The sequence below is a fragment of the Netta rufina genome, assembly GCF_964035555.1.
Source record: "Netta rufina genome assembly, chromosome: 14".
In the NCBI taxonomy this organism is placed as follows: domain Eukaryota; kingdom Metazoa; phylum Chordata; class Aves; order Anseriformes; family Anatidae; genus Netta; species Netta rufina.
In genome coordinates, this window is record NC_140137.1 from 20577152 (window position 1) to 20720753 (window position 143602).

At 41.4% G+C, this 143602-nt stretch overlaps 5 protein-coding genes across 6 annotated transcripts in view; 4 read left to right on the top strand and 1 right to left on the bottom strand.

Moving 5' to 3' along the window:
• Window positions 1-4323, bottom strand: part of GFRA3 (GDNF family receptor alpha 3) — a gene marked incomplete at both ends in the record, with an annotated part of 8281 nt that extends 3958 nt beyond the window's left edge. The window contains 2 exons of the mRNA XM_084295467.1: window positions 385-660; window positions 4281-4323. Of these exons, the coding sequence (XP_084151593.1) occupies window positions 385-660; window positions 4281-4323 (319 nt within the window). The remainder of the gene's footprint in view (window positions 1-384; window positions 661-4280) is intronic.
• A 14913-nt stretch (window positions 4324-19236) lies between these two features.
• On the top strand, window positions 19237-29969 carry LOC311214672 (C-terminal-binding protein 2-like). Its single transcript, XM_084295397.1, has 9 exons — window positions 19237-19464; window positions 20019-20173; window positions 20265-20409; window positions 22670-22876; window positions 23508-23722; window positions 24496-24626; window positions 24759-24886; window positions 25476-25596; window positions 26587-29969. The coding sequence occupies exons 1-9, from the start codon at window positions 19416-19418 to the stop codon at window positions 26756-26758; spliced, it is 1323 nt and encodes a 440-aa protein (XP_084151523.1). The 5' UTR covers window positions 19237-19415; the 3' UTR covers window positions 26759-29969.
• A 3730-nt stretch (window positions 29970-33699) lies between these two features.
• On the top strand, window positions 33700-86903 carry KDM3B (lysine demethylase 3B). The gene is made up of 24 exons (XM_084295365.1): window positions 33700-33967; window positions 45143-45310; window positions 46695-46808; window positions 47282-47387; window positions 48906-49030; window positions 50378-50446; window positions 51390-51968; window positions 55737-56982; window positions 57639-57840; window positions 59172-59386; window positions 60434-60586; window positions 62615-62722; window positions 62811-62938; window positions 64083-64362; window positions 65333-65589; window positions 66927-67193; window positions 75605-75776; window positions 78498-78588; window positions 78674-78804; window positions 80466-80585; window positions 81063-81202; window positions 82628-82804; window positions 83317-83451; window positions 85558-86903. The coding sequence occupies exons 1-24, from the start codon at window positions 33797-33799 to the stop codon at window positions 85636-85638; spliced, it is 5235 nt and encodes a 1744-aa protein (XP_084151491.1). The 5' UTR covers window positions 33700-33796; the 3' UTR covers window positions 85639-86903.
• Window positions 86904-92663: 5760 nt separating this feature from the next.
• Window positions 92664-109968, top strand: REEP2 (receptor accessory protein 2). 2 transcript variants are annotated; one of them, XM_084295476.1, is made up of 8 exons: window positions 92664-92772; window positions 93061-93133; window positions 99181-99257; window positions 100877-100997; window positions 101548-101661; window positions 102068-102215; window positions 102508-102665; window positions 105646-109968. In XM_084295476.1, exons 1-8 carry the CDS (start codon window positions 92741-92743, stop codon window positions 105718-105720), a joined length of 798 nt encoding a protein of 265 aa, XP_084151602.1. In that variant the 5' UTR covers window positions 92664-92740; the 3' UTR covers window positions 105721-109968. The 2 variants fall into 2 exon arrangements, with proteins under 2 accessions (XP_084151602.1, XP_084151603.1); XM_084295477.1 differs by having other exon boundaries at window positions 109237-109968.
• A 29301-nt stretch (window positions 109969-139269) lies between these two features.
• On the top strand, window positions 139270-142305 carry EGR1 (early growth response 1). Its single transcript, XM_084295574.1, has 2 exons — window positions 139270-139685; window positions 140011-142305. The coding sequence occupies exons 1-2, from the start codon at window positions 139451-139453 to the stop codon at window positions 141306-141308; spliced, it is 1533 nt and encodes a 510-aa protein (XP_084151700.1). The 5' UTR covers window positions 139270-139450; the 3' UTR covers window positions 141309-142305.
• Window positions 142306-143602: the final 1297 nt, after the last annotated feature.

Below are 143602 nucleotides of genomic sequence, written 5' to 3' on the forward strand. Positions count from 1 at the left end.
AGTACAAGCATCCCATTAAAGCTGGAGAGAAGTAGCGTGCTCATAGATGCCATTACAGTGTGTGTGATAATCTCACATCCATTTTCAGTGACGGACAGATGTGACCATTTTGAGGTGATTTTCACAGCACTAAATATAAGTAAATATCTCAAACTAGCTATCTTTGTTTCTTAAGGTTCCTGGTGTATTTGAAGGGCCAGTCTCAGACCAGATCAGTTTTCTATGCTTATCAAACAGAGAAGTAATGACTCCTCTTTACTAGGAGATGTGGCTCCAAAGTGATATCTGCAGTGTTGGGAAGTGGCCCTTCACGTTTTTTTTTCAGGTGGTGGGGCAGGGTTGAGCTTTACTAGTACCTTCTAAATTCATATTATTTCATCTCACCATCTGTCATGCTGGCGTGAACAGTCCAGAAAACGCGTAGGCAATGCTCCTGTCTCTTCATGCGTCGGTGACACTTGCAGTGCAGTAAAGAGCTGTTTCCGAGGTCTAGCTCTGCATTTAGGCATCTGACCCTGCTATCATGATCCAGTGGAAGGAAGCGAGTCTTTGCAAGGGCACAGTCTTCCAGAATCCTGTAGGTGGCATTGCAGGTGGAGTCTGAGAGGCACAGCTGTTCCGCTGCTATGCAATCACTCCTTGGCAGAGACAGGAGGTCTCCTGGTCAAGCAGGGAAAAGATTGTTAGGATTTCAGTCAAGAGAATGCCACACAACCTCATTATCATTGTTCTGTTGACATTCCTAGTAAGGACTCAAGGCAGAATTGGTTGGGGTCCTTCATATACATAGCAAGGAGCAAAAGCTTTCTCCATTTAGAAACAAAAGGATGAGTATTAGTGTATTAAAGGGGGAACAAAAGATTAATGAAAAATCTCAAAAAATATTTTGTTTAATAAAGCCTTCCTCCCCCGCCCCGCCCCCCCCCTGCATCACCATTCACTCTTTCAATTTGGCCAGGATCAGGGATGGCTCTGTATTTTCCTGAAGCAGTAAATCCCTATGGAAACCTTGGCTTTCCTGAGGCCTGCTTTGAAGAAACTCTCCTATCTGGGTAATGAAAAGCTCAGTGAAATAAACAAGTACTAACACAACACTGTGTGATGTAAGTCAAGTGCTAGTGCCATTGCTATGTATATACTGGTCATTAAGAGATGCACTGAGAAAGCCATTTCCAGGGTGTAAAAGCAACTGCTGTACTGAGCTTGCAAACGTAAGAATAAATATACGTATCCTTTGTATAACAGAAGAAACCCTTATCACTAGATGCAAGTAGTTTCATATAAAAGTGCTGACATGCAATCAATTTACAGTATATAGAACCGAATCCCTGAAATTTCTGCCAAAAATGCTGGAATGCAGGTGAAACCTGTCAGCTTTCATCTTTTGGTCATTTGTGAAGTCTGAGTATAACTATTTGTGTGTATTTGTATAACACATGTATTAATTTTTATGTATATATATATATATATAAAATATGAATTTATATACATCCCACCACCTTATGGAAGTACTAAATAATCTTAATTTAACAATACAATCTTTAAAACTTGGTGTGTTTGGTTTTTTTTTGTTTGTTTGTTTGTTTTAAATATATAGACTGTTCTGTCCTAACGATAATACAGAGGGAGAGCTGACATTTTCACAGGGAGGTGAATTCAGTCTGTAATCTTTCTTCACTTCTATAGTATATGAATCTATGTTTACAGTACAGGTACAACCATAGAATCACAGAATGTTTTGGGTTGGAAAGGACCTTAAAACCACCTAGTTCCAACCTCCCTGAATGGCCAGGGACACCTTTCACTAGAACAGGTTTCCCAAACCCCATCCAACCTAGACTTGTGAAGACTTGGAACAAGACTATTTGCTAACAAAATTGTTATGTAGGCTAGTAGTATGGTTCTTCCCTTCAGGACAATATTGCTTGGCTGTTTTGGGGAAATAACTTATGCCTAGCCTAACGCCTATCTTTGATGTTCTTTGGGTATGTGATCTCACCTGTCATTCTCCTGATCAGAAGGTGCTGTATTACTATTTCTGTCTGTCTTGACTATAAGCTAAATATATATATAGGTTCAGCTTATATTATGTGGTATACTGTCTTCGCTATCTAATTTGTTTTCTCACTTCCTTCACTTTTGCTGGCTTCATGAGTTTATTTGCTGTAAGCAGTAGGCCATTTAATTCCATACTAGTCCGCTTCTCAAACTTCCTAGTTTTTCTGCAGCCCAGTAATGCTATCTAGGTGTCTCTGTCCCAATCATATATATTTCTTGGCTTTTCTAGCACTTCCTGTACTTTGTTGTTCATCTGGCTATTATATAAAAACTATATGACTGTAAATTTTCTGAAAAACAATCTCTCACCAGAAATGCTTTGCATCTGGCACAATAGGTTTTGGTTAGGCATTCCACCTCAGCACAACCTTAAAGAACATTCTGAGTTTGATTACATCCCGTAAGGTTGCAAAAGCAGGGCAAATTTCCAATAGCAAAATTTCCAGCTTAAATGAATCTGTGATTCTATTATCTTCAGTAGCTTTGGAATTCTAAGAGGTGCAAACTGATTTACCTCACAAGGCCAGAACAAAGTACCATCTCCAACAGTGGTCTGTAGTAGCTGTTGTAGTAAGCTCATTAAAGGACAGGACATACTTTCCTAGCCTTAAGAATTCTGCTCAACAAGCACCTGAGGTTTAAGTGACATTTTCAAAACTTTAAAGTGATATAGTTATTGACAGGGTAGAGCAAAACTGATTATAAATGGATGGACTGTGTTTTTGCCACAGGCCTATACCAGACGCTTTGGGTGAAGCTGCTGGAAACCTCAAAGCAGAAAAATTTAAAACAATCCTCCTTAACAGACATCATATAATAGCTATGCATGGTGTTAAGCCCTAATACATGACATTCTTCTTCGTAAAAACAAAGAAACAAACAAACATAAACACAAACATAAACACACACAAACAACGCCAACAACAAAAAGTTATAATTACAGGCAGTCAGGTGGAAGAATTAGAAAGCTCTGTAGTTTAACTTGCAGAAAGCATTAAAGGGATTGTACAGGAGTCCCTTCTGCAGTTACAAAATAAATAAATAAATAATATTAACTTCACAAAACATGATTATTTATATCTTAGAGAAATTAAGAGCTAATACAACAGCCAATTATTCTCCCTTATGACTCCGTGTTCTGTTATATGTATTTATAGAGTTACAATTAATAGTATTATTATTTAAATATCCCTAGTGCTCCTAGCTCTTGAAAGAGAGGACAATTGCAGAAAGGAAGCCTTTGCTTTATTAAGAACAGATATAAAAAAAGCATTAGTATTTGGACAACGGAAAACTGTGGGAAATCTACTGTAATCATGTGGCTGTAAATGCTACTGAGATCTCAGCACAATAGCTCTTCTTTATAGCAGTCATGATATTCACCAGTTGCACCTTTTTCTGAATGTAAAGCACTGACATCCCATAGGTAGGGTCTAGGAGTGCTTCAGATAAGTTCTGTAGTTTCTCTATTTCTAGCCACTTCAACCATGACGACTGCCCAAGAAAGAGATGAACTGGAAAGAGGAACCATTTCCATCCTCAGCCATTGTGACTTGTCAGTAGTATAGGGCAGAGTAAGACAAACAGCTGCATCTCCGCAGGAGCACCCTAGATTGGTCTTTGCAAACTGAGCCTCATCTCAGAAAACCATCAGCCTGAAGCATTTCAGAGGGGTACTGCCTGGAAGGTTGCTATCAAAACAAGCTCTCAGCAAAGTTAGCTCAGACAGGTTCAGCGTCTCCTCCAAGAGCTAGAACGGACACTGTCTTTGTGCCCTTTCTGCTGCGTTGAGGGATCAGCTCCTGACATCCGTCGCTCCCTGCTGCGAGTCGGAGGAGCAAGTCGTCCTCCTTCGCCTCCGCGAGCTTCGCCTCAATGAAATCTGCTCCCCCACCCCAGAGCATCCCTCCTTGGTCACATCAGGGCTTGCGATTCACGTTTCGGGTCAAAGGAGCAGCACGTCTTTCCCGGTTTGAAGCACGGCTTCTTCACAGCTGCCGGGGCCGGGAGCCCCGAGCCCGGGACGCGCCCCGGGCTCGCCCGGCGCCAGGAGAGCGCAAACGGACCGGCCGGCCGGGGGCAGCGAGGGGCGCCAGCCCCGGGCACAGCTTCTGCCGGCAGCGGGCCGGGGCCGGGGCCGCCCAGCCCAGCCCAGCCCTGCCCTGCCCTGCCCTGCCTTGCCCTGCCCTGCCCGCGCCGCGCCCGCCACCCCGCGCTGTTACCGGCTCGGGACAGGAGCAGCCCCAGGAGCAGGGCGAGCCGCATGCTGCAGCCCGGCCAGCGGTCGCTCTCTGTGGGTGCCGGGTCCGCAGTTCGCAGGCTGCGCGCAGCCCGCCAGCCTGGGAGCGGCCCCCGCCCCGCCCCGCCACACCACGGCCCGGCCCGGCCCCGTCGAGGTGCTGGCGGCGAGCGCCGCCCCGCGGCCCGGCCCGGCCCCGGCCCCGTGCTCCGAGGGGGTAGCGGCGGCGCTCCGAGCCGTGGCGGGCCGGGGCGAGGGCCGGGGCGAGGGCCGGGGCGAGGGCCGGGGCCGGGCGCTGCAGCTGGGGGCGGCCCGTCGCGGCTGTCCCGGGAGCACCCGGCGAGCCGCCGGGCCCCGCGGCGCGGGCCGCGCAGGGGCGTGCGCCCAGGCGAGCCCGGCGAGGATGTTTCAGAAGCGGCGCTTCCGAAGGATGCCGTGTAAAACTCCCGTTTGCTGGGTTGATCACTGAGTCCTAGCACTGAGGGCGAAGCTGTAGTCGGTGATAACTGTGAGCACCTACAGGGGTGCGCTTTGCTAAAAAAAAAAAAAAAAAAAAAAAAAAAAAAAAAAAAAGAGTGAACATTAAACAGAGAGAGTGGCCTCGGACGGGACAGATGCTGGCTGTCTCTTGAATAAATTCCCTTGATGCTTCTTTAGTCTGCAGAAAGGATGGCATGAGCTTTTGGCTCCTTTGCATTAGCTTTGCTGTGAAGGATCTTTTCAGAAACTTACCTGTTGCAGGCTTGGCCTTTATTGAGCTATTCTTCTACATCCCCACTATGTAGGGCATTTCCAAAAGCCTATGTGAAATTAAGGCAGGCGTGCTTCTTTTTGAACAGGTCCTTCTTCTTAGTTTCCATCCCAAGATCTAGTTAACCAATGTGAAAATGTAACAGAACAACATGTACACATCAAACAGTAGTACATGAAAGTAAGGTGAACTTTCGGTAGATCAATTGTTTGTACAAGTAGAGAGACTTACTCCAAAAAGCCCAACAGAAAGGATAATAATTATGCAAACACATTAAGTATTCTCAATCCAATTCAGTGCTGCCGTCCTGTTCTTGGGTTTTGAAGAAGATGAGTCCAGCTTACCGGAGGGAGCTGCCATGAGAAAATTCTGGATATGAACAAGTTGTCCACAAGTTGTCCTCTTGCTTCTTGTTTAAGGAGGAGAGAAGATCTTTCTCACCATTCCTTAAATTCTTATCAACGTCTACTGGTTGGGGAACTTAAGGTAAATGATGGATGGGACATAACTTTTTAACTTCGTAAAGAGGTGTTTTCTGTGATCACTTCAGAGAGGAAACAGAGCAGCCATATTGATGAAAAAACTAAGAGCAAGGAGGTTTACTTGTCATAAAGATGTGGAAAAAAAAAAAAAAGAGGAAAAGTGAGTTGGTGCTGTGAACTTCTGTATGTTGCGAGAGGAATAAACAAGTGGAGCTGGAAATTTTTAATCACGATCAAAATTCTGACTATGGCACTGTAGAGACCAGCTTGGATAACTGCTATGTCTGGAATATTGATGCACTAGTATGCAACATGTGAGAAATAACAGGCAAGAGAAGAGATGTTTTCTATGTCATGGATTTTTATACTTGCTTTGAGACAGTAGGAGGATCTTTTCTATGCAATTTGAGAGACTGCTAAAAGGGAAGACTAGGCATTACCATTTATGTCACAGGCTGCCTAGAAGTAAAACCAAGTAGAATCATCCAGTGCAGAGCAGTGGGAAGTTACAGCTGCCCTGGCACCCCTCAGTACAGGAGTACAGCTGGTTCAGTAAGTTTGTGACAAGCATTACTGTTTTTTTTTTTCAGAACAGAAGATGATAATTAATGACAGCCACAGGAGAGGAAGATCTGCTTGACCTGACTGTACTGGCAGGTACAGCTTTTTGAGGATATGAATGTAAAGGGCGGTTTGGATGGTAGTGGTTGTCAGCCTGTAATCCTGGTCTCTTGTTTCTATTTTGCTGGTTTTATGTTTCTCCTTCTAAGCAAAGAAAGATTTCAGTAAATTCAGTGAACTGGTAGCAAGCAACTCACAGGAGAAAAGCCTGGAGAGGAAGTCTGTGTATGTTGAGAAAGAAAAGGATATAAACTATTAATCTTAATGTCAAGCTCTAGAAAAACTATGGCATGTATAAACAATTTGTTAGCATGTGTAAAATAACAGGCTTGCTATTTGTCTCCAAAGTGAGTTTGTCAAGGACCAGTACTATTTCTTCTCTTCTAACAGAATAACATTTTTTGTGGGGAGGGGAGAAAAAGAAGAGATCATCTGTACTTGGGATCTGTAAGAACAGTTCTTGGTAAATCAGTGCAGTTTGGTAAAACATAATAAATTAGAGGATCTCCCAAGATCCTTTCCAGGCTATTTTTCTGATTCAGTGATTATGAATCTTCACCCAAACACCACTGCATTAACTTAGTTAACTTAATTAAGTCAGTTTTGAATTATGATGTGAAGCAAATAAAAAAGGAAAGGGAAAAATCTTTTTTGCATACTAAAGGCGAATGTTGCAGCTGTGCTTTCAGGTTGCCTTGGCAAGTGGCCAAGCAGAGGAATTCTGTCTTAATATCTGGTGAAGTGCTAGTTGCTTCACTAGCCAGAACAGCCTACCTGTTGCAATGGAACTATCCCTTTCTCAACTTTTTAATACTTATACGTGTCTTTGCCTTCGACCCATGACATATAAGGTTTGTTGTTTATTCTCACATGCACACATACAGAGAAGCACTTTAACCTCATTACAGGTCTCAGAGAGTTGGATAATTACCAGTCTCTCACGACCAATGCTTTCATCACTCTTTCTATTTGAAATTGTGTAGGCAACTCTGACCTATGAGGACCATCTACAGTGTACTGTGTAATATCTTATGAATTAGTTTCACTAATTCCCTGCAAGGTCCAGGCCTTTGACCTACTCAAGCAGCTGTAGAAACTGTGATCAACACTGATCTGATTTCCTCAGCTTTTAGCATCAGTTCCATCATTTATGTTATCTGTGTTGCTCTTTGTATCTTCATATAAGTCTTGGCTGAATTGGATTAGTGATGTCAACAAGGTCCTGCAATGAAACAGACATGTGACTGGAGCATAGTAAGTAAATTCTCATCAGATCTTTGCCAATATCTTATCTTATCTTACCCAAAATAGAAGTGTTAATCCTGTGCATAGTCTCAGGGTTGCATGGGAATTAAACACTTGCAGAAATTAGACATCTTGTTCTTTACTTCTTGTCATCATGGATTTGTCCTTATCATTTTGACATGAGCCAGCAGTGCACACCTGCATCTTAGAAGGCCAACTATGTCCTGGGCTGCATCAAAAGAGTGGCCATCAGGTTGAGGGAGGTGATTGTGCCCTTCTGCTCTGCCCTCGTGAGGCCCTGCTTGGAATGCTGCATCTGGCACAAGAAAGATGTGGACCTGTTGGAGCAGGTCCAGAAGAGGGCCAAGAAGTTGATCAGAGGGCTGGAGCACCTCTCCTATGAGGAAAGGCTGAGAGAGCTGTGGATGTTCAGCCTGGAGAAGAGAAGGCTCTGGGGTGAGCTTATCGCAGCTTTTCAATGCTTAAAGGGGCTAGTAAAAAAAGATGGAGAGCAAATTTTTGCTCTATCGGATAGTTACAGCACAAGGGGGGATGTTTTAAACTAAAAGAGGGAGGATTTAGATTAGGTGTTAGGAGGAAATTCTTCACTCAGAGGGTGGTGAGGCACTGGAAGAGGTTGCCCAGAGAGGTTGTGGATGCCCCATCCCTGGAGGTGTTTGAGACCAGGTTGGATGAGGCCCTGGGCAACCTGATTTAGTGGGTGGCATCCCTGCCTATGACAGGGGGGTTGGAACTTTGGAACTGGGTGATCTGTAATGTCCCTTCCAACCCAAGCCATTTTATGATCTTGTCATCACCTATTGCAGTAAGTACCATTTTATTCATAGGGCTCAGCAGTATCTGGGCAGTATACCATCACTCAAGTACTTGCCCACCCTCAAACACAAGCTCCTATAAAATGTTACCATTTACACATAGGATCTTGAGGAACAGACTTGCTGAAACTCATCAAGGAATTCAATTTGCATTTGAATTCTTTGAGTTCAGAGCTATATAGCCCCATTCATGTAATCACACATGGAGTGACTTTTCATGGAGTCTAAAGAGCATTTGCTTCTCATCAGCTAGTTGGAGGGTGTCATCCCTGTGCATATACTTGTGATGGGATGTCATTTCAAAAGAGCTGAGGGAAATGTTTCGTAAATGATCTGTCATGATCAAATAGGCAATGAGTTACTTTGCAGAACCAGAGCCAATGTTATTACAGAGCTGCGTTTCCCTTCTGAATCCCAATCCTTTGAAGATAGCACTTGCTGTCTGACTCCTCCAGTGAACCATTTTCCTCTGCTTTTATTCTCTGAGGTAAATTCTGCCCTTCCTGATGTGCATTGAGACTGAAGAGGGCACCTGTATGCAAGCTGATCAGGCATAAGGTTTGCATTGCCTATTTCATTACTATTTCATCCTCAGGGAGGTTGTGTGGTTTTGACTGTTAGACTGAAAATAATCAGCCAAAGAAAGCAACTGCTTTAACAACAGTCATAGAAACTCTCTCTCCACACTGGTACACTATAGGCAGCAAAACCAGTAGAGTGTTGTACATTTATTCCCCTCCCTTCCCCCGCTCACCTTCCCTCTGATATAGAGCCTTACTTTGCTTCTCATTTTTATTTCATGATTCATAAGTCCAGAGGAGCCTCTGGTCCTTACAATGTAGCTTACAATCCAACAGCTTCTAATGGAAAACATTAGCACCTAACCTCATGCAGAAAGCATCCCAATCCACTGCAATACAAATAATTTTATTCTCAGTATGGACATGAACATACAGCATCTCGGTTGCTTTTCTCTATGACTCAGCTGACGTACTGATAAGAAGTTGTAATGACTTTCCTAATATTTTGGTAGTAGCTATTAGAATAAATTAATTAGCATAAAATTAACTCTGTAAAAATAACTATGTGTCCACAGCTCCATAGAAAAAGTCATTAATAAAGCTAGTTTACTGTTACATTACTACTGAGAGATCAATATGCTTTTAGCTTTACAGATAACTCAGCTTGGACATAGAGCAATGTCTGCTCCAAGGTCATTCAGTGATAAGAACTGACTGCAAAAGCCATGAATTCTGGATTTTAGTTCTCTGAAGTGTCTAGCTGCTTTTCACTTCAGTATTGTAGATATTGGCATACAGTTAATGTTGTTACATCTTCAAGCTCATGCATGCTTTGAGTAGCAGTTGATCTTAGACTGAATGTCCACTCTGAGTGCTTGGCTATGTGCTTTCTGTGAGGCTGTGTGTACCACAAGCGCTCAACCCAGAGACTTTTTATAGCACATACATTGTTGTCTTTGTCTAATACTGCGTTTGTTTTCCTCTTTCTACAAACAGCACCTCTGAAAATGTGGAAAATTGGAACCTTTCAGCTTTCCAATCCACCCAATCCCTGCCTTTCAGAGTCCCATTACTCATAATGCTTCATATTGGTTTGGTGCGGGAGAATAAATAAAGCCTGGTCTACTTCACCTTGGGGAAAAGGGCCTTTGTATTCTCTGTTTTGCGGCCCATAAGGGAATGGATGGTGTTGATCCACTTTTAGCCTAAGGCAGACAAATGTCTTCATATGCAAAGCTATGAAGGTGGCTGATAATGCCAACGTTGCTGATCATTATGACTATTAATTTGCAACTCTGACATACAGCTTGCCTACTTTTTGCTTTGCTGTGTTGAATAGCTCATCAAAAATGTCCATACTTTCCAGGAAGTCAGGACTAGAGCATGTATTAAGGTGTTCCACTTGGACTTACTGTGGCAACAAGAACTTTCATGAGGGTCCTGATGGCAATGACAGCATACTTCAGGTTGAGCAGAGTAGCCCAGACAGTGTCTGTTGCAATAACTGTACAACTCAGCTTCTGTGCTTCAACTGAAGAAAGTCCAGCCAGGCCTTTGTGATGTTTCTTGAAATTCATTGAAGCTATCACAGTTCATCTTCTTCATTTTGCTTTCAGGTTATGAAGGACTAGGTAAAGTGCATGAAAATTTTTGCTCTATCAAGTAACAACTCATTCAGCATGTTTGGACACATGGCAGGCTACATCTGAGTTATTTGTCATCATAGACTGTGAGAGTTTATGTGTGAGGCAGGACTCTCAGTGGAACGAGGAATCCATATACTATGCTGGTGCCATTGTCTCATTTGTTCCTGTCTTTGGTGGCAGGAAGATCCCTATGGTATCTGCAAGAGGATGTTGTTTCACGTTCCTCTTTTGTTCGAATCAACAGCAATGGGCATTCCCTTCTATTATTAGGGAGCTCTTTTAAACAAACTGAGAACAAAAGTCTGCAGTTTCCCTCTGAAATGACTATGTCACTGTACTAATGCATGTAGCAGTTTCAGTGATGTGCCAGACTCTGCATCTGGGACTGCCACAGCCAAGGAACATTGGACTAGACCAAACAAGTACTTTGATTGCTGTATATGCTGAGTTACTTAGTTGTACCTTACTTTGTCTAGCGTAGATCTTCTGAAGATTATAGCACTCCAGTGCTTTTGCTGCATTTTTCAGGATTTGATTGCTGCAATGCTTTTTTTAGTCAAAACCAGAGGATGTTACTGCACAATGCAGAAGATGCTGAGCCTCTGACAGCTGAGCCTGCATTATTTGTAAGGAGTACTATCAGAGTTCTACTGCAGGAGGCAGCACAGAAGAAGGCTGTGCAAACACTTCTCTGCCTGGGCTAATATTTACAGCACCACACTCTGCTCTTTACGGGACCAGAGACAGACAGCAGACACTCACATCTCATATTAACACCTGTACACTACAGAAATATTAACCTAATGCAAACAGCCCAGCAGAAGTTAATGTCTGTATTCACAGAAAAGCAAACAAAAACCTCTTTCATTTCGTAGCATGAGTATTGGGTCCCTAAACAGCTCTGGCTGCTCATTGCTGATGAAGGTTCAGGGTCTTGACATCTAAAGCAGCTACCCATAGTTTTCTGCTTCAGTACCTGTGGCATTTGGCCACTTATGGCTCATATAGTTTTATTCTTTTGTTCCTATGAATAAAGCACTCAAAGCTGCTCTTGTACTTTACTTCAGTGTGGTTCACAGCAGGAATACTGGAGACATTTAGTTACGGATAGGTACAAAGACATGTAGCTCAATGTATAGACTGTATCTATGGTGATATTAACTCCTTAAAAAGAGTCATCCTACAGGAAAAAGGAACTAGCAAGTTTATGATAATGTTATTTTAGGGGGAGTGATTGACATACTGAACTACAGAGCTTCAGTCCAGAGGGACTTTGAGAAACCTGAGGACTGATTCAAGAGAGACCTTGTGAGGTTTAGAAAAAGTGGAGCTCTCTAACAGGGCAGAACTGGCCCCATGCATCTGTTCTGGTTAGGGACTGGCGGAGGAGCAGCCCCTCTGGAAGGACCTGGACACCTGTGTGTCCTGATCCTGTGTAAGACAATCCATGCACCATGCTGTATTAGGAAGAACATGGTCAGAGAACTGAGGGAAGTTATTCCTATCTATTTAGCACTGCTGAGGCCACACCTGGAATGTTGTATGAAGTTCCCTAACCCCAAAGTTCAAGAGGGATATGTGGGAACTTGACAGAGTCCAGCGGAGGGCTACCAAGACAGTAGCATAAGACCCACAAAGAAGTGAACAGAGCTGGGATTTTTTGCTTGGCAAAGAGGAGTCTCAGTGACAATCTTTTAGCAGCCTACAGCTACATGAAGGCAAATTGCAAAGGTGACAAAGCCAAACCCATGTTGGTAATGGCAGGTGACATAAAAAGTGATCATGGCCATAATTTGTAACTTGGGTGGTTCAGACTATATATTGTGAAAAACATTTTCACCAAGAAGTTGGTGCAGTGCTGTAATAGGTTATCCAGAGATGTGTTGGAGTCTATATCCTCAAACATTTTCAAAAGTTGTAGAAAAAGCTATAGCTGACTTGTTTTGGTGCTGGTGGTAGTACTGCCTGGAACAGACATTGGATGAGAGACCCTGTAAAAACCCTTCCCGCCAACTGGTCAGGGCAGTGGTTAGAGTGCATATGCTTGGGTGAAGCACTCCAAGTCAGGAGCAGCTCAAAAGAAAAGAGGAAAGCCAAAATCTTTCTTCAAGAGAGGAAAAGAGGAGCTCCTTCTAACAGTACTGTGGTTTGTTTTTTTTTTTTTTCAGAGACAAGAACATGGAACAAGTAGCTTTAGTAATACATTCCACTATATTTTGATTCAAAAGCATTTAAATGATGCACTTACTAGCACCTACTAATCTACAGCCCTACAAATGCTGGCCCATTTTTCCAGATCCTAGTATATCCATGCTGCATATTGTCAGAGCAGATAGTTGCTTTCTCCTTGTCTCAAGTGAATCTAAATTAGCATGCAGGACAGTGGATGTGGCAATGGCAAGACAGACCCAGGCAGATACTGTAATGCCTTAGGGGTAGCAGCTGTTCAGAGGCACATATTATATTGACTATGGTAACAGAAAAATAATGGAACTGAAAACAAGATTTTACTGTTCCTGTAGGTTGGCAAGGTACTTAAACAGATACGAGAGCAATTAAGTGACAGGACATGCATTAGATTATTTTCCCTTGATTCAGTAGGGGAAAATGGACTGGGTTTCCATTCTCCTTAAATTATGAGACAGAGGACCCCCCCGGGCACATTAGGAAAGATCAGTGATCCCACGCCGCTGCCACCTTCACCACCTTTCAGTCCTGTTTAAAACAGCGCTGGAGGCAGCAGACTTGTCTGCTTGCAGCAGGGCTTTATTTTAATTGCTCCTGTGTATTTTCCTCTTTTTGCTCGTAAAAGAGATGGGCACATGGCAGAGCAGCAGTGCAGGGGCTGATGTTTACTTTACATCTTATCAACAGCATTAGGTGCTTTAGAAACTACCAGGAAAGACAAGCCACTCCCACATGGCAGGACTTTGGACCACAACACTGAGCTGCTGTGCCCAGATGGACAAGGATTTCTCTGCTAGTTCTGCCCCTGGCAACAGGGCCTCCACGATTTCCAGTCTCATTCTTTGCCCTCAGAAATGTCCTCTTTTACATCTTCCCTCCTTTCTCTCCTGTTCTTTTTAAGCATCCAACTAATTACTTGCCTTAAAAGCTATCAGTGAGATAACGTTGACAACCTAGGAGGCTATCTTTGTGCACCAGAGAGGTCTTAAGCAAGGTTTTTATATAGAGAAGATGATCGGTCAGTATAAATGTAAAAGGAGACTGTAGGTGAGAAGGTGAGATTTTGCATGCAAGCCAAATGGGTAAAACTGTCCATTTTTATTACTTTTTTTTTTTTTTTTAACGTTTAGTAGCATTATAGACTTTTTTTTTTTAACTAATCCATTCTGAAGGGAAGCTGTGCCAATAGTTGAGGCACCATCACAGGCGTGCTCATGCACCTCTTTTACCACAATGATCTAGATGATTTGTAAATAATAACTGTAAACGAAAAATAGAAGATGAAAAAAATAAGGAAGATGTTCTAGTTAGATCCCCAGGGCCCTGTTCACTGGCAGGTCACATGGTTGGGGAGTAACACAAAGTAGTACAGAACCATCTCTGCTTGATGAACATACATACACATACATGAGTTCCTGTAGAGTCTATATCCCACCTAACACCCTGGGGAAAAAATCCCATCATGCAGCCCTAAAAAGGCTCAGGAACACTAGATATTCTACAGTACTCTGCAGTTCCTGTTTGTGACATCTCTCAGGAAAGACCTGTCTCAATTCCCTTCTTCTAGGAGTGAGATGTGCTGGAAAAGTAGTTGGCTGCACTGAATTTTGACTGTAGTCCTCAAGTAGTGCTGCAGGAGTGCCACCTGGTGGGTCTTTTCCTCACAGGGTGTCCAGAAGCTCTGGACAACAGCAGTGGAAAGCCAGCTCTGTCAGTCATCTCAGCCCTTATGAACAAGTGTGCCCAGTGCTGTGTAGAAAATACTGCTAGGGGCAGTACTGTGTTAATCATTGTTTCTCTCTTCCTAGTGTACACGATCTTCAGACTCTGTTGCTCTCAGATAGGTTTTGCTAGATATGAGCACATAAATAAGTCTGATAAGAGCTGACAAATTAATATGGACCCATCTTCTGAGAACTATAGCCCTCAGAAGTATTACTCCTTAGGGCAGGAGAAAGTTAAAACATACATGGCTGGTAGATTATAATTTGTTTTATTCTGGTTCCTAACTTTGGTTTAGTGGAGGACTTGTTATAGTTAGGTCAGAGGTTGGACTAGGTGATCTTGGAGGTCTCTTCCAACCTAGACAATTCTGTGATCAATTTCAAATTCTAACAGAATTTGAAAAAGCAATATGCCCTCCCCCACCCTGTCTACTATCACCACCCATATTTAATTTCTTTTCTTATTTGTCAAGAGCTTTGTGGCAACACGTCAGCTGTAAAACAGAACATACAAGCTCATTGTGTATGATACAATTAACATTAGTATTTCTTTAGCTTGGTAATTTTCTAATTTGAGGGGTAAGAAAGCTTAGTCTGATCTTTTGTATTAGATACAGTCTTGGGGACTACGCCAAACTTTTGGAGTGGCAGAAAGACACTGGATAGAATTCCACCTAGTCCTTGTCTGTCTCTGAAAACAGCCACTCTCAGCTGCAGCACAGGAGGCTGGAAAAACATCCCAAAACCAGAATTTGAACAGACTTCCCTTACAGAAAGCTGCTTTCACTAACCTGATCTGCTGGCTAGTGCTATTTAAATATACATAAAGATAACAGTTTCAGACTTGTCATCCCCACCACAAAGAATCTAAACCGAGATGCCAACAATCCAATTACACTGAGCCAGTACTCCAAAAAAAATGTCTCTGTGGTTTAATAGCCACAGGTTGGGAAAACCATGTCAATAAGGGCTTAACAGACATGATAGAGAAATTAATATTTTTCCAGTTCTCACTGTTGATCCTTATAGAAGCAGTTGTTGGGGACTTATTTGCTGGGCATACCTGATCCTGGCTACTGATGGGCTGAGAAATCATTTTAGATATCCATTAGCACCTGCATGCCTAGCTTTTTTAATTGCCACAGGAAAGAAGGTCCAGTTATCATACACTTCAGTCTGCTCCAGTTCCTTATTTTACCAGTGAGAAGTGACAACTAACAAAAAAATCCACAGCAGTGTTTAGTATTAAAAAGAAACATGGGGAGTGCTGTCTGAAGCAGGAGAGCTGAGCTCAGCTGATGACATACACTACCTTGCAGGCTTTAGACAAGACAACCTGAAAGCTGGCTTAGTATTTATTGAAGAAAGCCTGTTCTTTTCCCTAAGCAGCTATGGTACCATTTCATTTGAGACTTTATGCTCAGCCAGTGTCCCACAGAGGCAGCACTGAGATTTTTTAAACAGACTTCCTAATTTGTCCTAGCCCTGTCAGTAGAACAAGGAAGGTTCTCTTTCTTTCACCATCACAGTCTAGTTGTCTTCAGGGAAGAAAACTTTGCTCTGGAAGGCAGAACTCTCTTAGGCAGCTTCCACTCCAGCTATTGCTTTGGTGCTCACAGTTTCATGAGGTGAGTGATCTGGTCCCGCTTCCTTCACTACAAAGTCTATGACTTGCTTGTGGTGTAGAATTTCAGCAACTCTGCTTTGAAGTCCTGATGTTGCATTGGACAATAGCTCTGGGATTCACAAAGTTCCTGGTGAATGGAAGGAAAATGCATTATGTCAAGTGGTTATTACTGTGGGATGCTGGGCAGACAAAACTAGACAGTGTATCATGGAAGCCAGTATGTTCTCAGTGTGGCCAGAATCATTGTTGATTCCATGCCAGCACTTACAGGGGAGACAGGGACCATAGTCTAGTGGCTGAAACAACTAGGAGTCCAGCACTCCATGAGTACCTTTATCTATGTTAGTTTGTACAGGGAGATGGGGAGAAAGCGATGCTAACTTTACATGAACAGTGATCACACAGACTATTTGGGAGGAAGGTAATCAGAGTTTCACAGAACTGCCTATTATATCTGTTCTCATGAACTCAGTAATGGCAAAACCCAAACTAAAACCTAATCAAATATTAAGAACAAACAACAAAACAGAGAAGTTCATAATGGAACTGTATTAAGACCTTCTAGGTCCTCTAACTAAAAAGAATGTTACAGAGATGGAAGAGGTACAAGGCAGGGATGATCAAAGTACAAAATGGTTTCCCAGCATGGAAGAGGTGAATACACAGAGGTTCTTCAGTCATGAAGAAATGACTAAGGAGGATGTGACATAGGTCTATAGACCCCTGAGTGCCTTGAAATGGAGAACGACCGTCTCTGTATAGACACTGTAGAAACCAAAAGAAAAAACAGTGTGAGGTTCAGATCACATAGGATAAGGAAAAGCTTCAGAACTCTGTTATGGGGAAGTATGAAAGCGAGAAAATCACATAAATTTGAAAAAAAATAAGAGGGAAACATTTATGGGAGAAAGTCCTACCAAAGACTATTATATACACAGATGCCACAAACTGCTAGACACTGTAGAATTCTCTGTGAAATTTGCAGTCCATGTTTGCCACCTTTTTATACCATTCTGTAACACAGAGAAACTGGCTAGAAAGCTATACTATGCCAGAGTATTCTGATGGTATTTCTCTGGGGAAGACAGCCAGAAGCACTGCCTTATTCAACAGCCTGCTCTTACAAAATCATCTAATACCCCAGTCGCTCTACCTCCCATAATTTTGCTTCATCTTTAAGTGTCTTCATCCACACCCCTTTTGCCTCCTCAGCCAGCCCCTCAACCACCACAACTTACCCAGCTCCCTCATCTTGCTGTATCCCCTTATACTCACAGAGATAGTGGCAGTCAAGGATGTAGAACTTGTCAATCAGGCTTTGAAATTGCCCAGAGAGCAGAGCAGGCACCTGTAAAATACACAATAGACAGTTTCATGGAGTTTTAACAGTCAGAAGAGTAGGTGGGACATGACCAAGATGGAAAGCTCCGGATGCACAGCAGAAACCATCTGTGAAGGGGCCACCTCACTAGATTTAACACAAGTGCACCCATGACTTTAGCCAAGGTCTTATAACAGCAGAGAGAGAAGGCATGACACAGAGCACCAGGCCTTACTAAACTCTTCAATAAAACAGCGAAGCATATTAGTGAGGAAGGCAGAGAAGTAATAGGGCAGCATGTTTGCATATAGCAAGAAAAACACCCAATCTCACAAATGATAGGCAGGAAGAAAGACCACCACTCATGTCTCCGGTGTGATGAAGTGGAGATCTTGGTGTTTTTGTCACTATTGGCAGCACATATACCTGAGGAAAGCGTAGTACCAGCTTAGGACAGCACTTGGTGAATGGAGCCAAGTCCAGTTGGAGGCCAGTCACTAGTAGCGTCCCCCAGGGCTCGGTGCTGGGGCCGGTCCTCTTTAATATCTTCATCGATGATCTGGACGAGGGCATCGAGTGCACCCTCAGTAAGTTCGCAGATGACACCAAGTTAGGTGCGTGTGTCGATCTGCTCGAGGGTAGGAAAGCTCTGCAGGAGGATCTGGATAGGCTGCACCGATGGGCTGAGGTCAACTGCATGAAGTTCAACAAGGCCAAGTGCCGGGTCCTGCACCTGGGGCGCAATAACCCCAAGCAGAGCTACAGACTGGGAGAGGAATGGTTGGAGAGCTGCCAGGCAGAGAAGGACCTGGGAGTGATGGTGGATAGTCGGCTGAATATGAGCCAGCAGTGTGCTCAGGTGGCCAAGAAGGCCAACGGCATCCTGGCTTGTATCAGGAACAGTGTGACCAGCAGGGCTAGGGAGGTGATCGTCCCCCTGTACTCAGCTCTGGTGAGGCTGCACCTCGAGTACTGTGTTCAGTTTTGGGCCCCTCGCTACAAGAAGGACATCGAGGTGCTTGAGCGGGTGCAGAGAAGGGCGACGAAGCTGGTGAGGGGCCTGGAGAACAAGTCCTACGAGGAGCGGCTGAGGGAGCTGGGCTTGTTCAGCCTGGAGAAGAGGAGGCTCAGGGGCGACCTTATCACTCTCTATAGGTACCTCAAGGGAGGCTGTAGCGAGGTGGGGGTTGGCCTGTTCTCCCACATGCCTGGTGACAGGACGAGGGGGAATGGGCTTAAGTTGAGCCAGGGGAGTTTTAGGTTAGATGTTAGGAAGAACTTCTTCACTGAAAGGGTTGTGAGGCACTGGAACAGGCTGCCCAGGGAAGTGGTGGAGTCACCATCCCTGGAGGTCTTTAAAAGACGTTTAGATGTAGAGCTTAGGGAAATGGTTTAGTGGGGACTGTTAGCATTAGGTCAGAGGTTGGACTCGATGACCTTGAGGTCTCTTCCAACCTAGAAAATTCTGTGATTCTGTGATTGTTGTGAGACTCCTTCCTCCTTAGAGTTTTGCGTGGCTTAGCATTCGTGCCCAGAGCAGTTTTTCTCACCCCCCTCCCAAAAGACCTGTAAAGGTGTAGTCAAGCAGGTAGCTTGCGATTGATTGAAATCACTCTCGCCTTGCTCATCGCCCCTTCTGGTGACAGCTATTTGCGAACAGCTCGCTACGTCTACAAGCCCTTCACGCGCACCGCCCTCCTTTCGGCCGTTTCCTCGCGGGTACTACACGAGCCCCTCGGTCCAGTACCGAGGAGCTGCCTGCCCGAAGGACCCCACGCGCCGGTTCTGCGACACCGACTCCCCAGCGAGCGAAGCGGCCCCGTCAGCGCGGGCCGAGAGCCCGGCGGGGCGGGGCGGGGCGGGGCGGGCGGCGCGCTGGGCCCTGCTGCGCGCTCCCTGGCCGCTGGCCTGGGGCCCTCGCTCGCTGCTGCGCCGCGGAGGGTTGTGGGGCGGCCCGCGGCGGGGCGCGGGGCCGCGGCGGCGGCAGCCGGAAGCGGAAGCGAGCGGCGCTGCGGCTGCGAGGCCTCCACGGCTGCGGGGCCGCGGGGCCGCGGCCCGGCCCTTCCGCTTTGCCGCGGGAGCCGGCGGCGAGCAGCGCCGCGTTCCTCCACCGTTCCTCCGCGGCGCTGAGCGGCGCGACCCGGCCCGGCTCGGCTCATGGACCGGCACAAAGTGAAGCGGCAGCGGCTGGACCGGATCTGCGAAGGTGAGGCGGGGCGGGCGGCCCCGGCCCCGGCCCCCGGCGGCAGCGCGGCCTCGTGCGGCGGGGCCCCAGGCCCGGCTGCGGCGCTCCCTGCCGGGAGCCGCGCGCTCCGCGCCGCTGAGGCGGAGGCAGCGCCTCGCGGGGGCGGGCCGCGGGGGCGCCGTCAGTGCGCGGGTTCCTCTGCACGCCTCGAAAGGAAGCGGAGCTGGGGCCTGGGAACGGGCGGCGCGAGGAGGCAGTAGGCCCGAACGGACTGCATTCTTGGTTTTGGGAGTCTAGAGTAAGCATACGTGCTTGTGAGGTCTCCTCTGTTACCTTATTCTCTATCAGGCTTTTTTTTTTTCTTCTTTAATGTATAGTAATGACAGAGAGCTTCCCCCCCACCCCCCAGGTTCACTTCCTCGTTGGTTTCCTGTTTATTTCTTTTGCTTTAAGTAATCCCTTCGTTAATACTGTAGAGTTCCAGAAGAACTAGTGATTTATTGGACTAGCAGATGAGGGCTCCATTTCATACATGCTGTATTTCATACAATCGCTTCTGCTGACTTTCTTAATAGGCATACGGCCTCCTCTTGTGAATGGCCCGATGCCAGCACGGCCACTGGTTGCGCTCCTGGATGGAAGAGATTGCACTGTGGAGATGCCCATCCTGAAGGATGTTGCTACAGTGGCATTTTGCGATGCTCAGTCAACTCAGGAAATCCATGAAAAGGTGGGGAAGAAAATATACGAGCATTTGGACATTGAGCTCTGTCTCTTTGTGTAACAAGGTAGAGATTGATTTGGACTGCTTTTTGTTGTAGGTACTGAATGAGGCAGTAGGAGCTCTGATGTATCACACCATTACGCTGTCTCGTCAGGATCTGGAGAAATTCAAAGCCCTCAGGGTCATTGTGCGTATTGGCAGTGGCTATGACAATGTTGACATCAAATCTGCTGCAGAATTAGGTATGGTGATACCATTAGGGTTCTGATGTGATCAGAACTGAATGAGAAGTAGAGCACTGCATGTGTTTTTCTGTATATAACTATGTGCTTTAAAAATCTTTGTGTGAAAAGATTTTGAATTGCTTAGTAGGAGGCATCATCAGGAAGCAGAGAAATATCTGAGCTGGTAGGTGGCCTGAAAGGAAGAATCTCAGTTCTCAAATTACTCTGCTATAGATACCAGACCCTTTGCAATTGTCTAAGGTTCAGAAAGCTATATATGATGTCTAGATAACCTCTCTTTGGTGAGGCAGTATTGGGTTGTTTGTGGGGAAACAACTGAGCAAACTGACATCTGAAAGCAGCGTGCAAGGGGTAAACTCATTGCAAATGCTTGATTAGTGATTTTTTTTCTGTTTGTTTTTTATATATGGGTACTGCTTCAATATCTTATGGATCCCTGTAGATCCCAGCAGAAGTTTAGGCATGTGAAGGGTCTCTGGATCAGGTGACACAAAGCTGCTATTCATTATTAAACATATGGTAGTGAGGCTTTTAGACTCTAGTCTCCTTAAGGAGGTGGATCAGCTAAGAACCCCATGCCTTCTTTTTTAAGGTTGTGACAGTTATTTGAAACCTGACTTAATACAAATCAGATTAAGCTTAAACCAAGTGCAAGTATTTATATATAAAATTGTAATAGGCAATACAATTTCAAGATCCGTAAGAACAGATGAACTGCAAACAAATGAAGAATGCATGTTTGTCTAGATTCCCAAGAATTCCTGGCAAGGTATTTGGCTCTTATTCAGCCGTTACGCTTTCTGGCTGAACAATTAACAATTATTTCTGTGCTTTTAGTCAGACCCTTTAATTCATTCCAAAGTACGGTACTGTTCCTTGTATGTTCTGAATCCCCAAATTGGTGCAAAAGGCTCGTGTCATTGTGTTTTCTTACACTTAAGCATCATATTGCACGTAAACACAAATTTGTGCCTACTTACGAAAGAGATGAATGTATCCGGTTTGTCTGAAGTTGAATGAGATGTTAACTAGTGAGATGATAAGAAGTTAGGTTTTCCCATTTTCCCTTTTCATCTTCTCCAAATCATCTGTGTGGCATTATGACACAGTTGTAAATGATTTGATAGAGAAAAGGTATTGGATATCTGGGATTGTGCAGGGCTGTTCATGTAGTTCACTTAGGAGGAAAGTGTGATCTGAATTTAGTTCAATGTCTCCTATGTAATAGGTTTACAAAGAGTGATGTACTGCTGAATCTTGTGTCCTCAATCATTACCTATATTTTATTTCTAGTTTTTAGGTAGATGATGGAATTTGAGGAGGAAAATTTTGCTTGGTTTGACAAGCATTACATTTCAGAGTCCCTTTTTTTATCTAGTTATTTTTATTTCTTGGCTGCTAAAAATAAAATGAAAAAAATCTCTTCTGAAGTGGTGCTTACCCCTGTTTAGGAGCAGTAAATTGTTGAATGGAGGATAGCAGCAGGGAAGTGATATGCTGCCTGCCTCTCCTCTTCCCCTTTTTGTTGTTGTTTGTTTTGTTTTGTAGTTTTGTTTTTATTTTGGATAGACAGCTCAGGAATGACCACATATTGCTGCAGTGCTCTGGCATCTTTTCTTTTTTCTGGCAGTAATTTGTGCTTCCAACACCTTTACTCTGCTGGCATTAGTGATGTACCTGATAGTTCTAGCTTTGGTTTTATGGTCTCTTGTGGCTGTATATTATTCTAGAGTGGGAGTGTTATATGTTGTTATTTTTAAATGTAACTTCAAACTCTTGTGGTTTCTCTCTGCATTTAATGAGGTAGTTACTTAGTGTTGCTCCTGGGGAAGCTGTTAGTTGAGTGAGCATCTGGACTGTGAAGCATGAAAGAGCACAACCATCTGTCTTCTTAATTCTTCTACAATCTGTCTGTTAATCTGTCAGGAGTATCTCTGGAATGAGTGCATCTTCTTCAGTGCAGACCTCCTAAAACAGTAGGTTTCTTTTGTCACATGTGTGATCCAGTTTTCGCATTTCAGCTATTTTTTTTTTCTGGTGAGGATGTCAATCAAATGGATATTTATAAGGAAGGAATGAAATTTCCTTGGGGTTAAAAACCTGACTGATAGTAGAATCAGCTTCTGAAATGAATCCTGTGTTTCTTAGCAGTAGTTCTGGAGCACTGAATTATGTTTCAGCATTTATGCCTAAAGAGCATAATTTTGGTTTAGTGTTGTGATGCTAAAAATCTCGTATGAACTCTGTGGTTTTGTAGGTATTGCAGTTTGCAACATCCCTTCCTCCTCTGTAGAGGAGACTGCTGATTCTACCCTCTGCCACATCTTGAACCTCTATCGCCGTGTTACTTGGCTACATCAGGCTATGCGGGAGGGGAACCGAGCTTCAAGTGTGGAGCAGATTCGAGAGGTGGCTGGAGGCGCTGTGCGTATCCGTGGGGAGACTTTGGGCATCATTGGACTAGGTAAGTGATGGGAATCGATAGACTGAAAAGCAAACTGTGAATGTTTTTGGGAACCTAAGAGTCACAGACTGGAGAGAAAAAAAAAAAAAAAGAATTTTACAGCTGTTCATTATGAAACACACTGACTGTTAAGAAATGCTAGTGTCCTGTTCAGTGCAGCTGAACATCTTCAAGAGTTGAGTATATACCATGGGATTGGGGATTTTTTTCTTACTCAGATGGTTGGATGAATTGGAACATTCAGACAGCTGTTCTCAGTGACTGCTTCCCTGCGTGCTAGCCTCTGTATCAGTAACAAAACTGCCTGAAAGCTACCAATTCCTTCTCCAAGTTCTTGTGATCAGACTATTGCTGCCTCTGAAACAGGGTACAGATTTGATTTGAAAAACAGCTTATTTTAGGGTAAGCTCCGTCTATTGCACGGGGAATGACTAGAATTAGTCAAATGAGATCAGCACTGAATAAATAGCCAGCCTCCTTTGGATTGCTGTGGCAATCCTAGGAATGTCCAGGGCTGCAGTACCTTGGGCCTGGCAGTAATCTCCAGTGTAGGCTCCCAGTCTACCCCAGTATCTTGTTTTAAAAGTTTGTTTTACCTTTCCTTGATGATTGTGGGTTTTCTTTTGTGAAGGCCGAGTTGGACAGGCAGTGGCTCTGCGAGCCAAGTCCTTTGGCTTCAACGTGATTTTCTATGATCCCTATCTGCCGGATGGAGTGGAGCGATCCTTGGGTTTACAACGAGTAGGAACCCTGCAGGATCTACTAATGCACAGCGATTGCATCACATTGCACTGCAGCCTGAATGAACATAACCATCACCTCATCAATGACTTCACTATTAAACAGGTGCAGCAGGAGCTTGATTTCCCCCACAGAGCACTGTGGAAATGAATGCAAACAGAAACTGCTGCTTTCACAGAGGCTGAGAGCGTGTGAATCCTGCTGCCTCTGCTGTGTGCCTCCTGCTGCCTTCGGAGGCTGGGAGCATGTGGATCTGGGTGCCTGTGCTTTGTGCTTATAGAATTTCTTGTTAAGAGAAAAATATGATTTGCTCTTTTTACCAAGTAATTTCACTTATTACGAATGTTTTATGTTATTAAATAATTTAAAATTACCTTTAAAATGCATAACTGGTTGTACTGGTTAGAGTCAGATCTGGTGTGGATGGAACTATGTAAGCTTCTTTACACAGCTCTGTCAAAGTCTTTCTGCCCAAGCCCACTGCAAAGCCAGTCTCGGGCTCTACTCCACTAGTCTGAATGCTTTTCAGTGCTTTCATGAGAGACATCTGGACATCATAGTCCAGTTTTGTATAGCTGCATACTTGATTCATATCCTCTTCTTTAAATTAGTAGGATGAATATGGAGTGCAAAATTTGAGAGTTCCAGTTTTGCCCTTGTTGTATTGTGGTTTTCTTTGTTCATTTTTAAAGCAAATTTCTCAAGCATTGCTTGCAGGCATTTCCCCTGTGGTTAGCTTTGCAGTGAGAGCACTCCTAGTTCGTCCGGGCCTCATCTAATCACTGCAGGCTCCTGTTCATTTTCAGTAGAGTTCCCAAGATTCACTATGTTCCCCTGGGAAGTCTTTATCAACCCACTTAATATTTTTCTTCTTTCAGATGCGCCAAGGCTGCTTCTTAGTGAACACAGCCCGGGGAGGGCTGGTTGATGAGAAAGCCTTAGCTCAAGCCTTGAAAGAGGGGAGAATCAGAGGAATAGCATTGGATGTACATGAATCTGAGCCTTTCAGGTATCACTACACCTGCATGCCTGTTATGTTACTCAAGCACTAGATGATTCTTTCATGTTTATGTTATGTTGATACCTGAGAGGACAAATGGAGTTATCATTTCTGGAGATAATTTTTTTTTTCCCCCCACAGCTTTGCTCAGGGGCCCTTAAAAGATGCACCCAATGTGATCTGCACCCCACACACTGCCTGGTACAGCGAGCAAGCTTCCATTGAGTCCAGAGAAGATGCAGCTAAAGAGATCCGCAGAGCTATTACAGGTAATGAGGAAGACTGTGTTTGATCTGCAGCTGCTGCTGGATTAGGATTCTTTTGTTAGTTCACTGCAAGGATTACGGATTTGGAACTGCTGATTGTTCTTAGACTCAGTAACTGGTTTCTGGAACTGCAGTGTAAGTTGGTAATTGTCCCCGTGCCTTTTGAGAGTGTAGTAACTAATGCTGGAATGGCACTTTCCCTCCTTGGGAAGGCATTGAAATTCTTGCTGAGTTTCACTGAAACTACATCTTCTAAATCCTTTGCAGTAATTGCTTTTGACAGTTACTCTGTACACCTCTTTCTGGAGTAGCACATGTTGTCTCCTGGGAAAGGTGAGCCCTGGTGATTGCAGTTTACATGGCCAGTGATTTCCCCAAGATCACAAAAGTGGGAAGGAAGGATCCGTTTCGTGTGTTCTTCAGAGACCAGTTGTTCAGAGGAGTCACCCCTGTCCAGTGTTATCCTGTGAAATTAGAATACCGAATGTTTCCTTTTTACTTTCATTTGTAAATACTGCTAGGGATGAGCACCTTCTATTTGTCTCGTTTTTCTGTTCTGTTCTGTTTTCTGTCATTCTTGGTGCTCCTGCAGGTCACATACCTGATGCTTTGAGGAACTGTGTTAATAAGGAGTATTTGCTGTTAGCAGCACAGTGGTCCAGTATTGATCCTGCAAGTGTCCACCCAGAACTCAATGGAGCTGCAGCATACAGGTGAGATATATAGGTTATTGCTTCCAAGCAGATTTTCCTGCTGAAATAGGCCAACGTTCCTCTTTGGGTTTGAGAACTACTTGTACCTGCAAGCAGATGTGTTTCTGTTCCTATATACTCTGTAAATGAGCAATTTCCAGAAAGTTAACTGCAGCACTACTGAAACCATACTAGGATTTAACATTTGCCTGGTTATGTTTTGTTCAAACTGAATACTGGTTATTTTTTCCAAATCCTTGCAAGACCTGCCCAAGAAATCTTTTGATATAAGAAAGCCTGCTGGGTGCCTGAAAAGACAACTAGATCTTAACATTTAGAAGGTGCACATATCACTATGTCTGTATAAACAAAGCACAGTTCTTATCAGTAGCTCAGATGAGGACTCTCAAAAAGACATTGTCTGGTAGATTTGGGCAGTGGCCTAAGTAAGGGTGTATTTCAGGCTGTTACAGGCTTGCAGAATGATTGTGGATAGGTTCAGATATATTTATTGAGAAGGCATGGGGAAGCAGTATGGAAGTAAATGGTTTCTTAACAATTCGTAAGTATGTCTCTACTATTTTTTTTTTTTTTATCTTATTTCCTAGCTAAACTAAGAAAACAGTCTTACTTTTCTATCTTGGCCAGTGAAGCATAGCTGGTAGCTTGTACTCTTCCTGCTGATGGGGGGGGAATTTCCAGCTCTTCAGGATATCTCCATACTGTGCCTCATGCTGTTTCCCACAGGATATACAAACAAAGTTTGTACTTGCCTTCCAAATGCTTAGCACGTGACCTGAAACTGTCTCTGTCTGTCTGAGAACAGGTGTCATTTGGTAATAGGATGTAACTGCAACTCTTCGGCTCTGGAGACTTTTCCTATATTCTATACCTTGGAGCAATTCTGCTAGAAAAAGGGATTTGTATTCAGTAGGTGCCTAAGGGCACAGCTCCCTTTCCCTTGCAAAACTGTTGGACCAAGCATGTAATTCATGTTTCTGTTGGTTTCAGGTTTCCTCCAGGAGTAGTGGGAGTAGCCACCCCCGGGCTACCAGAACCACCAGTAGTGGAAGGGATTGTAGCTCATGGGATCCCTTCTGTTTCCCTCTCTGCACCACGTACCCCTTCCCCAGGAGAGACGAGTAAACTGGATGCAGACAGAGAGATTCCTGCTGACCAGTAGCAGCATCTCTCTCTCCTTTCCTCTGTCAGCTGAAAAAAATAGGAGGATATCTCCTCCTAGGACCTTCTTTAACACCATACAGAGACTGTTTCCTGTTCATATAGGACAGGAGGATGCATTTCATTACTGGCAAACTTTAGCTCTTGCCTTTATTTTATAACCCTTTTAGTTATTATCTCTCAGTGAATCTTTCTCCTTCTCTGGGGCAGGGCAGCAGTGACCTTGCCTCCCCTTGGAAATACTTGGTTTAACCAGTGATTTTTCCTATATGTCTGCCTTGATCGTCTGTGACAGGGAACTGTCTGTAGTGCACTTGAAAATGGGAGAGGTAGAGCTGCCTGATCAGGAAAGGCCTTCAGTGCCCCTAATACCAGACCAGCGCACATTTTTCAGTTGTGACTTGTAGCAGCTTACGTTCCATTTGGCTGATCCTCTCAAAGAATAGGCATGGGAAATATCAGAAAAAGATATGGAAATTGGAGAAGTGACTCTTGTCTGTATTACGCTGTTGGTAGAATGCAGCCTCAGATCTGTGCATTACCTTGCTTGTTTTAATCAAGGTTTTTGTGTGAGAACAGCGCAGGCACTGCTTGTTCTTGACCATAAGTTTTCTCTATGCAGTAGTAGGTGTAAAAGTAAAAGTGGCAGATTCAAAGTCAGTCTTGTAAAACATTTGGAATGGATTAAAAAGTCACAAACTGTGTTCTGGTGGCCACTGTTTGTGAGGCTTCAGAATAATTCACTGTGGAGTTTGCATACCTCAGAGAAGGCAAGAGAATGCAGAAATAGGAAAAACTTGCACTGGGAGACAGCAAGTAGCAATAATTTGCAGCTGCAATTGCTGGTTCCTCGCACACACGTACCTCAGTCTAATGGCGCTGTTTATTCACAGGGTATGTTATAATTCTAAACTTTGTGCTACAGAATTTTGTAGGCATAACTGCATCAACTAGAAGTAACATACCTGTGCTGGTGACCCTTGTCTCTGCTCATGGAGAACACAGCTTTTAAGGCTTGACCAAATTACTCTAGTTGCTGTAGCTCTGCTAGCATATACTGCATCTTCAATAGTGGGTAGAGTAAAATGGAGCTTTTTAGCCTTGTGTGATACTAAAGGAGAAAGAGAATACAATTAGCTTATCACCTGAAGCCAAGGCAGGATTGTTACTCTGAAGTCTTTTCCAATTTCTCTGTCCCAAATGATTGAGAATGAATCAATTCTTTGAGGGGAGAGGAGTCTTCAGCAAAATGGGTTCCACAGGAGATTTTCCTTTAAATTTCATCTTGTTACACTTCAGTTACAGCCTTTCCATGCACAAGATGTAACAATCCGTGATGACTTATTTCTGTTGTGTGGGTACATTAAAGTAGGTGCTATACAGGAGGCATATATGGTGTGGTTTTGTCTGTCTCCCTTGATTCCTCCCTCTTTTGTGTGTCTGTGACTGGGAGCTGAATAGTGGGAACAGACTGCAAAAACACCTTGAGGAGTGGATGAAATTATTTGCTTAGGCTGTTTACAATTTGAGAAGCTGAACAAAGCTTTCAGAGTCGCAAAGGTTTCAGGCTTTTTCCAGGTTTTAAGTTACTCTCCAGTACTGCATTTGTGTAATTGCTAACTAGTGATACGGTGAAGTGATATATTCCTCTCCACATGTGTGCCTGCACTCTGACCCCAACCTCCAAAAACACACAAACAACAGAAAAAAACTCTTGGCAATTCAAGAAAGAAAATGAGGCAAGAAGTAAACTTCAGGTGTTTTCTTATAGATTTTACACTTTAGCATTAGTGAAATTCTAGTTCTCTACTGCTGAGTGTCTTTTTTGATAAGATATTTATGTTAATGAAGATTCTTGACTTCCATTCTTCATGGATGATACTCTACTTAAAATTCATATACCTCCTTGGCTGCTCAGGTCAGACTGGGACTGGTGGTAGGCACAAGTTACAGGAGTTTTTTTGAGGAAAAGCTTAGAGTTCAGAAGCATTTCAGTTGGAGCTGTACCTAAAAATAACCAGCAGCCCTTTTCTGTTTTCTTAATTTCTAGAAAACCTAAATTTTACAAGCTACTAGCTCAGAAAACTGTTATTCTGACGGGCAGGTGGAGAGAAGTTTCAATCAGGACTGAGAGTTGATCCTTCTGTCTGTTACTGCATTAGGGAAGCAGTCTGTCCATAACTACCGTTTCCTTATTTTCTGCTGAAAAGTCCTGTCCTGCTTAGAGGTTCAGGTCTGCAGATTACTTTGTGGTAAGGGGCTTCTAGTTACGAGCTTTGTGAATGCAGGGGATCGGAGTATGTTCATCTTATCTCTTCTAAAGCACAATGCAAGGTACATTTTTAAAAGGCAGCAGTTGTTTTTTTTTTTTTTTTTTGTAACTGCAGTGGTCTCTGAAGATCAGTCAAGCAGCTCTGAGCAGAGGAAGAGTGGAAAGACATGAGAGTTTCTCAATTCTTATATTTGGCGACTAGTAAGAATAGGAGTAAAAAAACTGATGCATAAGAAATACTTCATTATAGGTACTGAGGACTGTACCCATACAGCACTGATGATAGTGACAGTCTATTCAACACCATGTAGACTTGGGATGGGATATAAGACAACTTTCCCCTTGATGAAAGCCTCAGCAGAAAATGATGAGATAAAACTGAACAGAACCTTGACTATGATCTCACAGAAGGGTCTCAGTGCCTGTAGAATTACTATGCGTATATGCCATTTGTACCCCTGCTTTATAGACTGAACCTATCATCACCAGACCAAGGCTGTTCTGAACAGACGGCTCAGAGAAAAAATTACTAATACTGAAGTACACTGTGGTCTTCTCCATCCTGTGAGTGCCAATCCCTTTCGATAGCACCCTCTCCTATGTGATACACTGATTCGCAGCTCCTCCTCCCAATCTTAGCACAGTATATAGAAGTGGAAGGATTTGATTTTCTTATTTTTTCCCCTCTTAAAATGCCTTCCTTCAGGACTAGTGCAGAGCTTTAATCCCAAAGAATAGAAGTTTCCCAGGGTGAGGCAGGAGTGCCCTAGCTGCACTAACCTGCTTACAGGAGGTGCTCATACTGTTCCAAGGTACATTCTGTTTGTCAGGGTCACTGCTGCTGACCAGCTTTTTTATAGAGGACTCAGAGTTTCAGAAATATATTTTTGTAGACAATAACTAAACTGTGAAATGTTGAAATAAAGCATGTAAACAAAAACTGATAGCACTGTCCTCTGTACAGATGTTATTCTTACTTCAGTTCTCTCCTAACTCGTTAGAAAATGTTCGATTACTTCTTGGATATATTTTAATAAAGTTCTCCAAAGAACATGGCTGCTGTCTGTGGAAGGGGTGGCCTGAAATGCAGCGTATATTGAAGGGGAGGGGGTGAAAAAAAAACGAATGAAACTACAGGTGTGTCTGCATCAGTCACACTTTCCTCACAATAAATGGGCTGGATCTTGCACACAGTCACTTCCTACATCAGCCACACTAGCGACTAATTTCCTTTGGATTCTGGACAGTGGATCACCAACAAAGACTGGAGGTAACAGACTGAAGCAGCAGATATTTGGTGGTTAAGGGATAACTTTGAATGTAGCCCAGTGTTTACTTAAGTGAATTCTCTCAAGTTGAAATTGTGGTAACTGGTTTTGTAGGCTTCCAAGTCTGTAGCTTGTATGTACATGTTAACAGCAGTAGCTGGTTCTACCCTAACCTCTGAAGTTAGTACACGATACAACCAGTGAAACAATTTTCTACTATAAAGTCAGTGCCACAGAATTAGCAACAGAAAAATGACTAGGTATTTCTATAGTTGAGAATTTAAATTTAACTGAAATTTGATGGCCTATAATCCCTGTATCAATTATCAGTGAAAGTCTGGAAAACCATTCCTTTGCTTGGAGCATAGTGTGGAGTCCTGATGCCTGTAATGTTTGTGTTTGCATGATTACTGGCCTTAGAACATTAACAAAAGACAAAGCACTGAAATGCTGGGACTCTTTAGAGTTGATGTTAACTGTTACACTTCAACACTGAGCCCAGGGGTGTATCCCTCAGACTAGATGACCTGTCCTGTCATTCAGTATCAAGCATTCTCATGAAGAGTATTCAAGTAAAACACATAAGCAGCATAGGGTGGAGAATCTGTTTTGCAGTTGTTAACTACAAACATCCTATGCAAATGAGTGCAAATTTTAGTTGGTTACTAAGAATGAACTTCTTAAAGAGATGGGATTAATCTGGCTGATGTCAACAAAGTAGACCCAATATGTTGCTTGTGCATTTTTGAGTTATTTTGTAGAGTTTAATACTTCAAAGACAACTGAAGAAAAATGTACTTACCGAAGCAAAAATAACATTACTAGATATCCGAGGGTGGAAACATAATTAACAAGGTAGTTGTAAAGCTGTTGAGAATGCATGTAGTCATTTTTCACCCTCAAAAAAGGTACACTTGTTGATGGTTAGCTTGAATTTTTCCAGCGTGGTATATTAAGCCAATAGAGATGCCTTTTTCAACTGGATTTAACACGTACTTACACTGAGTATTCTTCCTTGGGTAAGCATTTATGCAGTCATGCTTAAATTTTTACTTTGGTTAGGTGAGACTATTTTGAAATTCCTAATCTGAATTATGTAATCCAGACTCACAGTTACCTAACTGCTTTTTATAACTTGTCTAGTGTTCCGTATGGTGTTCCTCTTCTCTATTTGATTCCTTCTATCAAGCAGTATTACTTTAGGCTATTATGAAAGAAAATAAAGGTTAAAAAAATAACATGTACATACACACATTAAGGTTTAGGGGTTTTTTTGCCTTCATTACTGAAGGAAGGAATTCTGAAATGAAGTAAAAGCAGGCCATTTAAACAGACCTCATGAAAACTTCATGTTGGATTCCATCTGCCACAGGATTCCTTTGAATCTATTTTTAAAACAATTGCCTTAGAGTTCAAGAAATACTTTTAAAGGAAAAAAATATAAAGGCTTGTCCAACTTCTTGCTGCTTTTTGGTGTATTAGCAATCTGGTGATGTATACTTTTATAGAATTATGAAGAACACACAGTAAGATTAACTTGAAATTCTTTTACTACAGGCACAGGTATTCTTTAATGGAAGCTTGTTGTTTTTTGTTTTTTGATGGGGGGCAAGTTATTAGGTTGAACAGAATTATAGAATCATTAAGGTTGGAAAAGACCTTCAAGATCATCTGGTCCATTGCCCCACTAGCAATGTCACACACTAAACCATGTCCTGAAGCACTACATCTAACCTTTCCTTAAACACCCCCAGGGATGGTGATGGTGATGCCACCACCTCTCTGGGCAGCCCGTTCCAATGACTTCTCTCTGAGAAGAAATGTCTCCTAATTTCCAACCTAAACTGCACCCCTGGTGCAACTTGAGGCCATTCCCTCTAGTTCTGTTGCTGGTTATCTGTGAGAAAAGGTCAACCCCCAGCTCCCCACACCTTCCGTTCAGGTTGTGGAGAGCAATGAGGTCTGCCCTGAGCCTCCTCTTCCTCAGACTAAACAACCTCCAGCCGCTCGCTCCTCACAGGATTTGTGTTCCAGGTCCTTCACCAGCTTCAGAGCCCTTCTTGGAACATGTTCCAGGGCCTCGATGTCCTTCTTGTAGTGAGGGGCCCAAAACTCAACACGGCACTCAATGTACAGCCTCACCAGAGCAGAGTACAGGGGGACAATCACCTCCCTGCTGGCTGTGCTATTCCTGACACAAGCCAGGATGCCATTGGCCTTCTTGGCCACCTGGGCACACTGCTGGCTCATGTTCAGGCAAAGCATCAATCTGCACCCCTAGATCCTTTTCCTCTGCATACCTTTCAAGCCACTCTGCCCCAAGCCTGTAATGCTACAGGGGGTTGTTGTGGCCAAAGTCCAGGACCTGGCACTCAGCCATGGTGAATAGGTATGTATTTTATAAGTTATCTCAGAAATTCCTACAGGCAGATACAGCTTCCAAAAAAACAGTCTTCTCAGCTTCTCTAGATTTAATAATGTGTCTTGGACCCTGACCCGTATTTTATCTGCATCCCGCATGATGACTAAAATAATAGAAAGTACAGATAATGGGATGAAATGAATAAGTAGACTTCTGAGGACAGGCACATAATACAAACTTGAACTCAGCGTCTTACCCATGTCCCAGTAAACTGTATCTCTGTAACCAGAAACTAACAAAGATAAAACAGTCGTCTTCTGAAAACAGCCTGACACAGTTATTTGGAATACACGGAGGTAAAAGCAAACAACTTGCCTTTCCTGACGATGCAGAGCCAAGTTAACCGTCACTCTCCCAGAGTGAGGAAACAGTAAAGACAAAAAATACATATATTTCTTCAATATCATTGTTCTGATACTGAGCAAAGCGCCTACTCCTCGTTGCAGTCTGTAAGTGCTGCTGGGTGCGCGAGCAGAACACCGAAGAGCTGCCCACCTCTGCCGGTGCAGGACTTCGGATGCCGCGGCTGAGGACGTTCGAAAGGAGAGCGGCTGGGGCTCCGCACCATTCTACGCGAGGACTGCTCGAACGTATCGGCTAATGCTGCCAGCAGCACCCCGGCACCGCCTCGGCCCGCAGCGTCCCTCGCCGCCTGCCGAGCGCCGTTCGAGGCCCGCCGCACCCCGCGGCGAGGGGCCCGGGCTAGCGCCGCCGCCATCACTCCGCGGCCAGCCCACGCCCCCCTAGCGCGTTCGAAACCGCCGCTCGGCCCCCGCAGCCACGGCTGTCGTCGCGCTGCCTTTTACGCGTGCTTCAGGTAACGACTCCCGAGCCGCCGCCGCTCCCGACCGCGAGCCCCGGCCCGCCCCGGGCCTCCCGGCAGCGGCGCCGGAGCCAGGCGGGGCGGCGCGGGGCACTGTGGGGCAGAGGAAGGAGGGGGGAGGGCGGCCTGCGCCGGGTGCATGCCGGGAGCGGGGCGGGCGGCGCTCGGAGGCCCAGCGCGGGGCAGGCGCTCGCTCGGTGTCTCGGGGCGGCGGCGACCGGTGGGCTCGCGGCGGCGGCTCCTGCCCGGCGGGGATGGCGGACGTGGCGGCCTCCCCCGTGGGGAAGCGGCTCCTGCTGCTGCTGGCGGCGGGGCCGGGCGAGGGCGAGGCGGCGGGGCCGGAGCCCGGGCCTGCGCTGCCCTCCCGGGCCTGGCGGAGCGGCACGGTGCGAGCCATGAGCGGGGCCGTGCCCCAGGACCTGGCGGTGAGGCCCCGGCGGCGGGCGCGGGGGTGGCGGGGGACCGCGGGCGGGGGGCGCTGGCGGGCCGGGCCGGCCGCGCGCGGGCCGCGGGTGCGGGCCGCCGCCGGGCAGCGCTGCGGGGCGGGCGAGGCGCCGGGGCGCGGCCTCCCCGGGGGGTCGCGGCGGCGCCGCGCTGGCCTCCCCGCGCGCGCCGCCCCGGAGGCCGCCGCCCGCCGCTCCCCGCAGGGCCGCGCGGGCCGGGCAGCGGCGGGGCCGGCCTGCGGCGAGCGCGCCGCCGGGGCTGCGGGGCGGGGGGCGGCCGCAGCCGGGGGGTGCGCGCTGCTGCGGCGTGCCGCCGGCGTGTGTGCGCCCGGCTTCTGGCCGCGGTGCTCTGGGAGGCCGCCGAGGGGTCGCGGGGGTTCCCGGGCAGCGGCGGTGGTGCCCCGTGTCTAGAGACGCCGCTCCGAGCTGGGCTCAGCGGCTCGGTCGTCTTCGTTTCTGTTTCCAACAGAAGCGATTTGTGCTGCGTGTAGCGTTTCAACGCTTTTCGTGGTTTCATTTGGCTTATTTCTAGTAGGCGCTGTGAAACTCAGGTGAAGACTTGCAAAAGAGTTCTCAAAAGACGTCTATGCTGTTTCTCTTTGTGTGTGCCAGTTCTCCAAGTATTCATTGGGACTGAAGACGTGCTCTGGAGGTGTCTGAGAACTTTGCCTTTTAAAATGACCCATAGTACGGAAATGCAGTTGTGTTCGTGAAGAGTCTTGTCAGCTGTCTTTGTGATTAGTTTAATTTTGTTGTCGTCGCAACAAGTTCTTTGGATTTCTTTGCAGAATTCCAACACTGAGAAGTTTTCTTGCCTTCTTAAAATGATGTTGCTTTCTTAGCTCTGGTTTTAGGACAAGCATCTTTTTCCCTCTTTTATCTAAAGGTGCCTTAGTTCATGTAAGAATGAAACTGGGGAAGACCGTGCCTTTTTAGCAGAGATCAGGTTAGAACAGACAACTGAAGCGTTGAGTAAGAAGGAGCATGCTGGTTTTAGCCTTGAAATTCCTGGTGGTCTGGCCTGGCACTCCCCAGCTGTGGCTGAGAATTATGGTGATGCACTCTAGCAGATGCCTTATTTGTCTGAGGAGGAGAAAGGAGGAAAAAAAAAAGTTTAGAAGAGGGGATCTTCAAAAGTAAATTAGGAGAGGTGTGGGAGACTCCATCTGAAGTGTGGAAACATACTGGGGCTATGACCTGATCTGAAGAGCTACTCTTGTAGAAGACTGCATTTGGCATGTATTGGTACATTTGCATTATGGTCCCATCTGACTCAAATATGACTATGATGTAATAAATTTTTGCTATTCCTGATCTTACTACTGTTTTGGTGGAAGGACTAGTGGAGTGTGTGGGTTTTTTTTGTTTGTTTGACTGGTTGGTTTGGTTGTGGGTTGTTTTTTTTTTTTTGTTTTGTTTTTGATGGATCTCTGCCCAGCAAAAGGTATTCACTTGTTTCCTGGTTAGTCATTGCTGTTCAACCATGTGACATTTGTTAGACTGTTTTGACAAAGGAAAAGATCAACAACTGTGCTTGATCGCATAGGAAGTAGTTTGCTTTCTTCTTGTGTGTGTTTGTGTAAACTTATAACTTTTAGTACTACTGTTCCTAACCTAGTTCCTCTCATCAGTAATTTTTCAGTTAGCACCGTTTCAGTGATGCAGCTGTCTCTAAACACTGTATTCTCCAAAGCTGTGAAAGAACTCTTAAACGTGAACTGAGTAAAATACTTTAGGTGGATCTTTCATAGTTCTGTAATGTGGAATATTTAGTGTTGTCATGGAACCTTCCATACAAAATGAACACCACTTTGACAATAATTGGTACAAGAGCTGGGGGGCATGTCCTGTGAGGAGAGGTTGAGGATACCTGGGTTGTCCAGTCTGGAACAAGAAGCCAAGAAGCAACCTCCCTGTTCTCTACAACTTCCTGGGGAGGTGAAGTGCAGAGGGAGGTGCCAGTCTCTTCTCCCTTGTCACCAGTGACAGCACGTGCATTGGAATGGCACAGAGCTGCACCAGAGGAGGTTCAGACTGGACATTAGAAAGAATTTCTTTACTATAAGGGTGGTCAAACACTGGAACAGGCTTCCTAGAGAGGTACCTGATGGCCTCTTGCCTGTCAGCATTCGGGAGGTGTTTGGATAATGCCCTCAGTAACATGCTTTAACTTTGGTTAGCTCTGAAGTGGTCGAGCAGTTGGATTAGATCATCTGTGAAGGTCCCTTTCAACTGAACTATTCAATTAAGATATACTATCAGAAAAGTTGTCTTTTTTTATAATTCACTCAGCCAGAAGTGAGGATTTGGTACTGGGCAGTCGACCATGCTTCAGGAATTACTGTTCTAAGATTAAGTAATAATGTGGATAAGTAATATTACTCATAAGTAATAATGAGGTCTGAAGAAAGCAAGAATAAAATGTATTCTGCTCTGAGTTATTTAAGTCTGTGTTTTCTTGCGGTGTCCTGTAAAGATAGTTTCTCTTAGTAACCCATAGTCTCTTGTTGGCTTTTAAGAAATATAAAACAGTTTTATATCTATGCATTTCCAAGGCAGGAAACCGGAGAACAGGCAAAAAGTATAACATTTAAAGTGTTTCAGAAAGCTGCTAAAATAGTCTTTTAATATTGGAAAAGCAGTATTACTTTAGATTACTACATGTTTTTTGTGGTGTCTTCTTCATAAGCAATTTCATGGAATAAAGCTGACATTTAGGAATTACCTGAATTGCAGAATAAGCTCAATTTACTTCACAAGTATCAGAAATATTTGAGTTAACCATAGATATCAGGCTATTTCAATTAATTTCTCTAGGTCACTTTATGCATCCTCCAGATTGTAGATGAAAAATGCTGCAACTCTACAGGACTGGATTTAGATCTGTGTGCCCTCAAGCAGTTTCGGGATGCTACTTGAAAGTCATCTTGGCAGTAGGGAAGAATGTGGCTAAAAAGTACATATGCTGCCCGTATGGGGTAGGGTGTCTGCGGGTACACGTCTGCTGCAGAATTTTCATGTTACCTGATTGGGACTGAGTAGGGAGCTTGTAAAGGCATTCAGGTTGCAATAGATCTGGAGAGAAGAGTTTGCGTATGGGGAGTTGAAGCTGGGACACCATGCAAGTGGCAGGAAGGTTCACAACAAGCTGGGATTCTATGGTATCGATTGTTTTCTATGCACGCTAGTCACTGTCACTTTCTGTCCTGCAGTGATCGTTCTGTCAGCAAGTTACTTGTGTGAGTTTGCATGTCAGATAGGTATATAGGGGCAATAGACCATGGAAGGTGTTCCCGTCTTTGTCTCATTCACTGTCTCGTATTGCTGCAGTTGAAAGCAGAATACTGGGCTGGATGGAGGTTGTTCAGGCCAGTAGGTAGGGCATATCTGTAATGCTTCTCAATGGAAGAGAGTTGTAGACAGGATGTTGATTTTTATTTTTTTTAATAAATTTTTACTTGCTTTGCAAGTGAAATACTGTTCTTTGAAGGAGAGCTGACGGCAAAGCAGCAGATGTACATTTTTTCCACTCACTCTTTGATACTTTCTTGGTGGCCTAAGTACAAAGTATTATGAATGCTTTTTATGCCACATTTTCTTCTGATGGCCTTTCTGTCTTCCAAGATGTGAAAGATAGACATCAGCACAGGAAAATCTGCATTCATCTGATGAACAGCGTCTTTTTTGTCTCCACTGACTGCTTTTCTCAAGAATCAAGTGTCACGAGGGATTCTGTAACTACTCATTTACAGTGAAATGCAAGGAGCAGAGATATAACAAGGGGGGTGGAATGCCTCTGCAGTTGTAACTTGTACAAGTCACTTATTCCCCACCAGTTGGATAGGGAAGAGAATAGGAAAGGTAAAATTGGAAGAACTTGTGGGTTGAAATAAAGATGGTGTAACTGCTAGAGCAAAGCTGCATGTACAAGTAAAGCAAAATAAGGAATTAATTCACTGCTTCCCAGTGGCAGGCCAGTGTTTAGCCACTACTTCCAGGAAGGCATGACTTCATCATGTGTACTGGTTGCTTGAGAAGACGAATGCCGTAACAATAAATATCCTCCCTTCTCCTATGTTTTCCACCCAGCTTTTATTGCTGTGCACAGTGCCACATGGTACGGGATATCCCTTTGGTCAGTCTGGGTCTCAGCTGTCCTGGCTGTCTCTTCCCAGCCTCTTGTACACCCCCAGCCTCCTCACTGTCAGGGCAGCACGAGAAGCTGAAAAGTCCTTGGCTCTGTCTAAGCACTGCTCTGCAACAACTAACACATTGGTGTTCTTGTCAATGGTATTCAAAATCCAAAATGCAGCACCATACCAGCTACCGTGAAGAAAGTTAACTACCCCAGCCCAGCATGTATGTGCAGCCATGTCATGTTCTTATGGAAACATTTGGATAAATGTTTTTCCAATAAGATTTAGTAAGTGCAGCGTAAGTTTGTGTATCCTTCTCTGTTTGGCCCTTGTATAGTCTTTTAAAACGGTCATAAGCTGTGCTTGGTTATACAGTAACTTCTCTTGATAGTGCCAGAGTACTCACTACACTTGATGCTTACTGCTTCCACTTTCAACTGTTCATTAAAGAATCCAAACAAAATTCTGTTTTTCCTCCGCATGGTTATTGTTTCAAGGTCGTTGTGCTTATGACTTCAGTTGCACGATGCTTCATGCTTTTGCTTTCAAACCATCGTTGTCTACACCTAATAGCTTGTGCTACTTCCTTTTGATTAGATGCCCAGTCTAGTTAAGGCATTGGACTTTCCTGTCAGTGGCAGGATTACTTTCTTCTGTAGTTTGCAAGTATGTTTTCTTTTGAAACTGTTTTTGTTGTACTTACTTGTAGTTGGAAAAAGTGTTACTACTTACCTCTTGTTGTCATTGATTAACTAACTGACGATGCTTTTGCAAGGTAGTGCTGCTTGGTAGCGACTGCTATGTGTTGTCAATACTTGCTGCCAGGAGTCTCTTTTTTGTGTCTTGCCTACACTAGATTAAGATGTTTTGCAAAAGGAACAGAAAGATGGGAAAGTTTCCTTGTACAGTTTTCTTTTCCTTCAGGTTTTGAATGTATGTGGGTTAGGATTAAAGGGAGGACAGGGTTAGGTGATGACAATACATTGGGGGTCTGCTCCAGGCCACCTGACAAGGTAGAACAAGCAGATGAGGCCCTCTTCAGATAGAAGCAGCTTCCTGTTTGCAGGCCCTGGTTCTCATGGGGAACTTAAACCACCCTGAGACCTGTTGGAGGGACAACACAGCAGGACATAAGCAATTCAGAAGGTTCCTGGAAGGTGTTGATGCCAGCTTCCTTCCCCAAGCAGTAGAGAAGCCCATGAGGAGAGGTGCTCTGCTGAGCCTTGTTCTCACCAATAATGCAGGACATGTTGGGAATATGCAGGTCAGTGGCAGCCTTGGCTGCAGTGACCATGAAATGCTGGAGTTCAAGATCTGTAGGCCAGTGAAAAGGGTGAATAGCTAGCTCACAGCCCTGGACTTTGGGAGAGCAGACTTTGGCCTCTTCAGGGGTCTGCTTGGTACAGTACCATGGGATAATACTCATCAGCCTGGAGAGGAGAAGGCATGGGGGAATCTTATGAATGTACATAAATACCTGAAGGGAGGATACAGTAAGGACAGAGTCAAGCTCTTTTCAGTGGTGCACAGTGCCAGGACAGGAGACCATGAGCACAAACTGGAACACGGGAGGGTCTGTCTGCACATCAGGAAGCAGATTTCCACTGTGAGGGTGATCAGACTTTTGCGGAGATTGCCTAGAGAGGTAGTTGAGTCTCCCTCTTTGCAGATGCTCAGAAGTTTTGTGGACATGGACCTGGGAAATTGGCTCTGGATATCTCTGCCTGAGCAGGGGGCTGGACCAGATGACCTCCAGAGGTCCTTTACAACCTCAACTGGTCTGAACTTTTGGGTAGACCTGTGCGGTGTCAAGAGTTGGACTTGATGATCCTTAAGGGTCTCTTCTAACTCAGGATATTCTATGATTCTAACTATTTTGTGATAATTATTAATCAGTATCAGCTTTAAGCATAGTTGTTTCTTGTAGTAATTGTGGGGTTTTGGGCCATATGTTCAAATCCATTTGTTATCTGGCTCAATATAAATTATTTCAAAGGTAGATTTTTCTCCCTGATTTTTTCCTTAGTTTTCCTTGTTTTGGGAATCAGCCATTCTAAACACACATAGCAAATATATATTTCAGGTAGATGTTTTTCTTGTAAGAAAAAATCAGTAATCATGCTTCAAAGTTTTTTTGTGCATAGGTGTAAACTTAACTGTTGTCTGCCATAATGGATTCCAAAATAACTCTTTGGATGGATTAGCTATTAGAATACTGCTAGAGTTTAATTTTTTAGATCTAAGTAATGGTGGTACTAGCTGCATGAGATCTCAGATGTCTCACAAGTTGAAATCTCAGTATCTATATCTACCTTCTTATTTCCCCTCCTACTTGTTGACAATGGAGTTCTTTTCTTTCAACATCTTAATGAGTAAGAGGTCATGGACAGACCTGTTACCCAGTTTTACTTGGTAGCCTGCAATAGATTCCTACCAGTGCCTCCTTTCTGGGCATAAGTACTATTATTCCGATTTACAGATGGGGAAACTCAGCCAGTGAGAATAAATGGCTTGACCAAGGCCATGCAGGAAGCCTCTGATGGAGCAGGGAATTGAACCTGGGTCTCTGGCTACTCTCTAGCAACTGATGGACCACCCTTCCTTTCAAAACTAGGTAAAATTTAAGACCATTTTAAGGGATATTTTTGAACTTGGATTTTTTTGCTTCCTTTTTTTTTCCTAATTACACAAAGCCCTAAAATGTAAAGTTTTTCTTATGTTTATCGTAGATAGCATCTACATTAGTCTTTTGTGCAAATTATAATGCAATAAACTCCAGTAGTTCTATCAGATACCATGTTTGTAGCCTGTGTAATGTGATGAAAAAGACCAATATCTGCGTCCTATCTATACTACGTCTTTTGTTTTGTTACTACTTTTGTAGTGGAATTGGTGTTAGAAAATTTGGGGAGAAATTCTATTTGAACCAGGCTATAGTTCTCTAGAGTGTATTAAGACCTGAGTGTTAGTGTAGCAGCTACACATAACTGTGCCTTCTAGACAAACACTTCAGGCTGTTGTTGTATATCAAATAAAGTAGAGCAACAGCTCTGCTTTCTGGCATCACTTTTCTTGGGACGGACAGGCAACTAAATAAAAGGAGGGGAAGCTAGGAGAATTACAGGTGTTCGTGTACCCTCTGTTTTTTTTGAGTTGCAACAACACTTTTTGTAGATAAAAAAAAAAAATACTAAAATTGTTATTCTTTGTAATTAGATATTGACTAAGGAAGGCATTTTTTGGTATAGGAGAACTTGGGAAATCTTGCAGTCACGTTTTGTCTAAGCAGCATCATTTTTTTTCTTTTATGCAATACAGACATACTGGCACTAATTGCATATCCTGTTGATATCATCAATATCACTGTTCAAAAGTTTTGGTATTAGAAAAGCGCAGTTGCTGTTGTTATCAGTGGGTTGTCTGAACTGGTTGTGAGCAAACGTGGAAGGGCCAGCAGCTGGTAGTATATGTGACCCCACAAATTGCAGGGCCATTGATATATTGGAGAGATAATTTATTCCAGGGTTTCCAGGGCTTTAGCATGCAGACATTTCCCTTTTGACACAAAACTAGAGTGTTTTCAAATTAAACTGAGAACCTCCTTTTTTTTTTTTTAATCTATAATGCAACAGCTTTGCTTAAAGCTTCTGAGTTTTACAACAAAGGTAGAGTATTGCTGTATACCACTTTAAATATCAAAAGCAAATATTTGTTATTCGCTCTCGAGTCTGTCTAATCTGTCCTTGCTTTAGGCTTATCTTTCAGGATTCCTTTAGTGGTTTTCTCATACCCACTAAGTGTATGAGGCATCAGTTGAAGAATATGCTGTAGTTATATTTAGTAGTCGTAAAAAGTAATGTATGTGTAGTGTGCTCTGCAAGTCAGCTTCTGCTTCTTGCATACCCAGTACACAGAAAGCAGTTTCAATTGTAGATTCTGGAAACAGGAAGTAAAAATGTAGCTGTTTGTCTTGAGGCTTGCAGTCCTTTGGTGTGATCTTTTGGAAACTACTGGCGTAATTTTTGCTAATAGGATGTGTGATGTTGCATTGGATTGGAACATCTGCTCTCTGTATCTGTGTTGAGGAAAATACTCTACCTGGTATTGGTTTAGAATTAATAGTGCCTTCCTTTGCTGGTTGTAAATCAAAGTTTGTCAGGCTGTGTGTGTGTGTGTGTGTGTGTATATATATATAATATGCATATAATATGTATTCCTTCTTGTATAAAAGAATATTATATATATTATATATTATATATATATTATATACATGTATGTGATATTTGTTGCTTCTTGTATACCAGAGTGGAAGAAAACTGAGTATTGGACATAAAGCGGGTAAAACAAACTTGCCATGACTTCTCTGTTTTGCAAGGAAGAGAGATGAGCTTAATATGATAATGTTGTTCTACTTTGCTCTCTTTTTGACCCAGATTCTGGATCTGAGGTTTCAAAAAACAAAACGACAACAAAAAATGCAAAGTCTGTTTTCTGAGTTAAGTAACAGAAGCATTGCTATTGCTGACAGTCGCAGTATTTCTCACAATTTTTAGTAAGCATCTTAAAGAAATGTGGAACACCCATCTAGAAGTTCATCAAATACTATTTTTTCTAGCACTGTGGTGAATTTGTTTTTGTTCTGCATTGTTTTGTGTTTTAAACCAAGGAGTAACTTGTTAAATTTGGAGCTAAAAGTAGAGCTTTTCCAATTTATCAATTTATAATGATTCATAGAAATGTGAGGTGCCTCATAGGTTAAGACTGGAAGAAATTTACGTATAGTCTGATTTCATGTGTCTCACAAGATAAGTTGACTCAAGTCTTGTATAAAGAAATAAATAGCTATCCTTATTTCTTTGGGTCAGGGCAGTAAGCTTTGCTTTACTGCTCGTTTGAATTTGGCTGCCTTTATTAATCCTTGCCAACTACTTTAAGGAGTTTTGCTAGTGTTGTGGTTTAACCCAGCCGGCAGCTACATACCACACAGCTCACCCTCCTCACTCCCTCTCTGGGATGGGGGAGAGAAACGGGAAAGTGAAGCCTGTGAGTCGAGATAAAGACGGCTTATTAAGACAGAAAAATAATAATAATAAATAATAATAATATCAATAATGATGCTAATAGTACTACTAATAATGTGTACAAACAAGTGATGCACAATGCAATTGCTCACCACCCGCTGAGTTAGCCCAGCCTAACCCCAAGCAGCTGCCTCACCTGTCCTGGCTAGCCACCCCTGTATATTGTTCAGCATGACCCCAGACAGGATGGAATACCCCTTTGGCTAGTTTGGGTCAGCTGTCCTGGGTCTGTCCCCTCCTAGCTCCTGCTGCACCCCCAGCCTGCCTGCTGGCAGGACAGAGCAAGAAGCTGAGATGTCCTTGGCTTGGTGTAAGCGCTGCTCTGCAACAACTAAAACATCAGTGTGTTATCAGCACTCTTCTCATCCTAAGCCAAAACATAGCACCCTACCAGCTGCTAGGAAGAAAATTAACTCTGTCCTAACTGAAACCAGGACAGCTAGCAAGAAGTGTTTTTTCTGTGTAGTTGTTTATAAAATCTCTATTCCTTTTCATCAAATTCTTGAGTATCTTAAAAGAAGATGTATATTTCTAGCATCTAGCTAGCATCATTCCAGAAGTTCATTTTGGCCAACTTTTTCATGTAACATAAGAGAATTATAAGATGATTACCTGACTAATGTCATACATACAAACAAGCAATTCCTCTTTCTACTCTTAACATGATAGTCCTTTCTTCATGTCATATTTTACTGCCATAAACCATATAGTAGCACATAGGTACCATAGTAGCACAGATATATTATTAAGAAAGGTACGGGCCCAGAAACAGAAAAGGTGTTCAGTCAAACTTTCTTTATTGCTGAAACTTGTTGAATTTGAGGAAAGATATGTGGTAAAACACATTTGTCTTTCTCTGCAGGGCAGCTTAGGAAGTAATGGAGATAAAGAATTCATCAGGAAAGCTGCTTCATGTTTTTTCCCTCTCTTGCTGGACAGATTTTGAGTCTGGAGGAAGGGGTGGGGAAGAAGAGAATGAGTGGTCTCCAGTACCTCTATTAATGAGGATTACTGGTAAAGCAGAGAGGGGTCTGTTACCCTCAATGATCTTGCAATTATTACAAAACTCTGTTTTGACTATTCAGATTAAGGTCTTTCTTAACTGACTAGGAATTTCTTTCTGTTCACCTGACTTATTTTTGGTTACATGTGTGTAGTATGTAAGTTCTGTATCTGAAAGATTGGAATGCAACTTCATTTTAACATTTAATAGCACTAATTGTTAGGGCATGGAATGAGACTTGTAACCTGTTCCTGTTCTTAGCATTCTTGCATATGGATTTAGTATTTGCCCTTTGTGACAGGGAGAAGTGAGAATGGTATCTGAGAACAGTGATTTAGAATTGTAGTACAATTTGTGTTGTACTTAAAACGTCATTAAAAATCTAGTAAGTATTTCTAGATGCCATCAGAAATACTTGCATTTGGTTCAGGAAGTTTAATGTTCAAGGTGACACAAAATTTCTGATAGAGAGTGGTTTTCATAAACACAGGCTTTCCTGTCTGAAGGATTCGATTTGGTAAATGTCAGTTATAAAGCTATCTGTACTGATACAGGCCGTCTGTTGAAATGCCAAGTAGGAGTCTGTAAATTCTCTAGCAATCCCAATGTACAAGAGGCTTGCTTTGGGTCATCAGTTGCATTTTGGGATAAATAAGTTTCAGATCTTTAGTTTTGTGCAGAGAAATGCAGCATTTGGAACTAGTAGTGTGTGTTTGGGGAATAAATGAATTTTCATAGTTTAGTAGTTGCTGTGAATTCTAGTCCAGTTTCTTTTGAAATATGATAGTTATGCAGATGTGATGGTTCTCAGTGTTATCGTTAAAATACTAACCCCAATTTTTCTGATTAAAACTGCTGTATTCTCATCAATAGGAATTGTAAAAACTGATTTTTTTCTACTCTGTCTGAAAAGGACTAAATTACTTTTTTTAATCAGATCTTTGTGGAATTTGATGGCTGTAACTGGAAGCAACATGCCTGGGTGAAAGTCCATGCTGAAGAAGTTATAGTGTTGTTGCTGGAAGGATCGTTGGTTTGGGCACCTCGAAATGATCCAGTTATGCTTCAGGGGACTCGAGTCTCACCTACACAGTGGCCTGCACTGGTGAGTATTTGACCAAAAAGTTCTTGTATCCTCAGAGATTTGCATGGGCAGTACAATGAAACACAAGGCTTGAATAGTACACCACTCTGCAGGTACCAAAAATTGCCTGGAGACAGGTTTTTTAAATGGTAAATAGGAGAGTAAGTAACTGGGAGTTTTAGTGCCCATGGAAAAAACATCTGAGAGGCACTTGCTTCTAGTTCATGCCCCAGAAATTGAATGCTGTTGCCTCACAGAAATGAAGTATCTCTTACCAGTATGACCACAGAAATGTGATAAATACATCAAAGATTATTTTTCCCTATTTTAGAACTTTGACTGTGACAGGATTTTTTAAATTGTGAGAATAAGTAGGATCTCTGCTTGAGATCCTACTCTATGCTTTTTAATAGGGTGTGAGACCATTGAAATGCATTTGCCAATCAAGGACCTTGTGCCTTGGTAGAATCTGAACTTGTTGTTTTAAATGGACACTTGAGCTCAAAGCAACAAGTTCAGCACTGCATCTCGCTCTGAGGGTTTCTTTACTGCAGTTGTCTTAAGTCAGAAGAAAGCCAGACCTTTATAGCAGAGGTTTTGTAGGCAGTGTTTTTCCTATAGGTGAGTTCTCCCTTTCAATGGGAGACTAAATGTGCACTGCATTTGATATTCATACTGTCATGTACAGGAGACTAGAGTGTGAACAAATTTGATGATCTGTTAAGGCAAAAATGTCAAACGTGATTTTAACACATGATTAAGTGTGAGCATGAGACAGATTACACATTTCAAAGACTCCAGTGGTTGGCATCTTCATCTTGCATCAGCAAGTTATATTGTAATGTTATCATTCTGATTCTGCTAGATATTATTCTTCCATTAGTAATTTGTTCTACAGTTTGTGCTATCAATAGCACACCTGGTGTGAACTTCATCTTTGCACAGAACAGTAGCAAGAAATGCTCCCATTCATTAACATGCCTACGAAGTACTTGCACTTCTGTGCAGAAATGAAAACGCTCCTTTCAGAAGGCTATACCTGAAATGCATAGCATAGCTTGAACTGTTAACTCAGGATTTTTTTTTTTAACTTGAGCATCAGAAGGTGCTTACCTATGAAAAATCAAATATCACAAAACAAGTTTTCAGTTCTGCTTTAAGTTGTAATGAAGATATGGAGCCAATTTTCTGCAATATATTGTCTTGTTATATGACACACTTGCAAGAATTATTTGCTTAAACATAATGAGTAATAATTTGCATTAAAACTCAGGTACTAGGAAATGCAGGTTGAAAAATTAAACTTTATTTTTTGATACTTAAATAGCATATGAAAACAACTGCTCTTGGTCTATATGTGTGCTTGGTCATTTGTATAATCTTCATTTTCTGTTGTTTACCACAGACCTTCACTCCTCTAGTGGATAAGCTAGGTTTAGGCTCTGTGGTCCCAGTGGAGTTTCTTCTGGACAGACACTTACGTTTCCTGTCTGATGCCAGTGGATTACGTTTGTTTCAGGTATTTGAATGGTGTTCAGATTAGTGCAAATTTAACTTCATGCTCTGTGTGACAATCTTTTTTTTTTTTTTTTCTTAAAACTTCTGTACTGTTCCACTTCCATATTCTTGTCTTCCTCCACTCACTGCCCTATCATGTCTTTGGATTTCCTTTTCTGCTTTTCCAGGTACCTATACTAACTTCATCTGCATTCTAAAAGTCCTGGTTCCTGCCTATCTTGGTCAATTGGAGAGCTGTCCGTTAAGCGTTGTGTAGATGATAATTGCAATGGAAGTTTAACAACAGCTTTTCCATAGCTAGTCCCTTTTTTTTTTTTTTCCCTGTCATGTTCAGCAATGTTTCTTCTGAATTGTACTCTTGTTTTTGTTTTATTTAATGTCTGAAAGCAGTCCAAGAAGAGCTCTCCCTCAAACTCATGCCTCTTTTACCTTAAAGCACTTTACTTTTATATTAAAACTGTTTGTTGTTGGCAGATGGGAACAGAGAGTCAGCATCAGATTCTCCAGGAACAGCCTTCACTAAGAGAATCTGTTAATGCATTGTTCAGTGACCAGAAACTTCAGGAGATATTTAGTAGAGGTAATACTGTGTTTTTCTTTCTCAGAACTACTTTGACTGTTGGGGAACGATTATGTTATTCTGGGATTTGTGAAGGGAAATAGTAATAGTATCTGTTACTGTTGGTTTGGAAGATTGGTTTTCTGTGTTTTTTTGCAAGCTCTTTACAAAGAAGCAATATTTTGAGATGAATGCCAGTAAGTATGCTGCTGAGATACAACTGGAAATACCTGCTGTGTATGATCACTGAAGATCTGGTTAAAGTAGGACATCATACTATTGATAATGTGCATGTATTTACAACTTTCTTGATTTTAATCTTCCTTGTTTTGAGTTTTTAAAGTTGTCATGGTTTAACCTGGCCGGCAGCTAAACACCACACAGCCATTCGCTCACCCTCCCCCCTCCCTCTCTGGGACGGGGGAGAGAAAGGGAAAGTGAAGCCCATGAGTTGAGATAAAGACAGTTTAATAAGATAGGAAAATAATAATAATAACAATAATACAATGATGCTAATAGTACTACTAATAATAATGTGTACAAACAAGTGATGCACAATGCAATTGCTCACCACCCGCTGACCGATGCCCAGCCTAACCCCGAGCAGTCCGGCCCCCCTCCCCTGGCTAGCCACCCCTATATATTGTTTAGCATGACGTCAGATGGTATGGAATACCCCTTTGGCTAGTTTGGGTCACCTGTCCTGGGTCTGTCCCCTCCCAGCTCTTGCTGCACCCCCAGCCTGCCCGTTGGCAGGACAGAGCAAGAAGCTGAGATGTCCTTGGCTTGGTATAAGCATTGCTCTGCAACAATTAAAACATCGGGGTGTTATCAGCACTCTTCTCATCCTAAGCCAAAACATAGCATTCTACCAGCTACTAGGAAGAAAATTATTCTAACTGAAACCAGGACAAAAGTGTTGGTGCTGTTCTATGATTCTGTTCTATAATTCTGGAAATTTAGAAATGAAGTTGCTCTGTACTTGTTGATTTTTTTGGACCAGAGAAATTTTCCCTTTGTTACATCGAATTCCTTCATTTTTATAATTAATGCATGAATCATTTAAGTTGCAAATACTGTGTTACCAAAGCTGTTGAGCACAGTGTTAATATCCTAGTTATTATCTGGATTGCATATTAGGATTTAAGCCTGATTGTAGCTTTTGGTTATCCATTGGGATCTTCTAATTCGAGTGCTAAAATCATTTTTCCATCCAGAATTTGGGTTCATAGGTTAGGTGTCCACCTTAGAGGTAGGCCACTGTATTATTTTCGAAGGTGAACATAATGGGGATTTGGTGTCTGTTGGTTTAATAAAATATGTAAACTGAATGAATTTTGCCTTTACAGTAATTTGGACTTAGAGCTATGAGGGCTTATTGACATCTTACAGTAGAATGAGTTGCTTATGCAAAATGTATAGCAGAAGCCCTAGCATTTTAATTTTCTTCAACTTGAAAGCTGGCACTTCTGTGCACGTATGATCCTTGTATGACGCTAAGCTTGTCTGGAAGATGTGCTCAAAGTGCTTCTTTTCCAGTTCCTTACAGCATCCAAGGCCAAAGAGTTAAGGTTTACCAACCAGAGGATGAGAACAGCTGGCTCTGTGGTGTTGTGAGCCATCAAGACCCAATAACTCGTCTTATGGAAGTGTCTGTGACTGAGGTAAAAATATTCAGCACTGCTTTGAGCATTCTAAATACTATTTCTGAGTGTTTCATGGAGAATGACAGCTTCACCAAAACTTGAACTTTTGGTTCTTGGCTACTTGGTTGTTTTTACTGTGTGTGTGTGCATTTTATTGTGTGGGCTTTATGGATTATTTTTTTTCTGTTGTGATGACTTCTCCCAATAAGTGATGGTATACAGCCCACTTATATAAAAGAATCTGTAGGAACTCCTTTGAAAATGATCTCTATGTGAGAAAATACTGACTACTGAAAAAATTTGAGAGCTTGATGTTGTAGAGAAAGCTCCTTTCTGGTTCTGTAATGCTGTGTTTTTTCTATTCCATGTCTCAACTTGTATCTGACAGGTTGCAGAAGTAGTTTGAAGCAAGTGCATCACAGAAGATGAAGCCTTAGTCTAAACAGATTTGATTGGTGTAGTTTAGTTTTGGCTGTTTGCCCTGTTACAATCAGCATTTGGTTTGCTTTATGTGATTCTGGAGTCTGACAAGTTGCTCAGCCTTACCAGCAGCCTGCTCCTAGTGGCTTCCTTTGTCAGGAGCAACTAGGAACAGGTCTGTGGGTCTGTGTGGAAATTACTATAGGAACATTCTTTTTTTTTTTTTTTCCCCTGTAGCCTTTTCCATATGCAATAAATACATGCAGAACAAATGCACTGAATCTGTATGCATGTGCAGTAATCTTGCACTCTGAGTACTAGATCTATTGCTCATGCACAGAAAAAAAATATACCGTGTATGGTTAATAATTCTGGTACTTTGGAGAGACATTGAAATTGTGGAGTATATGCTTTCTACAGATGCATGCCAGGAAAGAAGCCAATTTATTGTGTATCTACTGTCAGATAAAAAGGTAACCTTCATGCACAGCTACAAAGATTGGGTAGTCATTGCTCATTTTGGGGAGATACCAATGGGGATTGTTAGCATAAACTGAGGTGTTTCCTTCCAGTAGACTTTTCTACATCTGGCACATTGAAGGTGCAGAATACTGGAACAATACTAAAATGGATTTAGAGAGATGTGCTTAGTGCAACAAGAGTTGCAAATAGAGTTGCTCAGTAGAACAAATATATAAGAAAATAACAGTAGGAATCAAATCAAAACAGTAGGAAAGTTTTATTGACTGAGAAGGAGCAAAAGAATAGAAGGTAAACTGAAAGGTTGTACTGTTGGTGAGAGAATGGACAAAAAGAAAGGGCAGATGAGAGATGGGCCGCAGAGAGTTTAAGGTCTCTTATGTTGATATTGTATGCTCTGAACTAAAAACTAACCTCTTCTCTTGTTCCTCCTACCTCCTCAATATCAATCTGCATAAAAATTAGAGTGGTGAAATAAAGTCAGTGGATCCTCGACTGATTCATGTGGTGATGGATAACACTTCTCCAAGTGAGGTACTGCGACAGTTCAGATCTTGTATATATAATATGAAACTTGGTAATGATCTAGATATAAAACATTTAAACATGGGAACAACTGAATACTGATGTGTTCACTGCAGGCTTTTGGTAATGCAACTGAAGGAGGAAAACTTTCTTTACCCCTCTGAGAAATGGTCATACCTTCCTTTAAACAATCTATTTTCTTTTAGCTTAGGCCTGTTATACTAAGTTCAGCATGGGTATTGAAGGAGTTCAGTAATCAGGGTGGTTGTGTTCCATTTTAAGGGGTAGTTCTCTAACAAAGAATGTCTGTGTGCTCAGTGCCTTCATTTAACAGGATCACCCTTTGCTTTTCCACAGATCATGTTAGGCATTTAAAAATACATATATATTATCTGGCCTTTCTGAAGCAGACTTGTATGCTTGTGGCATTTCATTGCTTCAGTTGAGAGATTACATGATAACTTCTGGACCTGTTTTTACCCTAGTCTAAAAGTGCATGTTATATCCTGCAGTTAAAAATTACAGACTTTGGGTAGTGAACAAGATGTTTGCCCCTGAAAAGAACCATCAGGATTATTAGACTTGTTGCATAAGTTAGTGTGTAAATATCTTTCATACATTAGCAAGAATTACGTTGGCCGTGTTTTGTGTTCCCCAAAATCTGCTATGATACAGCATGTGCTGCAGCAAAATAGCTCAGCTAAAAGACTTGCTATGTAGATCCTATGCTAGTTAAAAAAACAATAGCAAACAAAAGCAAAAACAAAACAAACAAAAAAAGACTGTTCATGCTTGTGTTCTGTGTTTGTGTTGTATCTTTTAGATCTGTTTAAAATAAACGTTTCTAAGTTTAGGGTAGCATCATTATTCCTCATTCTAATAGAGAAAATGGTCTTTGAACATGTAGACTAGTTTATTCTGTTCAGTGGTTGTATGGTTTTGTCTGTTGTAGGGAGGGGGCCTTAAAGCAGCTAAATCGTCTAAAGGGAAAAAGAAGAAAGAAAGTTTGGAGGGAAAAGATGGACGGAGGAGAAAAAATGCTTCAGATTCTGGGTGTGATCCTGCAACAAAGAAGCTAAAGGAGAAGGGTGAGGTGGATAGCAATGGCAGTGATGGAGGTGAGGCAAGCAGAGGTCCGTGGAAAGGCGGCTCCAACAGTGAAACAGGACTGGATCCAAGGGCCAAGCAGTTGCCTTCATTCATTCCTCAAATTAATCGCAATATTCGCTTTGCCACTTACACCAAAGAGAATGGTCGAACACTAGTAGTCCAAGATGAACCAGTTGGTGGTGACACAGCATTACCCTTCACTCCATTTTCTGCTGTGGCTGGACAAGCGTTACTAGTTGGATCTGGATGTAAAGAGGCAGGAAAATCACTGGAACAGGTTGGCCAAGGCACAGTGACTTCTTCAACCACAGTTACTACAACTGCTTTGACACCAACAACTGTGAGAATCTCTGATACCAGTTTGCCAGCTGTTACTGGACAGGACAAATTGAAAACAAACCGATCACAAGCCCAGGGAGAGGTGAGTAGCTCATGATCCAGCATGTTCAAGAAAAATGTGTATTTGCCAGCAGATCTTTTGCAACATGTTCCTGGTACAAAGTGTGTACATGGAACTGTACTGGACTACTTTTTCTCTGATTAATCCCTCCTTTTCAAAGAAAATAACCTTTCTATCATCTGATCTAAGAAAGGATCCAAAAGAAAGTGATGCTTGATAAAGAACTTGTAAGAGACAACTTTTTAGTGAACTTTTGAGCACTCTGGTTTTATTCAGCCTTAATCTGAGAAATTAGACAATGCAACCCTAAAATGACTTTGAACACTGTACTTTATGTAACTCATTTTGTCATGTCACATGGAAGATAACCTACTTAAAATATCTTGCCTTTATATCAACAAATGTGCATGAGAACATGAACATTTAAGTTATATGAGGCTACATTTTGAGAACCCTTCATAGATTCCCAGTTTGTCTCTTAGAACAAAGATGTGTACATAGTAGAAAAATGAGCCAATAGCATTATATACTATCTGATGCTGAAAGCAAAGAAGTAATTGAAACATCTGAGATGGGTATCTTTAGGTATTAAGAGCTCAGCAGGGAAGTGGCTCAAGGATTTTTCAGTTGCATATCCTTGTTTTCAATCGGAAAAGTAGAAAGGAAACTTCTAATTTTTAAGTAATCAAAGGAAAGCTTATAAAAACAAAAACTAAACCCCAACTCAGTAAGGAGTACAGGAAAAAAAAAAAAGCTTTTTCTACTGTATAAATAAGTGAATATAATAGAAGATGTACTAGAGATTCCAATGAGATTTCCAGGAGTTTAAATGGGCTGCTTTCTTCTATCATTTGTATTGGCTAATGGAATTAGGGGGGAAAGCAAAATGTTTACCTCAAGACAAGGATTCATAGATGGTAATGGATAAAGCAGAAATTAAGTTGCAGAAGACAGGAGAGTTGCATAATAACATTGTTAGATAACAATATGACCTTTGTTATTCATTTTCATCTCTCATTCCCTGCCCAGAGGAAAAAAACCAAAGAGTTGTAATCAACTACACGGTGCATAAGTGAACTGTCAAAATTGTATCTGTCGTCATTGGTATTAAGGAAATACTTTCATTGTGCTGAGAAATTTTGGTACCACTTCTCCTTTCCTTCCTCTCCCCAACACCAAATCACTTTTAAATCATTATTGATACTATGGCTTTATAATCTGCAGGTAGACTACTAGACCAGAAACTAAGCACCATATCAAACAGCTGGGGAGGGAACCACACACAAAACCACCCACAACTACTTTTTTTTTTTTTTTTTTTTTTTTTAAACTGGTTGTCGATATTTTGTGTGTTACTCCTTTGGACTATCCACTTTATCACAGTGTCATCTGGAACCTTGAGCTTAATAAGCTTGGCTCGCATTCATAGTCATATGCCATTTAAAAATTGTTATGTTTAATGTGGTAATTCTAAACATTAGTACAAACTATTTGTGCTGAGACAGCTTCCACCCCTGCTTGCTTCTGCTTTGTGGGAGGTGGGGGGAAGGCTGGGAGGAGAAGGAAGATTCCTGTTTATTGAAACAACTTCGACTTCAAAAAAGAAAAAAATGCAATTTTAGTATCTGGAAGAATTGGAAGGGAGGACACTAATATCTTGTTAAAGTTACTAAAAAGAGGTTGATAAGGAGGAACAATCTAAACATGAGTTTGCGGCATAATAGGTGTGCAGTGACACTAATGACCAGTAATATATATTACACAGAGGCTGTAGTTTTTATTTAGCATGGCCTTGGAATAAAATAGTGTTAACCATGAGTGTTACACGATGTAAAGAGCATACACCACCTCCTCCTGCTGCCTGGCTCCTGGAGCACAGCATGGTGCCCCAGGGCCAGGCCCAGGTTTTCTGCCCAGGCCGAGGGATGCAACTGCTGCTTTCTGTTTGGCGCTCACACGCATGCCACAAGCTCTCCATATTCTCAAATTCCACTGGTTGTACCAGAACAGAGCTGGTGTCTGAAAGATACCCTGGCACCAACCTAAGCCCCCCTTTCTAATGGGCTGGTCCAGCTTGAAGTTTGCTGACGCTTGGGGAAGATACATGCCTGAACCAGTGTCTGGGAATAAAAGACACACACTCCCTCCAAGAACTGCTGCCACAGGGCAGGGTTGTCCAGCCCCCCGATCTGGCTCTGGTAACTGGCACCAGTTTTCACTTGCATGCATGCAGGTCTCACCAGTAGCTGTCACTTAGTCCTTACAGCATGCAGAGAGAGAAATATTTAAGATTTAATAAGAAAACATAAGATAGGACAGACTGCAGTGATCAGGCACAGGGCTCAGCCAGACAAGTGCACTTAAAAGCTCTTATGCCCTTTTTCCTCCTACCCCTCCTCTTTGTGCCTCCTTGCCCCCCCCTTTGCCTGCACACCCCTTTGTGGGTTTGTAGAGTGCTACCAACTCCCACACCCTTCCCAGTTGGGGACCCCCTGGTTAACAGTCTTACCAGGTGCAAAGTGCTGCTTGATGTTCCTGCAGTTTCTATATAGTCTGTCAGTTACTGTGAGTGGGAGGTTTGTTTCTTTTAATTGTCTGTTTCTTTTGTTAGATCTGTGTCTTGGTGTATTTTGTTTTCTGGCTTTTCCCTTTTTCCTTAATTTCCAAATTGAGGAGGCCCTTCATCAGATAACCTCACTGGAATAAGCATCTTCACACTGTCGCTCACATGCCCTCATCAATTACTGTGACTGCCCAGGTTTTGTCATCACTGCATCACGTATCAATTGTTGGTCAGCCTTGTGTCCCCTTGCATGGTTGTTTATGGCATCCTCCCTTTCTTATTATCCCTCGTTGCATTGGAAAAGGGCCTTTACTCTTAAAAGAGGAGACATTCTCCTTCCACATACTCTTACAGTGAATATTCTCTATGACTGATGAGATTTCTAAGTTGAAATTTGAAGAAAAGGAAGAGAACCAACAAGTTAGTCACAGAATATAATCACAGTAGGATTGACTGTGAGAATTGAAAAATCTGAATAAATTGAGAACAATAGAATATTCTGTTTCACAGTGATGGAAACTTGCAAGTAAGAAATTTTTTCAATTTTTAAAGATGATAAAAAATTAAGCCTGTTGTGCTTAACCTCTACTGAGCAAATCCCCTAGAGAGCACCACTTAAGCACCTGTGTGCCAGTCAACAGATGTGCGGCTGTCATCAGGAACAGGCTATTCAGTAACTGCTAGAGGTGTTTATTTAATTAACTTCACAAACTAAGTTAAGTATTTTAAGGGTGCTGGTTAAGTAGAAGCTTATCAGGATGATCCTGGGTGGGGGAGGGTGAGTACTGAAACAGTGAATGGTTGAAAGAACAAATTTGCTGTAGAAGAATGACTGCAAGGTACTTTCAATTAAAACTCTCCAGTGATTTGAAACAAAACAGTCAGCATTTTAAATTGCTTGTTTTTCCGTGAATTAGGCAAATGCATCTTGTGTCTCACTTTTGTTCTAAAGCACAAGTCATTGTGTTCATTTTTTCCATGTGTCTTCAGTACATAACAGACACTTACCTCATTATTTTCAATAGCTTGTAAGTAGGAAAAATTATTCTAACAATCATTAAAGAAGTCTGTTCATTGTAAGCAGTACTTCTACTAGATTTTTTAAAATTTTTTTTTTTACTGCAGGTGGGTAAGAAGAATACTAGTTTTGTAATTAGACCAACCAAGGTACTGTTGAATCAAATAAGAATCTTTTATTAGGCTAATGCTTTTCAATTTTGTTTCAGAATTCTCGAAATTCGCTTTTGGCTTCTTCTGGATTTGGAGTCTCTCTCCCAAGTGCTTCCCAGACCTTGGTATTTGGGGGTGGAAGAGGCCAATCAAATGGAGTAGTGACTCCAGAAAGCAAGTCTTCTGGGTTTACTTTTGGTTGTAGTACTGGACAAGAGGCTCAGAAAGATTCTGATCTTTCCAATAACTTGTTTTTTCAATGCATGTCCCAAAATCTACCTTCCAGTAACTACTTCACAGTCGTTTCAGAGAGCTTGACTGAAGATGCCTCCAGTCGGGACTCATTCAAGCAGTGTACAGAGAATGTGGGTGCTGGGACCTGCAAAGGTAAAATTCTTTCAGCGGACACTAAACCAGGAGCCCAGTCTGGCAGTTCTGTGGAGCGGAAGCTGCCTGTGGAATCCATGCCCACCCTTACTCCAGCCTTTTCACGAGGCCTGTTGAATACTCGCCCCCCAGATAGTCATGAAAACTTATTTTTACAGCCCCCAAAGCTATCAAGAGAGGAACCCTCAAACCCTTTCCTGGCATTTGCTGAGAAAACAGAACTTAGTCCTTTCAGTGGCTTTGCATCTTCATCTCAGACAGGGGTTTCTACTCCATCTACAGCTGTGGGTCATAAGGCTACTTCTGGCTGGCCAGAATCACTCACATCTACAGACTCTTGTCTAGCTAAGAAGAAAACCTTGTTTATAACAACTGATTCCTCAAAGATGATCTCCAGTACTCCTTGTTCAACAGTTGCTGTTGGTGTTCAGAGTCCTTCCACCATAGGGAATGGCCGTTCCAGCTCACCAAGCAGTAACCTGACACAGCCCATTGAGATGCCCACACTTTCCTCCAGCCCAACAGAAGAAAAACCAGCTGTTGGGCCTGGCCAGCAGGACAATCCTCTTCTGAAAACATTTTCTAATGTGTTTGGCAGGCATCCACCTGGCTTTTTCTCTTCACAGTCTGAATTTCCACAGGAGAACAAAGCCCCCTTTGAAGCTGTGAAAAGATTCTCTCTGGATGAGCGGAGCTTGACATCCAAACAGGACTCAGACTCCAGTACCAATAGTGACCTATCAGATTTGAGTGACTCTGAAGAACAGTTGCAAGCCAAGGCTTGTATGAAGGGAATCCCAGACCACTTGATGGCAAAGCTAGGTCCCAATGCAGAACGCAATGCTGAATTGCTGCTGGGGAAAGGAAAAGGGAAACAAGCCCCAAAGGGCCGACCTCGCACAGCTCCCTTAAAAGGTGATAGCTTGAATGTAGGTTGTCTTGGATATAAAGGGGTGGGATACTTGTATTTCTCCTGTATGATGAACTATGTGAAATAGCCACAGGTGTAAACCTCATTTATGCTGGGTAGCCAACATACAAGATATTTACAAGGTTAAAGTTTAATACTTCTTGTATGCAAATTAATGTGTTCACTTTGAGAATTGTTTAAGCATATATATGTCTGGACAAAACTGTTACACTGCAGACTTGGAAACATTAGATTCTTTTTGTGTGGATTTGTTAATTTTACTGCTAACTTACATCCTAATTAAAAGTACCAACTGTTAGTCTTTGATGATAATGGGCTGTAGGTGTTGTCTAAAGCAGCTGATTGTTGTGTTGGGATTGAGAGCGAAAGCTGGAATGTCTGTAAGTAAATGCTGTTTGGTACTTTGTGTAGCCCAATTTAACCAGATGACCCTTCCTTTTACAAAGGCTTTTTACTTTTAAAATAACTGTGGTTCTGGTGCATGGAAGACTAATAGAAGCTTGTCTGCTGAAATGATCAGTCTTATTGGTTTGTCATGGGTATGAACGTACAGATTTCTGAAAATACGTGTATTGGGGCCAGTATCATTTTGCTGTTTCAGTTAACTAATGAATTTTCACTTCTACTTTGCCTCACCCAGTTGGCCAGTCGGTACTGAAAGACATGAGTAAGGTGAGGAAGCTGAAGCAGTCAGGTGAGCCTTTTCTCCAGGATGGCTCTTGCATCAATGTAGCCCCACATCTGCACAAGTGCCGGGAGTGCCGTCTGGAGCGGTACCGCAAATTTAAGGAGCAAGAGCAGGATGACTCAACTGTGGCATGTCGCTTCTTCCATTTCCGGAGGTGCTCAAATCCTTCCTTCCTTCATATGTAGTTTATACGCAGAGCTTGGACCATGTCCAAGCACAAAGTATTTGTGTTTTATTTAATTTACTTGCTTGGGTACAATAGTGAAGATTTTGAGTATCTTGCATTTCCCTGCATCACCTGACTGGTATTTCCTTGCTCAGGCGGAGAGGTGAGGGAAGAGCTGTTGCTGGAATGTACAGCTTACAGCTGTGTGACAGTAGGAGAAGTGTTAAATCCAGCCTTAGGAGATGGAATTTGCTTTATTGGGTAATAGTTTTTGTATGCAGTAACTGTTCTTTTGCTCTGTCATAAGGAGTTCAGAACAGAGAGAAAATTTTAATTTAGTCAAGTGATGTGATATTGCCAGCATGAACGAGGCTGATGTTTGACTAGGTTTTGTAAGTTGAGTACAAAACTGATTTCTAGGAGCAGGCTGCTGCCTGTATTTTCTCTGTGTACTACATATGTTCCTTTGCAGTTCGTGTTTCTCTTCATCTTCCTTATCTGCCTATTGTAGCAAGCACAAGGCATGATTTGAAAAAAGATGTTTACTCGCTTTTGGACATTTAAAGGATGAAGAAAATTTTTAGTATGTGCCACCCATAAGGATTATAGCTGCTGCTCTTCCTGAACTTGTTAAAAAATAAACTATCTTTGAGATTAAAATCAAAAATATTTTTTGCTGAAAAATAAAGTTACTTTTAATAATGTCAGGAGACATTCAGGCTTCTCTAAGTTACATTGTTATACCTTTTACCACATGAAGACTAGGAGCATCAACTGCTACTGATAGAACAGTTGTCTCATATCTGGGGAGAACAGTGTCAAGAAGAGTAGGTACAATAAGGATTTTTGTCTCTTCTAATGTGAACTGTTAGAGCAGTTGTTAAGTGCAAGCATTACTAGCCGGAATTGAAATACTGGTTTCCCAAGAGTTGGGAAATAACTTTCTACTGAGTTAAAATAGAAAACGAACCATGCACAATTTTACAAGCAGTATCATGCAGCAGCCCAAATAATTTTAATTTTATCATCTCATTCTATTAACAGTATAGAATTATACCAATCTGTAACAATCTCTCATGTGGAATTTCACACCAACACATACTGGGACCTGGGCATCCCTTCTGGTGGGTTTTGCAGCCATTGCCTTCATGTACCTTATTCTCTTCTTTATTTGGATTTGCATAATAATTTTACTGGCTGTAAATTATTGTACTGTAACTCAAGCCTTTTTCCCCTTTCCGGATCTATATTTTGACATAGATTGCATTATAAATTAATTAAAGGTGGTTAACAAGCTTACTTTATCCTCTTTTCTGCAGGCTGATATTTACCCGGAAAGGTATTCTACGAGTAGAGGGTTTCTTGAACCCACAGCAGAGTGACCCTGATGCCATGAGTCTATGGATTCCTTCCTCCTCCCCTGCAGAGGGGATTGATTTGGAGACTTCAAAATACATCCTGGCCAATGTTGGAGACCAGTTCTGCCAGCTTGTTATGTCAGAAAAAGAGGCAATGATGATGGTGGAGCCACATCGTAAGCTGGGTTTTTGATGTGTTTTTTATCCATTTTCTGTGTGTGACATATACCATGCAATGGAAGAGTTAAATGAGTAATATAACTTTTTGTCAAAATGCTTCTCCTCTTCTTCAAACAAGAAGGCTATATTCACTTCTTTTGGGTGTGTGTAATTTTGTAAATGCTATGTAATCCCACCAGAATTTGGGATTTTTCGTTTGGATCAGTGCAGCCTTTCTACAAGGAAAGCTAACGGTAACTTTCTGAGACATCATTCGTTGATTGTTCAGTAAGCAAGTGCAGAAATTAGCTGACCCATGCTCCTAAGAAAATAGAAGTGAACACTTTTCATGTTGACGAGCTCCACTTTAATGAGCATCTTTTTTTAATACTTCAGTCTTATTATACTCCAGGGACATCACATAAAAGCACAGGGTTTTCTGTGTAGAGAACAGCACACACATTCAGTGTGCAAGTACTCAGCTAAGGAACTAGTTGACAGCATTGCCACTAAAAGGGGTAGTGTGTTTGGAAAAAATTTCCTCAAGGTATCCGGTTCAGCCTGTCGTATTGATTGCTCTGTCTGATTTTTCACTTTAGTTCCTGGAACTTATGAGGGCATCCATTTGGAGAGGACTACTACTTCAGCAGATTTCTTAGTTCAGAATCCAAAGAACTGATAGTCATCCAATTAATGAAATTTAAGACTCATTCCTTATAGTTTTATGTGTTCACGTTATTTGTTCATAAAGCTAGCAGTTTCACAATTTTCCTGTAACTTCCATGAAGTTCAGACTCTACAGAGCTTTGTGAGGTGCCCCATTTCTCTGTAGTGTGTGTTTTGGGATTTAACCTTACAACCTCTTAGAAATGGGGATTTTGGTAGTGTCAAAGGACTAGCAACTCAAAGAGTGTCTCTGGATGTAAGAAGTATGTGTTTCTATACTCTGCCCCCAAGTCATGTTTCTGTGAATTGCTTGTCAATGTTACTGTGATATTCTCAAATTAGATGAGAGAAATGAAAAATGTCAAAGCAATGATTCCTAATGTTCCTTCTATTTTTAGAGAAAGTGGCATGGAAGCGAGCAGTACGTGGTGTGAGGGAAATGTGTGATGTATGTGAGACAACACTCTTCAATATTCATTGGGTTTGTCGCAAATGTGGGTTTGGGGTCTGTCTGGACTGTTACCGGCTGAGGAAGAATCGTCCACGTAGTGGTGAGTACTGGATTTTTTCCTTACTGTCATCTACAAAACAGCTGGCTTTCTGTGGGGATAGTTTCTGGGAAGTTGATTAAGCTTTTGTAGGAAAATTGGTAAGTATCAATGTGGGAGTCTGTAAGTTTGGAACTTTAGCACAGCTGCCTTATATGTTGCTGTTCCATTCTCTATTTCTTTAAATAACTGTATTTTATCTATTTGGTTAGAGTTTTATGTTAAAATTGTGACATCAGTAGGCATATGTTGTGTACTGAGAAAGACTGCTGTCTAGTTCCATCTTTTCCTCAGCTAAAGAAGAATTAAATAATACTATGTATGCCTGGTCTGAACCATCACAAGATGGACTAGTAAACACACACTATAGAGAACCACTTCCTGGACAAAGGAGTTTTTGGAATGTTTTCTCTTTTTGATTCCTTAATGCTTTTTTAATTAAGGAAAACTTCAGTAACTTTGATTTCTAACAAATAGGGAGATAATGTTTTTGCAGAAGTGAGTATCAGATGTTTTTGTGTATATTTGTATTGAGACAGCTTTGGTAGTATGGATGCTGACAATGGCCAATCTTAATAAATGTAAATCTACTACTGACAGTTACGTGACTCTATGAAGCAGATGTACAAAATACTAAAGATAGTGAGTACTGCTATCTGCCTGTTATAATAAAGATTCCTGAAAGCACTGAATTATCAGAGCAATGGGTTTTAAAATTAGATAAAATTTCACCCCTATTTTTGTATAAGGAAGAAATTACTGCCAGAACACACCAGAAAAGAGCGAAAGAGTGTACCACCAGTCTTTAAGATGTAGTTAACCAGGGTATAATGGAAATAATTGAAAGACAGTAGAATAGTGGTGTTTTTTTTTTTGTTTTTTGTTTTTTTTTTGCATTTTGGCACTGTACATGTTTGGAAAAAGCATTTGGGACTGAATATGCCACTGACAGAATGTGGTATAAAGATTTTCATGATTCAAGGGCAGTGGTCCTTTAACACCTTCTCTCACATTATAAAATATATATCCTTATCCATGCTAGGTTAAAATAAAGATGTCTTGGGCACATGGGAAGTTTGTATTTGTTGGTGTACAGAGGAGGGTCAGTACAGAAAAGATCGATATTTCACAGTGACATATAATTGTGGTGTGTGTATTGCTTATGAACAGCTTCCTGAAAACAGTATCCTAATTCTCGTTTATTAGTAAGTCTGAAATTTTGGGATGGGCCAAAATGGACAACAGAGGCATTACCTTAATACAATTACTTGCCTCAAGAGGCTTCAGAACGTTGTGATGTAGAAACAACCTGTGCAGATAAAAGGTCTAAAGGGACCCTGAAATGAAGTTGTATATCATAGAATCATTCAGGTTGGAAAAGGCCTGTAAGATCATCCAGTCCAACATTTAACCTAGTACTGACAAGTCCACCACTAATATGATCCTTTTAATCTTCTACTCCCCTTTTACTGCATTTTTAAAGGAAGAGAATGGTGTGCAGTTTATGCAGCAATGTCTATGTAGGCGCAACTTGGTTTAGAATCTGAAGTAATATATATTTGTCAGGCTGCTTTTCAATCTATTTATTTGTTACTTTTTAGATTTATTAAGCAGATATAGTCACAAGAAGGCTTAGTTTCTTCTTCCTTAAACTGATATGCAAATACTTGTAGAAAAGTTTGGGAGATGATGACGTTAAAAGTTAGAATTACTGTACAACTTAGGAGAGTGATATGAGAACAATAGTGATCTCAAAAATTGAGGAAAGAAGCAAACACTTCTAGGTGATAGAAAGTAGTGAACTCCTTTGATTGTGATGAAGGGAAAATTAACGTGGTAGCTTCATTATCTGGATGCAAAGAAGTTGCTGTGTATCATGTGCTAATGATCTGTTTTTATAATTTATTTCTGAGATCCCCAGGTTAATCTTCTGCACTGTAAAGAATCTGAAGAAACAATATTGATGCATTGTATTGTAAAGTTCTAGTGACTTTTTTAATAAGTTTACTTCTTTGTATGTCTTTATTCCAGAGACAGAGGAGATTGGTGATGAGGAAGTGTTCTCATGGCTGAAGTGTGCAAAGGGTCAATCTCATGAACCAGAGAATCTCATGCCAACACAGATCATTCCTGGTACAGGTAATGCTTGAAACTTGAAAATTTATAGTTAAGGCCTTGTTTTTAGATTTCTTTACATGTGATATTAAAAATCTAAACTTTATTCCAGCCCTCTATAATATTGGAGACATGGTTCATGCAGCACGAGGCAAATGGGGTATTAAAGCCAATTGTCCGTGTATTAATCGGCAGAACAAGTCAGTGTTGAGACCAGCCGTCACTAATGGAATATCACAGGTATGTAATCTTGGGCTGTAATCACTTTGTTTGACACTACATTTTAAAGATCTATTAAAATGTTAGATTGTTTAGGCTAATCTACTGTGAAACACACTTTTTCTTGGTGTGTGTTAGAAGTGTCTTGCTTAAGCAAAATTAATGGGATTAATTTTTTATTAATTAATAGGATGCTTTTCAGGGGTGTATGCTGTAATTGTTATTTACCAAATGGATATCACAGAATCATCTACATTGGAAGAGGCCTCCAAGATCATCTAGTTCAACCTCTGACCTAACACTAACAAGTCCTCCACTAAACCATATAACTAAGCTGTAAATCTAAACATCTTTTAAAGACTTCCAGGGATGGTGACTCCACCACTTCCCTGGGCAGCCTATTCCAATGCCTCACAACCCTTTCAGTAAAGAAGTTCTTCCTAATATCCAACCTAAACCTCCCCTGGCGCAACTTTAGCCCGTTCCCCCTCGTCCTGTCACCAGGCATGTGGGAGAATAGACCAATCCCCACCTTGCTACAGCCTCCTTTAAGGTACCTGTAGAGTGCAATAAGGTCACCCCTGAGCTTCCTCTTCTCCAGGCTGAACGAGCCCAGATCCCTCAGCTGCTCCTCGTAAGACTTGTTCTCCAGACCCCTTACCAGCTTCATTGCCCTTTTCTGGACTCGCTTGAGCACCTTGATGTCCTTCTTGTAGCAAGGGTTTGATCTAATCCTTCTTATGTATAAGTTTGAGCAGGAAGCCATTCATACTGATGCTCTATCTTAAAACAATCCAGTGTGAGCAGTTTGCAGTTTACAAAGTATACTTTGTTACGTTTCGTGAATGTTATGCTGAATCTAGAGGAGTTTTGTTACTGCTCACACAAAAATCCTCCTGTAAAAAGAAAATTTAAAAGTCTGGGCTTGCATTAAAAAATTTGCTTAGTAGTACATGGTAAAGTTCATGTCACAGTGCAAGGTCTAATATACAGAGATGACAAGCTTCTGTACTCTGCTGCTACATAAGCGCAAAGGAATTCTTCTGTTAGCTTGAAGCAAACAAAAAAAACACAAAAAAAACAGTGCTTTAGATAAATAAAATGTTCTCAAGCTGAACTCTTCCCTTTGTTCAGCATTTAGCAGATGTTTATACCTTTGTTTTAGCTTCCGACTGTAAATGCCAGTGCATCAGTCCCTGGAAGTGAGAGCACCTTTTCCACTGGAGCAGGGACAGCGGGAGCAGGGCAGCTAGAAGTGGACAGTGTACCAAAATCTGAAGCAAATGATAGTAGGACAGAAGAACCTGCAAAAACAGAGACATTATCAACCAATAACACTGCTGAAACAAAGACTAACAGACCACTTTGTCCAGAAACAGCCCCATCATCTGCCTTACACTGGCTTGCAGACTTAGCAACACAAAAAGCGAAAGAAGAAACAAAAGGTGAGCAGAACACGTGCATTATGGGGTTGGAAATAAAAAATAAACAATAATGTGCTGCTTACTTGCTATTCTTTGTGAGAGTGTACATTCTTAAATAGAATGTTTTTTCTTTGCCTCTGGAAGCAGATTTATTTTTTTTTACAGGCTTAAGAATATGGAAAACTAGGAAGATGATATTGCTGAAAATAAAAAATACTGTCTTGTCACTCCCAGTTTATCTCAGTGCTGGTTCTTGAGTTTATTTTCTAAGTAATAAGCAGCTGGTATCCTGATGTAAAGTGACAGTAATTAATTTCAGATGTAGATCTGTCAGTTTATGAACTATTGAAGTAAACAAAGCTGTTCAATGTGCAATCTGAAGAGTGCATTTCCTAAGAATATAGAGATTAGAGCCTACCTGAGTCAAATGAAAGCTTAGAACTTCTTTAAATACTCGATAGACTGAGAGTGTGATTTCCAGTATGAAAGTAATTCTTTATAATATACACCTCAGAGTTGTCAAAGGTAGCATGAGTAAAACAGAATTATTCCTGTCCACATGTCTAGTAGAAACTGCTTTATATGTCAGTCTTAAATGCTCTTGAATTTTTGCAGTGCCTAGCAACTGTAATATTTTGACTGTAGTTAAAATTTGAAATATTTTATATCGAAACATTAATTTGGAATGTCAAGGAAATATTTTTAATTAAGCCTGTTACAAAGTTATGGCTTCTTGTACATCAAACGCTGTCAGATCAGATAAACTACTGTGCTACTCGAAACCTTAACTAACAGGCTGCTAAGAGTAAAATCTGTCTGATCTGATGTCTTTGTCATTCTCTTCAAGGTGTCCATTCACTGTTGTGGTGATAATGTACCAAAAAATTATGTCAATACCATATTTAATGCAAGAAGAACTCATTTCAGAGGACTTTATGGTCATTTGAAATTTGCACTTTTTTTTCCCTTCATTTTGATATTTTTCTTGCAGAATCAGGATCACTGAGGTCAGTGCTTAGTAAAGAATCCCACTCACCCTTTGGATTGGATTCCTTCAACTCCACTACAAAGGTTTCCCCACTAACCCCAAAGCTGTTTAATAGCCTGTTGTTGGGCCCAGTGACATCTAGCAACAAAGCAGAAGGCTCCAGCCTCAGAGATCTGCTACACACAGGGCCAGGAAAGCTTCCTCAGGTCCCATTAGACACAGGAATTCCCTTTCCTCCAGTCTTTTCTGCAGCTTCTACGGTAAGCGATTTTGTATTCCCTCAACAATGTCTGTTATAGAAAAGAATTTTGTGATGATCTAACAGTTTTAATCTAATTTTTTTTTTTATATCATCTTATTCTCAAATGTTGAAACAAACGTAATATCTAGCCAGGTCCACCACCCCACAAAGTTGTAGAGAATTTTGATGTTCATTGTTAGTTTGTAATTTGGTTTGCTGATGTGGTGGAGAAGCTATTTCTTCCCAGAGACCAAGAAAGTGAGTTACGTATAGCCTTTAAATTGTTTAACTGATGATCAGCATCCCTGTAAAAGCTCACTTTAAAGTCTGGATCTTTAAAAGCATTGCAAGAGCATACTCTCCAAAAAGACAAAAACTTGTGAGCAAATCAGTTCCTTAAAAAGCTTAAATGCCTTTCAAGTATATATAAGATTGTAAATGAATGTAAGATGTGTTTAGTATTTCTGGAGGCTTGTTTTGGAATAAAGACACTTTGTTTCTCTTTAATTTGATTTGGAGGAAATAACCTTAAAAAAAAATAAAAACCAACAAATCAATGGTGCTTGAAATGCTTAAAAACATTTAGTTCAAGAGAAGGGAACGTCCCCTGGGATTTATTAAGACTTAGTTCTTCCCAGAAGACTTACTCCAAAAGCCCAGGCAGATAGAATGAGGGAAGATGATGAAATGGCTTGTCTCATAGCAGATTTTTTTTCCTACATGTTAAATTTGGGGAATGGAACCTTAAAAATTGTTCATGTTGTTTGCTATTAGTAGAGGGAACTGCAGCTCTAAGGGAAAACATGTCACTGCTACAGGAAATTGAATCCAAAAATACTATTTTCTCCTCTCATCCCTGAGTACAAGCTCCAATGTTGTGATCACATTTTAAAGCAAGTTATTCCTGCAAGGCATGAGAGGGCCTGTCTTGGTTTGTATCTCTGTCCTCGCAACTGTATGCATTCTCTCATCACCTTTATTCAGATTTGTTGTATGCTTTATTTTTTTCACTTTCTTGACCTCTGGTCTTCCAGTATAAGAGATGTAGTTAAGTTGTTGCCTCCATCAACAAAAGGCATTTAAGTTGTTTCTGTTACGACCCCCATCACTTTCTTATTACTCACATTCCTGTTCAGGAATCCTACAATCTGCTTGTAGCAGGTTATTTTAAACTTTACCAGAGTAAAACAGGAGCATATCTGTTTCTGTTCTTACTGGATATATGCCTGTGTCTGCTGATTTGTTTACTGCTGAATATTTTTTTGATAGCAAAATGTTCATGACTGAAAGCTGAATGAGAGCAGATAATGTCTGCTGTTGCAAGATGAAACTTACCTCTGGGTTTACATCTTCTAGGGGGCCAAAGGTAAAGCCAGCCTGCCTAACTTTTTAGACCATATCATTGCTTCTGTGGTGGAAAATAAGAAGACATCTGATGCTGCAAAACGAGCTAGTAATTTAGCTGACACGCAAAGAGATGTGAAGGAAATGGTAATGGGTTTAAATGTTCTGGATCCACACACTTCCCACTCTTGGCTTTGTGATGGTAGGCTCCTTTGTCTTCATGATCCTAGCAACAAAAACAACTGGAAGATCTTCAGGGAGTGTTGGAAACAAGGCCAGGTGGGTGATGACAAATTGCCAACCTTTATGGCTTAGAAGTATCCTGACAGTTTAATCTCTACCTTTGTTAATGTATCCATTCAAACTTTGGCCAGTTGCTCCTGGGTGCATATGATGAACAAGGATTTCAACCGTAGCACTGTAAACAGGGAACACAGCAGCCCTGTCCACTCCATGCTGAACTGGCTCAAGTATATGTGTTGTTCTCAGCTTGACAGCCTTTTAAGTTGTAGTGTGATTTGTGCTGAACCTGCTCTGCCACAGCACGTTAGTGAATCCATTTCGATTCCTGCATACATCCTGCATGGATCTACCCCATACTTGATGCTTTATAGCCTCAGGAAAAGGTCCATTCTTTCCAGCTGCAGCATGTACAAGAATACAGGTGCTGCATGAAACAAGTTCTGCCAGAATTTTGGGGTATAGTGATGGCAGTGACTCATTTTTAGCCTGCAGCCTGTATGAACCCAAGTATTGGTTTGGATTCAGCATCTCATGTGTTGAGCACTCTACTGAGTGGTCATTGACTGATGAGGTCTTCAGTCAAGAGAGAAGACTTAGACCTGCTGCCAGTATATAGCCACTGTTTCAGATTTTAGTCCATAGTGCTGCAGTTCTTAGACTTCTCCAGAGAGTCATTAACATTGGCCTGGTCAGGCAAGCTGAAGCTTAAGAAATGTAACTGCTGCTACTCGGGAAGCGTACCCGTAGCTCTGACAGATTCTGGTGTCCATTAGTGTTCAAACTGTGTTCTTAGCATTTGGTTCCAAAGCTACCTCTGACACTGTTACCTTCACTTACTACTCGGAATTGAGACCCTTGGTGCTAGATTGGTATGTCCCTTATCTTCTCTTCTGGGGAGGTTCTTGTTGACAGCTGTTCTGTTGTTATTGTTCTAATATTCTTGGAACTAACGTTCTTTACTTATTTTGGGTTGCTCACAAGACATACATGCTGCTGAGCTGTGACAGAGGAGCAGATCAGGCTTCACATTCCTCTTTTGGAACTCAGAGTCTATTCCTGCCAGTGGAAGAGTACTTCCCAGTTAACTTTAGCATGTCCCATGGGGACATTCTTTGCATCCACTAGGCACATGTATAACTAGCATGTACCCATGAGAACTGCAAAGAGGCTTGTGCCACCACCAACCACAGGTCAACCAGTTCCTTTTGTTGACTTCACTAGTCAGCTACTAATAAGTGTTAGGGGCTACTGTACCTCCCTTGTCTGACTAGAAATGCAGCCTGCTGGTGGTATTGCCAGCTTTCCCTCTAATTGCAGTTGTCTTCTTGTCCTCCTGGATTCTTCCCAGAGTGCACAGGGACCTCATCTTTTTTGAACCTGTTGCATCATTCTGAATTATAATTTCTGATCAGTTTTTTTGCACTCCTGTGTTGTCAGTCATCTGCCTGTCTTGGCTAAGAGCTGTTAAATTTCTGGTCAGTATGCTCTGGCAATTTTCTCTACTCTATCTGTCAGCAAATAATATTCTCCTCCTGAAGAGGATCCTAAATAATTTGGCAGCTACTGACAAAACACTTGCTCATCAGTATCTGTGCAGATTAGACTGGCTTTATCACCAGAATCAAGATGCTGCATGTGTCCATGAGGTCCTTAATTGTTAATGAATCTTGAGATTCTCCTGATGGAGTCTAGAGATGGGATTACTGATTTGCTGTCAGATGAATGTGTAACTTCCAGTGCGCATCACCTTCTAAGCTGGTGCAGACTCTGAGACTTTGGCCACAACAGTCACGTTTATATACTGTTTGTGAACCTCTGTTTTAGGCTTTTCCCCCAAATGTGCTAGGGATGATTTTTGCATGATTTTATCATTCCGAGGCCCCTTTCATAGCAGCAGTCCCATCCTTATTCAAGGATTCTCCAGTGATGTTGCATTCACATGAGTTTACTGCTCAAAGGCAGAAAGCAAGCTACTTGGAACTCTCTTACTCCTGCACCAGACAGAGCAGGTGACCCAGGTGTTGCTGTTTTAGCAAGGTCATTTTAAACAGAATTTCTGAGAGCAGAGATTCTCTCAACAAACTGTTTTATCACAGTTCTCTTTCAGCTGAATCCACAGCCCAGGTGCCCCTTTGAAAGTGAAGTCAAAGAACATGAATTCCACCCCAAAAAAATCACCTTCCCTTTTCCTGTTCTGTGGGTTGAAAAAGGCTAATTGGAAAGTCTTAAATATCCCCTGGCCCCATAAATGTTCCCTAGGCACTAGATCTGAGTCATATGAAAATCTTAGCCATGGTAGCATCCCAAACTGGTAACAGAAAATTATTTTTTCTTAATGTTTGGATAACAAATGGCACTCCTAGTGTCATTCAAGATGAGCAACATTTTTCAAATACTGTCTTAGAAATCGTCAGAGATAAGTTAAACTATGTCTTATCCCAGGCTTTATCAGAAGACCATAGGATTACTTCTTTATGGAGCTGCTTTTCCAGAGCGTTTCGCTGTCCTGAACGCAGTTCTTGCTCAACTGGGGATACCGTCACATGATTCTTATCCTTATAGAAATATGCTCTTTTCTGAGTTCTTGTACTAGGTGCTCTCTCTCTCCCGCTCGCCCCCTCTCTCCCTTTAAGGTGGTGTTGGAGGTTTTTCTTTTCTGCCTGTTTTTTGAGAGCAGTTATGGCACAAAATGTCTTCCAAACAAGTCTACTGTCTTTTTATCTTGCAACCCTACCAGTGTTCCTCACTTGAGGGAGAGCATTTTCTTTCTTTCATGGGAAATTCTCTGCTTAATAGCTGGAAGGGTTCTACTAGGTTAAATAGATTTCTGTTCTTCTTGTTATTATGTTCAAATGCTTAAGTGAATACAGCAGGGAACAAAATATGTCATTATTTGCCTGGGCTGAAGAAAACTAGCTTATTCATCAGCTTAAAGTCTACCTGGCAGGAGTTTCCACCCATCCTGTGAAAGGTACTGTGATTTCTTCCTCATCCATGATCCTTATTTTTCTGTAGAATATGATTGAAGTCTATCCATTGCTTTAATGTTACAGCCCTTACTGGGATCAGGGAATATATTTAAATTTGGGATTAACATAATCTGCTCTGTCATTTTAGGGAAGTTTGCTACTTGTCAGGGACTTACATATTGGACATGGTAGAACGACTGCCAAATCTTATCTGGCCCTCAGACATTTACCCCCCTGCTGCTTTTCCACATTGGCACAAACAGTACTGGGGAGACCTGGACAGTATCAAGAGTGAATATATGGCTCTGGGATTACTGGTCAAAGGCATGTGGGCCAGGTGGTTCTCTCAGTCTTGCCAGTGAGGGAGAAGTACTTGAAGAAGGATGGACTGATCCTGCAAGCCGTTGTTTGTGTGTCTGGTTTTGACAACAGGGCTTTGGGGTTTTATTGTTACAGGAACCTTTTTGAGCATCAAGGACTTCTTGGAAGACTAGCAGGATAAAAGCATCTTTGCTAACAGGCTGGCCACTGTGATTAGGAGAGCTACAAACTAGGAATGACAAGTGAGGGAGAGGATAGCTTTGAGATACAGAAAGGACTTAGTTGGCTGGGTTGTCAAACAAGCTATGTGGGGTGATGTGAACAGGAAGGCTTTCATACTCAACAAAACAGAAATGAAAGGGGGTCCACCTCAAACCTGTTCCAAATAAGGAAATGTCTATATCACAGCATTTTGAGGAAACCTCTCATACCATTTCTTGGAAATCAACAAGACCTTTCTGAAGTGCCTGCACACTAAATGCATGCATTGCGAGGAAGAATTAGCATGGGGTTGCAGGGCCACAGTCTCATTGGTGTAACAGAAGTGGTGGAATAACTCACACAAGAGTACGGCAAGGGATAGGTACAGACTGTTCAGGAAGGACAGGCAAGAAAAGCAAGGAAGGAGTATTGCTGTTTGAGAGACCAGCTGGAATGTGTGAAATTGCATGAGAATGGATGATGAGCCAGTTGAGAGCTTATGGGTCAGGGTTAGCAGGTAGACTGGACTAACATGAGTAACATGATTATTAGTATCTGCTATAGACCACCTGATCAAAAGGAAGTGATGAGGCCTTCTTCAGACATTCATACCATCATCAAACAAACTGATGAAGTACGAACTAGATAGGTGGGCAGGGAGGTGGGTTTAAAACTGACCAAAGTGCCATGCTCAGAGATTCGAGATCACTAGCACAAAGTCCATCTGGAGGCCAGTTGCTAGTGGTGTACACTAAGAGGTCAGTATTGGGTTGAGTACTATTTTATGGAGTCACAGAATGGACGAGGTTGGAAGGGACCTCTGAAGGTTGTCTAGTCCAACCCCCCTACTGAGCAGGATCACCTAGAGCACCTTGTGCAGGATGGCATCCAGGTGGGTTTTGAATATCTCCAGAGAAGAGATACAGAAGAGAACAGGCAACCTGTTCCAGTGCTCTGTCACCCCACGGTAAAGAAATGCCCCCTCATATTCAGTCGGAACTTTCTGTGCTTCAGTTTGTGCCCGTTGCCTCTCATCCTGTCACTGGGCACAACTGAAAAGAGTTCGGCTCCATTTTCTCAACACCTTCCCTTCAGAAATCTATGTACACTAATGAAGTCTCCCTTCAGTCTTCTCTTTTCCAGGCTAAACAGCCCCAGTTCTTTTAGCCTGTCCTTGTATGACAGGTGCTCCAGTCCTCTAATCATCTTAGTAGCCCTCCTCTGAACTCACTTCTGTAGTTCTATGTCCCTTTTGTACTGGGGAGCCCAGAACTGGACAGAATACTCCAGTTGTGTCCTCACCAGGGTTGAGCAGAGGGGGAGGATCACCTCCCTCGACCTGCTGGCAACACTCTTCCGAATGCAGCCCAGGATACCGTTGGCGTTCTTGGCCACAAGGGCGCAGAGCTGCTCTCCAGCAGGTCATTCCCAGCCTGTACTGGTGCTTGGGGTTATTCCTCCCTAGGTGCAGGACCCTGCACTTGCCCTTGTTGAACTTCATGAGGTTCCTCTCAGCTCAGCCCTCCAGCCTGTTGAGTTCCCTCTGAATGGCAGCACAGCCCTTTGGGATATCAGCCACTCCTCTGAGTTTCACATCCTTATTAATGACCTAGGTGCATGGACAGACTTCAGCAAGTTTACAGACAGTAAAAATTTGGGAACAATGGCTGATACATGAGGTGGTTGTGCTGCTATTAAGGCAGACCTGAAGGCCAGAGAACTGGACCAAGAGAAATCTTCTGACTTTCAACAAGGGGAAATACAAAGTCCTGCACCTCAGGAGGAGTAACCCCATGTAGCAGTACTTGCTGTGGGCTGACCAACTGGAAAGTAGCTTTATTTAGAGGGACTTTGGGATCCTGGTGGATGACAAGCAATACATCCTCACAACAGAGAAGGCCAATAGCAATTTTGGGCTGCATTAGGAAGAGCTTTGTCAGTGTCAAGAGAGGTGGTCCTTCTACTCAACACAGGTAAGGCCGCACCTGGAGCAGTGTGTCCACTTCTGTGTTTCTAAGTATGAAAGAGACATGGATTTACTGGAGCAAGTCCAGTGAACGGTCACAAAGATGATTTAAAGGACTGAAGCATCTTTCAGGTAAGGAGAGGCTGACAAAGCTGGGATTATTCTGGCTGGACAAGAGAAGTTTTGCTGGATTGTGTGGAAAATCATATCAATGTGTATAAATACCTGATGGGAAGTAATGAAGAAGAGGGAACTAGACTTTTTTCAGTAGTGCACATGGACAGGACAAGATGCAGTGGGCACAAATTAAAAAAAAGAGAAGCTCAACCTGAATACAATAAACAGTTCTTCAGTGAGTGTGCTCAAATACTGGAAGAGGTGGCACCGAGAATTTGTGGAGTCTTCATTCTTGGAGATACTCAAAGCCCAACTGGAGATGGTCCTGGGCAACCTGCTGTGGCTGACCCTGATTGAGCAGGGAAGCAGAGTTGGACTAGATGTTTTCAAGAGGTCTTTTCCAGACTCTGTGGTTTTGTTGTTTTGTTTTTTTTTTTCCTTTTTTTTTTTTTTCAGAAGTTGGCAGGACTGAAGTAACATGCCCTTTTTGTTTTCTTAACCTTCAGTCTTCTGGAGTTGAGGTTTCATTGCCGCTTTCTAGATCTTAAAGGCTACGTGATTATATATTTGAAAAACAAAGCCGCTTGTGTTATTCCCAAAGGGTTTTTTCCTTTTTCTTTTTTTTTTTTTTTTTTTTTTTCCCCTTCATGGAGAATTTTGAATGAATAGGCATTGTCATTTAGGGAATAAAATGGGATACCATCCTGTTAGAGGCCTTCACAGAACAATCCAGCTGAAGCAGTGTTTAGTTACTGGGGTGTTCTTAAACAGTGTATCTTTACAGGTGCTTGCCTCTAGCTTTTTGGATATCTTTGCCTAGAACTCTGATGCTACTAGAATGTCTAGTGTCATATGTGCTCCTCAGGATTGTACTTAGCTCTTTCTTCATGTAAATAAAACCAAGGTCCACCTTCGAATCATTGCTAATGTGTAAGGCCCAGCTTGAAGTTAATTCAGCCTTTCACAGACACGTGAACTGTCATTTGAACGTAGGTAGCAGTAAACCTAAAGTTTTTAAGGTGGCATAGTCCATGTCCAGTTTCTTTTTTTCCCCTCTTAAGTCTTGCAACTCTAGTGATTGCAGTAAAGAAGACTGAGACCCAAGTCGTCTTAAACTTAAAAGTCTTTGGTCACTGTTCGGAGGATTGTCTGATATACCTTTTTCCTAGTATTGTTAGTTTAGGAAACGCCTTGAGCGTTTATGGGGAGAGGCCACTCAAATTTTGGTTTGGATTGTGTGTATGTGGTTAGTCTAAATATCTTAAAACTCATTTTGCAAGTAAACAGGTGCTTTTCTGCCCCTTGATTTTGTACTAGAGAGTTAATGATGAACCATCATTGTATGTAAGGAATGAGGGAACTAGTTTAAAAAAAAAAAAAAAGGAAACAAAATCATATCAGAACATGGAAGTTTCATATCAGTTTGTTTTAATACAAATGCAATTTCTAGTGGTAGTGGCATTTGTGCTTAAACAGCAGGGTTGGTGGGACTCAAGACAATTCCACAAGTAGATTGACCTAGGATTGCCAGGCCTCCACCCAGCTGCTCTCCCTCTTCTACAACAGGACAAGAGCAGAAAGTAAGATGTAGCAGCTTGTGGGTCAAGGATAAAGACAAGGGAGATCGATTACCAGTTACAGTCACAGGCAAAACAGATGCAACTTGGGAAAAAATAATTTATTGCCAATTAATAACAGAGTGAGGTGATGAGAAACAAAGACAAAACTAAAGCACCTTATCTGCGCTCAACCCTCCTTCTTTCTAGGCTCAACTTCACTCCTTCATTCCTGCCTCTTCTACCTCTTGCCCCCACACTGAGTGGTGCAGGGTGACAGTGAACGGAGATTACAGACAGTTCATAACACTTGATCTCTGATTCTCCTTTCTCCTCACCCTTTTCCTGTGTTCCAGTGTGGGGTCCCTCCCATGGGATGCAGTCCTTCATGAACTCCTCCAACATGAGTCCTTCCCATGGGCTGCAGTTCTTCAAGAACTCCTCCAGCATGGATCTTTTCTACAGGATGCAATCCTTAAGGACTGCTTAAGGACTGCTCCAGTGTGGTGGTTCCTTATCGCCGTAGTTCCTTGCAGGAAGCCTGTTCCTGCATGAGCTCCTCTCCATCGGGTTGCATTTCCTGCCAGGAGCTTTCCCCAGCTTGGGCTCTCCATAGGCCACAGCTTCTTTCAGGCCAGATCCACTTGTATCACTGTGGGCTCCTCCACAAGCTGCATTGTGGAGATCTGCTCTGCTATGGTACGCTACAGGCTGCAGGGGGGCAGCCTGCTTCCACCATGGTCCCCTCGAAGGGCTGTGCGGGAATTTCTGCTCCGGTGCCTGGAGCACCTCTCTCTCATCTTTCTTCACTGACCTTGGTGTCTTCAGGGTTGTTTCCCTCACATTTCTTTTTCTCGCTCCTTTCTCAGCTCTGCGTATTGTGTTTTGTTTTGTTTTTTTCCCTTTCTTAAATACATCACAGAAGTGCCACCTGCATTGCTGATGGGCTGTGTAGTGTTCCTGTCCTGTGCCTGGTCAGAACTGTCCATGTCTGGCACAGGGCAGACCCTGGTCTCATCTCACAGAGACCGCCCCTGCAGTCCCCCAACTACCACAGTCTTGGCTTGTAAACCCAAGACACTTCCCTTAGTAAGTCTAACAGAGCATTGCTTCTAAGGTAACTGCACATTGCCTGGAACTGAAGCTTGCTCTGATTCTGGCTGTATGTTTGATGAACAAAAAACAGACATGGGTGAAAACAGATTTGTGGTGTCCTTTATAAAATAGTAGTCAGGAGTCTCAGCTCTAAAGAACGTTTGGCTGCATGTGTAAGAAATTTGGTTACAGTGGAGTAAGCATGCATCTTTGTATTCTCAGCCCGTGCTGGTATCTGGTGTCCATAAGAAGTTGAAGTCAGAACTTTGGAAACCAGAAGCTTTCAGCCTGGAGTTTGGAGATCAAGATGTAGATTTGGTGAACTGCAGGAACTGTGCCATAATTTCAGACGTGAAAGTGCGTGACTTCTGGGATGGCTTTGAAATAATATCTAGTAAGTAATATCTATGGCTGACAAGTTGAACTGAGCAGTCTGTCTTGCTACCTTCAACTGCCCCTTTTCCACGTTTTCTTAAAAAAAAAAAAAAAAAAAAAAAAGTTATAAATCTCATCCAAAGAAGCCATTGCTCCTTAGATGTTGCACACCCTAGAAATTATTTTAGTGAAGATGAAGTCTGGGTTGCTAAAGAAAACTCTGACATGTTATTTTGATATGTCAAAAGGTGATCCATTTAATGGGAAACTATTTTTTTGAACTTTCCTCAGTGAAAGTAATCATCACTTACCATTATGAAGACAGTAAGTGACTTGACAACCCTTGCTCCACTTCCAACTTCAACATTTATTTTAAAACTAAAGGAAATCTGCAAAGCTAAAACAGACTGAAGGTTTTGAAACTAAAACTTAGACTTGATCCATCGCACCAACTAAATAAAATACTTTGTAATGTTAAGTTTATATAAATTATGAATAGCAGTGCTGTATGAGTGTTTCATGTGATAACACATTATTAATGCTTGAGTTCTGCTTTGAGAAATCCTTCTGTCAAGTGTGCATGTGGAAGCTAACCAGTTAAAATTCCTGGGGATAAAACTGGTCCATCTTCCGCTGGTCAGATTAAACAGCTTCTGAAAAGCAGGGAACGCTGTTTTAGATTGTACACACCTGTATCAGCGTGGTCTTATATTTGCACATTTGTTGTGACGGTTTGTTGCAATGCTGTTGATTGTAGAACCGTTATCTATAAAGTTCACTGCTATGTGTACATAGGAAATATGTTGAACTGTTGGACAGTTTAATGGAATGCTTATTCAACAGCAAACAAGGTTATAGATTTTTAGACCACCAATATTCCCTTCCCTAGTCGTGTCTAGTCAAAGAATTGACAATTCTGGGCTTTTAAAAATATGGTTCCAAGTATACAGTCTTGTATTTTGTATCAGTAAATTTCATGCTATTCCCATTATTACTCAGAAGTAAATGGCCTAGAGGGATATAACAGTATAGTCTTTCTCTGTATTAACTGTAATTGGCAAACTTTACAAACTTTTTTTTTTTTTTTTTTTGCCAGGGTAATTTGTGAAAGTCGAATTATCTTCAAGTAATGTTATTTCTAGTTTGTCTCTAGATAGGTCCCTTTTAGCAAAATCAACTGTTGAATTCCTTTCAGACAATGCCTTTACCATACTTTGTATAAGACAAGTTAGGGATTCAGGTTGGAAAACCTTATTTTAGCAAGTTTATTTTAAATACGTTTTATTTATTGTTTTTTCAGCCAAATGCAATCTCCAATTTAGAAGATGCTGACTTACAGAAAAATTGGGAATTATATAATGATTTTGGCTTCTCTGCATTACATGAATTATAGTTTTCTCAAATATGTGGATTATTTTCTCGTACTGTCATTTAGCTATTGAAGAGATGCAGAACAGCCTATTAATTTGGAGCTGGTTTTGAGATGATCCCTTAATTATGCTATATGATAGTTTATTTTAGTTAATTTTAATCTTTTGCTACTTACTTCTAATATCTGTGAGTTCTAAGTGGACTTCTGGCAGTTCTAACTTTGTTTGGACCATTCTTAGACTCGGCTTTCTTTGCTGATTAGATTTCTGGGTTTTTTTCTGTTTCATATAATTTATCAGATCATTATGTTCTCCAGGTAGCTGTTCATTCTGTCCTTTCCGGGTAGCCTTCCTACAAGTTTCTTACCCTTGCTTGGAACAAAGATCCTTGATGAATTCAAAATCTCGAATACGGGAAGTTCTGAAACATCTTTATGTTTAAGTCCTTGAGCTTTTCAGTTCACTTGCCTCTCTAAAATGCCTAGCTCATCAAAATTTTGTTTACATCTGTCATTTTGTTTTACATATCTGCAGTTCTTCATTTAAAACAAATCTTTTTTTTTTATATTGCAAACTAGTGCTGTTTTCTGTAGCCTGTTAATTTATTATGCAGAAGTGATTCACAGGTCTCCAAGTCCTAGTTTCTTTTTACATACTTTCTCTTCCAGTGCTGTCAGCAGCTCTGCTAGCTTACACAGTCTGATTTTTGTTTGTCTGACAATCTACCTTGCTATGGTAGAAAAAGGAGATGTGGAGGTAGCAGACTGCAATCAGTCCTGTTTTCCATCTGATGATTTCTTCTAGAGTTGTGAAGAATCTGGTAAAGAGTGAACTCTGATTCCTCTGTATGTTTTATGCTTAGTCTTCTAAGCTGCAACATGTATGCACTTAAGAATGCTTTCATAGCCATTCTAGCATCTGAGGCAAATAGCATTTGATGCTGAAACTAAAGTCTGTCTTCCTCTGTAACTGCCTGGTATTTAGCCTTTAAGCATGGTGTATCGTGGTTTCTTGTTTTATACTGAGGTTAGGATTGATTTCAGAGCATTAGACTTTGTTAAAGACAGTAAGATAAAATGCTTTGAAAAGCTTTTTTTCAGAGCTGAATAAAAACTTTCTTAAAATTTAGTAGCTGTGCAAGATCTGTTAGACTTCTGCTGTAGATAATGATATGACCGCTGTCTAATTGTTACACTGTTATTTGGTTGTATTATGATAATATTTGGGAGTGCCCCCCCCAAAAAAAATCAGGACTCATTTTGCTGTGCAATGTAAAAGATCTTGCTACAAAAAACAAGTAGCTTAAACAGGGTCATGTGTTGTGGTAAAAAAGGATACGACACGAATAAATCTTAATATGTTTCTTACAGAGAGGCTCAGGTCAGATGATGGTCAGCCAATGGTACTAAAGTTAAAGGATTGGCCTCCAGGGGAGGACTTTAGAGATATGATGCCTACAAGGTAAGTAAACCTTAGCAGCAGTGCACTAGAGATACATTGACAGTAGAGCATAGGAAAGCATGTTTTTTTTCTCTTTGCTCTCTAGGTTTGAGGACTTGATGGAAAATCTTCCTCTTCCTGAATATACCAAGAGGGATGGAAGATTGAATTTGGCCTCTAGGCTGCCAAGCTACTTTGTCCGTCCCGACTTGGGTCCCAAAATGTACAATGCTTATGGTATGTGGGAGTATTTCTGAAGATGTTGATTTTTGTGACTTTCTGTTATTTTTGGGGCATATGCAAGACTGTGGCATTAATCAAAACTTTGAGAACTTATCCTATAGCACACTTCTGTTTTTTTTGCATTCTTCCTGTGATCTATTCCTATGCTAGTCCTCTGATTCTTATGTGTGTCTTTTTTTGTGTTGTAGCTACCAAGCAATGTGATATAAGTTTGCAAACAATTATTATTCAGTACATGTAATAAGCATAATAGTGAGACAGGATTCAATGAAAAGTTAGTATATTTTTGAGATCAAGTGCTACAGTTGAAAGGAAAATGGGTTAGCCAGTGGTTAAATGGGCTTAGCTTTGGCTTGAGGGAGGCCTGTCTTGGAGCTGGCTAGAACCGTCAGTAGTGCAGAGCAGCCCTTGGTCTCATCTCGTAGAGGCCAGCCCTGCATCACCTTGCTGCCAAAACCTTGCAACGTAAACTCAGTAATTTTTTTTAGTGCTCTTTCAGTATTTAAGATACAGGGATGCAGTGTTTTTTAAGATTTTGAATTCCAGTTGTATATATATGGCTCGAATAACAAGTCCTCTGAGGACATGAATTATTTATCGTTTCATATTTTTGCACAACTGTATGACTACAAATAAAGGATTTAAGAAGTGGAGGGGGGGGATTACGACCTTAGGTAAATTGAGTGGTTTTTTTTCAATATTTAAAGGTGTCCAACGTTTTGGTTTATGTATTATTTGACCCATAAGTTGAGTGATGAAGGCTCTACACCAAAGAGCCTACACCTAGTTAAGCAATATAAAACTAAGAGTGCAGCAAGAAGCAAAGTAGTAAGTAAAGGTTAATTTTTCTTTGATACTTGATACTCCCAGAGGAGATCGTAAAACCAAAAGTAGAGAGAGTGCCATTGAAGGATCAGAGGAAGAGAGAGTCTTATGTGAGAAAGTGAAAGAATTGAGCAGTAAAAATTTGAAGTCTCATTCTAGTCTCATTACTCATAGCCCCGTTAGAGGAATGAGTATAAAGGTATAAGCACTTGAGAGTCTACAGGTGTTTTCCTTTACTCAATTGTAATCTGAATTGTTAACAATGATTTGGACAATAACTACTGTGACTTCAGTGGACCACATGGATTTTACAGCTAAGAAAAAATCCTTAACTGCTGGAGGTGTATACTTGTGACAGTCCAATGATGTGATACGCACAGGATGTTGCTAATGCTAGTTATGGCAGCTGAGGTTTCTCTTGTACCACCAAGCAAAGGAAGTCAGTGCCAGAGAACACGTAGGTAGGTAGTATGCCAGAGAATGCATACTACCTACCTGTATTACAAAAGCAAAGTTCCCTACTGTAGATTTTATAAATGACCCTCAGGGAGACAAAATTGTTGAGTACAAATTCAGTCTGTTTTTAAAATGCTTGTTTTCTCATGATGGGTTGAACTATACTTGCTGCTTCTATTTAAAAATAAAAATACTAATTTTCAGTAAACTTTTTACTTATGCCATATATGACATGAAAATTACTACAGCTGCTCATTGACATTGGTTTCTGCTTTCATTGCTGCATAAAGGCAGCAGATTAGAGAGCTTTTTCAGTAAGGTTAATTTTTTAGAATCATAAATAGGATCTTATTTTATTTTACACTATTTTATAGGCTTAATCACTGCAGAAGATAGACGAGTGGGTACTACAAACCTGCATTTGGATGTGTCTGATGCTGTTAATGTCATGGTGTACGTTGGCATTCCCATTGGGGAAGGAACCCATGATGATGGTAATGTTTGAGGAAAGATGTTTTCAGTCCATTAAAAATCAATTGTGTATGTGAAACTATACTTTTTATTGCTTAAGCTTATCGTAACTGAGAGACATAACCCAAATATTTTTGTTATATATTTAGTTTGCTACGTCTGCAGCATATATTTAGAAGTGCAGTAATATTTCATTGGTTCCCAACTGTCAAAGAAGCAGAGCTTTCATAGAAATTAGACACATGTGCCTCAAGAAAGTAGGAGAAAGGTTACTTTTTCTTCTCTATTTGAATAATTATAGCTAGTTCGGTTTGAATTCATGACTGAGTTTTCTGATTAGCTGTCAATTGTCACACTTCCTGAATTTTAAGGTGAAGCTTGAGGCACTTAGAAAGGGTGCTCTAATGCAGCAGTTGCAGTGTGGCTGGACTTTGTGTCTCAAAAGTCTACTTCCTGTAAGCTTCACAATCATATTGGTTTCATGTGGATTCCCCTTTCAGAAGTTTTGAAAACAATTGATGAGGGAGATGCTGATGATGTAACAAAGCAGCGAATCCATGAAGGAAGAGAAAAACCTGGAGCACTGTGGCATATCTATGCTGCCAAGGATGCTGAAAAGATAAGGGAACTTCTCCGGAAGGTATGTTTTTGACAAAGTCTTGAGCCTACATGTTATCTCGACAAGCTTAATTATAGCAGCTGAATGATACAAATTGCTATTGACATTGAGTGCATACATATTTTTAAACTGTCTTTGAGGACATTATTTTTTTTTTCCACAGGTTTTTAGCCTGGTCTAGGATCTTCATGCTAATTACTAATGTATATCATGCTAGTTAAGACCTAGATGAACTTGATGAAGTAGCATCTGTCGTGGTTCCGCTCGAGTGGGCAGCCGAGCTCCACCACAGCCGCGCTCTCACTCCCCCTCCTTAAAGAGGAATGGGGAGAAAATATGTGAAAAGGGCTCAAGGGTTGAGATAAGGACGAGAAAATCACGCAATAATTATTGTAGCGGGCAAAACAGACTCAGCATAAGAAGATAGTAAGATTTATTGCTCATTACTAACAAGCTAGAGAAGTGAGAAACAAAGGAAAGAAACCAAAAGCACCTTCCCCCCCCATCCACCCTCTTCCACCTCTTCCCCTCGAGCGGCGCAGGGGAATGGGGGAATGGGGGTTATGGTTAGTCTACAGCACTTCTTCTCTGCCGCTCCTTCTCGGTCACTCTTGTCCCCTGTGCTGTGGGGTCCCACCCACGGGATGCAGTCCCTGATGAACTGATCCAGCGTGGGCTTCCCACAGGCAGCAGCTCTTCCAGAACTGCTCCAGATATGGGTCCGTACCACGGGGTCCATCCCTCAGGAGAAAACTGCTCCAACCTGGCTCCCCTACGGGCAGCAGCTCCTGCCAGGTCACCTGCTCCTGCGTGGGCTCCTCTCCACGGGCTACAGGTCCAGCCCGGAATCTGCTCTGGCAGGGGTCTTCCACAGGTGGCAGCCTCCATCGGTGCAGGGCCGCCTGCTCTACCGTGGTCTCCTCCACGGGGGCTGCAGCGTGGAACCCTGCTCCACCGTGGTACTCCATGGGCTGCAGGGGGACATCCTGCTTCACCATAGGCCTCACCACAGGCTGAAGGGGACTTCTGCTCCGGCGCCTGGAGCACCTCTCCCCCTCCTTCTACACTGACCTTGGCACCTGCAAGGCTGTTTCTCACTCCCTTCGCTCTCCCGGCTGCTATGTGGCGCAGCGTTTTTTTCCCTGTCTTAAATATGCTGTCACAGAGGCGCAAACAACATCGCTTATTGGCTCAGATCTGGAAAACAATGGGGCCCTTCCCAAACATGGGGCAGCTTCTAGATCTTTCTCACAGAAACCATCCCTATGGCCCCCTGCTACCAAAACCTTGCCACGTAAACCCACTACAGCATCCCACTTTGAAATAGTTTAAGGATATGTTTGGTATGTGTTTTGGTACAGAGCTTTTTGTGAGACAGCAGTAATGAGGTACTGTGTCATGGCTTTTTTTTTTATTATTGTTATTAATCTTGTATCTTGGCCCTAGGTTGGAGAAGAGCAAGGCCAAGAAAATCCCCCAGATCATGACCCTATTCATGACCAAAGCTGGTACTTGGACCAGACCTTACGAAAGCGACTCTATGATGAGTATGGTGTACAAGGTTGGGCAATAGTGCAGTTCCTAGGAGATGCTGTGTTCATTCCTGCTGGTGCTCCCCATCAGGTAAGTATGCCAACTCTATGCCATATTGACTAATGGAATTGAATTAGAAGCACAGTAGAACTGTGACTTCCAAATAACTGTTAGTTATTGTTGCTGATTTAAGTTCCTTCTTCTGTGCATGCAGTTCTTACAGGATTTATTTGAATTGAATCTTCATCATTATGTTAGTAAAAATGATACAAATACCTGAATGATGTGTACAATAGTGTGATAGAATTAAGAAAATATTTAGAACAAGTAGTTGGAAAACATTTCTGCATGGTAAAACTTCAGACTAGGGAAGAGAATTCTGATAAAGTGTGGAGAAGAGATGGGAAGTTATGTTTTGCAAGAGTAGCATGTGAGGGAGGACAAGGGAACATCTGAGATGTCATGTATTTTGTTCTAACATTAGAGACACAATTTTAGTTGAAACCACAATAGGCTTCAATGCCTGTTTCTGGTAAGCAAATGCAGAAGAACCAAACATCCTGTTTTTATTTTTTGTATTAATTCTGTATGGTTTGTTCTAGGTCCATAATTTGTACAGCTGCATTAAAGTGGCAGAAGATTTTGTATCTCCAGAACATGTGAAGCACTGCTTCCGTCTGACCCAGGAGTTCAGGCATCTGTCTAATACACATACAAACCATGAGGATAAACTGCAGGTAACCGTTTTATGATGGTAGTCACTAAATACATCCTGTGTTTGGCCACATTTGTTCAGTATTAGAAACATGCAACTAAAGATTTCAAACAAACAACAACAACAAAACAACTTTACACAACTTCGGAGGTTCTCATTTGATAAGTATTTCAAATAATAATTGTGTATCTATGTCTACAGTATCATATAAACAAAAATTAGTAATAAACTTCTAACTTTCCAAAGAACTATCCCACTATTGGACTAGTGCATGTTTCAGTTTTAATTAGTTTATAAATGGCTGAATCCTGAATAGCAGTGATGTATAGCAGGAAAAAATCCTTACAAAAAAAGCAAAAAGCAATGTTTTGTTTTGAAGAGATGTTTATTTCACTAACAACACCTGTATTTGTTTTTGTATTACCTGAAAGAGAGTTGCTGTGGACTGAAGGGCTTGCTTATTTAAACTAATCCTGAAAAGGAAAATGAAGTGTGTTTTGGCTTTGAAGAAATGCAACTGCTTAAACCAGTAACTAAACACAGAATATTATGTTCACTAAAAAGAAATAGAACATTGTGTTTAAGGCAGTAAGTCATACATAAGGAAGATTGTAAGGAGGCCTTTCTTGATTTCACTGATATGTGCCTCTAAAGAGTTAATATTTGTGTAGTTTACAAATTTTGTTGTCAGCATTGTTTTTGTATTAGCAATCTCATGCATGTAAAATGAAGGTGGAGCAGAAATCTGCTGAATGGCTCTTCTTGAAAAGATGACTACTCAATATGTAACCATGCTCCAGTATGTCACCCAAGAACATCAGGACTTCCCATGTTGATTCTCTCAACGAATTTGGTGAAAATTTGCTGTGAGCTTCTATATGTTTTTACATGAGATTTTAAAGTAAAGCAGAACTCTCAACTCTCACTGCACAGGATTTTAAAGTAAAACAGTACTCTAAACACACGTTGTCAGGATTCATCTTTGAACACTGCAGCTCTTCAGCTGTAGTTATAAAGATGAGGTAGTGTGCCTATAAATGAATAGGTTGCAAAAAATGACGAATGCTCATTAAAAATTATAGATTAAAAATTATAATATAAAAGCTGGTTACTTACTGACAAAGTAGCCCGGTGAAAATGAATAGTGGTTACATTTAGGTTGGATATTAGGAAACACTTCTACTCTGGGAGGGTTGTGAGGCATTGGACCAGGCTGCCCAGGGAAGTGGTTGAGTCATTATCCCTGAAGGCATTTAAAAGATGTGCAGATGTGGTTCTTAGGGATGTGATTTAGTGGTAGACTTGGCAGTGCTAGGTTAATGGTTGGACTTGATGATCTTGGAGGTCTTTCCCAACCTAAAGGATTCTGTGATTCTATGATTTGTGCCTCATAAGCGATCTTTGCAATGTTTACTTTCTTATTTTTCCTCGTTTTCCTGTAATATAGTATTAATGTATTATAATATTTTTATATGTATGTATGTTTTTGTGATCGACATATGTATATGGGGTAGAATAACTCAAGTCCTTTAACTGTCACACAAATGATACACAAGACTGAGATCATGTGTATATTGGGGAAAAATATTGGTGCTTCACAGTTAATTGAACTGGCACAGTTAAACTACTTGAAACTGAATTCAAATAAATCTGAAACAATATATAGCTTTGACTGTTAGATAGCTCAACATAGAACAGAATACTGTGGTTACTAGTGGATTTTTCACCTCTAATCTTGCTTGCCTTTCTGTAAGATGCATAAGTTCCTTTTGGGCTTGATTCATATGTATCTATAAGTGACTTGGATCAAAAGGACTTCTTCAAAGTAAAGCCTTTGAATGACTTAAAAGTGTACTTCCTCATAGCTCTCATAAAGTAGAGACTTTATCTTAAAACAACATGAGTAAGTCAGTTGCTGTGGAACCAAATTGCTGCATGTAGGTCTCAGAAATATTTGTGTAGTCTAGCTGTGACAGTTTAAATGTGTGCTGATATACTAAAGCAGTAACATTATATACTTTGTGTATACTTGCTAACTATCACAAATTCAGCTGCCAGCATTGATTGCATAGGTACATTAGACTCCTTGTTAGTCTGGAGAAGTTGATTTTTTTTTCTCCTTTTACAGGTGAAGAACATTATCTACCACGCAGTGAAAGATGCTGTTGGCACACTGAAGGCTCATGAATCCAAACTAGCTAGATCATAGGAACTGCTAATTCCAAATGCCCTGTGAAGTAAGCCTTTTGCTCACAGTATATACAGGGACTGCACGACTGCCTCTGCAGGAGCAGAGGCTTCTCACTAAGAGCTGGTGTGGTCAGTATTACACACACTCTTCAGCCACTGTTTTCTACGCTGCCTCAATGCTGAAGGTCTAATGGAAGGTTGCACTGTTACATGCAGAATTCCAGATTCTAATGAAAGGTGCCATGTCCCTTTCTTGTGGCCTTTTGCAAATTGGAAGAACATGGAAACCACTTGGTGTTCCTGCATATTATAAATAGAAATGGTGTAAAGAGTGTGGATGTTTTTCCTCATGCCTAGTTAGTCTCCACAAAGTTAGAAGGAATTTGCTGGAGGTGGGTTGTCCTACTGCAGATTTAGTTGATAGCTGCTAAAGGAGTGTGACCAACAGTAGCCCAACTGCAGAAATTTAAGTAAACTTCCCATGTGAAATACAGGCCAAGGAAAAAGACAAAGCTATTCTCTGCACTCCCCTTCTTGTAGCCATTTCTCTATACACTGTAGAGTTGCAGAAATAAAGGGAGAACCCACTTTTTTTTTCCCCCTGAAGACTCCAGAAATAGGAGAATTGTGTATTTAGTGAAAAACTAGGTTTGTAGTGAAACAGTTAATATTTCATGAAAGTAGATATTTTTAGTATTTTTGAAGTACCACAACTGTTCTTGGATTTTCAAGGAAAGGCGCATTACATTTAGTCTTCCTTTCAATAAAATAAAGAAGTGATTTTTAGAAAGCAGTCCAAAATAGCACAAAAACAGCCAAAGGAGAGTGAATAGAAATTGACACCCCACCTCCCTTGCCCATATTCCTCACCCACTTTCTCTATCCCCATGTCTCCGCTGCTTCCTCAGAAAGAGAAGTGAAAAGAACTATGAACTCTGTTCTCATGTAGAGATGTTGTACATCTCTCCCTGCACTGGTAACTGCAGGCAATAGTTCACCCCAGACCAGTGCTTGCTGAAAACATCTATCCTTTCCAAAAGTGAAGGAAATGTTAACTTTCAGAATCAATTTTGTCCAGAACTATTTTAAGTAAAATGTTTCTGCTTGATAGAACTGTATTCAGAATTTGCTAATGTCAGCATTGATGCAATGGATTTCATTGTCTGGGTACATGGGGAAATATATCTACCTTATATCCAGCTGTACTGTAGTGCCACCTGCAGGCCTGTTAATATGTTCACGGTTATTTCATTTTTTTAAAAATAAAAGTCATTTACTGTAACAGTCTGGGCAATTTCTTTCAGTTTTGGCCACTGATACGCCTGCTTTGAAGTTATCTCAGTTTCTGCTAGTGGTAGTGTAGGCTAGCTGATAATTTCTTGCCCTGGGTCTGGCTTGGGTATTTTAGGCATGGGGTCCCAAATATGTATATGCAGGCAGCATACCAAGCTGTCTCCAGGCTCTTGATTAAAACTAACTCATGAGTTAATTTTGGCAGAGTATCTGTCTTGTCATAAACCACATCTCTTGTGCTGTGCTCCTTGCCTCTTGCAATCTTTCTACCAGGCTGGGATTCAGAGCTGCCCTCTCTACTGAAGAAATGGATGGGCTTGTAAAGATTTCTTGGTTTCTGGCCTTGGAGATTGTGATGTCAGTAGCAGTTCTTTTCACTGACCTGTTGGCTGGCAGCATTTCAGGTTGATTGCTTGATTCGAGTAGTTTAATCCTTGGATTCATACCCTTGCAGCTGTCCTTCAAGTATGGGCTATGCCAGTCTTCTGCAGATTAAAAGGATTATCCCAGAGCCATTAAACATTCAGCATCAGTATTATACCTGTTACACAGAGTTCCTTGTGCTCTCCTAATGGACTCTGTGCATACAATCCATTCTCAATGTCTAGTTCTGGTTGAGATGTTTCCCCATTTTTGCATATGTATCAGCAATTATGGGAGTTAGATGAAGATCATAAGGACAAAGACTTAGCTGTGTGTAATACAATAGCTGGGTCATCTGCAGTGCGGTGATCTACAGCAAGAGTTCTGCATCTCATAATGAGCCTTTGTTTGGTTTGAGTCTATCAAACATTGTTTTTGACTCTTGAATTTCCTCTTTAACAATCGTAGAGTACAATTAATCTAAGGCAGTATTCAAACAAAAACAGAAGAATGATTTGCACAAAAATTACAGATTAGAATTAAGAAATACATAGCAAATTTTAGATCATATAAGACAGGAAAAAAATGTAAATTGATTGGTCAAATCAGCGCTAACTTATATTTGACCATTTTTATCCTTTATCTGGATTGTATAGATCAAGAGGTAGAGGCTACCACTTCCTTTGGCAAGTTTTTCCAAGTAGGTATTTTTTTTATAAGAGGTACAGATTGGCATTTAGCTAGATTCAGAATCCACTTACCAGTTGTTGCTTGTTTTCTACCAACGTAAGATTTTCCGTTGATTAAAAATGAATTGTCAGCTCCTAGAACTCTGTCCAACTAATTAAAATATAACTGCCACTGTACAACAATTTCAGAATGTTTGAAATAGAATTTTCATATACCATGTATCAGCAAACATACATTTTTGTATATTAATTTAAAATATGTAGATCATATATATAACCATGTAGAGAGAGAGACGTATATATTTTTATAAGTGTATATGCGTAGTTATATATGTGTCTGTTTATATATAAAATCCCAGACAACTGAGGGGTTGGTTGTTTTGGTTGTGTTTTCTTTCAAACATCCTTAGCTTTTACATGACATTTATTCTACTGAATGTGGTCTTGCTATTACTAAATGGAACTGCATAAGACAGTGGGCAGGCAGCGTTTTTTAATATTAGCTAAAACCTTGCTGTGTCTTGGTATCTTGTGGAACTACAGGCAAATGAGAGAAGGGATTCAGGCTGTTACAGCTGTTTACCTGCCCAAGTGAATTTAGATTCCATTCACAATACAGAAGGTTAATGTGTGTTCAACCATGCAAGAGGGCATACGCAGCATTGTCATTTAACAGTTTCACAGATACTTCAAAGCATTACACAGGACGCACTCATCTCTTTTTCTCAGTCTCAGATGAAGGGAAAGAAATGCCTTTTCAACCTAACAACTTCATCCCTTATTTGATGTTGATTAAAAATACCACAGTCCACAAAGGTTAATTTTACAACATTTAATAATTTATCTGTTTATAAACAGTACTCTGAGGAAACTGAACAAGGCAACATAAATGAGAAAGAAAAAAAAGTAATACATTGAAGGATGTATAATTCATTTAAAACTCTGATAGATTCTGACGTCACCTCTTATAGAACCTGGGGATGTGGAATCAGGATAGTATTGAAGGGAAGTTAGGTGTTAAACAGTAAGTTGGATTTACCTGCAATACAAAGATGAAAAGTTTTCAGGCACAGATATTCTCTAAAATGTATTGCATATAGGACTTTCCCTCTCTTTCCTCACTTCTTTAGTTGTGAGGTGTTGGTTGAAATGTATTATGTGCTAGTGAATTACTCATGCATCTAGCATATCTTACAAGTATTGTTTAAGTAGAAAATGAGCATGGAACTACACAGCATGGAAGTGAAGCATAGCATGAAAGCACCTGTGGACAATACATCTTACTGGTAAGTAAACCCATCTTAATGTCACCGTCAGTGTTTCCCCTAACTTAAGCCACGTCTGTTTGGGTTGCATAGACCTGCTTGTGGTCACTATCTCCCATTGCACCCCAGAGTCTGAAATCAGCCCATAGCTTCCTTTCCTCTTAAGTGGCAGTGTCTCTAAGATCCGTAATCTCAACCACTGAAAAACAGCTGCATACTCCCACTAGGCATTTGAAAAATGACCAGGTACAACTCATCTTACTTTTGTTTATATCCATCTTCCCCCTCCACCCCCCTTGGAAGAACTTTTTATTTTATCTTTGTGCTTATATACAGACTCATACAAAAAATGGTAAAGTGAGTTTCAAGATGTAGAATTAATAAAATAAAGCTGCTTTCAGTATGAAGGTCTCTTCTAAACTAAATGGCTTCCAATCACAAAGCAAAACAGGTGAGAAAAGGAAATGTTCTCAGAATAATCTTATCCAGTTCTAGGGCCTTACTTCTACGATGTCAGTTTACATTGTCAATTTACACTTTGTCTCTGTTTTCCTTAGTCCTTTCAAGGTTTGATACTCTTACATTACAAAGTGCACCTTTAAATTTCAGAGGTGGGGCTTCTATTGAGATCTTCCACTTCACCTTTCTTCCTAAGACCATTATTTATTGTGCTATTTTTTTTCCAGAGCTACTGTGTTCTTCAGCACTGAGTAATTGTCATTTCTATTCATTAGAGCAGCTTCTGCCTGAACCTCAGTTTTGGTAGGATCTCCACATCTGACCTGGCATTGGTGTAAATGTAGCTTTGCTCAAGTTTCTCTAGTCAAGGAAGATATGATTCCCTTGCCTCACTGTTTAGGCCATAAACTGGATTGTTATTCGACCGTTTTAAACATTTGTAGAACACACATTTGTCATCAGGACATGAAAGGACATGAAACTGTTGGAGAGTGTCCAGAGGAGGGCTACGAAGATGGTGAAAGGCCTTGAGGGGAAGACGTACGAAGAACGGCTGAGGTCACTGGGCCTGTTCAGCCTGGAGAAGAGGAGGAGGCTGAGGGGAGACCTCATCACAGTCTACAACTTCCTCGTAAGGGGGTGTCGAGAGGCAGGAGACCTTTTCTCCACTAACACTAGTGACAGGACCCGCGGGAACGGGGTTAAGCTGAGGCAGGGGAAATTTAGGCTTGACGTCAGGAGGGGGTTCTTCACAGAGAGGGTGGTTGCACACTGGAACAGGCTCCCCAGGGAAGTGGTCACTGCACTGAGCCTGTCTGAATTAGGAAGAGATTGGACTGTGCACTTAGTCACATGGTCTGAACTTTTGGGTAGACCTGTGCGGTGTCAAGAGTTGGACTTGATGATCCTTAAGGGTCCCTTCCAACTCAGGATATTCTATGATTCTATGATCAGTTACTTCAGCAATAGTGTATCTGGTGGTAGAAAATACACAGCCTTAATTTGAAAGCAATCAATGAATTGCTTTCCTGGATAAGTCTTACAATCTTAGTTACACAACACTATGCAACGTTACTAATAACTTAGTAATAAATCATTCTATTTCAGTTTGACCTACAGCAGTCTTTTGTTACAAAAATAGCTTTTCAGTACCAGCAGCTTCTCCTTGTGAGAAGGTAATTAATTTCTCATTCTTCTTCATGATATGGAAAGAAATAGAGCTCCTTGTTGCTAACTATACATGTAAATTGCTAGCTTAAAATACTTTTCCTGGAGTTGTTCTAAAGCTTAATTTGCCACTTTATAATGGACTCTTGCTTAAGACATTCACAAGACCACCTGCTTTACTAATGTTGATGTTCATATTTTGTTGTTCTTATCACTATTTATACCTCTTATTGAAAATGTTCCTGCTATTCCTTGGCACATTAAACAGTTCGGAACACTAAGGCACGTTTTCTTTGTGTGTCACATACCCACGCTGCAGTTACTCAGCACTCACAGTCTTTTCATACATTGTACTCAACAAGTCTCTGAATTTTCTCCATTTGCATCTTTCACTCACCTGAACATGAGCGTATTATTCAAGTAACAGAGCTGTTCTCTACCTGATCCCTGGCACAAAACTCGTGGGGATAGAAATGCAATTGTTCTGATGAGGGAAGTGCAGGTTTGTGTTACTTGGATGTGTGAGAGCAGATTTCCTTTATCCTATTTGTAGGTCAATTGTGCAATCAGTGGTGTAAATTGTGCAGTCCCTTATGCAATCATATTGTGGCCATTCATATCCAAAAGCAGACTGTGACAAAATGTTCTTTGTCACTGTCTGTAGTGACAGTTTTGTTTTCAGCTCTTGCATGTAATGGAAAGTTGCTGATGTTGTGTGTTTTTCATCATTGCTCATTACCACTGAGGCTCATGCATCCGTGAGAAAATTGTTCCCTAGCAAATCACAGTTCTTGCTCCCTTTCTTTCATTTCTCAGAAAGGCTATTTGGCAAGTAATGAGATTTTGCCATAGTACATTCCTTAGTGTTTTGATGTTTATGTTGTTGGGGGATGGGGAGGGGGGGTGTCTTTTTTGTTAGTTAAAGAACTGCATAAGGCTTTCTAGCAAATTAATATATTTTAAAATTGAAATTCAGCTTGTGTAATGGTCATCTTAGTGTGATTCAAAGGTCTGTGTATTGAGCCTGATCAGTCTTTGTCTCTAGTTTCCTTAGGGGTGGCAAAACATTTAACTAACTCCTGCAACAACCGAAAAGGGTGGTTCTCTTAACAGTACTCTCTGCTGAGTCACTATAACAACTTTTGCTGCTCAGTTTTCTGGCACACTAGTATGTTTAAACATACACATGAATAATATTTACTTGTCTCCCCATTCAGATGTGTTTGTACAGGTAAGCAATCCTAGGCCTCTCATCTGTGATTCCTAGGAGCGAGGGCACTAGGCAACAGTGAGTTATCCACGAAACTACAAAGAACAGTTTTCATCCCTTAGGATAACGACCTCTGCTGTATCTGTGAGGTAATTGTTTTACAGACATTTTTCGGTGAAGCTGAGAGTTTTGGTAAGATTTTAAGTAGCCCATTTATTTGCATCATTTTGATGGCTGTTGTGTAGGGCCTCCTAGAACAGGTAACTTCTAATTTTGGAAGATGGCTTCTTCCGCCGGCTCTATTACTGCCTCCTGAAGTGCCTATCGCCTTCAGTCATCACGCTTCTGTCATCTTCTTACGCTGTGCGTGTTACTCTGCTGCCGTCTCTCCAGCAGGTCCCCTTTCCTGCAGCGCTGCCCTCGGCCCCGTCCCCCGGGGAGCGCCGCTACCCCCTCCAGCGGAGCGGGCAGACACGGGAGCCACTGCGGCTGCCTCGGCGCTGCCGCCTCGGCTCGCTTCCGGCGGGGCGGGGCGGCGGGGTCTCTGCGGCGGCACGGGGAGCGATGCGGCCCCTCGGCTCCGCCCCTGTCAGTGCCGGGGCGGGGCTGCGCCTGCTGCAGGAGCCTGCCCGTTAAGAGTCGGCTCCCGCCGCCGCGGAACCCGGCGCCGCCGCCATGGTCTCCTGGATCATCTCCCGCCTCGTGGTGTGAGTGCCGGGGCGGGGGGATGCGCAGGGCCCTCTCGGGGCTGGGGCGCTCCGGGGAGCCCCTGCGGGGCGCGGCCGCCCCCGGTGGGGCCGCAGGTTTCGGCCGCGGGGCGGGCGCTGCCTCGCGGTCGCCCGCGGCCGCGTCCCGGCGGGTCCGCGCTGGCCGCCGCGGCCCGAGAGCAGCGCCTTGGCAGGGGGCGGGGGAGCGGGAGCCGCCCAGGGCGGAGGCAGCCGGCGTGCGGGGCGCTGCGGGGCCGTGAGGCGCTGAGGGTTCTGCGCTTTTTGCAGGCTGATCTTCGGCACCCTCTACCCTGCGTATTCCTCCTACAAGGCCGTGAAGACGAAAAACGTGAAGGAATATGTGAGTACGGGTTCGCCGTGCGGGCGCGGTGGTCGCCCCGTCCTTCGCGGCTCCCTGCGAGCCCACGGCCTGGCCCTGGCCCTGGCCCAGTGTCAGGGGCTGCTCGGCCCGCAGCGGTGTCAGGTCGGACGGGCCGCCTGAAGAGCAGCCCTGACAGACTTTGGAGATGTTTCGAGGAAGGACACTTTCTGAAATGGGAGGTTTCGAGCCATAAATGTGGGTTTTCTGTGTTTTGTTTTTTTCTTCCCCCTCCAGGAAATATTGGCTGAGGATGGGAAAATAGGAGGAACAGTGTGGTCTGGAAGCGTATGGAAGTCCAGGGACAAGTTCTTTTCTCCAACTTTGTTCTTACTTTGTGTCTTTTTACGGCTTTTTCAGTACTGCTTTTGTTTTCTTCTAAAAACCTAAATAATCATGCATGGTTTGTATTTTCCTATCAACCTTGCTTGTGATCAGCAATTCCTGTTGGTAAAGACTTCATTCTCATTCCATCCTGGAAACATTTCCTTCTCTCTCTCTCTCTCTGCCTACGTCATTGTTGCAATTGCCATATTTAAAACACCAAATAGTTTTCAGTGATGCGGTGTGTTGGTTTCTTACAGAAGCACTGTTCTAAGACGATTAGAGGAGATGAGCTATTTGTTTTATGGATGGGAAGAATTTCTGTGTATTTAGAGCAGTGAATAATCAGATAGAGAAGAGAGGTAACATGGCCGAATAGAATATAATTTGCCAGTATTTCTTTGTGGTGCAGTCTGCGACTCTTGATCCAATTGGCTCTGTTTGCTGCTTACAAAATGACGTGTCAATAGTAAATATTGCAGGATATGTCTCATTCTGCTTCGGTCCTCTAGAATTGCCTAGGTGTTTCCTATGCACCGGCTTAAAATTCAGCACGTTGGTTTTTGAAGGAGAGAGCAGCTGAGGTAGAGTCTATTCATAGTGGACAGCTTTTAAAACTACATCATCTAGCTTGGCTGATTTTTTTTTTTTTTTTTTTCATGCCTTCAGCAGAGAAGTCAAAATGTGAATGTTCAGTAGGCACTGATAATCAATGCAGTGTTTTAAGTGAGTATTAGAGGTATAGTCAGGAATACTATATACTATGATAACGTTAAAAACCAAAAGGAAAGCATAAAAGAAACTGAGTAGTTGAATGATCCCGTGACTTCATAATTATCTGGTGGTCTTACTGCTGCTGTTTTCTCTCCTCGTTTTCTTTTAGACCAGTTTTCTATGATCTTTGTTGCATCAAAGGCAGGTTTTTACTTGGAATTTTTATTTGGCTCTTAAGTGTCTGTCATGGAACTATTGTTTTCCGGTTACAGACGTTGTGTTAGCTGTAAGGCAGGCCCATTTTTCACAGTTTGAAAATGTGTTGAAATGTGTTGTTGAGAATTTGAGGGATTTAAAAACAAAAACTCTCCTTTTTTAAAACAGCCACCACACATGGCTTGTTCTGGAGTTCAAAGGCCCAGTAAATACAGAGCCTTTGACTTTGTAGATGCTTTACTGTAAAAGCCTGCTTATTTTCTTAGGGTAAGTTGGCTGTTGAGGTACAGAAATGCAACGTGTCTTGCATAATACAAACATACTAATCTGAATTTGTGTTGGTAGACGTCACCTTAATTGCAGCAGGACTTTATTAATCTGATGATTAAAAAGAAATGAGGTCTGGTACTTGAGTATCATAAAGTTGTCATAACATGAATGTCAACTAATCACCTGGTTGTAAGTCCTGCTGGGGCTGATATGGAAAAGAATGACATCTGGTTTTGGCTTTTGTTTAATACTTCATTGATATAGTTTTCTTGAAGTAGATAGTTCTGGACAGCTGCAATAGAAAATTTCCTTTTTTTTTTTTTTTTTGTCTTCAATTAAAATACTGGAGTTAGTTAAAGAAAATATATTCGTACTGCTAAAACTGATCTTATATGTGAATTATTTTTCTTTAAGAGGACCACATGAGAATTAAACATGTAGATGCTGGATTCCAACTGCCCAAATCAGTAGTCTTTAGACAGCTTTGTATTTCTCGACAGAAGCAGAAAGACAGGAAAAAAGGTTTTGTTAAACTCAGGAAAGGGGGCCAACATCTATTCAAACTGCTTCTTATATGACAAGGCAGTGGAAAATTTGAAAGCTGTGGTCCATAGTTTCAAGCCAGCTGTGTACTACTAAGAGCAAACGCGAGTTGGGGAGAAAGATCTTGCAGGTGTATATATATGCTAGAGAGTGTGATGTATTGCAGACTGCATTGATACGGATCAAGATATTACAAGCAGTCCAGAAATGGCATCAGAGTACAGTGCAAACACTTTTTTGCCATGCTGTGATATAGATTTATGTCTTCGAGCAGCCCTGACAAATTGCTTCTAGCACCTTAGGCTGTTTTAAAAGTAACTGTTTTCCTTTCACATGTGGTCTGCAGCTTTGGTCAAATCTACATTCCAATAATATATTTACATTTACAGAGTTTATTTAGGTTCTTGGTGCAAGTTAGCTGAAATTGGTGATCAACTGCTGAGCAACAGAGACTTGATTCTTTTTTAATGGATTGAAAAACAAATACAGCACAGGATTAGTTTTAGAAGATTAGTAATCTGTGGATAACAAAAATTATAAGCGGGGGGAAAAAAAGTGATGCTTCCCTCTTCACCATCCCACTTGTGTTCTGCTCTTTTAGCATCTGGTAATCTGCACTTCAGGGACTTCTAGAGCTAAAAGTTGAGTCCCTCTCACTTACTTAACTATATTTCTTTTTTCTTCGGCTGTAGGGGGTAGGATGACGGATGGCAGAAGGAGACAGGGCAAGCCAGACCCATGCCCAGTGTTGAAGATGTGAACATATAGTACACTTAAATAGTAACATAACAATGTTTTCTGTTCTTCTCTCTTCCTTTTCTAATACTCCTGAACATTGTGTTACTACTGAAAAACTCTGATGGGGCGGAACTTAGTTTCATCAGGCTGTCTACTGTGACCACTCAAGCGTTGTGAACTAATTTATGTAACGAGAATATTTGTGACATTCTTTTCATTCTGAAAAGTGACCATTTATTTTTACACTTCATTTCCTCCCTTTGGACTAGTTGTTAGTCCTCAAGTGCCTTTACCTTTTATCTTCTGCAATTCAGTTTTTTTGAATGTTTATGTAGGCTTGTTGGAAACTTAGTAAAAACTCCATTGCCATTAGCCAACCACTATAGTGAGAGCTAATGGAAACAGTCAAAGACTTCTGCTACAGTTATTTTTTCCTCATAAAAAAATAATTCTGTATTATGTTGTATATATCTATGTATTTAATGCTTACTTTTGTTATGATTGCCTTAATTTTGCATAATACTGAAGTAAGATTTATTGGTACAGAGAGTCTCTGAAATCTCTCACCCACTTGGATCCCCATTTGCCACCTTTGATTTGTCATTATTCACAATTGTTTTTGTACAAGAGCTGATTATGTTGCTGCATCAAAGAGTTAATCATTAATTTCATAGAGTTGCTTTAGAACTCAAGTCAATAACACCTGTGCTGTCTGAATTGATGATTATAGGGAGGAGGAGAGGGGAACCATAAAATTCATGTTTTGCTACTTTCTGTTGTGAAAAGTTGCACAATAAAATGGAAAATATTTGAAGCACTAATCACCTTTTTAAAAGCTGGCTATTGTTTCAGGGTTTGAGGCAGCATTTCTTTTCCTTTTAAGCCTTTTTGGAAAGTTCTGGAGGGTCTTTCAAGAACAGATCATATTATTTTCCATCACGTACAAGTTGGGGAAATATCTGCTTTTACAACACTATTTGCTATAGTAAGACCCTCGCTTACCTGTTCACATAACTTTAGTATGTGTGTTAACGTGTGGTTTTAATATGTGAGATTTCCGTGGTTCAAATTATTCCTTTTCTCATTCTTGATGACACTGAGTGTTAAGTTGCTTTTAGCAAAGGTGACCTCTTGTTTCCATTTATTTCCTACTTAAATTTATTTTTACTTCTTGATGGCACAGAAAACAGTCAATTTCATTTATGTTGGCCCTATTATTATTGGAAATGTTGGGGTAGCGGTTTTCATAATTTGACTGATTCCTCTTACATAATAATGTTGGTTGGTCTGTAGCTGGCAGACTTGCTACAAAAATGACAGAGCTGGGGAGAGAGAGGGAAAGGTGTAATTACTCTTTTTCAAAGGAAACAAGACGTTTACTGCTCCATAGAAAAGATGGAAGTTGGGAGATAGGGTTTAGGTATATAGGTGTGCCATAATAGCACAAAGTACAGTTTGTAAACTACATTCAAGAGCCTAAACAAGAAGATGCGTTTATATGTTATGTTCTTTGCTTTCTTGCCTCTCTTACTGGGTCTTTCTTTAAAAAGAAAAGAGAAATGCTGAAGGAATTTCTGAGAGCATTGATGAAGACTAAGAATAGCCAGGGAAGTAGTTGAGTTGAAGGAGGTCTTCAAAAAATGTGTAGATGTAGAGTTTAGTGACATGGTTTAATGGTGGACTTGGCTGTGCTAGGTTGAAGGTTGGGCTAGATGATCCTAGAGGTCTTTTCCAACCTAAGTGGTCCTATGCTTCTAATTCACCTTAATAAGTTAGAGCAAAATACTACATCTGTAGTTCTTCTCCTGCCCCCAAGATAACATTTAAAATGAAGAAAAACTAGGGCTACAGTTGAAACTAATTAAGTGCACATGTATTTATTAACATACTCATTATATATTAAAGAATATAACTATACTCAAAGTGAACTACTTACTGGTTTTAGACAGTTAGTTTATTTGGGACTATAACGCTATTGTTGTGTCATGATTTTGTTACAGGACAGACATACAACCAATCCATCCAACCCAAATCGTTCTATGATTTTGAAAGGGACCTCAAAGTTCACCTAGTTCCAACCGCCTTCCATAGGCAGGGATGCCACCCACTAGATCAGTTTGCCCAGGGCCCCATCCAACCTGGCCTTGAACACCTCCAGGGATGGGGCATCCACAGCTTTTCTGGGCAACCTGTTCCAATGCCTCACCACCCTCTGAGTGAAGACTTTTCTCCTAACACCTAATCTAAACCTACCCTCTTCTAGCTTAAAGTCATTACCCCTTGTCCTTCCCATCACAGCACTCCCTGATAAAGAATCTTTCCTGTGGGCCCCTTTTAGGTACTGGAAGGCTGCTTATAAGGTCTCCCCAGAGCCTTTTCTTCTCCAGACAACAACCCCACCTCCCTCAGCGTGTCTTTGTAGGAGAGGTGCTCCAGCCCCTTGATCATTTTTGTGGCCCTCCTCTGGACCCACGCTGACAGGTCTATGTCCTTGTGCTGGTCACCCCAGAGCTGAACACGGTAGTGTCTCACAAGCGAGGGCTAATCACCTCCCTCAACCCACTGGTCATGCTTCTTTTGATGCAGCTCAGGTGGTTGGCTTTCTGGGCTGCAGGTGCATACTGCCGACTCATACTCAGTTTTTCATCCACCAGTACCCTTAAATCCTTCTCCGCAACACTGCTCTCAATCCACTCATTGTCTGGCATGTATTCATGTTTGGGGTAGCCCTGACCCAAGTGCAGAACCTTGCATTTGGCCTTCTTGAACTTTGTCTTGTTTGCACAGGCCCACCTCTCAAGCCTGCCCAGGTTCCTCTGGATTGCGGCCCTTCCTTCCGGCATGTCAACAGCGCCACTCACCATGGTGTCATACGCAAACTCACAGAGGGTGCACTCAATCGCACTGTTCATGTTTGCTGACAAAGGTGTTAAATAATACTAGTCCCGGTACACACCCCTGAGGGACACCACTCATCACTGGTCTCCACCCGGACATTGAGCTGATGATTGCTATATTTATATATTTAGAGTATATTAATCTTACATATTTCCCTAAACTATAATGTAACATTTCATATGTGACCCTCTCCAATGCTGATTATCTATGCCTTCTTTCTGCTGACTTCATCTCAGTGTGTGAAAATGATGAGTCATTTTTGAGAAGCTGTTTTGCTATTTTTCTTGTTTCTGATGGATGTCTACTGAGTGACTGCTCTTTTGCAGGTGAAGTGGATGATGTACTGGATTGTGTTTGCCTTTTTCACCACTGCAGAAACACTCACAGACATTGTTCTTTCTTGGTGAGTACCATGCTGGTGCGTGGGTTTTTTGTTTGTTTGTTTGTTTTTAATGTTTTTAAGGTAATGTAGGTTCCTAAGGATAAGCTCTCTCATTTAGGAGTTTTTATGCCCATGGAGAGTCTACGGGTTTATAGACATTGTGGGTCTAAGCTGCTGTCTAAACTGGTTCATATTCTGTGCTTTCAGACAGTTAAGATACGTGTAGGTACACAGGCTCTGTCAGAGGGTCTTCATCCATTCATAGCATATATTTTTGACAAGCTATTAGGTAAAAAGGTTTGAGAAATGATGATCTAAAAGACATTTTAAAAAGATGGTAAAGGACCAGGGGAGGTTCAGGCTGGATATCAGGAAAATGTTCTTCATTGAGAGGGTGGTTAGGCACTGGAATGAGGCTCCCTAGGGAAGTGGTCATGGCACCGAGCCTGTCAGAGATCAGGAAGTGTTTGGACAACACTCTCAGACGCATTATCTATTTCTTTATTTATTGTGTGGTCCTTTAGGGACCCAGGAGTTGGACTTTATGATTCTTGTGAGTCTCTTCCAACTTGAATATTCTATAATTCTATGACCTGTTTTGCTTTGCAAGCCCGTTGTACAGAGGAGCAGATCAAATACATCTCTGCTCTGAGTGGTGTTTTGCATGATGAAAATGTCTTCAACTGCTGGATGTGGGTTGGGTTGGGGTAAAACAGGTTTTAATTCTCTCAGAGCTGTGTCACACTTGGCAATAATTAAATGGAGGCCTTCAGCAATGACAAATTGTCATTACGTGTCTTCAGCTGTTCCATTAGAACAGGGTTTCTTCTATGCTTTAATTTTTGGTCAGTTTCTTCATTGCTTTAATGTTTGTGATTTGCACGCATCTCTGAAAGAATACAGTCTAGTCAGAGTTGCATCTTTTAAAGAAACATGAAATTGTTGCATGTACCTTACATAAGTGCTCAGCTATTTTGCCTATTCCTGAAAATAAAATTGAAGAGTCAGGATCTAAAAAGTACAAGAGCTTTGGCTCATTCACCTACTTAAAAGTGAACCACTGAAAACAGAAGTCTCTTAGTACTAACAGGCATCAGAAAGTTTACATTTGCTTATTGAAGTCTCTACTACTCTCCCTTCCCAGAGACTTCACTGTGTAAGGGATAGCAATGAAAGACTTGCATGCTGCCTGCTCTTAGCTATCAGCCTTAGCAGCAACTTGAGAGCTCTCTTGAGATATTTAATTGAAAACTTTGGAAAAAGAGAGGGAAATGGCTGTAATGTTATTATCCAGTGGATAGTCTTTGAACAAACTTAAGAATGGTGAGAGTAGCTGTCAGATTTTAATTTGGTGTGTTTGCAGGGCTGAGAGATGCCCTGTTTATGGAGTTTTCATGGCTATGGATGAAAGACTAAATGAGACTCAAAGAAGGTATGTTCTAGGATTCCAGAGAGGATTGTGCTATTCTGACCTGATATATTGATTCATTTATGTTTCTGAGTCCTTACCTTCTCTTTACTCTTTTTGCCTGTGCTGCTCTCTAATGGTTATCTCTGTCTCTGTGCTGATCTTGATTCTAGTTCTCGTTCTCTTTCTCTCTCTCTCTTTCTCTCTCTCTCTCCTTCTCTCTTTCTCTCAGGTTTCCTTTTTATTTTGAGTTGAAAATCGCATTTGTGATTTGGCTGCTCTCCCCTTACACCAAGGGCTCCAGTGTCCTCTACAGGAAGTTTGTGCACCCAACGCTCTCCAATAAGGAGAAGGTACTCACTTATTGTTGGAAGAGACTGATCTGTCTGGAAGTTGACTGAATTCTGATTCAGTTATGCTACAATGAAAATTAAAATGCATGAATCATGATTGTGCTGACATTAGTGGGTATAGAATGATAATGTCTCTGACAACGAGGGCTGTGTACAGCCGACCACAGACTGTAATGTAGCCACTATCTTGCCTAATGCTTAGTATGTTTGCTTAACTCAGTATCTTTAGCCTTTATTGTCACTATCAGTAATTAAGTTCTTTGAATCATGATAGTAGCAGCACGTTCTGTAGTCAGGCTGTGTTTTTCACATTCTCAGTATAAGCAACTGCTTCATTTCAATTGTTGCAATTTGGAGAAAACCTTCTTTAATTTAAGGTTGCATTTGCAAGCATTCTGTAAGTAGCAGAGAAAATGCAGCACAGCTTGTGCTGACAGCCTGGAAAAAAAGGTGTCCTTATGAGCTATGGGTTTTAAAGGTGATAGTGGGGGAGATTTTGAGCATGTTTGTAACTAGAAGCTAAATGCTGTGTTCCACACTGCCTTTCTAGGAAATTGATGAATACATTACTCAGGCTCGTGACAAGAGCTATGAAACCATGATGCGAGTTGGCAAGAGAGGGTTAAACCTGGCTGCCAATGCAGCAGTTACTGCAGCTGCAAAGGTAATGCAACACCTGTGCACTACAAACACAATCTAACCTTCTGTAACATTCAGGAATTCCCCAATAGTTTAGTTTTGTGTACCAGCAATTAGTGATATGGGTCTGTTAGGGATGCTGGTGCCTGTTCAGAATGATATACTTTACCTTTCCTTCAGTTTGTTTGTAGTTAATCCTTTGATTTATGGAAAGTGAAGGGAGAATGGGTTTTGCTCTAGCCTCTTTTGTGTTGGTCTTGGGAGCATACTTTTCTTTTTTTCCCTTCTCTCTGTGGTGGGTGTTGCTTTTTTATTTTTATTTTTTATAGAGTACCCTAGTGAGGAATGGGGCACCTTCTGTCTTCTGAATGATCCCATGTGGGATGATCTATGGTGAAGTGTCCTTCACCATAATTCTTATGTCCTCTTAGGGCCAAGGAGTTTTGTCTGAGAAGCTACGAAGTTTCAGCATGCAGGATCTCACTCTTATCCGGGATGAAGATACCGTCCATTTGCGAAGCCATGAGCCACAGCTGCAACCCCATGGAGCAAGTCTCCTTGAAACCATTGAGGATTCAGGTACAGAACACCCCTGCTGGGCCACTGTTTGAGGCCTTGCATGGTTACCCAGCAGGCGAGGAAGGGTTCCCTGGGCTTCATGCAGGGGTCTCAGAAGGACTACAAGATTGCAAATTATCAGGGAGAAGTTGTATTGTTTTCCCAGTCCTTTCCCATATACTAACATACGGATTTCTTGGATTATGCATAAATACTGTTGATGTCTCCCTTCTATGTGGCCCTTAAGGATGGAACATTTTAGATCTAGATGTGTCTTTTCAAAAGTATTTGAAAAAACTTTCTTACTCCTTAGCTTCCTGTTACTCCTCAGGAGAGGAGAGCAGTTTGGCACAGAGGTCTAATGGAACCTTGACAGAAACCAGAACAGACCCATCAGATGAAGATGCAGGAGACAAACTGCCAAAACGTACTCAGAGCCTCAAAGCTACCAAGAAGATGACAAAAGCTGAGGTAAGCTGGTGTGTAAGTTATTTCCAGCACAGGTACTGATTTGTGAATTTTGTCAGAAGGCTCTGGCTTCGTATTTTGTGTGTTTAAAAGCTGTTTATGTAAATGTTGTTGGACCATTTACTGCTAGAGTCCTATATCAAAGGACTTGCTGTCTATATGCTATACTGGTCTCTTGCTTTTGTGTTTTTGTCTGTAAGCCTCTGTCATAAGCCATGTCCTAGCTTTGCTTTCATTTAGGTTTGTGTTTAAGGGTGGGGGCATTAGGTATTTTTAATGTCTACTGTTGGCTCTACCCTCCAATCCTTTGGATGGTTGGACCAGATGATCTTGGAGGTCTAACCTTAATGATTCTATGATTCTCCCTCTTGTCTGTTACAGTATATAATACTATATATATGTATATATTATATATACAGTATATAACATTTATGTGACCTTTATCCCTGTAACAGCAACTTTCTCCTCATCTAAAATTCAGCTGTTCTGTTCCCTCTTAAGCCTTTCTACTGTTCTGCATGTTAGATTTGAAGAAATTTATCTGCACGTTCTCCTTTCTTCTCCTCTGTAGGTTTTCATCATCTTGAGGTTTAGATCATAGAATCACAGAATGGCTTGGATTGGAAGGGACCTCAAAGATCATCTAGTTCCAATCCCCCTGCCATAGGCAGGGATGCCACCCACTAGATCAGATTGCTCAGGGCCCCATCCAACCTGGTCTTGAACACCTCCAGGGATGGGGCATCCACAGCTTCTCTGGGCAACCTGTTCCAGTGCCTCACCACCCTCTGAGTGAAGAATTTCCTGCTACCCTCTAATCTAAATCTTCCCTCTTTTAGTTTAAAACCATCCCCCCTCGTCCTGTCATTATCTGATTGAGCAAAGAGTCGCTCTCCATTTGTGGACTTTTATAAATCCACGTTAAGTACTGAAAGGTTGCAATGAGGTTACCCTGGAACCTTCTCTTCTGTAGGCTGAACAGTCCTAGCTCTCTCAGCCTTTCTTGGTAGGAGAGGTGCTTCAGACATCTGATCAGCTTTGTGGCACTCCTTTGGACCCACTCTAATAGATCAACATCATTCTTGTGCTGGGGGCTCCAGAGATAACTAGTCATTGTTGAGTTTATCCACACCACATGGCCATGTGCTGATCCAAGATATTTACAGCAATTCAGATTGTCATGAATTGTCTGTATTCTCGATATTAAAACAAACTATACATGAAAATAAATTACATAGTGTCCAAGAGCTATGGTAGATTAATGATATTTTTCAGCTGTTGGTGTGTTTTGTAGAATATGCTTTTTGAGACAGTGCCTTCTAGTTTTTGACTCTTACTTCAACATTTCGTCTGGTTTGATTTATAAATGATAAAGTGCTTCTCCATTTTGAGAAGTAGGGATTCTCTTTTCTTGGTTCAACTTGGACTCCTGATTTTATTTACATGTAATTTTTATTTAATATAGTGGTGTATTAACAAATCACATTGTAGAGCTTTTCAGGCTAAACATTAAATAATTTGGAGGAGAGTGCTTGCTCAGAGCATCATGTTAATTCATACTGTTAATCTGATTTTACAGCGTCCAGGACACTTTTGTATATGAATAGGTACTCTTTGTAACATGTATGTCTAAAGATGCATTCAAAATCAGCCTAGATCTCTTTTAAATCCCCTGAAGTTACTTTTGTGTTGACCCTTCTTCCTTTTGTAGCGTAGTAGACAGGGGCAGGGAGGCAAGAGGAATAAAATTTTATTCCAAGCTTCCTAGAGAGGAATTTAAGTGACACAATTCTGAAAAGGCAGTAAAGACTCTATGCTGATTATTGTGAATATAGAAATATATGACGCAAAGGGCTTAAGGGTTGAGAGACTCAGAGGAGGGAGATAGTAATAGGCAATAAATTTTACTAGCAAGCTAGGGAAGTGAGAAACAAAGGAAAGAAACCAAAAACACCTTCCCTCCATCCACCCTCTTTCCACCTCCTCTCCCTGAGTGGCACAGGGGAACGGGGGAAGGAGGGTTGTGGTCAGTCTATAGCACTTTGTCTTCGCCAGTCCTTCATGTTCACTCTCTTCCCCTGCTCCAATGTGGGGTCTCGTACGGAATGCAGTCTTTCCTGAACTGATTCTGCATGGGCTTCCCACAGGCAGCAGCTCTTCAAAAACTGCTCCAGATACGGGTCTGTACCACAGGGTCCATCCGTCAGGAGCAAACTGCTCCAACATGGGTCCCCAATGGGTGGCAGCTCCTGCCAGGTCACCTACTCCTGTGTGGGCTCCTCTCCACAGGCCACAGGTCCAGCCTAGAAACTGCTCTGGGAGGGGTCCTCCACAGGCCACAGCCTTCTTCAGAGAAGATCCACCTGCTCCACCATGTTTTCCTCCACAGGCTACAGCATGGAAATCTGCTCCACCATGGTACACCATGGGCTGCAGGGGGACAGCCTGCTCCACTATGGTCCTCTCCCCAGGCTTCAGGGGAACTTCTGCTCCAGCACCTGGAGCACCTCCTGCCCTCTTTCTTCACTGACCTTGGTGTCTGCAAGGCAGTTTCTAATTCCTCTCTCTCCCAGCTGCTGTTGAGCAGCATTTTTTTTTCCCCTTTCTTAAATATGCTCTCAGAGGCACAAACAGCATTGCTTATTGGCTCGGCTCTGGCCAGTGGCGGGGCCCTTATCTAACATGGGGCAGTTTCCGGATTCTTCTCACAGAAGCCACCCCTATGGTCCCCCCACTACCAAAACCTTGCCACGTAAACCCACTACAGGTTGCTATTTGAAGGATATGCTCAGCGTGATTTGTTTGTTAACTAAAAACAAATGGAGTATTTAAATAGCCTCTTTGAAATGATGAGGGACAGAAATAGGGTCATTGTGTTGTAGTTGTTTTGTCCTATTTTCACTTTGCATCCTTATCTCTTTCTGTTTGACATTTAGGTGCTACAGTAAACTAACATAAAATGCCTCTATTTCTTTCTCCTCAGCTTCCAGTAAAAAGTGTGAAAGCCCGCCCTAGGAAGAAAGCTGCAGGATCTCTTGCTTCTGGCGAGTCATCCTAAGGAGACCTCCCCTCCCCAGCACCTATCTCTGTCCTAGGATTTGCCTGTCACTTTTGAGTGGAAACTCTTCCAAAGGAAGGGAGCTGAGATTGATGTACATAACAGATGCTGCTTAGTAGAGCTCATTCCAAGGCAAGGGGGAGGCTGGGATTCAGAACATGGATCAGAGGATACAAATCCTCAGGAATTTTCTCCTTTTCATTCCTCTCTTGGAGGGAACACTATGTCTGTACATAACCTGTTGCTTTGGAATTCCCTCTGTATAATCCTAGTTGCGAAGAATCTTTATTGGGAGAACAGGCTAGGGTTAGAGACACCTGTTGAACAGAAGCTGGAAAAATAATTAGACAATGGAGTTCCACAGAGGTGGGTGGTTCCCTAGAATATCTTATATTGCTCTGAGTATCCTTCTGCAGCTGTGTGTTGTTGGAATTGCCCACAACAATTCACCCTTTTTAAAAATGGACCATAGCTGTTATGTCCTTCCCCTTTCAGAAGGTGACTGTTGAGTGCTTTTGAACATAAAGGACTGGCTCATGGGAGGAGTGTGCCAGATTCTAGTTCCTAGTACTGGAAAATGAAGAGATTGGGTTTTATTTTATTTTTTTCTGGAAGGTTAACTGAGGAAATTGAAAAGCTGAGTTATGAAGAAAATGTGCTGTTATATGCACATGTGAAAGAGTAGATAGAGATATCCAGAGGAAGTAACTATTGAGAAGGAAAGTTGCTCATCCATAAGATTTTGGTTGCTTTTGAAGCTGCTTTTTATTTCAGGTTCTGTTGTTTACTTTGATTCCTGTAAGAGCACGACAGTGAGAGGAGTCCTGTGTAGTGGGTAAAGGCAGGGAGAGCGTTACTTTGCCATTTAATTGTGTAACTCCATGTCATCATGGTGCTTTTTAATACAGACAAATTCTTTCATTCTAGAAGATTTCTGGGGAAAATCTGGCTCATTAGTCTGCAAGTGTACTTGAGAATTTCAGAAGCCCTTGTCTCTTAGCTTTAGGAGATCCATTCCTCAGGGCACAGGAACTGAGCCTGATGTATGAACTTCACTAGTTCTAGGATTACATTTATGGATTATAAATTGCAGGGACCAGTGAACACTATTGTACTTTATCAATCTTCTTGCTTTGTCCTGCTCCAGCCCTTGCACATATTTTCTCTGTGTGACCATTAGCCTTGTTTATCAATGCCCTGAGACCTGAGCAATATGCAACATTTGGGACAGAAGCACATTGTATGTGGAATATGTATTGTGGGAGTGAAACTGCAGAGGAAATTTTCATGCATGCCATAGATTCTAATCCATTGAGTATTGGTAAGGGGAGATCCCTTGTATGCACACCCATGCGAAACAAGTAGAGTTCTTGTTGTGGAAACTTTTAGTGCGGGAGTACCCTTATGGACATGACTGTTGGAATGAATACTTGGTGGTTTTAATCTTTACTGAAACTACAGCTCTAGGTGCAGACACTCATGTTTCCTCATGTCTCTTGCTATTACAGTTCTGACAGCATTGCAGTGGGTTTTTCACAAAGCTGAGTATTTTGTTGACAATGTATAGAAGCCCTACTGCAAGTAAGATTTCACAAATATTTCTGTCCTAAAGAGTCATACTTCAAAAGTTTATAATGTTTAAGACTGGGACTGAAATTTGTATTGTTTCCCATTGTCTTGGTGGCAAACTTATGAATTATTTCATTTTTGGGTGGAAACAAATTAAGTTGTTTTTACTTTTATTTGTAGCTTTTAAAATTTTAAATCTTGACCAACCGTATCAGAAATACTTGTCCTAAAGTATCCACAAGTCCTTACCCAGGATCCAGTAGAAAACCTTTGATCTGACTTTGAGATTTGTGTTTAAAACAAACAAAAAAAAAAGTTTTGTAATTTTTTTTAGTTCATTAACAATCATTGTATACATGTCTTGCTAGTACATGCAAAGGCATGTACCAAAGCAAGAATTCTTCCTGTTTCCAATGGAAATTCCTCTCTCCATGAGGAACAAAAATCTTTGCTGAATATGTGAAAGATTCAGTTGTGAGAAACTGCTTACTAGACTTTACTGTATTGAACAAGACAAAACCATTATTCTTTATTTCTTTATACACTAAGTACTTCTGTGACCACATTTCTGGACTTTTTTTTTTTTTTTTTTTTTTTAAACTAAAAATCTCTGTAGCAAATTAATTATCTAATTCATTGTGAGGGGCTTGATTTGGAGGCCAAGGATGGGTTAGTCTGTCCTTATACTGATCTTCCTGCCTTTTCTTTGTGCGTGTACTGTGATAGTCTTGGATTACTCAATTTTCATACAGTGACTTTCCAGAATGCTTTCTAGAATCAGTTCATTTGCAGGAACTCCTCCTGCTTTGAAGCATAAGAAGAATTTCTGAAGACTCAATTTTGGGATTTTGATTTGCCTTTGTTCTCCTGAACTAGACCCTGTACTAAGTATCTTTTACTCAGCATTGATGCTTGATGTCATTAGCCTGTGGGTAAGAATGGATCAGTCTTGCCCTGACTTCTTGTACAGGGAAATTAAATGACTTTTGTTATAAGAGAGTCTGGAGTAGTTATGGACTCCATTGAGGGTGATATGAAGCTGATGATGTCAGGCAGCAGAACTTACCTAGAGCAAGAAAATGTCTTAGTATGGACATGATTTTCTTCTAGTACAAATGTGACCGTTATATTTTGCTCTGCTTAATCAAAGCCTCTGCAAATCTGCCACCACCCTTGTGATCTCTCAGTGAGTTCCTAGATGTAGTTCTGCTTTGGATGGCATGGTCTTGCATAGAAATTCTCTTGATAATGAGAATGCTGAATGTGCTGTTTTGGTAAAATGCTTCTATCAGCTGTTCTGTGTTTTCAGCAGGAAATGCTGGAATGTAGTTTCCATCTAGTATTTTCTATGAGCTTGATTGTGCAGTGAAGCAAATGGCTAAATCCATACCTAGCAGTAGAACCCACTGTGTTCAGTAAGCATTTATACCCCTTTCCTAATATGCCCAGGCACAAATAGAAACGCAGAAAGATTTCTACAGAACCCTGAATTTCAAAAGTATTGAATTTCAAAAGTATTGAAATCAATACTTTTGAGTTTTACTTCTCCTTTGCCATCTTAATCAGCAGGAGATATGTGCCTTAGGAGGAAAGTGAGATGATTATAGAACACACTGCTGGTTCTCTGGCTGCACAGAGCATTGTGTTGAGGAGACTTGTTTGTTAACTGTGAAGTGGCAAGGTATGCTTGAGAACAGCTGTTGAATTGAGCTGTTTTCCTATCTGTCTTCCAAAACTGCATGCAATGCTGGAAAGTATGGGTTATTGCCTAAGACACAAATCTGGAAAAACGGGGAAAAAAAATGGCCTTCTTTCTGATGGGGACATTGTATTGCCACATGACTCTGCAACTTCCTGGGGAGATGCTGAATCACATTGCTCTTTGTAACTGTTCAGTATTATAGACTTCCTTGCTTGACCCATTATGAATTTGTAACTTGCCACCAGGCTGAATCATCTTGTGCTGCTCTCTGAGTTGCCGTGTAAAGCCAAATGTGTGGAAAGATATTCTGAAGCTATGTGATTTCATAGAACGTTTGAGGTTGGAAGAGGATCTCTGCAGCTCATCTGGTCCCATTGTTCTACTCAAGCAGGGCTACCTAGTGCTGGTTGCCCAGGAGTTCCTGTTATATGTGGTCTGGAGCCTATTGAATGTAATGTTTAAGACCTGGTATATGTATAAATACATACGCTGTACTGTATGGGGCTGTGCTTTAGTGTTAACTGAGGAAAAAGGATTCCTGGTTACCTTTCATCTTGATTTTGGCACTATTAGAAGATGCTGTAAACATAACTCAGTTTTATGTTATTTCTAGGTTTTGTTTTGAAGCCTGTAGGCTTCAGAAGAGATCTAAAGAGGTGTGCAGAGTACCTTTTGAGAACAATTGCTTTTAATGGTAAATGAAGACAGTAAATTTCCACAGGAGCTAAGAACTTGTCCTGTGAGACAGGGTAGGGTGGAAAACGGGCTATGTACAGTACAAAGTTGTCCAGGAAATACTCTTGACTTTTTCTGAGCCTCAAGCTATACTTGAACTCTGCACCCTACAGATTAGAGCTTGGTTGTTCTTTTACGGAACTTCTGTCTCTGTCTTACCTTTCTAAACTGGGCTTGACCTACATGCATTTATTCTTGGACCTTTCATCACTTCAGAACAATAAAGTTTGAATTTTTCCTCAGTGGTCAGCTGATCTGTGGGGAGGATCTGATGAACTAGGCATCTCACAGCATTTTCTAATAGATGTGTTATGCTGAGGAAGCACCAGCAGGGAGCTCCAGGGGACAGATAAATCTGTGAAGTTGGATGCACGCACAAAGTCTGCATTTTTGGATGAACTAAATGCTGGACTTTGTTACACTCATATGCCAGTTATCTGTAGAATCCCAATGCTCAATGCCAGAACTGCTAATGCAAGGAATCAAAATAATATGAAATGAAGAGAAACAGTGGCAAACAGTTTTTCCTGCAGTGTTGCAGGTAAATTTACATTTCAAGGTGCTGCTTCTCGTAAAAAATTTTCTATAACCCCTTTGCAAGTAAACCATTACCTCCTTGATCTGTTTCTCAGCTCCTATCCTTTCATTACCTGGCTATATTTCTTATGTTTTCTTTTATTAAGCAGAGGACTACCTCCATTTTGCCTACTATGGAGACATTTAAAAAACAAACAAACAAACAAACAAAAACAAAAACAAAAAAAAAAACTTTTAAGAGCAACTGTTACCAGTAGCATAGTGTGATGTATCTGCCTTCTCTTGCAGCACATTCTCACTTTAAATAGGCTTACTGCACCACACACCCTTTGGACAGGAGCATTCTGCATTTAACCAAATAACATTAGAGGTAACGTTAGTGGAGGGCTGCAAAAATGAATGTACTCCTAATGACTGAGCCTGAGGCTTCTATAATATGCAACTGAGACTGTATCAAAACTATCTGCAGAAACAGTCAAAATGCATTGCTATACTGACTCATTAAAGATGGGAAATTTAGTCATTGTCTTTGCAGGAGGCCAGCTGAGCTGAATGACAAGCATATAACCATAGGCAGTACTGTCAGAGTATGATTCGTTGCAGTATTGTAGGAGTAATTGCTTGGGTTCAGATAAGTTAGTACCAGCATGAAGTAGTCAACCTGCAGCAGAATTCAACCTGCTGATTTACCTTGTTTCTTGTCCAAGAAGATTAGCCTGACACTTCCATGTAAATAAGCCATGTATAGGTACCTACACTATATGGGTTCAAACAAGATGGACAATTTCATTATCTCTAAAGAAACACTCCCCTCCACATATTCATCCAACCAAACAAAAACAAACAAAAACCAACAACAGTCTTTCTACATATTTTTATTGCTTTGGGAACAGTAGGGGAAGATGAGCTTTCTGCTTACTATCCAGAGTTTGGACAAAATATTGTATTGCCACACAGGAGATGGGTCTAAAGCATGCCTATACTGCCAGGAGTGGGAGGTGAGTATTTTTCTTGGAGCTTTGTTGGAAACGCCCCTTTGGCACGCAAATTGTGTGTTTGTGTGTGTTCAAAATGCATTGAAAAATGGAGTGAAATATACAGTAAAAAGAACTTTTGCTTATGTAGGTTTTTTTTATCTTATTTGCTTCTAACTTGTACAACGTAATGAGGGTTTTTGCCTCACCACGTAGAAGAATTGACAAGTGTAACTGGTTTGTAGTATCTATATTCCTGTTAATGGGTATCAGAAATACATAAATGAGCACTAAAGATTTTTTGCTACCTAGGTGACACGCTTCAGAGGAGGTAAGTTAGACTAAAGGAAGCACAACTTAATTCTGTTTTAAAACTTTCTAGAGAAAGCTGTCAGGACTGTAAGAACAGAATGATTACTCCCTATCAAATTACTGGCTTTCATGCGTGAATGAAAACTAGTACAACCACCTCTTTCAAATAGATGTTTAGTTATTTAACAATATCTTGCCAGATGAAGTTACTATTTTACTGAATATCACCTTTTTGAATAGTGTCTTGCCTGTACGTGCACTTGATTTCTAAGTGTGTGAATATGGTAGACCAGTTTTCATTATAATGCAAATGCTTTCAACTCTAAATTTTCAAAAATTCCCAGTGCAAGCAGAGCAAAAATGTCAAAAATAGATCAAATTTTGTGGAACACAAGAGGAGTCTAGCCAAAAGGAGATCAGAGAGGACTTAGTTGAGAGAAAACTTCTAATTTCTTGCTCACACTAGTTGATGTCAAGTGATTCTTAGAGCTTTCAGGAGCAGGGGTGTAGGCAACACTGCAGAGTGCTGTAAAGCAAACTTCTGTTCACAGTGCACGTCTGCACCCACGATGCTATGCTGCCAAGCCTTAGCAGGAATCTTGAGTTAATGCTACATCTCAGTAGGAAAGCATAGGAATAGAGGATTCTATTGGAATATTACAAAGTCAGAAAAGTGATTGTGTAAAGATAAAACTAAGAGAACTGTAGCAGCTTACCCTAAAGAATGATAACAAAAGTCTGCAAGGATTTTCAATAGGGAATTAAACTAGTCAGTTTACAATCAGTAAAACAACAAAAAATAGCAGGATTCAGTTAATAAATGGAAAAATTGTCAGCAATGTATGTATTGTCTTTCTTTGATAACCTGTACTACAATTGCTTCACATAGTTCCAGATTTTACAGGTTATGTAAGTTTTATAGTTAAGAAAACTAAGTTTTTATCTTAAGTGATGCTTAGTGACTTACCAAAAAGAAAGCAAGTTGAAATTTTTTGATGGCTTTCTAAAATTAGAAATAAACTGTACAGATCCTCTACAGATCCTCAAATCTAATTTTGTATTCATGCTGCTGTCTTTTGGGGAAAGCACTGAGCTGATGGACTCCTCACTTGTGATTCCTCTGTTTATATTACTTCTGAAATGTAGTGATTGTCACATAGAGATACATTAAACTTCTATTTTGAATTCACATCTAAATGGCATGCCAAGCTATGTATGAGCTAACATTGGTTGAATGAGAGAACGTGGAGAAGCTGAGTCAGATCTAGCCAGGCAAAGGTGGCTGAAAGACCTTCCTTGAAGTGCACAAACTAAAGACTACATAATAATGCTTGTTTCTGATTCAACATTTTCATGACGAAGTTCCAGTTAGCATAGTGCTGATCTAAAGGTACTTAATTCACAGTTGTGAATTGCTTTTTGTCCACCAGAGGGTATAATACAACATAAAAATGACTGAAAGTGAGAGAGCAGAGACTTGTCTGATAATAGGTGAATTGTGACTGGTTGAATGTTTATATTTCCTCTGTTTGAGAGTGAACATCCCACTTAGAAAGAGAGAGAGGAGGAAAACTTCAAAAACAAACACAAACCAACAAACGGGGCTCTAGTGGAGAAATATAAAGTGTTACTGCAGTTAGCCCCTATTCAAAAAGGCCATTTAAGCTTACTGGGCTTTTCAATTTAAATATTTTCTAGTGTGGCTTAGTGAGCCAACACCGTTAGAGAATAATTGCCTTAAAATCTTTTCAATGTCTGTCCAAACGATTTTCTAGCTTCATGAAGCAGCCCTGTAAATGGTAGTGTTTGTGGCTAATTTTGCTGCTTTTGCAATTAAACAATTTTTGTGTGTGCATATTTCAGTAGTGTTGCCTTAAATTGTACTTCGAATTCTGTAGTATTTCCTGTAGAATTTCTTGGTAAGAATGTGTTGTTTCTATCAATTGGATCTATGTTCTGTGAAAATAGAACCAACTTTAATCTAAAAATACAGATGAATCTAATGGTTACTATGGTAACTTGTGACCATGGCAACAGAGAGAGGTAGTACTCTGAAGAATTGATAGACTTTTTTCTTTTAAGACAACGAGCTAACTGATAGTGCAAGTATTTCAGGGAAAATACTGACTTTTTTATTTATTAACCACATAGGATCTTATGAATACGAGGGATTTTGGCAGTGTCTCCCTTAAGATCCTCATAGAAAAGCTGATGTACAATGACCTGGATCAGCAGATGGTGAGGTGGATTGAAAACTGGCTGAGTGACCAAGCCCAGAGGATGGCAATTGGTACAAAATCTAGTTGGAGGCAAGTAACAAGTGGAGTATCCTAGGGACAATACTGGGTCCAGTTCTAATAATTTCCTCATTAACGATCTGGATGATGGGGCAGAGTGTACCCTCAGCAAGTTTGCAGATGCCACATAACTGCTCCCAATGGCTTATACACCAGTGGGTTGTACAGGAAGAAGCAGGAGGTATATAGGATGTTTGATATTCCATCTCGAAATATATAGAAATCCTAGGTGAATAGCAAGACTGCCTGCAATTCCTTGTGATATTAAGAAAGAGGTCTCGTCTGCTGAAGAAAGGTCAAAGACATCAGGAAGTTACTGTAGGAAAGAGGAAAAGGTTAGAACATCATGGTTAAAGACTTCTTGTTGTCAAACATGTAACATAAATTTGGTATGTTTCTGTTTGATTTTTCCATCATAAGATCAGAGTTAAACGATGTAGTGCCTTCAGGCCAGTGCTAAGTTTCAGCTATGTATTATGAATTGCCTTGAAGCAGTGCAGACCCCAAGAGCCTGTATAGTATTGGAGAAAACTGTAACAATTTAAAGACTGTTTACAATAAATATTAATATATTATTGAAGGAAGCGAGAATGGGCTCTCATGACTAAATCTTGTATGTAGCAAGTGGCTTTCTATGCCAGCATAGAGATAATTTAAATACTCTATACTAGCAACACTCAGTGTAACTTTTATAGGAAAATGTACTGGATATGAGTTTAGTCAAAGGCAAATCAGAGTTTTTCAAGCTTTCTCTTTTTCCTAGGTATTGTTGGCGAGTCTGGAAACTGAATGGAAATTATAGCATTGCAGTTATCACTCACTAATTGTGAAGAGCCTGAAATAAATAGAATCCAAGTTTAATTTAAAAGCCAACTTTTGTAAAAGTCAGCTGTTCTTACTTCTGTATTTGCCCCAGGAATACTGTAGCTAATCAGCGGAGTCACTATGGTGATCTAAGGCCATTACTCTGGAAAAGGGGAGGGGAGGGGAGGGGGGGGATGTCCAGCCAAACTGAATTGGTTCTTCTAGTTCAGTTTTCTGCCTCTGGTACTGCTCACTCCATGTGATGGCCAGCAGGCAGTGTGGAAATGATACATGTTGGAAAAACCTGTTCCTGACATTGTTATCTTTTTACCTGTGCTTTAAGGCATCGTGGTGTTTAATGCCTGGTTTTTTGGTTTTGGGGGAAGGCACTGATGTTTGAATTCCATCATTAATTTTTTGTAAAGTTGTGAAAAGTTTGCTTACATGTTGCAGTACAATGACTTAAATGTAGCAACTATAAGGCATCAGAGTCTTGTGTTGTGCTTACTCTGTTACCTGGACTCTTTCAAGTTTGTTTGGTTGTTTTTTTTTTTTTTTTCTTTTTTAAGAAATTTTCTCTTGTTTAAAAAAAAATATATATATATATATTATATATATTAAAGAAAATCATCTATTATATTCTCGATATCTTTCTCTTTTGCTTTCACTTACTTTTCCTATTTCACAGGACCTGTTGTTTTCCTTCCTTCTCCTCACAGAGCATGGTACAAGTTTTTTCATTTGTAGTTGTGCTTTCATTCCATGGGGTGGCAACTAGGTGACCATTTGGTTATTCCAATAGAAACAGCTTTCCCAGCCAAGTCCCCGTCTCTGGCATAAGGGTCATGAATCTGTCAACTCAGCACTTCTATTGGGGTTCAGAACAGCTGAACCCCTTCTGTTGAGCCTTCACAACAGCTCGTTATATTGTATTTGTTCTGGCTGTATCAATTTTCTGGAGACTGTTGTAGCTGACAAGACAAAAAGGCGGCATCAAAGGCTAAATTTTGAATCTTGCTTATTGATATTGGTGTTCCAAGCATAACTGAGTACAAGTATATGGTGTCATTGTTAGACAAATGTTTTAATAAATGTTTGGGGAAATATTAATTGAAATCTCTGCCTGTTATTAGAATAGGTTATAGATTTATGAATTGCAGGTATGACTTTTTGTTCTTTGCTACTAAGCTTACGTAGTATCTTTTTTCTCTACCCTTGATTTCTTCTTATGCTTGTGGATATTTTCTTTAAAAAGCTTATGTTTTGTTATGTTCTCAAACTGTTGCCCTAAATTGTTTTAATTTATCTCCGTGCCCTTCATTTGTGTTTAGTTTTATGCCTTCTCCATTGTTGAATGAAGATATGAAAATTGATATAAAGCTGTACTATTTCTGCCATCTAAAAATCAAGGCAATTCTTAACAATCCAGTTTGTCCTGGCTTTGTTTCCTCATTTATAAGTTGCCTGTCAATAATTGTGTCCACTTTCCATCTGTTAACTGAGGACTTGGGTTCAAAACATAACTATATGTGTTGAGTGGCCTTTTTGCCCACAGTAGAATCAAGTACTATTGCTTGATTACTTGGGCTAAGAGACCCACCTACATTGCAACTGCAAATAACTTCAGGAGGGACTTGGGGGGCATTCTTATGTACAAAGTTAGAGAGTGGTGAATATTATGTGCAGAGCCTGTGCAGAAGCATGAATTATTAGTCAAACACTACATAGTTTGAACACCTACGTATGAAATATTAGACTGGTGAGGAAGTTGCAGTCCTACAGTACAGGTGGCAAGAACTCAACCAACTTACTGAAATGCCTGTGGTGCTAAAAACAAACAAACAAACAAAAACGGGCACAGAAGGTATGTGAAATGAATAGTTTGTCCTCTACCAGCTGTGGTAGTGTATAAAGTGGGCAGACAGGGCTAGTAGTTATAGTGACTGGGATAAGAGAGGAATTCAGTTATCAGGGTTCTACTGGCATCTTTCTACTTGATACTTTGGGTAGTACTGAGGTTTTGAGCTGAGGGACTGTGGTCTGCAGCTGGAACTTAATAACAGCAGTAACCAAGTCTCATTTTCAGCTGAAATTCAGCCAGCCTGCTCCCCTATACCTCCAACACATACACGTTTTCTTTGGGACTGTGTGTAAGTGGATCCTTTCCCTTCTTGCTGTTGTTTTTTCCTTGACTGTATTATTAACGACAGACCTACTAGCCTTCTGCCTGCATGGATATCTTCATGAAGGAGGCAAATTTGCTGCTGCTTCTGTTTTAGTCAGCTCAGAGTTGACATTCCCAACCCTATCATCTAGAAGCTGAAATGTGTATGCAATAAATAGGTGGTGTTTGTCTCTATTTCTGGGCATATGCAAAATTGTTTATTTTGCTCTTTGTGTCTGTGACATTTCATATCCACACTTCTCCCAGAGAACAAGTGGATTATTCATGTATTCGGTGTACACTTAAATATGGTATAACACCATGACCTATACACAATGATTACAGATGCAGTTAATGAGCTGCACTGGTTTGGATTCTGAATTGCATTCCGTCTACTGTATTTGTTTGAACACTGGTAGCTCTTGAATTTCTGTGTTCTCTTCTGCGCTTGTGGGCTCAAATGTAAAGCACTACTGAACTTCAGAGTTGTAGGTAACAGTTTAGAGATGATTGGAAGGCATCTTATTCTGCTAGCACAGAAATGGAAGTAATCTTTATGGATCCCAGAGATTATCATCTGGTCAGGAATGTTCAACCTGGTGAGAGTACAAATACCTGTCCTGAGCAGGCATGCTCTTTTCTACTTGATGGAGAGGGGATAATCTGTCTGCTTACAAGTATCAAGAAACTATTAGAATTTTCTGAATTACTAATGTCACTTGGCTATGCAAGAGATCAATGTGAAAGCAAGGACACAAATAAATGAAGGGAATTGAGTATGATGTACTTGTGCTTCTGCCATTTGATTTGACATGTAAAACCAGACCGTTGTACTGGGCCATGCTACAGGTGATGACAAATGAAAGGCTAAGTTTCATTTTAGAAGTTCTTAATCCACTGGTTATAAGTGGTATTATCAGGGGTATAAGAATATATACATGTTCTCTTTTCAGCCTTAAATGTATATATTCAATGTATTAATTGTTATGTTTCATATAATTGTGTCTGGCCATTTGGCTGCTTTTTCTCGTTTGGTTTGCTTGTGTGTGCTTCATGAGGTTTTCTTGGATTGCACTAAATGAGTAAAGGCCCTTTTGAAATGGGTACATGTAAAGAAAAGAATCAGAAATTCTGCAGAAGAGATGAAGAATTGTTTCAGGGAATACCTGTTTAAGCCATCAAAGCAGTTCTTGTGCATGTTTGTGTGTTAGTGAAATGAAGGTGAAGGAGGTCAAAACTTCCAATTACTTAGCATCAGAGAAATACTGTTCTAAGCTCAAATAAAGCTGAAACAGTGAAATCTGAAACAAACACAGCTTTTTAGTTAAAACTTTAATATCTTAATGAGAATAAATCCTTCAGTACATAAACTAAATAACTGTGATTATACATATTAAAATGCTTTTTCTGATAGACGGTAGAGGAGCAATATGATTCCTGTAGGAATGCAAATATGTTGTTGCTATGGAGCTTCTGCCATCATCATAGTTAACAACACTGCAAAAGCTGCCAGTACTCAGCTTGCAGGAGAGAAAAAAAAAAAAATCATAACTTTAATTTATTTCTACAGAATTAATTAAAAAATATGTTCTAGCAGTGAAGTAGGAGAAACTGTCCCATCAAGGTAATTCAGTTCATTTTCAAAAAATGAGCTAACCTATATGCCAGGATTTATGGTAAATTTCCATGCAGCAAAAGAGCAAAAGCCAGAAGCAGGGAAAGGTGTTACCAATCAGCATGTAGGTGAAATCAAGTAAATGATTAAGAGGGACATACATTAGTTGAGGAAAGTCATTGCACACATATTCATGTCTGTGGTAGAAGAAAACACCCACCCTGAATAAGCAACTCAAAGGAAGTTGTTAAGCACAAACAGAAACTATGAATAACAAACAAACAGCAGCTGGCCTGTTTAGAACTACTCAAAGTAGAAGAAGAAGGAAATAATTGAATATATAGGTTAGATTAAATATTCATTTAATCCTAGATTAACACTCTTATTCTTGTAGTACTGGGGAGCCATGCATCTCAGATGAATTTGTGGATATAGAAGATGGTATTTTACTAAGCTTTATATAACTAGTCTTTTAAATGTCTTCTCATAAAATCTCATTTGAATTTTGAGCATTCTGACTGAATCCTTTTTTGTGCAGAACTGTTCAGTAACAAACACAGTCTCCTTAAAAGTAGAATGCCCATTTCCTTGTGTGTGAGATTATGCGAAGGAAAACCACATACAGTGATCTTTTGTTGCTGCTGTGACGCATGTCAAATATGGATTTAACAGTTTTTTGCTGTTCTTTCCATGTCATTAAAAACATTATTTCTTCTAGTGAGAACAGTACTTTCAACTTTTTTTTTTTTCTTTTTGCTTGTTACAATTCAATTCTTGCCTTGATTTTCCTTTAGCTCTCTGATGTGATCCTGTATGCCTGAAATCAAAATGAATTTAGCTGTTAGATATAGTAGATTTCCTTGTTTTTTGTACCTATGTTCAACAGCTTTTACACTGCATCTCAGCCCACATTATTTGTGGATTTGATATATGATTCACTAATGACTCTGAAATGTTTTAGGTTTTTAAGGTATTCTACTCGACAATTTTTCGACCACACTTCTCTTATATTTGTAGGTCTTTCTCAACATAAGTGCTATATCCAGATTTTTAATTTTCTTAGACACAATTAAATGTGATAAAAGTTCTCCATAAAAATAAGTATTGCTCTGTTACTTTCCTTTTGAAATTGACTGTGAAGGATCTTAAAGTATATAATTCCATATCATGTCAAGTATGCATAAAATGCATTTATTCCAGTATTTCCAGAAGTTTTACTTTAATGTGGTAGGTGCTTGCTCTGTGACTAAAATTTAAACAAAAGTACCATGTCTTCCACAGTCTCTTTGAGGATACTGCTGGCCTTTTCCCTGCAGTAGATGCTGTCAGTTTCTTCTCTGCGTTCAACACAGGCAAATGACTTTGGCTCCTCTCCACTCTAGTTACTTTAATAAATATGTTTATATCTGTTGTTTAAAAATAATAATAATAATAAATCTCATTTGGGAAGAATGTTTGTATGGTCTTTGCTGCTTACCCGGAGATCCTATTATGTGTTTTGTCTTTGTCCCTATTCTGTTTTACTGTTAATTGGAAGATGACTGACTTGTAGCAGAATCATGTATGCACAGAACAGGTTAGTGGGGAGGTATGATGAGATGTTTCATCTTGGTCTTTTCAACTGAATACCACTTACTTTGTGGTGATTGATTCAGGCTAGTTTCCCAAATCGTGCAGTATTTTGAAGAACAAAATTAATCTGTGTTCTTATAGTCCTAATGAGACTTCCAGTTCTTTCATATGTGTTTTACCTGTTACTGTTTTAAATACAGTCTTTCCTTGATCTCTGTTCTTTCACAGGACTATCAGAAGGAACAAATTTCATCAAACTGACCTGGCAGAGATCTTAATTGCATGCTCCTTTAGCTTGGGTGTTGCTCATCAAAATTTGTAAGGGTTGCAACTACTTTAAAATTATTTTTTTATAACTGTAGGAAAAAAAAAATATTAACCATGGGTGATACATTTCATGCTGCCCTTTGAAAATGCAGTTTCCACTTTCTAGTGAGCTGCACAGCACATGCTGTGCTGCAAAATTTTCATCCTTCCCCTTATTATTGCACACAAAGTAATTATTTTTAGTTTAGCTTGACAGACTGGTGAAAGGAGACCATTTGAGAAGTGAGGCGGGCTGAAGTTTTGTAGGATTTCCCAGCAGCTCTGCACTGAATCATCAAGTCCCAAGAGCACAGAGGCATTCTGTAGAAATGTCACGCAGGCCTTCTGGCATATTAATCAGGAAGCAGCAATAAGCTCCTACTTCCAGACAGGTTGATTCTAGAGTTCTTGCTCAGCTTGGGATCAAAACTGTTAGCATCCAGTGATGGGACTGTTCAAGCAAACCCAGGATTAAGATAAGAATACAATCTGGACTTAAGTTATTTCAGCCATGGGGACGAGAGAAGCCTTGCCTCTGGTGATTTGTTTGTAGTGTGTTTTAGTTGTATTACAATCACAGTTCTTTCCTCAGCTTTTACAAGTTGGACTCAGTAAAACATGTACATGTAAGTCTACCACTATTCTCATATCTGTAAGACCTGTTCTATACAGACGCTGTTTTTTTAACTTACTATAGATTTAGGCATTGATTTCGCTTTTAATATCCAAAGGTCATTTTTCCTTCAAATTTTCTTTGAAACGAGACCTATGTTTTATTTTGAAATTTTCAGCATAGATCAATCTTGAGTAATAAATAAAAGGTAAATAATACACATTCATGAGCAATAACCTGCTAAAAGGAAGAGATAGAGATCAGGTAGCTAAATTGTCTATAACATTAAATTTTCAAAGCAATTTAAATGTTATTGAAAGGAAAATAACAATAATAAAAATGCTCTTTATATGCTATTAAAAAAAAAGTTGAATAGCTATAAAAAAGTTTTGGGAAATGCAAATATGAAAATTAACAGAGTGAATGCTGTAGAGCCACATTGCATTTCATCCTGTGCTATTACTTAAAAAATACAAAGGGAGATGCTATTAAACTCATATAATATGCAAATGAATTCCTCTTTACCTGGAAATAAGAAAAAGTGAATTTAGCTCCTTTTGTTGCAACAAAGGTTGTTCCTAAAACACTGGAGTTTTAAAATGTTGTACTTGCTAACCTATGGAATTAATTACTGAAAAACATCTAAAATTGAAGGGGTTTTCAGATTTCAATTTAAATATTTGATTAGTTTTATGGCATACATGATTATTCATAGGTGAAAAATTATGGCAAATAATAAAGTAAAAAAATCCCAAGTAAAGCAATCACTCCTCTTCACTCCCTTCCCTACTCACCAGCAAATTACAGGAGTTCAAGAAGCAATATTACCTACATGTAGTTGCTGCAGTTCCAGAAAAAGCAGGCCCAGTGAGCATTTAGGAATCCACAGAGGCATAACCAACATACATGTACCTGCATAACCTTCATGCTCCACAAGTACATAATGTAGTATTTTCCCAAAGCACTTAAAGATTCAAGCAAGAGCAAGTACAAGGGAACTATCAGGTCACCACAAGTGACAGCAGTCTGGCCGTTTCCTGAAGATTATGTCAGAGAGCAGAATACTGTTTTCTGTCCCACACCCCACCAGGAAGCAGAAATGGCAGAGTGTTAACTGAGGTGAATGGGAAATTTCAGGACAAATATTCAATATAGTTTTGATACAGTGTAGCTACAGTGTCCTATGCTATGAATCTTTCTTGCCTCAGACAATAACAACTTGTAAATCAAAAGTATCAGAAAGACATCTCTAGCAGTTTTTTCCGTAATGGCAAAGTGTCTTGAATCTTCCTTTCACCAGCTTTATAATTCCAGTGGACAATTACAATTGTCTGGTTTTCAAAAATTAAACGCTTTATTGCTTGCTTTCCAAATTGCACAGATACAACTTTGCTATCACTTCAGTGGGTGGAGCTCTGGATTGTCTGACTTCAACTTGGTCCTGATAAAGTGGTAAACAATGCTACTTCTATTGCAGTTGTAAAAAGACAAAGTGGAAACTTTAAAGGTATAGGGCTAATCTACATATGCTAAAATAACCAAAATAACATTTTTCCTTGACTTAAACCTTTGGAAAGAGACCAAGGCAACAATGACAAGAAAGAAAAGATAATGACCCTTTTCATGGGTCATTAATGACTCACAAGAGCAGAGTAGAGAGGGATAATCACCTCCCTCAACCTGCTGGTCATGCTTTTGATGCAGTTCAGGTGGTTGGCTTTCTGGTCTGCAGGTGCACACTGCTGGCTCATACTCAGTTTTTCATCCACCAGCACCCTTAAATCCTTCTCCATAGCGTTGCTTTGTCTTTAGTGAAGCTATGTTGGCTTCATGTCACCAATCATCTCTCTGTTCTCAGTGTACTTTAGCTCAGTTTCCAGGAAGATCTGTTCCATGATTTTGCCAGGCACAGTGATGAGAATGACTGGCCTGTAGTTCCCCAGATCTCTTTATCTTTTTTTTTCAAAAAAAAAAAAGGGGGGGGGGGGAGTCAGGGAGTCAGGTGGGTCAATCAGTCCTTTTGCCTATACTGTGCTCTGCATATGCAATATGAAATAAGGATTTATTTTTTAACTGCAAGACTAATATTAATCTGAAACACTCTTACACAATTATAATAAATTCCCTATGCTACTGAAGAATATAGACATACTATTTCAGTACAGCTTAAATTTAGCACTAGGCAACACTAACTATATCGTTATGTATTGGAGACGGATGTTGCATCCAGTGTTCTCTGAAGGTTCCCCAAAGCAGTTCACAGATGAATTTGAAAGTCTTGTGCTATCAAAGAGTAATATGTTGCTATCTGAAGAGACAAAAACCTACATGAAACCATACTGAATGTAAAGGAAAGCATATTTTATTAGCAGAAACAGCTTTGGGGAATATTTAGCAAATCATTTTTTATAAAGTAAAATATCTGGAGAATTTAGAATATGTTAAAATCAAGAGGTAATGATTGCCTCTGTTAACGAAGAATAGCATTTAGGACTGCTACAGGTTCAAATTTAACTCAACGTAGCTGTGCTTGAAAGTAGTTACCTGCTTTTTTGGTTTTGAGAATAGATCTAGAGTTAACTGAGGAAGTGTTTACATTGCCAAGTGCAAATATGCAAAGACAGGTATATTTTAAAGATTTGCAAGAAAATGAGCTTGAAAATAAATGTCAGTTAAATGTTACATATAATTAAATGTATGATCCCATATGAGTAAAATATAAAAACCTTTGCTAGAGATATTTTTAAATCTTTCTGAAAGATAGGAAAACATTTATATTTTCCATTAATATGTAGCACAGTTTATATTAATTGTGTTCCTGCCTGTACTATATTATTCTCTCTTATTTTTTTCCTTTTTTTTTTTTTTTTTCCCCTGAATCTTCACAAGACAAAACTTTGACAAATTTAAAAACAGCAGCATAGAAAAAAAACAGAAATGGCAGGCAGGGACCTGCTTCCTTCCCTATAATAGGGGAGGAGAAACGTGCTACATTTCCAGAGTTTAAAATGCCGACTATTGACACACTTCTATTTTCTGTAAACCCTTTCATTTAAATACTTTTCTCAGCAAGAAAACTGAAATGGAAACTACTAATTTTCAGCTGATTGTTTTATGATCACAGTTCATTTTGTCATTTTATGAGATAATGGTTTTGGGGATAAACTTTTCAGTCTGATGAATGAAAGCAAGTACTAGCATATATATTCTGAAACACTTATTGTATCCTAACCTTCATTAGTAATGAAATCTGAGGATTTATCCCAAATTTGACAACTTTCATTGGATTACTAGCTATATCCCTAATAAAAGTGTTTTTGAATCCAGACCTATTCTGTATTTCCCTTTTTTAAGGACTACAAAAGTCCTCCTCACCTTCCCCTCCAATGCATTAAACTCTTGAAGTTGCCTTTCAAAAAAAGAAAAAAGAAAACAAAAAAAAAAAAAAAGGATGTAAAAGCAGAAACAAAGATTTTGTGCTTCATAGACTGGAAAATGTGATGTTTGTCACTTCAGTGGCTTTTGCTGGAGTTGTGTAGTGTGGAAAACATGTTTACAAGCAGAAGAAAATTGGCAGCATTCCTTTGTGCTTTAGAGGAATTTGGAATCAGCTTGAGCCCTTTCTACATTGAAGGTCCCAAAGATTTTTTTTTAAAACCCATGCAAAATACTGAAAATACTAGATGTTTGTTTCTTCAGAAAAGGAGGATGAATATGAGACTAAGAAATGCCCAGCAAAATAACACTTCATTTGGCAAAACAAGAGGGGAGGGGAAGGGAAATAGAGACACGGTAACACTCAGATTTAGGTTAGATCAGTGCCCAAGGAATCATTGCTGCTCCTGTCCCTTTTCAGATGCTGTTCCCTTTGATATTACAACTGCTCTTTTGCTTTACAGCACTGTAAATATATAGAGAAATAAGCTCATGGGGAGGGGAGGGAAACTCTCCATGGTGATATAGAAAAAAATCTTACATAGCTTTGGTAGACCTGTGGTATTACGCTTTGCTACACCAAAATATTTCCAAGCAAAAGCGAATTATTTACTGAGGTGTCTAGCTAGCCTTTTAACAGTGCTAAAAGGTTGTAGAGAAGCAAAAAAATGGAAGCCTATAGAGGCAAAAAGGAGGAGGCAGGATGAAGTGTGAAGTCTGTTTATAAAACATCTGAGAGCCAGAAGGAACTTCAATGATAATGTTATCTGACCTACCTGATAAATACAGGTAAATAGAGCACCTGAACTGGAACTAGCCTATAGTTTCTAGAGAAACAATCTATTTGTTGCTCTTAAGAGCAACAAAGAAATGCAAATGAACGTAGAAATAAGAAGGGGTTATGGCAATATCTGATTTACATTCAAGAAGTGTAATTTCTCATAGGAAATGAGCCAGAATGCTATGTGCAGTATGCAGTAGCAGCAGAAGTTTCTTATTGGGATTTCAGATTTGAAGATATTGGTTTGAAGTTTCTGTTATAATGGAGAAAGATTGTCTTTTTGTTTCTTCTTAAAGCCCCCATGTAAAAAATGGGGCTGGGAGATTGTACCCTGAGCATCCATGACATGGAAGACTGGTTAATCACAGATGGGATCCTCAGTCTTGGTGGTAATTAACAATACAACACAATGTGTAATTTTTAATTCTATCTTGAAGGGAAAATTACTTTCCCTTAAAATACTGGTCCTTGTGGTCTAAGATAATGATTATAATCACAATGCCTGTGGAATAAAGCTGCTTCTCTAATGCAAGCAGTATTTCTTGCCTTTCATTCACTGAGAGGAACAGGAACAAGCAGAGCTACAGGCTGGGAGATGAGTGGTTGGAAAGCTGCCAGATGGAGAAGGACCTGGGAGTATTGGTGGACAGTCGGCTGAACATGAGCCAGCAGTGTGCTCAGGTGGCCAAGAAGGCCAACGGCATCCTGACTTGTATAAGAAGCAGTGTAGCCAGCAGGTCTAGGGATGTGATTGTCCCCCTGTACTCGGCTCTGGTGAGGCCGCACCTTGAGTACTGTGTTCAGTTTTGGGCCCCTCACTACAAGAGGAACATCAAGGTGCTCAAGCGAGTCCAGAGAAGGGCGACAAAGCTGGTGAGGGGCCTGGAGAACAAGTCGTATGAGGAGCAGCTGAGGGAACTGGGTTTGTTCGGCCTGGAGAAGAGGAGGCTCAGGGAGGATCTTATTGCTCTTTATAAACACATTAAAGGAGGCTGTAGTGAGGTGGGAGTTGGTCTATTCTCCCATGTGCCTGGTGACAGGACGAGGGGGAATGGGCTAATGTTGCACCAGTGGTGTTTTAGTTGGGATATTAGGAAGAATTTCTTTACTGAGAGGGTTGTGAGGCATTGGAATAGGCTGCCCAGGGAAGTGGTGAAGTCACCATCCCTGGAGGACTTTAAAACATGTTTAGATGTTGAACTTAGCGATATGGTTTAGTGGAGAACTGGTTAGTGTTAGGTCGGAGGTTGAACTCGATGATCTTGAGGTCTCTTCCAACCTAAACAATTGATTCTGTGATTGTCTGACTACAGTAGGTCTGTGGACTGTCACATCAAAGAGAACCCAGCAATGTTCATTGGTCATGATAGTTCAGAAGTTCTTAGTGGAAGCATCTGCATTTTTGTCCAGGTTTGTCACGTTCAAACCACCACGTTTGAGAGAAAGATGTTCAGGTTGTTCGTGCATGCCTGCCTGTACACTTAACATGTGTTCACCTCTTAGTTATGCCTTTTCTATCAGAGGAAGTGAGGAAATAGGAAACCATACAAGCAAAATGTACTTTAAGCTATTTAGTATTTCTTTCTGAGCCTGCCATTCTGCCATGAAAATTCTAGGCTTACCTCAAATTGCTGGAGAGGCTTCCATAAACTGTAAATTTGTTTACAAGTTTTCTTTGATCTAAAGGATTTCGGGGGAAAAATAAACATAAAAAATCCTCTTGATTCTCAATTTCTGTATTCCATAACCACATAATGAATTATTCAGGCTTTTTCCTTTTTCTATCCCCCCAAACTAACCCTGGTTCCACCTTGCTGATAGTGACCTTGCTCTACAGGACTACCAACTAAAGGAACTCTACAGGTGCAAGACTGATATCCTTCGGGTCCTAAATGTGCCTGTACAATTTTCTTCAGAGAGGAGCCATGAGGATGAGGCTTCTAGGCTCAGAAAATTCTTTTCTCAATGTTTTTGAGGAACTTTGAAGTTTCTACCCATGGTGGGGAAAAGGTCAAATGAATTGATTGCAACCAGTATTTATTTCAGCTATTAAAAAAAAAAAAAGTCATTAAATTAAGAAATGCAAAATTATGAATATTGTTAGTGAGGGGAATTGTACAGAATGTATACTGCTTTCAGCTCCAATATGATATGTAGTTGAGCATAATGTATTCTAAGTCTCTGAAAGTCATATGCTTGCAATTAGTATTAAAATTTATTCTTATCAGAAGAGTAAAGGGAATTACAGTCCTTTTTAATTTTTGTGACAGATGATATGGGTGGTGAAGTCAGCGCTATTGAAGACATCATTATGGTGAATCGGTTCTATACAAATAAACAGCACTTTATACTAAATTTATTCCCTAAGTGCAATGTACCCACAGTCACTACAAGCAGAGAGTCTAGATCAAATGCACAAAAAAATTATTCCGTTAAAACTTCTTCCTTTTACCAGGTCTCTTTTTATTTTTTATTGGATCACATGAGCATTGTCCTTTGCTGTCCTTTTCCAGCTCTGTAACATGCATCCTGTGTATTGGATATACATCTGTGTAAGAGGTCAACACAGCATGGATCTATTCTTGGATCTAACCAAGGACTGTATGGTCAGTCTATAATATCCCTGCCATCTTTCTTGCAATGATGTTATTTGGACAGTGCATATCTGTATGAGGGACTGTATCTCAGTAGCATGAACTAGAGGTGGAGAAAGGCTCTGTATACTGGTCAGTGTAACAAATCGCTCCTTTCTAAGTTTTAACTGAGAGCCAAGAGCCTCCAAACAAAACTCTTCCCCTGGGTACAGAACAGTAAACGTCAGCTCAAGCAGCTTAACTTGCATTTAATGAGATTCATTTCCTCAGGTAGCAGTGAGATCCTTTGCTGACATCATGATAGGGTTGTCATGGTTACAAAAAGAGCAGCTGCTAAATACAAAGTATCAGAAAGATGAAAATGGGGGAAAATCAATGTCTGAGAAGAAAAGTAGGGTAGAAAATATTATTTGGAGGCTAGGGAGAAATACAGGGAGTAGGGACAGCAATTAGGGAAATAAGCAGGAAATAAAAGCAAAAGAAATGAAAGTTCAAAGGTAGATGCCTAGAGATGGATGATCCTGGAACAAAGCAATTGGGAACATGACACACTTATGTTTGTAATTAATGAAAAACCTTCAAAGAAAAGTCTAGAAACAATACTCCCTAACATAAGTCCACCTTCGTCTCTTCTCTTGGTAGCTTTGCACATTATCATTATAGGACAGAATCAACTGTTGTAGAGGAAGGTATGTCCTGATACTGAAGGGTGGCAACTTTTTCCCTGAGTTAGTACCAGCTGGTGGCAATAGGTGAAAAACAGTGCTTAATGCACAAAATGGGAAGGAATTTTGCATAGAGCACTCCCAACTGTGACATCTCCTGATATCAACACTGTGGCCAAGCTCCTTTCAAAATCACCATTTTCCAAGATGAAAACACATAGCCTCTATGCAGTGTACCCCATTTTGAGAAGGTGAAAGAGTTAGATGGCCCTTTGTTGTTTAAGTTGGTGAAAGCAAATTAAACCTTTTGTTCTGATATAAAGCAACAAAAAGATTATTTGAGATAATAAAGGGATTGTGATGTGAATTAATATCATGGTGATTCCCTGAACAAGTGGTTGGGATCTTCAATTAATTCCTGCAGCAGGATGGGAGAGCAGGTTTCCATGGATACTAAATCAGAAGCAACTTTGACACTCATAGGAAATGTAAGCTTAGTTTTGGTACAGCTTGCTTCCTAAGGAGGGTTTTGTTGTTATTTTGTTAGAGTTTGGTGGTGTTTTTTGTTTATTTGTTTTTGTCTTCAGAGTGTTCTATTCTGTATTTTTTTAAAGGTGCAAACAGACATTTGAGGAATGGGTTACAAATAAAAAAGTATGATCCCCTTATCTAGAAAACTGAGTAAAATAAATGCGAGACTTGCACGTTTCTAAGTTACAATTAGGAGTAAAACAAACTATATTGAAACTAGGGGAGAGAAGAGTCTGTAGCTTACTGAGTTTCTGACAGTTACTTACAATGACAACGGGACCACTAGAAGTACAGATTTGTACTTAAGGATGTATCTATTCTAGTGCAGGTCTATAGGTGGTTTCAGTATAGCTATTAGTCACCCAGGTGACTGCAGCAATGCATACATTAGCACTTAGCAAACTGGGTGGCAGCAGTGGAAATATATCTGCCAATTAAAGATATAATACCGAAAAGCCAAATTCTATTTCTTCCTTAAAAGTTAACATAGGGACGGGTGGTGAACGCTCATTCAAAACATTTAAGGTATATGAGAGAGAAAGATATTTTCTATACTGGGATATTTGGGACAGCCCACCTCTCTAGCCTGTCAAGATGTGTCTAGATAATCAACTACTCCCCACAGTTTTGTGTCATTTGCAAATTAACTAAGGGTACACGATGCCAAATAATCTACATCATTAATGAAGATGTTAAATGGCACCATCATTAAATAGCATCAGGTCTACTACTGATTGTTAGAGAACCTCTCTAGAAAGATCTAGATCATTATTGTGACAGAATCACAGAATGGGGGAGGTTGGAAGGGCCTCTGGAAGTCTTCTGGTCCAATTCTGTTCTTGCTAAAGCAGGGCCAACCAAACCAGGACCATGTCCAGACAGATTCTAAGTCTCCCATGCTCCACAGAGGGAGCTGCCACAACTATGCTGGGCAATGCGTGCCAGTTCTCTGTCACCTGCACTGTAAAGAAGTGCTTCCTGATGATGTTCAGGCAGAGCTTCCTGTATTTCCTTTTTGTGCCCACAGCATCTTGTCCTGTCACCGGGCACTACTGAAAAGAGCCTGGCTCCATCCTTATTGCAACCTCCAATCATGTGTTTACATACATTTATGAGATCCCCTGAGCCTTCTCTCGTCCAGGCTTAACAGTTCCGGCTCTCTCAGCCTGTATCATGATCGAGCAAAGATTATCAAGAGTGGCTTCACAATGACATCTACCAGTTCCCTCAGCACTCCCATCAGGGCCTATGGACTTACGTATGTACACGTTGCTTGCATTAATATTGTATTATTGTTAACTGTACTTTGAAGTCTCATTATAAAAAAAAAATAATAATTGTTTGTCAAAACTCAATTTCAACTAAATCCTACTGACTGGTATTCATTGTATTTCCAGCATTTCATCTTTTACTAGATGAAATGTTTTTTTGCATTACCTTGCTGAGGTTTTATGATGTACTAGCTGGGTCATCTTGCTTGTCCTTTGCAAATACTGAATGACATTGTTGTATATCCTGGCTGCGATTTCTCTTATATTCTAAAATGTGTCATAGCTGCAGATGCATTAGCCATTTGTTATAAGAGTCTTGCTTGCAAGGTGCCTGTGACTTTTTTTTTTTTTTTTTAAGCAAAAAAAGTATTCATGATACCTGTTTCCTATCAACTTTCCTTCTTTCTAGTAGCCTAAAAAGTACTGCATCATGCTCTGAGAAACAAGTACTTCAACATGCTTCTTTATAAATTCACATCAAACATATTCATTATATTAATAACTTATTAACTTCAGCTACTGTTAGAGCTATACCAGGAGCGGGCTATCTTTTACACTGGTATATTTAAAATTGTCTTGATAATCTGCTCCTACAGGCTCAGAATTTATTTACTTAGCTGTATTTTTTCTTCTGACAAATATGTCACTATGCGTTAACAAAAATCTATTTCTTTTCTCTTTTTATTATTATTCTTAACAGTGATTTCATATCATTTCTTAAGTGGTAGGAGCTTTTAGCCACAGTAGTCCTTTTGTATTATTGATTACTTTTTTCTATCTGGTAAACATCTTTGAAATAACTTTTCATTTTCATTATTTTGTGTGTGTGTGTGTTTAAACTTTGCCTCCTCATAAATTTTACAAGCTATTTTCTTTATTACCAGGAAATTATTCCTGCTTTTTGAAACTCCAATTATATTCCTGAATATTTCTGATTTCTGCTTGCTAATACCAACTAAAATCAGTCATAATCCCAAGGTAGACATGGAAGTCCAGCTCCTACAGGTAAATTACTTGTTTCCCCTTGGCACAACAAAGCCCTTCATCTGCGCAACAGGACTCTTCACCTATAGGGTACATTATCTTATGCCTTTAAAATAAATAAATAAACTATCAAAGGATTATTTATTTATTTTAATACTGGCCATGAGCCAGTGGTTTTGATAGTGCTGTGGTTCAGTGTTAGTACCTGATGTTGATTTAAGAGAAAGACCAAACAAACAGTGTCCTTCCTGTCTACAAGCACTACATCAAACAAAATGTCCATTGCAATATGATGCACAGCACCTGCGTGACTGCACAGCCCCATGTTCATATCACAGCAGTACCTGTCCATGAACATAGCTTTCCACTCTGCAGATATGAGATTAGAAAACATTTTGTTCCTTTGATTGTTTGTTTGCTTGACAGAATAGTTTTTTATCAGATGCTGCATACTCTTGCTACCTTGTTGTTACATAGTCTTTACTGTCAACTACACTAATCCACAGTCATTCAAGTTCAGCAATAAGTAGTACTACTTCCTTTGATAGGCTGAACACTTTGGGATCTAGCTCATTTATCTACGTTGCCCTTTCTGAGTGGTAGATGTGAATTTAGCATTCTTAAGATATAGGAAGGATAAATTAGGAACAAAATTACAATTCAGTAGTATCCTGAACACGGTTTCTAGGACTCAGCACTTTAACGAGCATTTGCATATGGCTCATGCCTCCTGCCCCACTAGATAGACCATCTGCAATTCAGTTAATTTTTATATTGCAGCTCAAAATCACATATAAATTTTATGTTTCTTATGTAAACTTCTAGAGGCATCTGTCTTCTTCATTTGTGTTGAATCTTACCATGTTCACAACTGTTATCTGGTTTGGCTTTCTTCATCTACTTAACTCTACTTTTGGTAATATTTTTCATGTAATAATTCTGCAGAGATCATAGAGGAGAGACTTATATATGGGTAATACTCTTACTCATCCTGATACCATAGGTAGACCTAATACCATTTGTATCAGTGTTAACAGTGAACAAAGATAAGCATCATCTCTTAGCAACCTCAGTCAAATTATTGAAATTGGAGATGAGAATTTATCAGAGCAGAGACATCCTTGGGGATGGGAGGGGGAGGTTACTTCAAGTAGTGTGTAGCAACTCTTTTTTTGCAACGATTCAGGTTTTATAGGCTTTTGAAGTCCATTAAGTCATGCATCCCAAATTAAATATTTTTAAGGATTTGTTTAAATTAAAGCATCAAAGCTTGGAGGAAAAACGCTCAGACTTCTTAGATTTCTGAGAACAAAAATATGTGCTGTCACCTTTTTGCTCATATATAATATCTGAGATCAATGGATGGATAAATAAATAAATAAAACAAGCAAGTAAACTAAATTTTACAAATCCCTTTCTTTAGCTAATCTGGTAGACCACGCCCAGGTCCTGAAACAATCACAGGGTAGAGTTCCCTCTTGCGGTTAGATAATACCACTACAAAGGATGTGTGTAATGAATTTCAGAAGGAGAGTCACGTGCCGGAACAGGGTAGGAATTTTGCAGCAAATACAAGGACGTCCACCCCAGTCCTTAGAGCAAAGGTATGCATTCAAAAAGTGCTGATAAAATCTATCTCGCTGTTCATAGGACTAGAAAGGATGCTTAAATGTAAGTATTTTTAGATCTTAAATTACATTTATATTCCTTCCCTCTGGGCCTCCATCTCAAAGCAATAGACTTTGTAGTGAAATTAACTGCACAGAAAGAAAAAGAATGTTAAATAAAATTAAAGTATTTGTAAAAGATCCTACAGCGCAATACATAAAAATATAGCAGATTTTTAAATCAGATAGTTTGCTTCTGGAGAGTAGGAGGGGAGAAACAACTCTACAGCATTTGTTTACAAAGCTGGAATTCTCCCTCCTGTTTGTAACTCTTCAAGCATATAGTATAATACAACATGATAAATAGAAAATAATAAAACTTGTTAAAGGGAATATCTATATAAACTTGTTTTACAGTCTGGACTATTAAAAACAGTGCAGGGAGAAACAGAAGAGGGAACAGGATGACGTATTTGGAGGGTTGGGATGAAGAAAATCAAGGCATGTGTATTTGAACAACTAGTGAAAGATCCTGAGAAATTATGGTCACTGTTGTCATATTCAGGAAAAATAAGGTCTGTTAAAGAAAGAAAATGAATGAATTTTGCCAAAAGTGCATGTGCATTCCACACAAAAACTATGTTTGTGGGTAAAGTGAAAAGTGCATCTAATTAAAGCAAAATGTATGTTAGAACACTAGGCAAATTTGAAATATAGGAAAGTTTATTAACATTTTTTGGCACTGGAAGTCAAACTCAGTTATAGACAGTGAAAACAGAAACAGCTGCCATTTTACATTTAGTCATAGCACAAGTAGGCAAGACCTGGAAGTAACTAGTTATATAGAAACATTTTAAAAGGACTGTGATGTTTTTACTAGCACAACAATATAACAAGTGGTTTTGATGTAAATAAATAAATAAAATACTGAAAGTTACACAACAGCTGAAAATAAGTCTGTATGAGCTTCTACTAAGCAAGTAAGCAAACTGAAACTCAAGATTCATATCAACTAATTTATATCCACCAAAAAGATTATATATCTATGCATTAAAAATTAAAAATATGCAGAAATATCAGATGCTGTCACAGTTAGGAGGTCTTATATTGCCAGTAATTAAAAAAATGGAAAACTGTATTCATGGACAGGTACTGCTGTGATACAAATTGTGTAATCATATGAACTGCTGTGCAGTCATGCAGGTGCTGTGCATCATATTGCAATAGACATTTTGTTTGATGTAGTGCTTGTAGACAGGAAGGACACTGTTTGGTCTCTCTCTTAAATCAACATCAGGTACTACCACTGAGCCACAGTACTATCAAAACCACTGGCTCATGGTTCATATAGCCAGTATTAAAAGTATCAAATTAACAAAGGTTTAATTTCTTATATATTTTTATTTTAAAGGCATAAGATAATGTACACTATAGGTGAAGAGTCCTGTTGCGCAGATGAAGGGCCTTGTTGTGCCAAGGGGAAACAAGTAATTTACCCGCTGGAGCTGGTAGATGTCATTGTGAAGCCACTTGATAATCTTTGCTCGATCATGATACAGGCTGAGAGAGCCGGAACTGTTAAGCCTGGACGAGAGAAGGCTCAGGGGATCTCATAAATGTATGTAAACACATGATTGGAGGTTGCAATAAGGATGGAGCCAGGCTCTTTTCAGTAGTGCCCGGTGACAGGACAAGATGCTGTGGGCACAAAAAGGAAATACAGGAAGCTCTGCCTGAACATCATCAGGAAGCACTTCTTTACAGTGCAGGTGACAGAGAACTGGCACGCATTGCCCAGCATAGTTGTGGCAGCTCCCTCCGTGAAGGTACTCAGAATCTGTCTGGACATGGTCCTGGACAACCTGCTTATTGTAACTAGATTACAATATGCAAGACATTTTAATTGGGAAAAAAAAAAAAAAAGAGAGAGAGAGAGTAGTTCTGACAGGTTCTTTCTGACATAAAGTGAAAGATCAGAAAAAAAATTAAATATTATATCTAAAGATGGATTATGTAAATTAGAGAATCAATTTCTTTTTTGTTACTTTGTTTTCATTCTTATTAGAATTCTTAAATTAGAATTGCATTGATAAAAATGGCTGTTGAAATAAGGTAAAAAAAAGAAAGCACTAGATTTCCCATCTCTTCAAGATTTCAGATTTTGGATAAAAAGATGATTTTCTGAGTGATGTACTTCAGCTAAAATGGAATATTGAGCCTAACATATGCCAGTTTTTTGAGTGAAATTCTGTAACTGGGAACCAGACAGTAGTTGAAATACAGTTTTTTCTGGTCTTGAAAGAGAAGGGAAAAAAAGAAAAGAGGGAAATTAGGAAAGAGTATTCTGCAATATTAGCAAGTCATTGAGGAGTCAAACCAAACCATGGTATTTGAAGAAAAGCTTAAGTTCTACTACTCATTGTGTTTGAAATTAACAGAACAGAAGACAAGTGATTGAACAAGTATATAGAAATAACTTGAACCTTTCAGTAAATTTTGTTATTAAGTGGAGATTTGTAACCTGTCAAACTGACTGATGCTACTACCACAGGAGTATTTGTATATGTATATTACCAACAATTTCTGTCCAATTGCAGAAAAGAAATTAAGCTGAAAAAAATACCTATGATTCAGAAAACAGTAACACTAGTATTACAATATCAGATTAAAAAAAAAAGAGAGAGAGAGAGAGAGAAATGTTAGTGTAGGTTCCGTAAACTTGTTCTATGATGTTCTGTAAACTTGAAGCAGAGACTGCCTATTCTGTTGAGTTGAGATGGATGGCTTATTCATGACACTTAATATCCCATTCCCTCTTCTCTTTTCCTCACCCCATTGCATTCCTCCCTCACTCTGGAATGGCATGTCTGTTGTGGAAATACATCAAGAGACAGCAAGCACATTTAATGATGGTTGACTTTCAAGGATATTCAGAGTATTGCATGTGTTTACTCATTAGAAAATTGCAACCAAAATTATTAAATTCTCAAATAAAATTGTGACTGTGATAAAATCGTACAGTTTTGTGCTTCTACTATTGTTAAGCAAGTTGTTAAGAATTTATTAAAATAGTGCTTTTTAAAAAAAAATGTTTAAAATACTGATTTGTAGTAACAAATTATTTGGAGATACCTGGAAAAAGAAGTGCAGATATTATGTTATTGTAATAGATAATGGTTCTGCTTACTACAACAGCTTTCATTCACAGCTTCTAATCGGTCTCACCACAACATTCCTCACTCTATTGAGTAGCTGACTGGGCTGAACTAAATCTTGTTGTTCAGTTATAAATATCCAATTTTCTTAATACAGTTTCTACAGACCTGCTTTTTTTTTTTTATTATTATTATTATTACTGAGAAAAAGAAAATGGAACACAGAACATGTGTTTGGAGAAGCAAGTATTGTCTGTCCCAGTGTGTGAAAGTCAACAAGTGATTTCCTAGCTCAGTATGCACACTTGAGGTCATACATCCCAGTAATTGGCCAAAATGTGGCTGCCTTTCCAGTACTTCAGTGAAGCCAAGAAGCCTCACCAGAATGGTAGGGGACTTTGCAAAATGGTCTTTATTACTATAATTTATGTGCAGCTCAAGCTAGTTACACCACTCTGCAGCTCTGAAACAGGTCTCTTCCCCAGAACAAGACAGATATGGACATAGTGGAGCAAGTTCAGCAAAGGGCCTTTAACAGTTTTATAACTGGAGCAATTATAGGACTGTCATATAGGAGAAACTGAGAGACCTAGGGCATTTTAGCCTGGAAGAGAGAACGCTCAGGGGGGACTGTCATCAGTGTGCATAAATATCCTATAAGAAGGTGTACAGAAGATGGATCCAGACTCTTCTCAGTAGTATCTAGTGACAATAGGAAGTGGGCGCAAACAAAAAGAAATTCTTTTTAAACATAAGAAAAATGTTTCCTTCCTTCCTCCCTCCCTTCCTCCCTCCCTCCCTCCCTCCCTGTCTAATTTCTTAATTTCTTTTCTTTCCTCTATAAGGATGACTGAACAGTTGAGCAGGTTGCCCAGCAGTTATGGAGATTACATCTTTGGAGATATTTAAAATCCAATTGGACAACATCCAGAGGCAGCCTGCTCAAAGCAATATGTTTTGAGGGGACTAGTTGAACTAGATGATCTACAGATGTCCCTTCCAACCTCAGTGATTTTTTGATTCTATAGCAGGCCTATAGCATTAGAATGATCCTTCCTAACAGGGCTTCAAAATGCAATAGGCTGGCAGAAAACAGAGACCAGCTGTAATCATTATGTATAGGAGTAATCAAAACCTGCAGCAGATATTTGAATTTATTCAAAAAAATGAGAATCAATGAATCAGATGTTTTTGGCCTAGTGTACTAACATTTGAAAAACAATGTGATTTCTCTCCCTGGAGGGTCAGTAACAAACGCATATTAGCTACCATTGAGTAGCAGAGGCTGCAGATGAGAAGGAGCTTTCCACATCTTTCCTGGAGGCACTGTGTGACTGCAACCCGTAGCTGATTCGAGGGTGGAAATGCACCCGTGCGGGAAGCACTGCACGCTGTTACTGACAAGACATGACCCAAAATACAGCAACTCGGTTAAAACAGTACATGAGGAAGGTGTGAAGTTTCTATGAAAATGGGCAGACAGAGCCCTGCTGTTGCTCGCAGCTTGAATAGAAATCAGGAAGACAGCAGCGCCTAGCACTGAGTTATACGAGCGCCTTCCCGTGGCAACGGCGGACTGCCCGGCTCCCGAAGCGCGTGGCTGACCTTCGCGCCGGGCGGGCAGCTGTCCCAACGCAGCGCCGGTGGAGGCTGCGGGCAGCGCTGCGCGCTCCCGCCGGACGCGGGCCGTGCCCCGAGCGAGCGCTCGCGAGTGGGACCGGCCGGGAGTCCGCGCCGCGAACGGGCACCACGGCACCTGCTGTTCCCCTCCACCTCTGCGGCAAAGCGAGCGCTGTCCGCGGCAAGAGACCGGGGCCACGGACGGCAGCGAGGCGGCGCTCCGGACAGCTCCCCGCCGCAGCCGGGCAGGGGCGGCCACGCGGGCGGCATCCCGGACCCGGCACAGGCGGAGCGCGGGGCTGCAGGGACCGTGCGGGGACGCCTCGCTGCCGGCCGGCACGGTGCCGCGCACTGCGGGGAAACCCCCGACACGGCGGCGGCCGCGCACGCGCACTGCGGCCGCACTGCGTCGTCGCTGCCGCCTGGCCCAGCGCCAGGGGAGCCCCGCGCCGCGGCGCGCTGGCGGCGGGGCGGGGCGGAGTGGCGGCCGTGTCGAGCGCCTATTTATAGGGCGGGAGGCTCCCCGCCGCCCGGGGAAGTCGTCTGCGGTGTTTCCGCGCTGTATGTGCCGCCTCGGGCGGGGAGACGGAGCTCTCGGCCCCTCCGGAGGTGGCCGGCGGTCCCGCGCGGAGCCGGTGTGAGAGTAGCCCGCGGGGCAAGCAGGAGCTGCGGCCGCGCTAAGGGGCAACCTTCAGGGTGCGAGAGCAGCGTCCCGAGCAGTGTCACTTTCCGTCGCAGCCGAGCCAGCGGGGGCTACGGCCGTGCGGTGCCCAGGGCTCTGATTTTAGCAGTGCCCCGCTCTCCGTCGCGTGCGGGCGGCGCGGAGCGCCTGGGTCTGCCCCGGTCTGGTGCGGTGGGGAGAGCTCCGCCGCTGTCGGCGGGAGCGGGCGGAGTAAGACTCCCCCGGCAGAGCTCCGGAGTCCCAGAGATTCCCTTTTCCGGGAGCAGGCAGCCCCCACCCGGGGCGCGCTGCCAGCGCCCGGGAAACTCCCCCGCATCCGCGGCTGCGGAGCTGCCGGCACGCGGCCCCTCTGCGGGCACGGGGGGGGAGGCGGGTAGCGCGAGCCGGGGGGGGGGGGGGGGGCCGTTCTGCCCGCGATGCCGCCGCCGCCGGCGGGGCTGTAGCCACCCGGGTGTTCCCCGCGATCTCGGTGCCGCCCGCCCGCCCGGCGACGAAGCCGCGCGCTCTCGCGGCACGGGGGCGGGCGGGCGCGCGCGCGTCCTGGCGGCAACCTGGGCCCCGCGTCCGGGCTCCCCGAGCCCGCCCCCCCGATTCCCGCAGCCGGGGCCGGAATCGCCAAATAAGGAGCGGGATGCCTCCGCCGGAACCGAGACTTATAAGGCTGTTTCCTAATATGGAAGGTGCAGCGGAGGCTTCCGGCGGGCTGGCCGGGGCGGGCGGGGGCCGGGCACCGCTCGCCCCTGGGCCGGAGACGCTGCGGCGGCGCTGCGACGGTCCTGCCCGCGGCGGGGGACAGGGTCGGGGCGGGCGCGGGGCTCCCAGGCCGGGGCGGGCGGGGTCCCCGCTGCCCGGCTTTCCCCGGTGCCAGGCGCTGACGCTAGGCGGGGTCCTCCGGCCCGCATCCATATTAGGGCTTCCTGCTTTCCATATATGGCCATGTACGTCAGGGCCGGGGCGGGCCGCGGCCGGTGGGACCCGATATATAGAGGAGGCTCCGGGGCGGGCGGGGAGCCGGGCGCTTCCAGCGGGCAGAGCCGGGGGGAGCCCCGGGCGGGCGGGCGGGGAGTCGAGCGCTTCCAGCGGGCAGCGCCGGGGCGACCGCGGCGCAGGGCAGGCAGCAGGCAACGGCCGCCTCGCCGCAGCCGGCCCGTCCGCCGGGCCCGTGGCGGCGGCGCCACCCGTCAGAGCCCGAGCCCGGCGCCCTCATGGCTGCGGCCAAGGCGGAGATGCAGCTCCTGCCCCCGCTGCAGATTTCCGAGCCCTTCGGCGCCTTCCCGCACTCGCCCCCCGCCATGGACAGTCACTATCCCAAGTTGGAGGAGATGATGCTGCTCAGCGGCGGGGGCCCGCAATTCCTCGCGCCCCCCGGGGCGCCCGAGAGCGCGGGCTTCGCCGCGGCCGGGGAGCCCGGAGAGCAACACTTCGAGCATCTCGCGGCAGGTAAGAGCGCTGGCCTCGCCTTGGAGGGGGGCGGAGGGGCGGTCTCGGTCAGCCGCGGGGACAGCAGCTCCCGCGGGGGCTCCGCGATGCGGCGGCGCCCCGGTCCCGGCGGCTGCGCGGGGGGATTCTCCTGTGTGCGTCAGCGGCTCTGGGCTCGCTGCTGCTGGAGACCTGCCAGCGGCGCTGCAATATGTTGCACTCAATTATTAATTAACCAGAAGCAAGGATCTGGGGCTGCACTGCGTGGGGATAGCTTGCAAAGCGCTCGCAACAGCTCCGGAGCTGCAGTGGCTGCTGGAAGTAATCGCCACCCTTCTCTTTTCAGACACTTTTCCTGAGATCTCCCTGAACAATGAGAAAACCCTGCCAGAAACGAGTTACCCCAACCAAACAACGCGGCTGCCACCAATAACCTACACGGGGCGCTTCTCCCTAGAGCCAGCCCCCAACAGTAGCAACACCTTATGGCCAGAACCTCTCTTCAGCCTTGTCAGTGGGCTGGTGGGCATGGCCAATGCACCTCCCACCTCAACACCTTCTTCATCATCACCCTCCTCCTCCTCGCAGAGCCCCCCTCTGAGCTGTTCTGTCCAAGCCAGCGAGAACAGTCCAATTTATTCAGCTGCACCAACTTTTCCCAATTCTAGCTCTGACATTTTTCCTGAACCGCAGACCCAGTCCTTTCCCAACCCCTCTGGAGCTCCCATGCAGTATCCACCTCCAGCTTATCCAACTGCTAAAACCAACTTTCAGGTGCCAATGATTCCGGATTACCTGTTCCCTCAGCAACAGGGTGAGCTCAGCCTTATCCCAGCTGATCAGAAGCCCTTTCCAGCCCTTGAGAACAGAGCACAGCAGCCTTCCCTCACGCCGCTGTCCACTATCAAGGCATTTGCCACACAGACTGGCTCCCAAGAGTTGAAGACCCTTAACACTAACTATCAGTCCCAGCTGATCAAGCCCAGCAGAATGAGGAAATACCCCAACCGCCCCAGCAAGACACCTCCTCATGAACGGCCCTATGCCTGCCCAGTGGAGTCCTGTGACCGAAGGTTTTCACGGTCTGATGAGCTAACTCGTCATATTCGCATCCATACAGGACAGAAACCTTTCCAGTGCCGCATTTGCATGCGGAACTTCAGCAGGAGCGATCACTTGACCACTCACATCCGCACGCACACAGGAGAGAAGCCATTTGCCTGTGACATTTGTGGCAGAAAGTTTGCCAGAAGTGACGAGAGGAAGAGACACACTAAAATCCACCTTAGGCAGAAGGACAAGAAAGTGGAAAAGGCAGCTCCGGTCTCAACTACTTCTCCAGTTGCTGCCTACTCATCCTCTGTGGCTACATCCTACCCTTCCTCCATTGCCACCACTTACCCCTCACCAGTGCGCACAGTGTATTCTTCCCCTGCCCCATCTTCCTATCCCTCCCCTGCACACACAACATTCCCATCTCCATCTATAGCAACCACTTACCCCTCTGGCACTGTCACTTTTCAGACCCAAGTGGCCACTTCCTTCCCATCTCCAGGGATCACCAATAATTTCAGCTCTCAGGTGACATCAGCTCTTTCAGACATGACATCAACCTTTTCTCCAAGGACAATTGAGATTTGCTGAGATCACCTTCTGGAGCAGGAGCATTTACCTCTTCCATTGGTACTAGGAGACATGGAGTCTCCAATTACTCCTCCAACTCTATATGTTGCAAGGCTATCTACCATTTCTTCAAACTTCAGCTGCCTGAAACAACTGCTGTTTAAGTTTTCCACCTCTGTTGAATGACTTAATTTGCATGGACTGTGGATATAAGTTCAGTATAATTTTCCCCGTAAACAATAGTATTTTATTAGGAAGAAGGGACCTTTGATTAAGTACATAGCTGATGTAACTTGTACATGTGCCATGGTTTTGCTTTCCTTTAGGTACTATTGATGTGAAAAATCTTTGCATATCCATATTGTATTATTTGGAGTTTGCAGGGCCATATTTTGTAAATGTTGACTCTATTTTAGTGACAATGCTGTAATGAATTTAAAACTTCTTTGGGAACAGCACTTACTGTATTTGAGCATGTAAGAGTGATGCTATGTAAAAATCACCTGATGAGACACTCACATGTGGCAGAAGTTTTGTTTTTAGAGTTACAAGTCTTGGTGCCTTTTTGTGAAGCCTTGCTGACGTCATGCATTTGTGTGAATGGATGCTTTGCATCTTGCCTTAAAGTGAAAGGGATGCTACGCAAAGAATGTAAGGGAGAGCAGGGAATGGGTGGGGAGGGGAGGACGAGAATGCCCTGGGAGACAGAATGTAAGGGGAAAAAAAAAAACAAAAAACAAAAAACTCTCAAAGTCTATTTTTGTTACAAGAATGTAAATTTATAAATATATATATATTCAGGAGTTGGAATGTTGTAGTTACCTACTGAGTAGGCAGCAATTTTTGTATGTTATGAACATGTGGTTCATTATTTTGTGTTTTATTTTTACTTTGTAATTGTGTTTGTTAAAATGAAAGTGACTGTTTGGCTTCTAAACACATTGAATGCGCTTTCCTGCCAATGGGATATTTGGTGTACAATACCCTTCAGAAAAAATAAATAAATAAATATAAATCATGGAAGCTTTCATATTTTCCTTTAAGCTCCTACACAGGAAGAGTGTGCTGCAGCAACCAGCTGCTTGAGTTGCTGGGAAGTGACAGCTGCTTCTCTTCTCTTAGAGAATTATCTGTTTGAAGAAAGGAGAGGAGATCAATCATTTCTTAGTCCAGTAGTTGGCAATGGCATGGATGTAGCACATGTCCCTGTATTAGATGCATCACCTGCTGTTTTGAAGTCATCACAATTCCTATTTTTTTCTGTCTCCAGGCTTCTCCAGAAGCATGTGAGCTAATCCTAGAAAGAAAAACAATTTTCCCAGTGCTGAAGCTGAGGTTCAAAATTTAGATCTCAACTACGTGCTCATAGATAGTCAGAAAGCCTTCTGGGTGCTAAGAGAGGAAAGGCAAGGTAATAAAGTAGTTTCTCTATTGAAAATAAGATCAGTCCAAATGTCTAGCAATGTGAGGTAGCTCTGAACAGCTGAGGACTGTTATAAGTTCCTCACATAAGTTAAACAACATAGGCTGTAAAAGTACACTTGCTGGATATCCTTTAGAACAAATGTTTTAGCATTTACAGGCCTCCTTACTTAGTGGTTTAAAATACACTTTAGAGTGTGTGTGAACTCTCTATGTAGTGAATTCAAAGGAGTTTGCTGTTGTGAGAAGTGGCAGTTCAGGTACAAAAGAGGGTTCCAGTGCCAGTCTTTCCTGGTGGTTTCTCTACAAACTACTAATATTTATAGTCATGAGGAGCTGCGATGCAAATACAGGCCTTAATGAACATACCTGACATAATGTGAACTGGTAAGCAGTCTCTGTAGGACATTTCATGCCCTACTGTTTGCCAAAATTCAGCCTACTGATTAGGAAGGGCAACCTTCTGAAGCACCTTCACCTAGTTCTTCTTTTTGGGGGATACAGACCACCCCTGGCAAATGGAAGCAGCTCTTGAAGGTACCTGAAAGCAGAATAGTTGGTATATCCCAGTCCGTCTTCTCTCAAGTATGACTCTCCTCAGCGGGTTGGAACAAGCTGTGAGGAAGGGCCTGTGCCGCTCTGTCTCTGTGTTGGTTTGTGCCTGCAGTGCTGGGTGCAGGCTGGGAGCTGCTAACAGTGACCTTGCAGTTGGCCCTCCAGTTTGTGTGGTTTTCTGTGCCTTTTCAGAGAAAAGCATTAGCTCTTTTCATTTCAAGAGTCTGCTGCCTAGGCTGACTGACTGGGGAGAATGTGGGACTTCACACTGTCTGAGCATGTAACCGATGTCAGAGGCTGGAGAAACTCGTTTATATGAGATGAGATGGTGAAGAAGT

Coding starts and splice junctions, on each gene's coding strand:
- LOC311214672 (XM_084295397.1), top strand. CDS start 19,416: ATGGACCGGCACAAAGTGAAGCGGCAGCGGCTGGACCGGATCTGCGAA. Junction 20,174..20,264: donor CTCAGGAAATCCATGAAAAG/GTGGGGAAGAAA, acceptor TTTTTGTTGTAG/GTACTGAATGAGGCAGTAGG. Junction 24,887..25,475: donor GATCCGCAGAGCTATTACAG/GTAATGAGGAAG, acceptor GTGCTCCTGCAG/GTCACATACCTGATGCTTTG.
- KDM3B (XM_084295365.1), top strand. CDS start 33,797: ATGGCGGACGTGGCGGCCTCCCCCGTGGGGAAGCGGCTCCTGCTGCTG. Junction 60,587..62,614: donor GAAGAATCGTCCACGTAGTG/GTGAGTACTGGA, acceptor TCTTTATTCCAG/AGACAGAGGAGATTGGTGAT. Junction 81,203..82,627: donor TAAGGGAACTTCTCCGGAAG/GTATGTTTTTGA, acceptor TCTTGGCCCTAG/GTTGGAGAAGAGCAAGGCCA.
- REEP2 (XM_084295476.1), top strand. CDS start 92,741: ATGGTCTCCTGGATCATCTCCCGCCTCGTGGT. Junction 93,134..99,180: donor CGAAAAACGTGAAGGAATAT/GTGAGTACGGGT, acceptor GCTCTTTTGCAG/GTGAAGTGGATGATGTACTG. Junction 100,998..101,547: donor CGCTCTCCAATAAGGAGAAG/GTACTCACTTAT, acceptor CTGCCTTTCTAG/GAAATTGATGAATACATTAC.
- EGR1 (XM_084295574.1), top strand. CDS start 139,451: ATGGCTGCGGCCAAGGCGGAGATGCAGCTCCTGCCCCCGCTGCAGATT. Junction 139,686..140,010: donor CTTCGAGCATCTCGCGGCAG/GTAAGAGCGCTG, acceptor TTCTCTTTTCAG/ACACTTTTCCTGAGATCTCC.